At 34.0% G+C, this 116767-nt stretch overlaps 5 protein-coding genes and 2 pseudogenes across 6 annotated transcripts; 4 read left to right on the forward strand and 3 right to left on the reverse strand.

Moving 5' to 3' along the window:
* Positions 1-7661: 7661 nt before the first annotated feature.
* Positions 7662-26569, reverse strand: LOC124837782 (protein unc-13 homolog). Of its 2 annotated transcripts, none has more exons than XM_088110376.1 (27): positions 26342-26569; positions 25919-25983; positions 25668-25843; positions 25502-25566; positions 24777-25104; positions 24058-24124; positions 23815-23968; positions 22804-22971; positions 22552-22662; positions 22211-22420; positions 21712-21813; positions 20810-21031; positions 20521-20595; positions 20321-20401; positions 19697-19879; positions 19377-19532; positions 19103-19195; positions 18275-18346; positions 16919-17036; positions 16110-16294; positions 12903-12984; positions 12311-12415; positions 12123-12229; positions 11771-11848; positions 11599-11694; positions 11357-11452; positions 7662-8098 (listed from the first exon to the last, which is right to left on the reverse strand). In XM_088110376.1, exons 2-27 carry the CDS (start codon positions 25924-25926, stop codon positions 7925-7927), a joined length of 3312 nt encoding a protein of 1103 aa, XP_087966502.1. In that variant the 5' UTR covers positions 25927-25983; positions 26342-26569; the 3' UTR covers positions 7662-7924. The 2 variants fall into 2 exon arrangements, with proteins under 2 accessions (XP_087966502.1, XP_087966503.1); XM_088110377.1 differs by having other exon boundaries at positions 25919-25996.
* Positions 26570-32205: 5636 nt separating this feature from the next.
* On the forward strand, positions 32206-33223 carry LOC148202545 (uncharacterized; annotated as a pseudogene).
* A 57-nt stretch (positions 33224-33280) lies between these two features.
* LOC148202546 (DNA-directed RNA polymerase I subunit 2-like) lies at positions 33281-55760 on the reverse strand. The gene is made up of 27 exons (XM_088110380.1): positions 55424-55760; positions 54966-55048; positions 54738-54857; positions 53019-53095; positions 52400-52463; positions 52179-52249; positions 51429-51506; positions 51266-51311; positions 50952-51132; positions 50819-50871; positions 45243-45316; positions 44974-45091; positions 44497-44584; positions 44160-44275; positions 42031-42158; positions 41854-41933; positions 39235-39476; positions 38995-39159; positions 38705-38869; positions 38557-38631; positions 38195-38298; positions 38040-38115; positions 37252-37380; positions 37033-37173; positions 36025-36237; positions 34511-34765; positions 33281-34089 (listed from the first exon to the last, which is right to left on the reverse strand). The coding sequence occupies exons 1-27, from the start codon at positions 55587-55589 to the stop codon at positions 33670-33672; spliced, it is 3528 nt and encodes a 1175-aa protein (XP_087966506.1). The 5' UTR covers positions 55590-55760; the 3' UTR covers positions 33281-33669.
* A 5580-nt stretch (positions 55761-61340) lies between these two features.
* On the forward strand, positions 61341-61909 carry LOC148202547 (large ribosomal subunit protein uL2x pseudogene; annotated as a pseudogene).
* A 9940-nt stretch (positions 61910-71849) lies between these two features.
* On the reverse strand, positions 71850-79919 carry RBR1 (retinoblastoma-related 1). Its single transcript, XM_088110383.1, has 18 exons — positions 79620-79919; positions 78217-78321; positions 77988-78130; positions 77810-77906; positions 77642-77688; positions 76738-76927; positions 76479-76545; positions 75788-75967; positions 75512-75705; positions 74558-75437; positions 74255-74399; positions 74091-74163; positions 73532-73708; positions 73331-73450; positions 73103-73247; positions 72879-73000; positions 72500-72615; positions 71850-72202 (listed from the first exon to the last, which is right to left on the reverse strand). The coding sequence occupies exons 1-18, from the start codon at positions 79710-79712 to the stop codon at positions 72052-72054; spliced, it is 3045 nt and encodes a 1014-aa protein (XP_087966509.1). The 5' UTR covers positions 79713-79919; the 3' UTR covers positions 71850-72051.
* An 8609-nt stretch (positions 79920-88528) lies between these two features.
* On the forward strand, positions 88529-90585 carry LOC124829389 (putative disease resistance RPP13-like protein 1). Its single transcript, XM_088110384.1, has one exon. The coding sequence runs from the start codon at positions 88652-88654 to the stop codon at positions 89903-89905; it is 1254 nt and encodes a 417-aa protein (XP_087966510.1). The 5' UTR covers positions 88529-88651; the 3' UTR covers positions 89906-90585.
* Positions 90586-108741: 18156 nt separating this feature from the next.
* On the forward strand, positions 108742-113864 carry LOC124829387 (putative disease resistance RPP13-like protein 1). The gene has a single exon (XM_047302885.2). The coding sequence runs from the start codon at positions 108884-108886 to the stop codon at positions 113741-113743; it is 4860 nt and encodes a 1619-aa protein (XP_047158841.2). The 5' UTR covers positions 108742-108883; the 3' UTR covers positions 113744-113864.
* The last annotated feature ends 2903 nt before the right edge of the window (positions 113865-116767 follow it).

Below are 116767 nucleotides of genomic sequence, written 5' to 3' on the forward strand. Positions count from 1 at the left end.
CCCTTTCAACATGTGCCTTAAATCATATGAAGATTTCCAATGTGTCACTCTTCACTTTAATCAAATACACCCAGATCATCCTACTATATTCATCAATGAATGTGATGAAGTACCTATTTCCAGCAACTGTAGGCACCTCAATTGGACCACAAATGTTTGAATGTACTACTCCTAGACAGTCCTTTGCTCTCATGCTTAAGTGGGTTTTAAAAGATTTCCTCGTATGTTTCCAACCATACAGGTTTCGCAAACCTCCTCTGGCAAGATGATTTTGGGTAAGCCAGAAACAATTTCCTTCATACTGAGTTGCTGCAAACTCTTGAAATTCAGATGACCATGGCTCAAGTGCCATAGCCAGCTCTCATCACTATTCTTCACTAAAGTCATGCACTCAGAACTTTCTACCGCTTCCAGGCTAATCTGAAATGTTCTGTTCTTGGAAATCTTGCTTCTCAAGATTAAATTCTTGTCACCATCAAATAGCTCGACCTTGTTATCTTCCATCACCACTTTAAACCCTCTTTGGATCAACTGTCCAACGGTTAACAGATTGCACTTCATGTCAGGAACAAGAAGCACGCCAGTGATCATAGCATGCGAGCTATTCTTCCTTCGAATCACAACATTTCCCATGCCCTCCACCTTCAGAGTACTGTCATCTACAAACTTTACTTTACTCTTCTTCATGGCATCAAAATTAATTAGCCATTCTTGATGGCACGTCATATGGTTTGAGCACCCAGAGTCTAGGAACCATAAGTCAGCATGAGAACTAGAGCTTTCAACCGAAGTAGTCACCATCAAGGTTAGCAGTTCTGAATTTGAATCCTCCTGAGCAACATGCGCTTCTTTTCCTTGATGTTTCTTTTGTTTCCCTTTCTCCGCATAACACTCATATGCGAAATGTCCATACTTGTGACTGTTGAAGCATTCGATACTTATTTTATACTTCTTTGGATAATTCTTCTCTGCTCTTCCATCTTTCTCCACTGATACAAACTTATCATCCTTAGTCTTATAATCCTTCCAACTCCCTTTTGTATGTTTCCCTTTCCACTTCTTTGACTTTTTCTTCTCATCATTTCTTGAATGGTGCACTTTCAAGACCTGTTCATCGTTGTTGACTGGATTCCTATCAATCATCCTCATTTTATGGGCTTCTAGTGAACTTTGAAGCTCTTCAATCTTCATCTTTGAAAGATCTTTAGACTTTTCTATTGCAACAACTATATAGTCAAACTTCCGTGGTAACGATCTCATAATTCTCTCCATGATCATCAGATCATTGATGGATTCCCCGCACCCTTTCATTTGATTCGTTATGGTCAGTATTTGTTGAAATACTCACCAAACTGATCGATGTCCTCCATTTGCAGTAACTCATACTGCCTTCTAAGGGTTTAAAGCTTCACTTTCTTAATCCTCTCCCCTCCTGCATGACAACGAACAAGTATACTACAGCCTTCTCTGGCAGTACTTACATTCTAAATCTTCTTGAAATGTGCATCGTCAACACATTGATGAATGATGAATAGTGCCTTGTTTTCCATTTTTCTGATCACAGCTTTCTAATCTTCTGTAGCACCAAGACCAAGCTCTCGGTCATCTCCTTCAATAACGTCACTCACATCTTGAAACTTGAACAACACTTTCATTTGAGTGCCCCATCTATTCTAGTTCTTCTCTGAGTATTAGAAGATTATATGTTGAGATATCGCTCTCTGCCATTCTTCAAACACTTAATCTTCAAGAACTCAAGTCTTAACAATCAACTTTTCTTCTTCTTGCTTCAACCATGGACTAGCCGCACCGTATTTGTGATTCTAAAGCACCACAGGTCTCTTCGCAAACCTTAGCTCTGGATACCAATTCTAAAGCACCACAGGTCTCTTCGCAAACCACAGGTCTTCCTCAACTATCCAACCTTCATCCAGTCTTCCACGTTTCCCAACTTCGGAAGTACATAGCTAATCCCTCGCACATACTAGAGTTGGAAGACGTTCGTCTTAATCAAGACCGGACGCTGGAAATGCAACCTGTCCGTGTGGAAGATGGCCGCACCAAGTACTATCGTGGAAAGGACGTTCGTTTAGTGAAAGTGGTGTGGAATGAAAGGACTGGCGACTCTACATGGGAAGTGGAAGAGGCTGTGAAAGATTTATATCCTCACTTATTTCCTGGTAAGTTTTAATTTTCAAGGACGAAAATTTTTGTAGTTAGGGGGAATGTAAGACCTTGGAAAATGAACACCATTAATCACCTATCACATCCCCTTTAATTATTCCCAAAACCCCTCTGCAGTGCATTAAAAACGCACTTCCATTCTCTCTGTTTTCTCGCCAAGTGTCACGAAGGAATGTTCTGAAGTCAGTTAATGGAGTGCAGGTGTCAGCAGAAGAATGCACGACCGTCTGGGCGTGGGGCAAACAAAATTAATCTTCTTAAAAATCTGCCACACTCTTCTGCATGCACCTTCACCTTCCAAAACTCTGACCTCCATTTTTCTCCTCCTTCTCTCTAGAAAACCCTTCACTTCTCTCTACTGCAACTCACTCTACTTTGCTCCGACCACTGTTCAGGCACCGTAGAAGGATTGTCGTCGTCCTGAGCTTTCATTTGAACCGAACGTTTTAGAGTTCTGAAACCGGTAAGTTCATCTTCCTTCCACTGTTCGTTCTGGTGAACATGCACACCGCACTCTGGGTGCATGAGTTCTTAAGTTAGATACTGAACCTCTTTTTCATCTGTCGTTGATGTTGGTTCGAACGGTAGTGAGCGTTGAGGGTAGCAGGGATTTTAGTTCACAAGTCAAGTTGCAAACTGTAGGACGTCCGTTCACGTTAGAGGTAAGGGAAGCTTATTAATTTAATTCGTATGTTGATTGTATGCTTGCTGAAAATGAATGTATATATTGCTGAATGAGTGAATGGGTGTATACAGTATGAGAATAATGTATGATGGTTGATACGTATGAATTGTATGAATATGAAAATGATTTATAAATCTGAAGTATAAATTATGGATGTGGATACTGTAAAGTTGGAGGATTTATAATTTTAGATGAAGTATAAAGTATGAACTGGTATGTGGAAACCTTAAGTTGAAAATATTTATGAAATTGAATATGAACTTTTACTATGATTGTATATGTTTGCCATCGAATGGTCTCCTACCGTTCGGTTTTTCAGTAATCTGATTAAAGTGGAACTCCTTCATTTGGAAGGAACTCTGATCGAGAACGAGCGTTCTCATGTGGAAATAATAATCTTGGAGCGTTCGGCTCATAACAGTTGTACTTAATATTTGAAATAAAGTAATATCTATGTACCTTGTACTTTAAAGATTTGTAACGTTCTGTATAGTGATCGGTCTTACACCAAGCGTACGTTCTGTATAGTGCTCGGTCTTACACCAAGCGTACGTTCTGTATAGCGCTCGGTCTTACACCAAGCGTACGTTCTGTATAGCGCTCAGTCTTACACTCAACGTACGTCATAAGTAGTGTTCGGTCTTATACCGAACGTTCGAATTGGTCTTTAAATATTATACGTGTGTAAATAGCGTACGTTCAATTTTAGTAAAATTCTCTTCCCGCGTTCGGTCATAGACTGGCAGTCGGTCTCGATATTATAATTAAATCCGTTATGGTTCTGAAATCGTCTTGTGGTGGTTTTATCCAATTGATCCGGCCTAGAGTCATGTACTTAAATTATTCTTTGAGTATTGATATATTGATATAAGTTTCCGAGAGTTAGTTCATTCAACTGATTCCAATGATAAGTAACGTTCGTCAAAAGTGATGCTTATTGGTAGTCAAATTCATTCGATTCTGGAACAAAGGTTATCGTCCTTTTTTCTCCCGTTCGTCCTCATTATGAAGAGGACTGAACGTTCGTTATTTTATGAACTTGGATTGGAAGATGAAAATGAAAATAAAGTGAAATATTTTAATTAATGAACAGTATATGAGATGAATAAGTGATGGTGGATTTTGAACGAGCGTTCCAAGGAGGAACGACTCTATGATTTGAATATGGAAAGTTGTATAGTATGACCGTGGTAAAGCTACTAATGGCAGTTCATCCTGATATTCCGTGAGTGCTCGTCCTCACGTAGAGGAGAGTAGGTCATGTGTGGGAACGGTAGGAGGTCCTAGTCCTTATGAGTACTTTGGACTGATAGGGCTAACCTCGGGTGGCAGCTGTTGAGTGTTTCCCAGTTATCACATCACCCGGGTGCACGAACGCCTGTAGATACATGGATTCATACAGTCCGGACGGTCTGTCTAATGAGAGTTTTTGGATGATTATATGTGTTGAGATATTCTTGCATTGCTGGTATGTTGATTTGTATGTTTGATGTATGAATTAAATTATATAAGCTTACCCTGTGTTCTTTCCTTGTGTTGTTTTGTATCTGTACGTCCGTCCTGTCAATGCAATGATCATCCGTGTGGATGTGAGCAGAAGGAGACACTCTTTTGGAAGAAGTGGTGGAAGAAGAGAATCTTGTGGACGTCGAAGTGAAAGCCGAGACTTAGATCGTCCAGTAGAGTTAGGCGTCCTTAAAATTTTATGACGTTCGGTTATTGGTTTTGTAAAACCGTTCGTCCTGAACCTTTGTTGCTTCTGTTTTAACTTATTAACTCTGTATTTGTGACGTTCGGCTTTTGATAGCTGACTCTTGATTTAAGGCTGCACTGTTTAATTATGTAATGTGATTAATTCTAATTTATGGTCATTACTATATTTTGGGATGTTACACTTATTATTTATTAAATTAATTTATTAAATTACTTTATTATTAATAATAATTAAAACTTAATTTTAAAATATTAATTATTTATATTACAATATTATTATATATCTATAACTATTCTAATGAGATTCACTTTTATAATTATTTTGGTATATAGATTTTACTACAAGTTTTACCCTCATCTATATAAATAATTTTATTGCTTTACGATTTTGAAACTGTTTTTTTTTTAAATTCAATGATTACATCTAAAAAACCTACCTGCATAAAAACTATTCATTTTATACTTATTTTTTATATTTTTTACTTTTTTTCATTATATATACACACACGTATATATATATATATATATATATATATATGCACAATTAATAAAGTTATAAAAATTATTCATTTTATTCTTATTTTCTATTTTTTCTTATTATCATGAATTAAAAGTGATCACGAATACCCTTAATATGTGAAAACCTCAAAAATGGTATTTTAGAATTGGTAGTGAGTTAAAAATAATAAGACTCTATTATTTTAATATTAAAATGTTTTAATATAAATGGAATTGTTAGGAACCAGTTTCCTTATTTTAAAACATATCATTTCTCTTGAAATTACTTTTTTAGAGTCTTTTGTCTTCTCTCTAAAGGTTCGTGCACTTTATTCATTTGTTTAAGGATCAGACAATTTTTTGTGAGATTCTTACGGCGAGATCTTCAAGTCTATCCGATCAGTTTCTCAAATAGAATAAGTAAATTTTTTACCCTTTTCTCTAGTTTCACGTTCTTTAATGCATGTGAGGTTTCTCTATATCACATGTATGGTTTGAGCTTTCTCTTAGGTTCTATACTGATTAATGGTTCTAATGGTGTATTTTGATCATGTTTTCATGGTCCGTAAGTATTGTTTGGTTTCTTTGAGTTGAGGGAGCATAGTAGGGTTCTCTAGAGCCAGTTGGAGTTTCTAACCGGTAAGAGAAGCTAGTGTTATTTTATAAGTAAATTATTAAGTATGAATTGATATTGGTAGTATAGGAAATTGATGCATGTTGTTGATTGTGTTGAAAATGAAGATTATTGGTTGAATGATGTTGTGTATTATGTTGAGTATGTTTGGAATTGATTAGTTATCATGAACTATGTTGTTGTGATGTTGTATTGATGATTTGAATTAGTTGAAATGGTCGAGGAGTGGTGAGTATTAAAGTAATTGGTTTGGTATTTGAAATGGAGTTTTTAATGGGCAAAATTGTAAGATAATGGTTGGGATGAGTAATATGATATTTCAGGTTTGTTTTCATGTTAATAATCGGTTACAGATTGATGTTAGTTGATAGGTGAAGTTTATAAGGTTTTATGCTTAATTTTAAGGGTTTGAACAATTGAGAGTTTGTATTATTGATCAAAATGGAGAGGCTGGGTTTGTATGGTTGTTTTATGGTCATTTTAAATTTGTATAGGTTGTCACTTAAGAGAAATTTGATGTAAACATGGGTTAGTGGCTAATAAGTTGGAGTTTGGTATGGTTTATGGTCAATTTAGGGGTTTTGAATGGTGAGGTTTTGATTTAGAAAGTCTATACAAAAGGGGAGTGTTTAGGGTCTGTTGTGGAGTCATTTATGACTTGCTAGGACCCTTAGTTGGTAGAAGTTTGAGTTAGAAGGTGTGGTTTGGAGTTTAGGCACATTTGGGTGGTAAAAAATGTGTTTCACATGAATTTTAGCGCGTATGGAACCCCTTTGATCAATTGAACAAGTCTCAAATGCATTAAAAGCATTTTTCGAAGTGTGTTGTCAACTGGTATAGGGTGTTAAGTGCCCTTTTATAGGCGTTGAGCCTCTAGCGTTAAGTGCCCTTTTATGGGCGTTGAGCGCCAGTTCTCATAGACCAGGGCGCTACGCGCAAGCCTCTAGGCGCTTGGGCACTAGTTTTCAGTAACCATGGCACTAAGCACTAGCTCTTAGGTGCTAGTCTTTGAGTCTTGGTTTTTAATTGTTTTAGTTTGTTTGGTCATCTGATTAGGTGAATCATTTCTTATTATTGATGGATGTTTAATGATTCATGTAAATTATATGAGATGTTTTATGAGGTTTTATCTGTGGATGAAAAGTTGTGGAAAAGAGTTCCAAAGAGGAATTTCTTATTGGTGGTTTTAGTTGTTGTCAGTATGAATGGCCAGAGTTAAGTTGGGGTTTATCCTGATATTCTAATGATCATCCATGCTCAATTAAATAGTGATGAGTCATGTCGTGAGAATAGTAGGAGGTTCTACCCTGGGTACCTATCTCCAGTTGACAAAGGACGTTTAAAGGACTAACCTTGTGATAATCCAACTGTTCCACCACACAGGTGTAAGAACCTCTATAACTCGACATTCCATACAATATCTGAATGAGTCAGGTCTAGGTGTATCACATGTTTCTCGAATGTTTATACACTAAGTTTAGTTTTATGATCTATGTTGAAGTCTTAACTATCTTGTGATATTTTATGTTTACACTAGCTTACCCTTTTTTTTTGTGTTGTTTGTCTTTATGTATTTTTCTTTTTTGCAATGATCATCTTAACCAGAACTTAGAAAGGAGATATATCTCTAATCGTTTCAGTGTGAGGTTAAGTGTAAAGCAACAACATAAATGTTCTCCAAATATTAAATTTTCTTCATCAATGATATGTAGTTTCTTAAAAATTATTATCTATGTATTATTTTATATTAATAGTTTTATACTACTAAACTAGGAAGTTCCATAATACATATATTTCGCTATTATTCAAATAACATCATGCAAAAACTGTTATATTTTAAATTACTTTTTAATGTGGTTTCAACCCATAAACCCTTTGGAGATAGATTTCCTCAATTTGTCCATTCATGTAAAATAGAATGAAAATCTCAACGTAAAACAGCTATCCTTGTAAAAAGAATCGCAGTTGCATTAATTAAATTCTTACAGTATTCACAAGGAGGAAATTTTACAAATGAACATCAGCATTTTAAGCAAAGTTAAACCGAAAAAGGAAAGAAAATTCACTCATGCCTCCTAATCATACACAAAATGAGTAATTTTAATAATTTCAGTTCCAACCAAAAATGACACATTGGAAGCAATGAATATTCACAGAAAGCTAGCACCAAAATGAAAATTTTGCAGCTTCCCTTTTGTTGTTTACATTCCTCATACAGAAGAACTGGGTATTTTGTATTGTTTCTTCAGAAATTGAGAGGCTTCTGAGTCACTCCTGTGGCATAATATTCTTAATAGAGTTTTGGAATCAGTTCCCAGTTTGCTTTTTCCACCTTGCATTTCCATGCCACTAGCAGATTTCAAGTCATCAATCAACTCTCGCGTCTGCAGAATAACACAGATTATTGTATACTTTCTGATGGATGAAAGTTGCAAGAAAAACATTGTTATCAGTAATTAACTATATCTGTTTCAAATCTTGGTAAAGGAGGGTTGTATTATTATTAGCCCTTCAGCAGCCAATGTATAATTTGTTGATACAAGAACTTGCCTATTTTGATACGGTTCTTATTATTGTTGTAATAATCATAGGGTATGTGTTAGGAAACCACAGGACAAGTAATAAAATAAGAGGAAAAGAGAATATAGAAAGGATCACAGATCCTGTTTCATTGAAATCAAGGCAAAAACAGAAGGAATAACCCTACAGCCCAGAGCTAGGCTCATTAAGAGATCAAAACGGTACTCTCTACTCTAAGTTTGTTCAGAAACCGACCCCTCCCTCCACACACTCCCTTGACACTATAAAGGTAATAACGAAAAACGAAATCTTCTAGGATCCTCCAATTCTCTCTCTAACTAATTATGTCCACCTCAGCCCCTTGATTTCTTTCTCCTGCTATAAATTTGTCCCCATTTCCTTTGCTCTTTTGTTTCTTTGTCCAATATATTGTTTGTCCACACACATGCGCCAATGATTGTTTTTCTTTTTCACCAAGATTACCGGACTAGAAAAAGCACTTTGACTATGCCGAACATGCCCCACTACCAGTAATGAATGAACCTGAATCTCTATCTCATTTTTCTGGTGAAACGGATACCGGTAAGGCCTCACGTTAACTGGTGCACTTTCGGGGAGTAGGTTGATGCAATGCTCCTTTTGGTGTTTTGGAGGTAGACCTTCTAGGTTCTTGAACACATCTCCATATTGACCCAACGTTTGTTTTAATTTTTCCAACAAAGTTTGATTTGTTTCTTCTTCTTTCTTAGCCTCCCCTTCGATTTCAAACTTGCAAAGACTAGAACTCAAGGATTCGCTTTGCTCTGTCCCTCTAAGCACTTTAATCCCTTGGGCCAAATTAAGCTTCATGATTTGCTTCTTCCAATCTACCCACATCTCTCCCAACGACATGCCATGCCAAGGATAAGATCAATATCATCAAGTTCGAATAAAAACACATCCACTACGAACTCCCCTGTCTCAAGAACAATCTTCAACCCCCGACAAACCCCGGTTGTTTCTGTTTGATGCCCATCTCCCATCAATATACGCATCCTCCGCGTATTTTTCCACTCCCATTCCATTGCTTTCACTAACCTTCTCGAAATGAAGTTGTGAGACGCTCCGGAATATATCAAAATGAGAAGTGGTACTCCTTTGATCATTCCTTTTAGTTTCATCGTTCTGGGCACATCTCGAGTCTCTTTCTCTAGCACGAAGAGACTGATGGCACTACAAACTCCATCGACGATTTGGCCCATACAGCCCACCACACTTGAAACACTGCCCTTTCTTTTTCCTATCAACCAAATCCTGATAAGATAAGTGACGCACGCCTCTCTCACGTGCTCCCCCTGACCCCTTATCATTTGCACCACCCTTCCAGTTTGGGCCTGACCTATTACTCCAGCCATTAGCTCCATACCCTTTTTGATCCACACGTCCTATTATGTTGGATCCGGTTTTGTGACCCAAATTTTCACCTCCTATTGCCTGCGCCTCATTCTGCCTATGCCACCCTTTGTTTCGTCCAGACACCTCCAGGTCAACAGCACGAGCAACATTCATCAAACGTCCCCTGGTTAGAGGGTTTGCAATATGTAAGCTTCGCACCTTTGCTCGGACCTCCTCCCTAAGCCCATGGGTAAAATATGAGAAATATTGCTCATCATGGAGTTTAGGAATTTGGGCGATCAAGCATTCAAATCGTCAATATATTCATCCATGCTCCCTATTTGATTCAGCGTTGTCAATTGATCATATACACTCCCTTCCCCCATTCCTCCGTAACGTTCAAGCAACTCCTTCAAATTATCCCATGACAACTCATAATCATCTAACAACGAGTTGAAAAAGTGGATTGTCCCTCCTTCCATGCACAAATGAGCCAGATTTACTTTCACCATCTCGCTGGTCTCCTGAACCTTGAAGTAAATCTCCGCTCTCGAAATCCATCCCGCAGGGTCATCGCCATTTAATGTTGGTAACTCAATCCTTTTTACTGATTGTCGAAACTCCGCCAGAGCATCCCCTTCTAGGACTGTCAGACTCGCTCCAACCTTGGTGTTTTCCTTAGTCTCTTTTTTTGTTTCCCATCAAACCTTCACCCTCTTCATTAATCCTCTTTTCAAAACTCCTCGTCATCAACTCCATCATTTTTGTTTGATTTTCTGCAGCTTCTTTTCTCATCTCTTCTAGTGCTGAATGATTCTGAGACGCTTGCAGACGCAACTCTTCCATGATCGCTTTCATTCGAATAACTTCTTCAACATACCCTACCCTATCCTCCATTGTTCCCGAAACCACTGGTTCCCCTTGTTTTCTGCTATCTGCTCGAGTGTTAACTATTCACCCTCTAATGAAGTTATCCGGCAGGTCAGACCAAAAATGTTAGGAAACCACAGGACAAGTAATAAAATAAGAGGAAAAGAGCATATAGAAAGGATCACAGATCCTGTTTCATTGAAATCAAGGCAAAAACAGAAGGAATAACCCTACTGCCCAAAGCTAGGCTCCTTAAGAGACCAAAACGGTACTCTCCACTCTAATTTTGTTCAAAAACCAACCCCTCCCCCCACACACTCCCCTGACACTATAAAGGTAATAACGAAAAAGGAAATCTTCTAGGATCCTCCAATTCTCTCTCTCTAACTAATTCGGTCCACCTCAGCCCCTTTATTTTTTTCTCCTGCTATAAACTTGTCTCCATTTCCTTTGCTCTTTTGTTTCTTTGTCCAATATATTGTTTGGCCCAACATATATTTGGGCTGTATCAGTATGTCTATCAATGAACAACTAGTTTGAGAAAATTTTCAATAGGTTTAAATATGTTTGTTCTCTAACGATATTTGGATTTTTCTTCAAGTCTTAATAAATTTTTCATAACTTCAGACCCCTGAAAAAATAGTAGTATTTCACCCGTGGAAAAATCTGAGTTTGATAAGTGGTCCCTGTAAAAGTTTTTATCATATTTTTCATCCGATGATAATGTGTCTAGTGAACAAAATCGGTGTAACGGCAAAGATGAAATACAACATTTTTTCTGGGACCAAAAAGGCAAGATAACTTTTGTAAGAAGTCGAAAGAAAAATCAAAACATGTTTTAAAGACCAAAAACATATTTAAACCTTTTAAACACTAACCTCATAGCCATGCAACTTGATCACATGCCGAACACGTGCAACCTGATTTTCGACCACACCCCGAGGGAGCCCATCCCCTCCTGATATAAAGAATTCCTACAAGAAGCACATCACCATTCATTGATTTTGAAACATTGGCCTACTCAAAACTCATTTTTATGGAAAAGAAAGTTCAAAAGATCCAAAGAGAGCCTATTGCAAATTGTGGATGGCATTGAATTGACTAGAGTCAGATAATCTACCTTTAAGATCTCCAAATCTTCCTCTAATAATTTTGCATCACTGGGAAAGAAAACTCTTGATGGACCCCCATCTAAGATAACACGGAGTAAGCCATCCTGGTATGCAGGAAAAATGTTAAAATCACAATAATAGTAGAGAAACGATTATGGAAAGAAAGGCTAAGATACCAACCAATGATGCCTGAAGAAGACTAGTCACTATGCGGTCCCTCAGAGGCTCCACAACAATATCACAAAGTTGGCTAAGTTCCTACAATAAGTCAAAAGTGAAAAACAGATCAATTAAATTGGCAAAAGTTTAAGACTTTATCTGCATAAAATCTGGTGAGTAATGCTTGCTAAAACAGACATTTAAAAATCTTTTCGACTGAATATTCCAAGTGGTATTTTAATTTCAACATTTAAACATTCTGAAATTAACGATTTTACTCAGTACATATTATTCACACGATGTATTTGCAATTAAATGTGATCTAAAAGGTACAATGTAAAACATGACACTTTTCTAATGAGACAAACGTTACCATATCAAGTGGCTCTATAAGTGCGTCCAACCTATAGCCAGAGACACTGGGTTTGTACAAATTGTCCATAAATTGAACTCTCAGATCACAAAAGACAATTTTAGTTCCTGCAAGTGGATAATTAACCCAACAAGGTGATTAGAGAAGTCTGATTTACAAGTTAAAAAGAGACAGATTCATGTTCTCACCTGTGTACTCACAAATGCGGTCCATAGCAGCATTTATGATTTTTCTACTTCCCTCAAAAGTGTCCTTCTGGGAAAAACTTTTGGACTTCCCATCTAAGGATTTCTCTATTGATGAAAGGATTATAGGGAAAGAGTCAGAAATTATCAGTTTCAGAACTCTCATCAATTATCATTATTATCAATTTGAGAAAAAAAAAAAAAAAAAGACAAACAGTATATAGATGGAATACTGACAATTTCTCATGTACATAGATGGAATATTAGAGATCAAACCCGGTAGTAGTAACAAACTTGTTTTGCATAATCATTTCATCAACATATTGTAGAAATCACATCTTTCATTGATAAGTTGAATCATATCTAGCATTGCAATTTATTTGAACAGAAATTTCATTGAGGACAGAAAAAAAAAGTTCAAAAAGTACTTTATGACAAATCCCCCTCCCAGTCCCAACAGAGCCTCATGGCTAATCCCATGACAATTATTTTATTTAATCCAATAAATTTTTTGTTCATTAGATAAGACATCATAATTTTAATAGTAACCATACATAACAAAATACAGATACAAAGACATCCGTTCAGCACATACTTATGAGTTTTTCAATGGACCTTTTACTTGTCCATCGCTCCCAGATGTTGTCTTCCAATTTATTCAGATGATTAATGGCATACTGTATATGCAAACAAAACTTAAATTAATACAACAACATATTGAAAGAAGATTCAGCATAAGCAGCACAAGTATAAAGAGAGGCATTAAAACAGAAGATTATTAAGAAGAGTTCTGGAAGTCTCAATATCAGAACTTACTAGGTAAAGCAATGGTCTAGACCACTAACTAATAACTCAGAAGAGGAAGGGGGGCGGGAGAGAGAGAGAGAGAGAGAGAGAGTGCACTTGAAAGCCCACCGATGCATTATACAATTGTATATATTGTGCAAGACAATATTGTTTGAAGAAAGTAATAGAGTAATGAAAATGAGAAGGGAAGAAAAATTGTATAAACTGAAAGTGACTTATTGCATTACTTGTTTGAAGTACATATGTTGGTTTTGCTGACTAGAGTCAATGGATCTAACTAACCGACAAGTCAGTATAACTGACTTCAGTTATTTACAACAAAACGCTGACTAGGCATCCATAATACTAAGTGCTTACAACATCTAGCATAGGATATACCCTACCATTTACTTAAGCAGCAGCTGGGTCCTGTAACTAGCTCTCAGAGTTGTAATTTCTACATCTAGTCCATGGCATCCAATTTGATAAATGATTTTCTAAATTCTTCTTGAGATCTTGCTTGAGAAAGAAGATTTAAGGGCTACAACTCGCTATTCTTATTTTACCATGTCTTCAAAGGGGCTTATTTGTTCTTTTGGTTCACCATTGCTGCACTCTGAACAGAATTATTATCAATCATATTCAGATGTTTTTCTTTAAAAAAAAAACATGATTATACTTACTTTTGTATTCCTAAAGTGTTTTGCTTATTTTCTTCCTCCATTTATTAGAGTAGACTATACTATTGATATTTATTGTACTGTAAATCAGTTTGCTGTTACATAACTTTCAGCTGGACTAAGTGACTACTTTATTAGTGTCAGTACAGTTTGTTAGTTCAGTTAGTTTGTTTTCTTAATCAGCTATAAATAGCTGAATCCTCTTTCTTTGTAATTGGATTTTAGAAATACAACTTACCATTTCATCTAATAAAGCTTTATCTCTATTATACTTCATCTTTTACCATTTCTTATGCTGAATTTTAGCCCATATAAAATTCTTTATGAAACCTGGGTTTAGGGTTTGGGTGTTCTTTTAACGAATTGAATGGCGATGTGTGATCCATGTAGCTGATCTAACCCAGGAGGATAAGGGTTTGTTGTTGTGCTATGCAATCCTTTATGATGCAGGTACTACTAATATCAAGAAGACATAAGTTTAAAGAGCCAGACACCTCATTAACTTCATACTTTCATTAATTTGATGTTATTGGGAACTGCTACAAAATCTGAGAAATATCTGATAACATCTTTAAGTACCTGAGACTATTTTAGAGTATCGTAGACAATCTGTTTAGATTTCTTTTTATTTTGTATTTAGTGATTTGTTATTGAATTAGGATCTTTGTAATTATAGGTCAATGGTATATTGTAAATAGGAAAATTATTTCCTACACTTATTGCATCAAGTCTACATAAAGAGACTCTATTTGTTGTGAAAGTTTTGGCACCTCTGCATTAGTTTTTTCTCTTTCAACTGGAACAATTGTAATAAAATGGTCTAATAGATCACAATTTATTCGGGTTTTCAGCTCAGTAACTTGTTTCCTTTCAGTAAGAATTTGCTAACATGGAATAGAATGATACATATGCAGCAGAATCCTAAACAACTAAATAAATCAATATCAAAAAGTAAAAGGAAAGAAAAAATAACAAACAAGAAACATGTAACACATCATGCTAGTCTCTTTGTGGATACCAAAAATAAAAGGAAAGAGAAAAGAAAAAATCAGAAAAAGAAATATGTGACACAGCATGCCAATGTCTATACATCCAAGAAAGACCCTTCCCTGAAGACAACATGGACAGAATATCACGAGGAAGCGAAAAAAACTACTTAATTTCTTATAATTTTATGTTTCTGGCACTAGAGTAATTCTAGTAACTTTATAATTAGGATTTTAGTTTTGTCGATTTATGCCATTTTGCTTGTGAATGTTCATACTCTTAACTAAGCTTCATTTATTTTATTAATGGTCAGTTATTTGACTTGGACATAAAGTTTTGACAAGGTCTATATAACTGATGTATCCAGCTATTAGACAGCCAAAAATATTTGTCAAAAAAAAAAAAAAAAAAAAACTAGCAGCCAAAATATGTCAAGTTTTTCTCAGGTGTGCGTTCACTAAAAGCCCCTAAAGTTTAGGTCTTCTTCTGTCTTATATTCTACTTTAATTTCTCCCAAAAAAGCTCCCTATTCAATTAGCTAAGTAGTTAGCAACGATTCTCCAACTTTACAAGGTCCAACTTTTCCCGCGTTTCAAGTCTTGCATCTCAATCCTTTCATTCACTATACCCACATTAACTATTATTTCTAGCGCGGTTGTACCAGTTTCAAAGTTCTAATTATATTCATGTGTAGCCCAAAGTAAAAATGAAAGGAAAAACTTCAGTTCAACCTATATGGATTACAGATTCAAATCATACTCCAAAAACGGGTACCTAAACATATACTATTAGTTTGCCTTATAACAAATAAAAAACTATAAGGCATTGACAGTAAACCCTCCAAAATGCTAATGACAGACTACCTTTCATATTTATAATACAGTGAAGAGAGTACCAACAGTATATACTAAATTTCTTGTACAGTTAAACAACTGTTTTATGATGATTGAATCTCTGAGAATTTTAAAAAATCAAAAATTCAATTCTGCATCATCTCTTTAACACCTAACATTTTAGTATAATATTTCAGCAGCATCCACCAATAAATTTCTACTAAACAGAACTAGGAGGTTTCCAATACAACCTTACATTTTTCTATCCAACCACATCCGAACTTCAAAATTTTCAAACAATGTTGTTGAAGGAAAAAATGGCTGCTAAAAATTACAAGAAATCTGTAATCCAAAATGGAATACAGAAATTCTAAAAATAATATGACAAATTTAACCAGAATGAAAAGCAGATCATTAAAAAAGTTTCTTAAGCGACAAAGGAAAATGTAATATCCTCACAACCACAGAAACAAGAGTGAAAATAATACAGGTATAATCAGGTTTGCTTGAACTCACGTATAATGTATTTAATTGAACGCAAAGTGTTGGAGTTGTTAGGACACTAATTTGGCTGGGCTTTAACTCGTCAGGCTCAGGCACACGAGTATCAAACAGTTCCTTCTTTACAAAAGCCTTTATTCCAGCTTCCTTTTTGTACCGTGTGAGAATAGGCACTGGTGGTATTAGGTCCTCCTTGCTGGCTGTGTAATTAAAGGGACACCTTAAGATTAATAACTCACAAGAATGTAGTGTCTACAGAGTACACATAATCTTAACAGAGGATGAAAACTGATACATAAAAAAATCTTTTGGAAAACATTAGAAAAATATGCATTATGCACTAATGACACCATCTACTCAAGAACATATTATAGTCAAGAAATTGGTAATGGTGAGGATGTAGGCAATACACTAACATTGGTAAAATATTGTAACCACCAAATTTTACAATGCATCAATCAAAAATTTGATCACATCAGCCTTATAATTATCAAGCTAACAAAACACCACATAATCAGGTAACATTATTAGAACTTTAAATCTTGATGAGACAGCAGAATAATTAAAATGTGGTTAAATTTATCTGTAAATAAGACTAAAATGAGAACGTCTAATGGGGTTTAGGGATATTCTTGTACCATCAGTTAACTTTGGAGACAAGGATGCAAAGCAAATTCTTAAAGACACCATAATATAACAGGGTTAATCCAGCTCCTTATGATGAAAATCATTTTCAGTATTTCATGAAGAACAGATCCCTAAACCATCATTAAATTGTCTTACGCGAACACTCCACAAATAAAAAATATGCAGTTTCTACTCACCCAAGTCATTAACAACATTATTTGCATACACTTGAAGAGCGTTGTCAATGCCCCGAAACAAGCTATTCAATTCTGTAAACCTCATTGGAACTTTGAGACCAAAAAATTGATCAACTGTCTGCACCCAATAAGATATAAAATCAATTATAATTATAGTTATAGTTATATTATAATGACAATAAAACTAATAGTGGCTCCGTGACCAAAAAATAGAGAAATATTATTGGATCTGACTCCTCTAAAGTGAGTAATTATTCACTTTAAAGGTGTTAAAAATATGATTATGCTAATCAGGAAATATTGAATAGCCTTAATTTTGGGGATTACATTTTTTCCCTTTTATTATATCAATATTATTCATCAAAAACAGAATCATGTCTGTGCTTATAACACAACTCCTGTAAATCTTTGTATATGCTACTGACAGATCAAGGTTCCATTTTCCTCTCTTTTTCTCTTTTCCTTGCAGGTGAACAATACCACACCTCCCATTGGCCATTGATTGGCAGCTTTCCCAGTCACCTTAGTTAACGCCCATTGCAGTCACTGATACCCTCAGCAAAACCCACCCGGTCAACACTCTGCTTTAAGCCACCACATGGACCCCCATGTACAGTCTTTCTAAAGTATGTGAAGTTTAAGTGAACACAGTCAAATGACAGGTGAATCACCACCCACTCATCAAAAACCCCTTCCTGGTCTTTGATGGTCCTTCCCTATGCCCTGTCTGGCTATTTCTACCACGGCCTCCTCATGATGTACCTTGGAACCCGGCACCAGTGCAACTTTTACAAATGTTCAACTGATTCCATGAGATAAATTGATTGGATCAAATAACTACAATACATGGGCAGCTGCTGTCACCCATTGTTCCATGGATACGATCTTGCCAACAGCTTAATAAACCAGACAGTGGATGTTTTTGCTGAATATTAGTAAAGTGGAAGTCATGCAAGTGAGCAACTGAAAATATGTAAATACATTTCTGCAGTCTTGGATGTCATTTGAGCAGGAAGGAAGCATCCATTTGATAACTAAGTTTCCAATCGCAGAATCAAGGTTCCAAATGATGAAAAGAACCTATAAAAATATCCCTTTGCCAAGTAGGAAGAACTCTTGATTAGTTGAACTATTTCCATTGTTGATTAGTCTATATTTTCTATCTTTTTCTGAGATAAGGGGAATTATGGTTTTTTTCTTTTCTTATAATGCATAATACCAAAAGGAAAACGATGCAGATATGGTCAAACATAACTTACAAACATACACTAGAGTAAAGTTTACATTGGAAGATAATGAAAAATTATGGTGTTACACAACCTTATAATAATCCAATAAAGGCAACTGCATTCTTACCTCCTCAATAATCCTGTAAACTTCCACGATAGAACCAGCATGCCGCTGTTGAGGAGATATTGGGTCCCAGTGCTATGAAAGTTTACTAATAAGTTAATACAGCCTTTGTTCAATGAGGAAATTTAGTAGAACTATAGAAGCAGCATAAAAAATGAAGAAAACTAGTAGTTACACCATTGCAAAAGTAAAGTATTATTTTAATAATAGATTCATATCGTGACTCTGTTTCTAAACCTTTTTAACAAATAAATATATAAATTATTCTTAATTATATATAAATACACTCATACATACATACATACATACATATATATATATATAGAGAGAGAGAGAGGGGGGGGGGGGGGAATAAAGCAGAAGGATTATGGGATTTAAAACCAATCTTACTCATCATTAACTTATCTCATTTTTTCTCACTTCAATCCACAGTGCTGTGCTGCCTATACCTTTTGATTATGCTATTTGACTCTACTTAATTATTCTTTAAACAAATTAATAGTGATTTGGTGTACAGACTACTGGTTTTGATTATTAATGACAGACATATATCTTTAGTAATTCTTTTTTACTATTTTTGGGAAAATGTATGCACTATAAATTATCTGCACTGAATCCTTTATTAGCCATCTCATTATCTGCTTCTTCATTTTACCAAATTTGGGGTCAGCCACTCCAGGATTAAGTACTCTAACGCTAATTTAAATATACAATAGATATTACAAAAATAATCTTCTAAAAAGAACAATAAAACTTGAGAAAGGTCTCTGTAATAAACATAATCAAAACAACTGGAATTTGACAGTATAGCAATATTGATAAAGGATTTACCTCTTGTTGAAAAACCCGCTCTACCCAACCTAAAATTCTTCCAAGCTGTGAATTGACCCAACGTAACACCAATGTTCCAGATTTTGTCTCAATCTATAACAAGTAAAAAGAGCAAGGACCAAAGTATAGAATAAATAATGATAGGACAATAGAAGGATAGATGACAAAAGACCATGGGTCTGTTTGGAGAAAATGTCTCCATAAGCACTTTTAGGAGAGAGAAAAAGAAGGGAAAATGAAATTAAGTTCTCTAAAAGAAATTTGACCACCTAACCTGATAGAGATTCAATTTCTTCAACAAGATCTCAGCATTTTCTTCTTGGCATACAGATGCAATAAGTGCCATTATGAACTGCTCTAGACTTTCAGCTGCAGGGAATACAGAAATGACATCCTCGGTTAAATGCTCTGCACCATCCAGAAAGGGTTTCTGAAAAAAAAAAAAAAAAACAGATTTTCAGTGATTTTGAAGATATATTCCATAATGTAATCATAATATATATATATATATATATATATATACACACACACACGCGCGCACACACACACACATACATATACTTATATATAAACAAACCATATATATATACTCACCAGTCTGAGCCCATAAAGTTTGTGAACTAGTGATCCAGATACAACAGTTGCTTGAGGATGCCTTTGAGATAAAACAGGCAAGAAAGTTACAGATTCTCGTTTTAGGAGCTTCTTGAGTTCTTCTGCAAGCAATGCCAAGGGATGCTCGTTTGACATATCAGTTCTTTCAACAACTTGCACTGTCTGCAGAAAGTAAACAGATTCCTTAAATCTAAAAGATAGGCATAACAATGGACTACAAAAACAATGACATGCTCTATCCAACAGTTTGCAATTTAAAAAGATGAAAACAAATAAGCAGATGTTCTCACAAGCATTCAATTACATAGCAGAATCAAGAAGACATAAAACAGTTTTAGGAACACATCTGATTCCAAATTCTACAATATATATTTAAAGCTTAGCACAAAATCAATCAAAATATAAGTATATATAATTAAGTCATGCTTAAAAGATATTCACTTTAGCATGTATATAATCAATAACAATGAACAGGAAGCTTTGTGAGTTGTCTATCATTTACCAGTCAAGTGGAAGATACTAATAATTACCCAATTAGGATTTCAATGAAGATAAAAATTGAAAGAACAATGTATCCAAACATCTTTGCAATTTAACACTCACCCTTGAAAATGCATTCTTAATTGATGATGATATATATATCTCTATCTGATCACGATCACTAATTGGCAGGGATTGTGAAGTCTGCAGGAAAATAGTAAAGTAACTTTTATAACTGAAATTTATAGCCTACCATAGTATTTATATTTTATACAAAATTATCCATCCAGATGTGAAAGATATCATTGAAAAGGACTACACACAGTTTCTGGTTCTTCCAGTAGAAGCCTCCTGGTAATCATTGCAACTGCTACAATCTTTTCCATAGTTGCTGAACCCTAAAAGTATGTGAGAGGTTTTGTAAACCAAAAACTAAAGGTGCAACACAAGATATCATAATTACTTGGTAACAAATCAAAAACAAAGCTTTTGAATAGAAAATAAAAGGGGAAAAGAGTTCAAGAATATTTGTTTTAAGAGGGCAAAAACATAGAAAAACATAGTCAAGCATCTGATCCAGTACTACCTAACAACTTAATAAGTTGAACAAACCTCGTTGAAGTGCATATGGTAATCTCCAAGCTGCTTGTCCGTCCATCTCTGAATTGGTGTTAAGAAAGACTGTAAGAAAGATAGATCCCGTTCACCCTCAACCTTGGAACGCAAGCTTTTCAAGTGCAACCTCTCTTGTTGGCCTCTTTGCTCCATTAGTGGTATTTTATTTAATTGCTCAAGTGCATGCAATAAAACGCCATGCTCCCTTGTGATAACATACTGCATCCCCATAATGAAAAAGCAACATTAAATAATGATTGAAGGAAGAGTTGTGTCCCATTATTCGAAAAATATTAATTAATCAAATAGTACAGTATCAAAAAGAAAAAAAAAAACAGCCAAACAACAATGGAAAATACACTGAATGCCTAATAATCAACATATCCCAATGAGTGGAATTTTAACAACGCAACCTTAATCTTGATTCCTATCAAACAAAAAGACTTCTTTGTCTTGATAAGGATACATGGATTCATCCATATATCTCTAATTTTTCTCATTATTCAACAAAACCTTTTGGCACCATCCATAGGGATTAGTCAAGAAGAATAAGAATTCATTTTCAATTTCCCTGATGGTGTTCATCTCCAGGGTTAGATTATGGTCTAAAGCCATATAAGTCAAACTGCTTACATTTCAGAAGAGAAAACAAAGAGAAAATACGTGAAATGAAACATTTGTATATAGAGTGAAATATGAAAGAAAAAAAACACAGAAAAACAAGGCCACGAAGTGGTAATAAAATTAGTCCTACATGAGAAAGACAAGTGTTTTGTTCAAGGTCTCTTGCAACTACAAATAAATTGAGGCAGTCAACAGCAGTCCAGTATAGTAGTTCAACTTTAAAATCAATTGTGATTCTTAAAAATAACATGAAAAGAAAATGTGATGGCAACTACCTGACGAAATAAAACCCATGCATAGCAAGTGTGATGGATTGTCTCCGTCATTCCTAAAACTCTCCATGTTGACTTCAAAAGTTCAAGAATTTCCTCCACTTCCTAGAAATTAGAAAGACCACAGATGACAATTCCGAATCCACAAAAGTGATACAATCTAATTTCTACTTTACCTGGTAGCTTCTCAAATAAGAGTTTCATCACAATTAATTCTTCTTAATAAAATAGAATTATGTCTTAACAGCAGATTTCAAGTAAATACATGTTGATAAAAAACCCTCTGTTTCTTTTCCAATCAAATTTGGAAAAGTTATACATATCACTTGCACAGCCCATGTACTCAGGAACCACAGACCTTATCACAATTCACTTGTTAATAACTTAATATTCAGAATATAAATAAATAAAGCAAACATAGCATAGCAATAACAATTTAAAGATGTAATGGCTGAACGTCTGATATAATATAATATAGCCTTGGAAAGTAAAAGACACCAACCTCTGTCAGTTTTCCTTCATCAAGCATGTCAAACACGCTTAAAAGTAACTTCTCGTATAGTCTGACATTTAAGTGATAACCATCTGACCAATGGCATATTTCACCAGTTAAGTCACCCCGAGCTGGCCGCTCAGCAAGTGGAATTGCAATCTCCCTTAGGGATCGCAAGCATTCTGTCCTTTGAAGTTCACCACTTGAAGATGGGAGAAACTTAAAAATATAAAATAAAAATCATGTTAGTCACAGCCAGTCAGGCCACACAAAAAGGTATGCCAATTCTTATGACCTAATGCCAATAGAGGATAGGTAAAATATGAACATCAAAATGGAGAACCACACACCTCTGCTTCTTCAATCTTGGCCAACAGAATCCTCAACTCGTTTGTCTTGCGTCCAGATTCACCAAATCCAACAGCAGGGTGATTAACAAGCCCCTCCTCCAAAACTTTTAACTATACCAGCACAAATTTGGAAATGTTCAACAACGACTAAAAAACTATTAGAATGGCATCCTCATCTTTTCATTGACACATTAACAAGCTAGTAGTGTATATGAAGGAGATCAGAGAAACTTCTATAATGGATCTTACTACCTGCCGCTTTTGCCAGCGTATAAACGCCTTCTTATCAGAAAATTCTGAACGTGAAATACAGCAAAGCAACTCCAAAGGAACCAATAGAGTATCCATCCTTTTCCCCACCTTACCCACAAGAGCATTTAGCAAGCCTTGTCTGGTTCTAATATCCATTGACTCGGATATCTGCATGCAACAATTATCTATAAATGAGTGCAGGATGTAGAAAACGTAAGCAAATACAAATTTATGATTTTCTTGATTTTCATGGTTTGCAAGTATTAGTTGTCTCATTCCACGAATTAGATGGACGATAGCCCTATTAGTAGCACTAGAGGTAGAGGCAGACCAAATAAAACTATATGCAAAACTATTACGAAGGATTTAAAGGTCAACAATTTGTCCAAAGACTTGATTCAAAGAAGAATATTATGTAGCTAACCACCCCTAGTAGGAAAAGGCTTGGTTACTATATAGTTTTGAATATAAATTCAGAGGCAAAGAGCCCATGCTTATGAGTATGAGCCCAACATAAGAACAATTAAACAGAATCCAGAATGCATATTGAACTGAACACAGATTCAATGCCCACCAAATCAGACGACCCCAAGTCCCTTTAGGGATTGAATCCCAGTGTCTTCACTTTACCTCTACTTTAGCTACTAAACCTCAAGACCTTCTGTGGCCAACAAACAAAACAAAAGGCACAATGCCAAAAGAGTAAGATCTTATCACCCTATGATAATTAACTTTCTATAATAGCAGACAAGCTTCCAAAGTCGATATCGGTAAAATGTAATTCATCCTCTAAACTACCTCCCTCAGCAAAAGAGGAAGCCACAATGCTATAAAGGGTTTAAAAAATTATCATTTTCATTAGAAGAAACCAGAGGCCAATGCATATTATAAGAGTACACTTAAAGTATGTTGCCAAAATAAACATTAATAAGAAGCATAATGGTAGAAAAAAATCAATGGGAGGACCAAAGGATCAAAGCATAAGTAAATAGAACATATGTCCATGTATACCTCCATTTGAACTCGCATGGTTTCCAGCAAGCCAACTAATCCAGGAGCACTCTGAGACTGGGATACAACACTTCCACTTTTGCTACGCCCAAGCTTCCTGATCAAGCTGGATTTTTTATCTTTCTTTTTTTCCTTTGATGGGACAATCAGACCCCTGATAAACAAGAAATACATCAAAGAGTTCACATATAAATCTTTCACGAGAAGATATCCCCTCAAATTAAACATGTCTTAGCAACATACCCTGTGGCTCCAGCACAGGCCAAGAGGATCTCATACGCAGTTTCACGAAGATCATCATCTGATATGCCTAGAATCGGTAAAACCAGAAATTAGGAAATTCCTGAGAGCTTTCATTTGAACCTTTCAATTCAAATTTGAGGCTTAAAACATCAAGATGTAATATCTTAATGTTTTCAACAAAAGAAGAAATTATTAGGATACGATGAAGGATGAGAAGTACAAAGAATGGGGATAAAAAGTCCTGCTAGAGCTACAAAACAAAATATACAAAACCATCATCCCAAAAGAGACCTCCATCATCTATGGATATCTGGTATAGAAACACCCCTTAACCCTAAAACAACAATGGGTTGACACCAGATAGAAGCCAAGAAAAATATTCTGCGACAATACAATGAGAAGGGAGAACTTTCCAGTCAACACATATCTATGACCATGCAGAGGCACAAGGGCAAACAGAAAAATGTCAGATTCCTTCTTTAAACAGGTTTCCACCATTGCGATGACTTCAATGACTCAGCAATCAACAAATGGTGACTTCATGTCTGAGATTTTACCTTACAACAATTGTTAGCACTGTTGGTTCATTCAATTTTCTTAATCATATGACTCCTTCATATTCTAAATTGAAATACTATTCTTCTGACAATATTTACACAGCTTAGAAGTTGTGAAGATGAAACAACATAGCCAACAGACAAGTTTTCTAGAGAAACCACCTGTGGAGAAGGAAGGCAATTTCACTGCAAGATCTGAAGCATCATTAAGAGTCCTTTTAGCTCTAACGCCTTCAACAACTGAAACATCATCATCATCATCAAAATCTTCAATGTCATCCACAGTTAGCTCCTTTTCTTGAGTAGTGTCAAAAGACTCAGATCTCGATACACTAGATAGAATTGGGGATGGTGGAAAAACAGAAGGAATGGAAACAGCTACAGGAGGCACTGCAGAAACAGGAACAGTTGGTGGCGGCCTTCTGGGAGGTGAACCTGAAGACTCAGGATCAGTGACCAAATAAAATTCACCGACTGAACCTGTATCACTCTGTTAAAGCCAGGAACATTTACAATCCAAACATCATCCACAAACGATTAAACAAAAGCTTTGAATGAAATGTGATAAAATCAAAACTTATAAAGCATATCATGACAGTAAAGAAAATAGCTCAACAGTTTCGAAGCTGCATCGTATTCCTCCGCAAGTATTAATAAAAGAGCAGAGTTGCAGACTAGTCATAGCATGTTTAAAATGGCAAAATGCAGCAGTTACACATAAATATAGTAAGAAACTAAGAATGACTTCAGTATAAAATTGTCATTAAGAAGTGCACAAACCAAACCAGTACTTCATTTATAATATTAGTACTTAAACTTGTATAAATGGGCCTAAATAAACAATTTAAAAATAAATTCAAACATCAAAAAGGTCATATCTAACATACCATTTGTGGTAGCCCAGTATGATCATGATAATCTCTAATTGCTTCTGAAAGTTCAAGCATTGTACCTGCATTGAAGGAAGTTAATATTAAGACAAGGAAAACTAAAACAAACAAAAAAAGAAGGATGGTAACTGATAAGCAAGGCAACAGAGCGAATTCAACTAACTCTTTTTTGCACAGTTGAGGACATAATCAACACTGACTTGATCTAGATCCACATCATCCAGTGTAACTGCACCAGGTGGCATTACAACTTTCTTGATTAAGCTCCCTGAAAGTATAAAATCAAGAAGAACTCTTCTGTCCCTCCTGTATCTCTGGAGAAGCTCTATGGCATTCTCTCTGCAGCCCATCAAATCACCAAAAGTAAGGGTCCCATCACATGATAAAGTAATGAAGGAACAAAAAGTCACTTACTCTTCCATTGCTAATAAAACTACAATTATATTGAATTCCGGCCAACTTCAACAATTGTGCTATTTCTGCAACATAGAGCTGAAAACTATAATAACAATGAATGCCACAGGATAATATGTAGCATACCAAATCAAAACACTAGAAAACTAAAATCGCACACTCCCACCATAAATCAAGGCCATTCCAAAAAAAAAAGTTGCAGAACAAAATTGACATTAAGCAAAACAAGGGATCAGATTCGACCCAGTTCAGATTGTTCAAGTATTTCATTAAAAATAAAGTGAAAAGCTAGAACTTTCAACAAAAAATCAAGAACCCAAGTTTATTTTTTGTGTGGGGCGGTGAACCACGTGACAAGAACTACGTTTTGATGTTGAAACAGTAGATGCCCTTTCTTTCCAAGTGAAGCAAAGAAAGCGCTACCTGAATGGATCTTCAAAATGTGGAGAATGGAGAAGAGAGAAAAGAGAAAAGTCAAATGGGTATGTGAATTGGATGCAGAAATTGAAGTTGTCTGGTCACTTGAGCTGAGCTGTGAGGACTCTTGTGAGTAAAAGCAGAGCGAAGTAACCTCAGCCAGCTCTCACAAGAAATCGGAGCAATTCCGACTTTCAATTTCAATTCCAAATTTCGTATGGATCTAATCCAAGTTCTATTTTTCGTTTTCAGAAAAGCAAAAGTTTATGTCAATATATGCTTGTTTTTATTTTTATTATTATTATATTATATTATTATATTTTTTTTAACCTCTTACAATAGTATTATTTTGTTTTATTCACATTGGTTATTTTAATTCCTCGTAAAAATGATGGTGCAGTTTGTACTTGGAAACTTAGTTGCAGCTTGTAGAAAGGAAAATAATAAAGGAATATGGTCAGACTGTAATAAAAGAAAAGAATAATATTATACAGGATATATTTGTTTTTGGGTTGAATTCTTTCGGGGTGTCTAAAAATATACAATATTTTCTTTTTCTTATAAAAGTGTAAAAAGTAAAAATTAATTTTGAAAAATATGATGTATTTTTGCATTATTATTTAGATGAAAAGACATTAATTAACGAAGTCAATCCTTTTTTTTCTCTCGGATATACTAATTGTTTATTTTATTTTACTTTTTCATTTCACTTTTCCAATATATACTGTGATTTCTTTTCCTGTAATCTCATTTTTCTTTATCGTTATCTTCTTCTTCCTTGCATTATTTGTTCTTCGTTTCATTTTTTTTCTTCTTCTTCATCTTCTTTCATTTTGTCATGTTGTTAACACTTGATAGTGATTCTATCGATTATGAGAAAATTGAGAGTATTTTAATTGAATGATGATAGAAATTGTAAATATTTTATTATGACGATGATAAATTTTTTTGAAGAATTTGTATGAACATAGCATGAATTAAATTAAATTCATATATATATATATATATATAGGAAGAAAGAAAGAATATGTTATTAAAAAATAAATCCATACTAAACACCTTTTTTTGTAACTTTTAACATGTAAAAAAATTGATAAAAAGTTCCTAGACTTTCTTATCAAATATTAGATTGTCCATAGTGTTAATATATAGTAGTAGGATTCCATAAATAGTTTAGTCTCATACTAGTCATCGATCATTTTGTGAAAACGTCTAATGGTTATAAACAAAAATTACTTAGTATGTCTTCTTTATTAGGGCAAATCTATTTCATATATGTCAGTTATAACAATATTTACTTTATAAACAGCTTTAGTGGGAAAATAATTGAAAGTTGTAACACTTGAGTTATATTGGATGAAAGTTTGAGTTTGTTGAGATAAACAAGTTATATGATGAAAATTTGACTTTGTTGAGATAAAGAAAATAATCTTAAAGTTAGTAAATTATTACTTGAATGTATGTTGAAGATTCTTAAACTTTAGCTAACAATGGTATCAACTAAAAATAACATTAATGTATAGTACATAAGTGAATGTAAACTTTATTTTACAAGTTAATTTTGTAAGGTTGAGTTATGTTTGAAATTTTCTTCTTAACGTACTATCAAAGTCATATATTAGAGTTTATCATAATAAAGTTTGTTGTTTGTTAGATATATTATTTTATTTATTATGTAGTCAATTATTGATTCAACTATTAATGTTTAGTCTCATATTAAATATGTATATGTCTTGAAGTGGAGTGTGTTGAAAGTTTCACATAAATTATAAATAAAATCATTTCATAATATATAAGTGTCTCTAAACCTTATTTTCTTGTATGACTGAATTACAAATTATAGTTACTTTTGTTCTTTAATAACGACTTTTTTTTCCTTTCCCCCTCTCTCTCATCACCTATTAATCATAATCATGTAATTTTTTTTTTATTTTCAATATATCATTTATCATTTATTTATTTTTCTCATTATTGAATTTTTTATTGCTTTACCACTTTACAAATAAAAGACAACATTTTTAGAATGTTTTCATTTGTTTATTTACATATATATTTTAAGATGATAAATAATAAATGTGGATTTTGAAGTATCAAGCTAAAATGTAAAAATATAGAATAATGCCTACAACGAGAATTACATAAGATAAAGATTCATTCAGAAAAATCTTGATTAGGATGTCTCCAATGAACATAAATTAAAGTATTGAAATGGTGTTGTACGCAGTTGCCATTGCAGTGTGAATTCGTCAAACATAAGAAATTTTGAAAGCGAAATGAGTGAAAATTAAAGATTTTTCTTTGCCGTTACTTAAAAATATCATTTTTTGGACTATTGGATCGACCCTAAAGACTACTATTATAGTGCTTGTGAAGATGTCAAACTTCATTTCACGCATGATAACGTTATCTTTATCATTGTTTTTCATTTAATGATAAATAACAAAATTAGATATTTGAAAATTAAAAACTGAAAAAATTATAGTGAATAAAATAATAAAAACAAAAATGTTGAATTGTAGGATTTGTGCTACAGTCTTAATATGAATTTAATTTAAGCAACATTAGTATAACTATCAATTTTGTACTACATTATTCAATAAATTAACCAGAAATGGAATTTAAGTTTTTATTTACCTTCTATATATTATACATTCCCATATTACATCATTTAATAATTTTTTGATTAATAAACTTCACAACTAGAAAATATAATATTAAATTGTTTGGTTATTTTATTATTATTATGGTTTCGAAAATTTTCGGTGAATAAACCAAATGTCATTCAGTCTATGCTGAACCGAATGTATTATAGTTTGTTTGAGGTATCAGTGAATGTTACAGATTTGATGTTTACCAAAATTGATATAGTGTTTTACATTAATGGTATTTTAGAGTTTAGAACTGTAAATTGATAATTTTTGGATAGAGTAAAATATAGGTTAATCTTTGATGTGTGGTATTAATGGTGTTTAGAGTTGTTAGTGGAATTTGTAGATTTAAACAATCTTTTGAGTGCATGATCTATGAGAGTAAGTGTTGGAATAGCTTTAAAAATTATAAGATATGTTTTTTAGAGTGTCTTTGGATTACATGTTTCTGTTATACATACAGTTTTGGACCGTTGGGAATTCTAGGATGGGTGCTGGATTACATAGCAACTGCTAGACATCACAGTGATAGTGGTGACATTTGGGAGCCAATGTTACAGGTGCATGGCACTAGGCACCAGTTGTAGGGTGTTATGCGCCTCTTTATTAATTTACTCTGGGCTGTTTCAGTAAAATTACCAATTTCTATTTCAGTAATGGTTGGATTAAACTAAAATTTTGAGAATTAATCCATGACAAATGGTTCTTCAGTTTGACTATTGGGACTGTCTATTTGAAGTCTATGGTTAGACAAATAAGTTGGACACGATTGTCTTATTTTAAATTTGTGATGGTAATTTTGTTTTGAAATTTGGTGCAATTGTGTGCTAAGTTAAAGGTATTGGATGTTGTTTAAATTGTATATTCATTGCAATGTTTAAATTCTTGAGGAACGTAAAGGAAGAGGGTTTAATTCTAGAAATGAACTAGTTTTGATGGTAGGTTAGCGTACGAGGGGTTTTTGTACCAAACTAGGCATATTTGCCTTTAATATTACCGAAATGGGCAAATTCAATCAAAATTACGAAAATGGGGAAGTCGTGGGGGACCCAAACGACTTCAATTGAAGAAGTCGTGCCCCCTGCACAACTTCACCCTGTTCATTTGACCAGGGTTGAAGTCGTGCATCCCAAAAACGACTTTAGGGTATGGTAATCGATTACCACATGTTGTAATCGATTACAATACCGTTTTTAATAAAAAAATATAAAAAAAAATTGAAATCGTAGGGGGGTTCACGCCTAAGAATATCAACTTAAGACCGAACGCTCACAATCACAATTCACCAAGGCCGAACGCTCAAGATCCAAACCTAAGAATACTATCTTAAGGCCGAACGCTCACAATCACAATTAAACAATCACTAAGTCACAAAGACTGAAGGCTCAAGATTGAAACCGAACACTCAAGATTGACCGAACGCTCGGGATCATTATCCGAGAATACCAAATTAGGACGAACGCTTATAATCACTATTACACCAAAACCGAACGCTCAAGATTGAAGCCTGTACCAGCAAGGGGCGGACGCCGTACGGAAGGACGCCCATTTTAGTGTCTACGTCATAAGACCAGTGAATGATCGTCCGCCCATCCCAACACTTGAAACCTGGGAAATTACCCCGCCACTGACTAACGTGGAGGATTGAGTGCAACAGGGCGGACGCCCTTGTCACACGAGATAACTAACACGTCCCAAGGCCAGCCGCCCAAAGAATAAATCCCGTGACAACGGCCGGCCATGCTACTAATCATCTTAACGTAAGGTGAATCAACTTGGTTTAAGGTAAGTAGAGTTTAGAAGCTATTGGGCTGTTATGGGTCGTGATTAACTTTTCACTAATCCCAAGCCCATAGCGAAAACTATAAATACAAGTCCACGGTGAGTGGTAGATAGGTTACATTGAATGCACATTTATTGTTGTTCCTGAGAAAAGCCATTGCTCTGAAACTGACTTTGGCATCGGAGAATCTTTTGCAGGTCTCCACCCCTCGGGACCGAGAAGGAAACTAAGACTTGAAGAGAAAAGACTAGCTACAGGAGCAAGACCGTAAGAGAACTTGGAGATTTAAGACAGCACAGCCCTACACATCCGAAACAAAGCCTAAGAACACCAACTTAAGACCGAACGCCTACAATTACTAATACAGAACCAAGACCGAACGCTAAAGATCACTCTCTGAGAATACCAATTTAAAGACGAACGCCTACGATCACTGTTTCACGAAGACCGAAAGCTCAAGATTGAAACCTACCAATTTAAGACCGAACGCTCAGGTTCACCAGCCGAGACTACCAAATTAGGACGAACGCTCACAATCATTAATCTACCAAGACCGAACGCTCGAGATTGCTTCATGAGAATACTAAATTAAGGACGAACGCCTAAATCACCAATTCACTTGAATACTGCTTGGACGAACGTCTAATATATTACTAACTTTTATTCAAGGAAGAATCATACCGCTCGTTACATGAGAATACAAAACCGAATGCTCACTTGGCCTACCACTAACTTTTATTAAAGTCGTTTTTGGGGTGCACGACTTCAACCCTGGTCAAATGAACAGGGTGAAGTCGTGCAGGGGAGGCACGACTTCTTCAATTGAAGTCGTTTTGGCCCCAGGACTTCACTTTGGGTCAAAATTTGCCCATTTTAGTAATAAAGAGGGCATATTTGCCTAGTTTTGTGCAAAAACCGTGTACGAGGTTTATGTTTATATTGATCATTGAATCTCTTAAACTAAGACTACACATGGATTTGTTGTCGTCAAATGAAACAACAATTATTGTAATTATGTGATAATGGATGAATTAATGAAAAAGCTTGGATATATATATATATACATTGTTAATTATACATTTTTTAGTTAATTCATCCTTTGAAATTTGTGATTATGGTTTTTACTTGTGATGATTATTTCTCTATGTTATAAAAGCAAATGATATTACAGATCTTCACCTGATATTATTTCTTTTATGTGTCTTGTATCTTCGTTTGTTTTTTGCCTCTTTTTTTATCCAAATTTTCTCCTCAATCTCTCATCTTTTTCAAAATTAAATTTCACCACATTGAAATTGAAGAGTTAAGGAACATTGTTAGACTGATCAAGTTTATTTTTTATCCTTTTTTAAGCAAATTATTTTCTTCTTGCATGTGATTAATTTAAATATATATTTTTGTGAATAGATGAGAGGTGATAAATTTATATTTGCAACATTATGATAAAGAATAAAAGAATTGATTCTTTTTTCAAAAGAAAAACTTGTGATGAAGATAAAAGAAATGTATCTACGTTAACTAAGCTTCAGAAATTTCATAAGAATCCCAGAATCGAAGAAAATGAAAGAAAAAAAACTCTCCAAGCTCCTATAGTTACATATAATGAATTTAAAAGTTCTTTAGAATGTGATTCGGAAAAATGCCCTCAAATTTGACAATATCCACTAAATCTTATTAATGAAGTACGAAAGACGTATCTAAAATAGAGTTCATATCAAATACATTTAAAAAATTATCCGTGATCGGATAAAAATATCATCCAAAAAGATTTCAATACACTTGTTTGATGTTTTTTCTTCGTAGTTAAAGTATTCGCCACTAAAAGATGTTGTATTATATTGCTTAACTTATTATCTTTTTAGTAAAAAACCAAGCAGCCACCCTAGTTCAGATGTTTTCATTGTTACTTGTAATTAAATTTGTATTTGCTACTTGTAATTAAATTTGAATTTGACAATGGGTTGATTGTCTTTATTATTGTTTTAACTTTGATGACTGTTTCTTTTTTTTCTTAGGTTTTAAAAGTTGAAAAAAAGTTAATAGTGGAAAAAACTATTCTTTCCTTAAACACGTAAGAAAGGATCCTTCACAATAATGTAGTAAGAGTTTGTCAAAACTTATAAAATCAAAATTACCATATTAGGAATGTTTTGAAAGCCCAAAGCTAAAGTATAATTGTGTCTCAAGACTTCAATTGACACAGTTTGTTTGTTTTTTTTCACTTCAAGGTGCTTTTAGACGTCAAGATGACACTATTGAATCAAGGAACCAAGTCAATTTTTTTTTGAGATGATAAAACTCATAGCATCATGCAATGATGAAGTTGCAAAAATTGTTTTGGAAAATGCTCCATATAATTCCAAATATTCACATAAAATTCTAAAGGAGTTATTGAATATTTTGTGCAGTAAAGTGAAAAACCATATTCGGGAGGAAGTTAGCGATTCCAAGGTTTAGGTAAAGTGAGTTTTTTAATTAATTGACGGTATACGAAAGGTCTACATACTAAGTATATCATTAAACTAAAAAATTGTATAAATTTACTCGGAATATGCAAAATAGTAATATAAAATTATATCTACCATCAAGCAATAATCAAAAACACAACTTAAGGCTACGATAGAATTTACAATAACTAAAAAATCCACAAAGTCTTCTCACCGTCTTAATCAGTCGAACAATTTCCACATAACAATTGACAATGAATAACACTTCAAATCTTACCAAAATTTTTAACTCTCCATGATGTGAGCAAAATTTCTGCTGAAAGGGTCACCAAAATTTGTAACTCTTCATGATATGAGCAAGCATCTGAGCTCCATTGAAGATTCATGCTGCAATCACAAGCTCGTCACATCCAATAAGTTTAACAGCAGCTGAGACTATACTACAGTCTAAACATATTAGGCTCCAACTTCAGCTCCATCAGTGAGCTTGAGAGTCATTTTTATGTTCATTGCAGCTAATTCTGCAGCCAAATATCTGAATACATAGGGCATGGCAACAGTCTCCATGCCTTTACTCGTTTGGCAAGCATGACAAGTAACCTTCTTCGCGGCTCTTCCGGGAGGTAGCCCACCGATCTGGCGCACCGGCCTCTTTTGAGGCTGGATGAATGTTGTTGTAAGCATGCTTCCACACAGAGAACATACGTCAGCAATGTGATAATCAGAACATGTGTGCAACCTATCATGCAGAAGATATGCAGCTCCGTGCGCAAGCAGAGAGTCACGTTCCATTTCACCGAATCGGATTCCTCCACCACGCTTCCGTCCTTTTATCGGCTGCCGGGTGACCTGATCAATTGTGCCAGTAGATCGAACCTGTAATAAGGAAAAAGCACATGGTATCAAACAACGTTTGTTATTATTTTTTAGTTTATAGGGCAGTAGGAACTTAACCCTTTATTGAAACTCGGAAGGAGTGGGGAAACGTGAACAAAAATACCGAGCAATCAATCTACTTGTCAACAAGATTCAATATTAAAACTGTTATTTATTCAAAATGTCTCTGAAATAGTTGTCGGCAGAAAGCAACTAAAAAGAACAAAGTTATGTTCTACTGTTACAGTCCCGCCAGCATAGAAATCTTTTGAGCTTAAATTTGATATACATTATGCAGTTTATAAAAACCACACTCTTAAGATAGAAAACATGACATTTTCGACGTGCTATCACAGAAAATATGGAGAAGTATCCTTTTGTTGATGATTTTATAGGAAGTGAGAGCAGTGAATTTGTTCACCTGAAATTTGTCTGAAACCATGTGACGCAGCCGCTGATAATAAACAGGCCCAATAAATATTTCACATGTTAGTTCTGTTCCATAAACACCGCTGTATAAAACCTCCAGACCGTGATAATTAAATCCCTTTTCTTTTAGCATAAGACCAAGATCATCCACAAGTGAACCTGATTTTGAATCAGATCCCTCACCGTCTTTCTTCACTGAACTTCGAAATGGAGTTGCCTCTACAAATTCTCCACGTAAGGAACCTCCCTGCAAGAAGAAATTATCATTAAACATGCATGCCTTCAGAAGTGAGACTGATACAGCACAAATAAGATACAGAACCTAAGAAATTGATATAATTATATCATCATAAAAATACAAATATTAATTAGAATAAACATATCAAGTTTTCTAAGTCATTATTAATCATTGTAGATACAATAAATACTGTAATTTATCTAAACATAGTACAATCCCACTTGTATTGATACAAAATTTTAATAAATAATTTAAACTTGAAAGATGATTCGTGAATACTACAAATACAAGCTATCATTTTTGTATTACAAGTATGGAGCTTCAAGTTACTAACATAATTGGTAAAAAGTGCAGACAAACCTAAACAATGATCCTCGGAAAAATAATTAAGGGAACCAGATATCCTGTCTTCCACCTAACGTAGTGATGCATTTTGGACAGTGAACCAGTCAACAAGGAAATTGCTCTAGCCAGATAGCAGGGTGGCTACTATTTTTTAAATTTTATAATACAAACTAATAAGTACCTATATTCCTATATAATAATTGCTCAAGGTTCTTTCACCTAAACCAAGAAAAACATTTAATTCTTCTATTTTCAATGCAATGTTATACCCCTTACAGTTTTTACTCCAAACAATTTCCAGTGCATAATAAAAAAAGAAATAAGGGTATGATTAGAAAAACAAAAGTTGATTTATCTACAAATAGTAAATTTGTCATAAAAAGCAACAAATTATCCTCCACAAAAGACTATTACATACGAACAAATGCACTACATGTATAAATACTTCAAAAGCAAAACGCCCTAAATTAAAGAAATTTATAATAAATAATACAAGAACACGGTAAGAAAGTTGAAAAAGAAAGATGATATTGAAATTAATAAAAAAGAAGCACAAGAAATTAGACAGTAATTAGGAAAATGTGAACAGGGAAGTCTAAAGGAAGAAGAAAGAACAAAAGCAGATGAAAAAGGAGTCTTATAAACTGTGAAGTAACCGAGGTCAGAACAGAAGTAACTACAGTATTCCAGGGGTAAAAATTTGTTAACGAATGCCACTATTTTTACGGACTATCAATGGCCACTAGTGAAAGCTACTCCACTAATAGAATCCCATAGCAGTCCAGGGCACTCCACTACGCTAGTGCACTATTGACTACTACGACATCAACTACAAACGGAAAATTTTCATAATTTATATGATAATCTTCACTCATAAGGATTTTGCATTATGATATTTTTCACACATTACTCCATTGTAGTACCTTAGCGGCAACTGATTCCAAAAGCATAGCAATTGTCATCCTGGAAGGAAATGCATGGGGATTGATGATGAGATCAGGGCGCATGCCAGTATTTCCAGAAAATGGCATATCAACATCTGGCCACAACTGAGAGCAAACACCTTTCTGTCCATGTCTACTGCTAAATTTATCCCCAATAACAGGGTTCCGAGGATGTCGAAAGCGTATGTTAACCTGCTCCAAATAGTTACAAGCACAAACTATATAAATCAGCAGATGAAAGTGAATAATCCAACAAAGAACTACAAGATTTGTAAAAAATACATTAATTGTTAGTATAAACAAGTTAGTCTGTATAGTTTACATAGTTATCACATGTAAGTCAATTTGTACAGCTGTAGGTTTTATTAAGGAGTTAGCAGCTGTCAGTCTTTGTGTCAGTAAGCAATGCATATAAATACATTTCTGTACTCATGCTTTTCAGTATGATGTGATAATAACATTTTTCAGTTCATCTCAAATTCTCAATTTAGTTTCGTTTCTAGATTAACTGACTGATAAAATCAAGCTACAGTAAATACAAAGTAGCTTGAGTTTATGTTTCCATTGCCAGTACCATATCTCTGGTAACAACATTCAGATTACAAATGCAGAAGAAAATATCAATTTTTATCAAAGATGAATAGAAATTATAACTTCAACAGCAAATCAAATATTCTGTCGTCACATAAACAAATCAAATTTAGGAATACAATTGTTGTCATATGAATTATAAAAGGATAAAATTTTATTGAAGAGGAAATAAAAACAGACAAGAAAACACATAAGCATCCTTCACTTATATAACAATAGGGTGGCAGCAAATAAAAAAAGGGTAATAGTCTAGCGAATAGCTGTGTTACTTGCACGTCCAAAATGGAAAAGAACTAAACAAAAACATGAAAGGAGCACAATATATTGTTCTTTTTAAACAGAAATATTAGTTCACCAAATAAAGAGAGAAAATTATAAAGGGCTTTCTTGATTCACCTTCTGAATGTGCTTCGTGTTTTTGACATCCACAGCAACATAATCGACATAAACAGCTTCAGAACCCTTTCTTTTATAGGTGCGTGTGGAACTTGTAACTTCATTATAAATGCTACAATAGGGTTCATCTGGTTGTATCATCTGAAAGTCATACAATAAGTTTTTACATGACAAAATTGAAGTCAAGAGAAAAGAGATAGATGGGCAAAGGCACAATACCTGACCAACATGTGGAAGTCCATCTGAATCAATAGAGGGATAAGATGATTTCTCTACATTACTTTTTCTGAACGTTCTCGAAGATTGGTCTGACTTTTTGCTTTGTTCAGTTAAGTCAATAGTTTCCGTCTTCCAAAAAGAGTCACAGAAAGAAAATTTGGTATCAGAATTTTCAGCAACACAAATTAACAAAGGATGTGAATATAAGCAGACAATGAGAAAACCAGAAAAGGGTAAAATGGATGTCAAAGATAAAAATATTGTTGAATAATAATCTTATTTCACTTTGCTGTCCAGGTTCATCGTACAAGAGATTAAGGTTCAACGTGTAATGTATATCAAATAGGGAAACTAGGATCTGTATATTTATCACTACGTTAATATATGCTCAGTTCTACATAGATTGCATTGTTTTTTTTTTCGCATTCTCTCTCTAACAAATAAATACCTCATGCTAATAATAAATGTCATCGAAAAACAACAAAAAGATATTCGACTAAGAGACTGACAGTAATTACAACAAAACAGTGCTTAATAGAAAATCCCAACTTCCTATAGTACAAAGGCTAGGTTTCATTTTAGTACTTGGCTGCATCGAGTGTGAAAGAACATGTTGGAAGGGGAATAGTGTTACGAACAGAAAACTTAGAGCAACAATGAAATTTGAAAGAAAACTGCTAAAACTTTAACATGAAACAAAGTCACAGACCCTCAATATGAAGTAACAAAGAAAATTAATTATGATGCATTGTGTCAAGAAAGCATAAATGGATGCGGCAGTATCTAACCTGATATATTTGTCCATGAAACATTCCACGTTCCACTGAAGACTTATTTAGAATCATGGCATCCTCCATATCATATCTGTAATTAGTTAACAGAAAATAATTGTTAATAGTGCTGGATGATAAAAGCTACAGTTGTGTTGCATTAAAGCTCGTACCCTGTATAAGCCAGAACTGCCACTATAGCATTTGTGCCTGTCGGAAATTCATCAATGTTGTACTTACTATATGTACTTGTGCGTACAATGGGAGTCTGAGGAGTCTGGAAATACCCAAAATGTATAAGTTATAACAATCTAAGGAGAATCAAGTACAAATAATAACAGTATACCCCATGAAGTGGATATAATTTGGTGACAGATTGTTATGATTAGACAAAAATAATTATATCACACATATACAAGTGATACAATTATATATCATATACTACAGCCCAATTAGTTTGGTTCCCTTGTCACATACAACAATTTATTTCCAACATAGTGTATCTGCAATTTTCAACATGCTGATTTGAACAAACCTGAAGATGATACAATTTCTGATCTGCACGATGTTGAATTGTTTGTGAAGAGAATGCCATTGTTTGCTTTGCCATCTACATCATAACCCAGAGTAAAAAATTTTGTATCTTCGGTAGATTTGGATACCAAGACAAAAGATTATAGAACCTGGCATTGATACATATTTCGTGGACTCTGATTATGATCTGACCACGGGGTGAGATTTGCAACTACACTAAGCATTTCTGTTGGGTGGATTTCTTCATGAGTTGCAGGAAATGAACTTTTTCTTCCACCATCTCCTCCATCAAGACATCTAATTTCCATAAAAACCTGTAAAAAAACAGACAAAAACAGTTAAAAATTGGCAAATCCTAAGTTGAAAGCACTCATCAGTGATGATTTTTTTACAATAGCTCCAAATAATCATATAATACACGAGAAAAACTTGCAATTACCTGCTCAAATGGCCCAATGAATTCAATGTTTTCACTTCCATTGGGAGGAATTGATATATTTTTTACTGGTCGAACAAATCTTGCAGGGGATGTGAAAAGGTATAGACCAGGATAGGCTCCACCCATGCTCAAAGGAACATATCCCACTTCCATGTCAACAGGAATCTGTGCCAAATAGTTTTAAGTCAATAACAATTAATATTTAACTAAGGAAGCACGGCATTTTGACCAAAAACGAACCACTGAAGCAGATGAAACTTTTAATGCTCGTATGTAAGCCACAACTTTCTCCACTTCACTGGATGCTATACAACCAACGACACAACCATCTAAGAGAACAGTAAGAGCTTCAGGTGGACCAGGAAGAGGTGTGTTTGGCACTGATGGTGTCATCCCAACCTCCTTTAAAATATCTTCGATGGACTTTTTTATTTTAAAATAATCTTTAATTTTTCCTTGAGAATCAAAGAATGATGTTATCCCTGAAATACAGAAGCGGAAAAAAGAATTAACTACAATGATTGGATTCTGGATTAATGAACAATTAATCTAATGCAAAAATGTCATTAATCAAGCTTCTGAATAATTTTTAATATTTTATCATACACAAATTAATAGTAGTGTTCTTGTTTGATAGTTAGACACAGTAAACATTTATGCCGTGTTATATTAGATGGAGGAGTTTAACTACACCACTCTTCCGGCCAACTAAGTATTTCAGGTTAAACCAAAAGTTCCAACCAAGTAACTCAAACTGCTGACTCCTTGGCCATAATTTTAATTTGGACTCACCCTCGCGGGTATCATGAGCAACACAATATTATATTTGAGAAATGTAATTACTAATTGTCATCCATGCTGTCGCTGCTTCTCCGTCTATTCTTTTTTTAGTGCAACCCACTGCAGTATCCCACAAGATGTCCATGTTATTTTCGAATGCAATTAAAAAATTTTCAACCCATGTTAAAGAAATCAGCATCCTCAAAAACAAATTCATATACCCTCATAGTTCATACTAAGTGCATTGATTTTTAAAAGAATTTATTATAAGTAAATAAGAGTTTTTAATGAGTTTTGTTTGAAAGCAGAATGTTAAAAACCTGATTGATACACAGCGTCATTTGAAAACTTTCAATAAAAACTGATTTTGCAAGTGAAATAACAGAATGGGTGCCAATGTCCATTCCATACATATATATTTAATGTAGAAGTCTCTTAATTGCAATCCATAATAGGCTTAAATATATTTTTAATATCATGAGTTTTGCTTGGAAACAAAATGTTAAAAAACTGATTGATACACAGCATCATTTAATATCATTTAACGAAATGAGCTTTTAATATCATGAGTTTTGTTTGGAAAATAATTTTAAAAAACTAAATGATACACAGCGTCATTTGAAAACTTGCAATAAAAACTCATTTTCGAAGTACAATAACAAAATGGGTGCCAATGTCCATTCCATACATATATATTTAATGTAGAAGTCTTTGAATTCTAATTCATTATAGGCTTAAATATATTTTAACTAGCCTGTTTTATAGCTGCATAGCTGGCTTGTTTTTTGTTCACGGCTTTTCGTTGGGTCCCCCCATGAGTTTTTTGTATCTATTCTTTCGTTTTTAATGATATTTTCATGTAATGACAAATGATAGATATCCTTGAAGTGTCAGTCTAACTGAAATGTCAAGGATCACCAATGTCAAGGATCACAGTGATATCTAATGGGTTTTATAATATATATATATATATATATATATATATATATATGTGTGTGTGTGTGTGTGTGTGTGTGTGTGTGTGTGTGTGTGTGTTTTATCCTTAATATTATGGGTTTAATGAAGAGTCAAGTGACTATTCCAAGTGGTGGAGTGGAATTGTGATATAATGTCAGCAAGTAAAGTTCTTTAGGATTATAAAATATGTTATTTATCTATCTAAAAAGTTAGGGGTCAAAATTAGTAATTCCAAATTTCTAAATGATGAAAAACAAAAAAAAAATATTTTACATGTATTACTACAAAAGTTTGTGCATTTTATAACAAATAAAACAATAATTTTCAATTTTAGAAGACTAAAAAGAACGAATAAAATTTACAACAACCAAAATCAAAACACAGTAAATTTACCTAGATTAAAAACGTATTAAGCCTTCATTATATTAATAATAACCAACCTGGAAACTTTGGTATATAGTTTTCCAATATTTTTCTAAAAAAATTAGATACCTAGGTGTACAGAAAAAATAACAATTAACATATTTAGCCAATATATATTTGATGTTAACATTATTATATAGGTTCAATAAAGATGGTAATTGACATGACACTACCATGCATAGGGACACAAGCCCTATGATCAAAATCACAAAGTTGTTATTCACACCTCTATTGAGATCATCTGCGACAGAATTCACATGAAAAATGGAGAGTGTATGAGATTAAAATAGAATGAAATCATGCATCTATGTTAAAAATCAGCTCTGCGAAAGCATGAGGGTATGTATACATGGAATATCAGCACATGATCGGAAAGTTACAATTACAAGCTGTTTTATATTCTTCCCTAAAATAAATTGAAAGCTAACATGCATGTCTCTAAGAATCTAGTTTAGTTTAGGAAACCTGTTTCACTTTGTTTGAAGAGGCAATTACAGATTGAAAAACGGCAATTCACAATCTCATTAAATTACTTATGAAAAACAATCTCACCCGTGTAAGAGGTAGATCAAGGCAGTCACATATGTGGAAGTCACTAAGAAGTACACTTCCTAATTAGTTGCAAAATGTCTACTATTTAGGAGAAAAGAAAACAGAGGAAGATAAGTGAACCAGAAAAAAGTAGGAAAATTAACTTACTACAAGTGCGAGTCAAATGATTCAACAATCCACAAGGCTCTCCATCAGGCGTGTGCACAGGGCAAAGAAAGCCCCAAGATCTATTTATATAATTATATAAAAATTTACATAAAAACATATATATGCACGTATATCATAATAAAATCACAATATATTTACTATGTAAAAAGTACTAACTCAGGTAATAGCTTCCGGACAGTTGTTGTACGGAGTCCAGCAAATGAGGCCCCTCTATGAACGGAACGAAAATGTGATATAAAACGTAAAAAGTTTAGCCTTTCAGCCTGAACTGTATATCCTGCCCTCTGATTAAGAAGAAAATAAGCTATGAATAACTTGTTGGGGAACAAGCAAACAAAACAAGATATTTAAAGCAATTAAGAAATTAGTCTTGCTATTCATTAATATAGTTTACTCAGTCTTAATTATTTTGGCTATATTGCAAGAAATTCCTATTAACTATAGCCATTTTCACAAAGCTTCTGGTTCAACTAAAAAAGAATGATTTTATTATTTTCATTCATAGTAATTACATTCTTCTTACTCCTATTTGTAACAATCTAATCTTCTAGAAAGGGAAACAAGGAAACAAAATAATCTAGAAGATCATACACATGTTTTTCTCTAATTAGGAAGATTTAGTCATAGGAGACGAAGCAGAGCTTTTAGTGAATCAAAGGAGACGAGCGAAGAATATTAGCTTCATGACTCAGCTAAATCAGAAAACCCTAATTTGGTGAGTCCTAAAAATGACTTCATTTTACAATAAAAAAATCTTCACAAACTTGCCAAATCGGAAGCAAGCTCGTGATTTCAGTCGTTTGTATATTAAAGCAACCACCCTAAGCTTGTTTAGTAGATTTAGTCCTATTGTGTGAATTTTTGGATTGAAACAGAGTAAGACAAACCATACAATGTTTTATTGTCATATTTCTTCTAACAAGTGTTTATCTTTTGACCTATGTTAATGATATTGTTATTATAGATATCACTAGAATTGCTCAACTAAAGAGCATTTATTCAGCCACTTTCAAACCAAATATCTAGCCTATCTAAAGTACTTTCATAGTATTGAAGTAGTGCAATCATAAGGCACATCATTTCACAATGAAAATACGTTCTTGATATTTTGAAGGAGATAGGTCTGACAAATTATAAGCCCATTGATAGTCCTATGAACTCAAATTAAAAGTTAATGAGACCAAGGTGAATTTTCTCATACTCGGAGATATATAAAGTTGGTTGAAAAACTCACTTATCTTAATATAACAAGACCTAGTCTTTGTTATCAAGTGGGAGTTGTAAGTCAATTTACACAGCCCCCACATTTATCACTAGAATGTTGTGATTAAAATTCTCAAATTTGTAAATGGGAACCTAGGACGGGGATTATTGTAAACAAGGGAGTACTCAAGTCATAAGGTATTGTGGTGCATATTAGACTGGTTGTCCCATTGACATGAGATCTACCACAAAATATTGTGTATTCCATGGAGGGAACATTGTATCTTGGAAAAGTAAAAAAAGTGTTCTCGATCTAGTGCAAAACCTAAATAACAATCTGTAGCCCCAGCTACATGCAAACTTTTAAACAACTCCTTCAAGAGTTGAAATTTTATGAAAATGAGGAGATAAAGTTGTATTGTGACAACAAAGCAACTCTTCATATTGTCTCCAATCGATTGTTTCTTGAGAAAACAAAACATATAGATTGACTTTGTTAGAGAGAAGCTATTGTCCAAGGATTTTATTACCGAGTTTTTCAGCTCTAATGAACAAATTGCAAACATTCAAACTAAATCCCTAAGAGGACCTAGGATTCAATTTATATGTTTCTAGCTTGGTGCATATGATCTACAATCTCTATGTTGAGGGGAAGTGTTGAAATGTAATGTTACTTTTATTATTCTTGTTGAAATGTCAATAATTCATAGGACACCATTAACAACATGATGATAGTGCACGTGTCATACAGAAGGTGCATGGGAAGAACATCAAAAGAAGAAAGGAAAAAGCACCCAAAAAGAAAGCACCAATTCTATTTTAGCCTTATCAGATGGGCTGGTTCAGATCATGCTGAAGTTATACTTTAATCTGGACTAATCAATTTCAATTGCTTTGGATTTTCCTTTGCGTGTCTAGCCTGAACTAATTCGGTTTAGTTTGTATAAGGAGATCAAGTTTATTATTAAATAATAGGAAATTGAAAAACTGAAAGAAAACAAAAATAAGTATGTAACAATTGACAGGTTGCAAATGCAAAATTATAAACAGTCGCATAATTTAACTAATTGGAAAGTCAATACCTGTTGCAGATCTAGACCCGTTTGTGTAATTAATCTTCCAGTTTTCAACATGTTTTCAACTGCTGAACTGACTTGCTTTGACGAATTTTTATCCATAATTTTCTTAATTTGAACAACTGCAATACCAAAGAAGCAAACAATAAAATGACAAAAGTTACATATAATTAATTCAACTTAAGCCATACTAATTTGAAAACTATACATAAAGTCTCAAGATCATTCCAGACACAGTAAACTACTACACCAATTAAGCACACTAACCAAAAGCTGAAGCAAACAGAACAATATAGAAATCCAAGAAACAGCAAGCCCAAATAACCAACAAATGTATACATACTGTCGCTGATATTAAAATTCTTGCTCTTTTTATCGATCTCATCCATAAGAAGCCTTCTTCCTTTTTGCAGCCAATCTTCCAATTTTTCCTGAGATAAAAAGTACGAAAATACAAGAATCAACATTAAGAGATGGAAAGAACCGTGAACCAGAGCATAGGATAAAGTAATAGAACTAAAAGCCGAAATGATAATGAACTAGCAAGATATATTGGAACAAGAGTGTCAACAACAGAATACAATGCCCCTTCTACATCAGTTGTAGGATCAAGGTTAAGAGAATCAGTGAAGGTTTATGTAATTGGGGTTTTATATGGAACTTGACCGATTCAAAAAGGCACAAATGAACAGGTGTTTCAGAAATTGAACCCTATTCCATTCTGAGTTTGAAATCAAAGTCAATATCCAAAAGCCAAATGGGACCAAATATAAACTTTAAGTGTATGCCATTAAGCCATTAAAATGAAAAACATTTATACCTTGATATAAAGTGTAATCAGGTGGCCAGGGAGTAAAACCTCCTGATTTTGCAAGGAATCAGGATTGTCTAGAACCGATGTCTGGTCTACAAGCGAGAAAAGTTTCTGCAACATGAAGCTAAAGCGGGAAAAAAAGGAGCCCAACAAAACACAAAAATGTGAGAAAACAATACATAAATCATTTACCAAAAGTATTTCTTGTCCATAAGAAAGAACATAATCTGAGTAATTAAAAATCATCACATAAATTAGAAGAGCAAGTGGCTAACATGAGAAGATTGAATTTGTCAAAATTCTCATCCAGATGAACTAATATGCAGTCCTTCAAAACAGCTTCAGCCACCTAGAAAACAAAGAACTTCATAAAATCACTGGAAAATGTCTTAATTTTTATTTTTTTATACACAAAATATTTCTTTCAAGAAGAATAGGATGTGGGGCTCAAACATAAAGTGAAAATTTGGTGTCTGGATTATCTCTCTCTACCTTTATACAATGTGTTAGAATCCTTAAAGGGGCAAGTTTCCTTCCTCTAAGTCTGTATGACTCTTAGTGTTGCCTACAACTAATTTGAACACCTACCTATAAACTTTAAAAACTTCATAAGATGGAATGATTTTTTGAATAACCCCTTGTTGTTGGCCTAGGAATTCAAACAATTTTAATTTCAACATCCAAAATCCTCAAACTCCAGTTTACAACTTCAATACACTACCAATGAACTGACACTTGCAAGGAGGAACTAATATTAGTCGTAAGAGGCTCTGATATGGAAACCCATTGATTAGTTAGATAGTTAGTTACTTAGGTTGGAGGAAGAAATAAAGCATGTAACCTATAAATAAGAGAGTTGAAGAAGAGGTCACTTTGTCATTTATGAAATTGTTAAGACTGAATAATTGTTAGCTTATACTGTTACAGTTGTCAACTATTACTAACAATAGCTTTTGTTATAAGCAGTAGCCTATATATAATCTTGTGACCATATTTTAAAGTGTGTGAAAATATAAAAACAGTTCAACTTGTTTCTCTGATTATTTTTCGTCATCTAGTGCTACTTTTTCGATGCTTCATCTTTTCCGAATGTAAGGTTGCTTCATCTTATTGTTCTTGCAAATCTCTCTTCACAGGTATCATGAGTTATTATTTGGTACTTATGTCACACAAATCTTCTTTGAAGCACCTTCACCTTTGCGAAGTCTTCATTTGTTTATACGGCTTTTGCTTTGCTTTGCATTCTTTCCCAACCTCCATTGCTTAAAAGCATGATAAATCAATTTATCTTCAATAGCTACAATATGTTAAATAAGTGATAAAAATGCATATGCTTCAGCGATTCCTTGTGAATCTCGTGGTTCTGCTTTGCTATCTCACTAAAATTGATTGCAAGTTTGACTAAGTTAATCAAGAGTATGAGGCGTTCAATGTTTAGGATAAAACGTTACTTGTTGGCCTTTAATCAACCCTCCCTGAGTCAGTTCTATCTCTCATCTTTAGGTTAGCCAACTCCTATGAGGTTCGGTAGACAATTCATGAATATTTTTCATATTCAAACCCAAATGTTGAACACATCAATTGCATACCATGATGCACACAATTTGACTTGGTTCTAAATGAATGGGAGATTATCTTCTCAAGATTAAGAGTTATGTTGATGAACCCACCAGTGTTGGAGTTATCCTCCAACAAAAAAAAATGAGGATGAAATTCTTAAAGGACTTCCCTCTAATTATTCACCAGCTGTTTTGGTTAGATAAAGCATAAAGAGTACATCATCCATCACAAATTCAAGCCCTATTTTACAATCATTAAACACTTTTTTGATTGATAAGTTGAGGAGGTGCAAGGTTAGCCAACCTTGTCATGCATCCTTGGGTCCATCCACTCCTATGAGGATTGGTAGAACATTCATGAATATTTTTGTCCATAAAACAAATCTCGTGCACCTCATTTACATAATAAGATGCACACACTTCGACTTCATTCCAAATCAATGGGAGATTATATTCTCAAGATTAAGAGTGATGTTAATGAACCCACCAATTTTGGAGTTCCTATTCGTCAAAAAGTGTTTGTAATACAATTCTTGAAGGACATCTATCTAACTATGTGCTTGTAAATTTGGCTATTGAAAGTAAAAAGCATACCCCACCAATTGCTAAAATTGAAGCTCTTTTTTACGGTCATCAAACACATATTGATCAATATGTTAGAGATGCAAGGTTTGGTATCTCCTTCATTTAATTATAGTAGTGTTTTATACGGTCATGATGTTGGTAATCAAGGTTGCCCTCGTTGTGGCAGTTTTGGCAAAGGTCATAGTGGTGCTGGTGGTGGCAAATTTGCAAATTTTCAATCTAAAATTTGCTCACATAGCAAATGTCTATCATTTTAGATCTAATGTTTCTTATCAACAGCATGATTCTATGTATTTCATTGATCCTGCTACACAACAATATATTCCTTATTTTGCTGGATCCAGTAATACCTATAATACTTGGGTAAATCATGATAGTAAGTCCAGAACAAAGTTTGGCCAAGTGTAATCGTAACAATTTAATTCTCAAGGACTTGGACATACTTCTTGGATACAAGATTATGGTACAAGCTTTCAGGTAACTGATGAACCTAAAAATATCAAACAACTTATTCATGTTGATGATTTTGATCAAAATTTCATATGGAACGGTGAACATTTAAGTATTTGTGGTGTTGGTTGCTCTACCTTTGAGTCACCTCATGATTCACATGATTTTCAGCTAAACAATTCATTCCATGTTCCTTCTATTGCTAAAAGCTTGTTATGTGTTAGTCAATTTGCTAAAGATAATTTTGTTTAATAATACCTCAAATACATGGATCAATCCTAATAGTAAGTCTAGAAACAAAGTTTGGCCAAGTGTCATGTGTTGGAAGCACCACTCTGACTACAAATAAGGTCATATTAAAGTATATAAGTAGGTGCAAACCTTATTTTACAAGTTGGTTTTGTAAGGTTAAATAAGATTTAAAGTTCACTTTTCAAAGTAATGTTAACGAAATTAATTCTCAAGGAATTGGAAATACTTCGTGGATACAAGATTATGGTGAAATCTTTCAAGTAACTAATGAACCTAAAAATATCAAACAACTTAATCGTTTTGATGGTTTTGATGAAACTTTCATATGGAACTATGAACATTTAAGTATTTCTAGTGTTGGTTGCTCTACCTTTGTGTCATTTCATGATTCACACATCATTTTTCAGCTAAACAATTTCTTACATGTTCCTTCTATTGTTAAAACCTTGTTAAGTGTTTGTCAATTTGATAAAGATAATTTGTTTTCTTTGAGTTTGATTCTAATAAGTATCTTGTCAAATCTCAAGGAACGAATAAAGTTCTTCAAGGAATTGATGGTGTTGATGAACTCTATTCTTATATACCTGGATGCAATAGTTATCCTCCAAACTCCTCAATTGTTCAACCGCATAGCTCTTTGTTTAATGGTGGTGTTAGAGCTGTTAAAATTAAGCAAAAGTTGTCAATTTGCCTCATGTACAAATCTCACTTAGCAATGTTTGTATATTGCAAATTATCAGACTCACGGTAAAATTTCCCCATCCAATAAAATTTGACTCTTGCTCATCTTGTTGTATTGGCAAGTCACCTAGATTGCATTCTCATGTCTCTAAATCTGTCTACTCTCCTTTAGAATAAATTTTTACTTATCTTTGGGGACCTTATCACCTAACCCCTTATTCATGATATAAAATTTATGTGCCCTTCATGCATGTCTATTCAAGGTTCACTTGAATTTTCCCAAGAAAGTCTAAAGTTGACACATTGTCTATTTTTCAAACCTCCAAATCCATGGTTGAGTTACAACTTAATTTAAAAGTTAAAAATATTCAATCTAATTAGGGTGGAGAATATCAATCAGCCATGGTATTAACTATAGGCTAATTTGTCCTCATACTCACTATCAAAATGGGGTTTTGAAAGAAAGAAAACCCTATTGATTAGGGCCTCACTTTATTGAATCATGCTTCCCTTCCTTTACAATTTTGGGATTATGCCTTTACCACTATAGAATATCATATAAATAAGTTGATCACGTCTTCTCTCATGTTTGTAATTCCCTATTCCATTTCTTTTAATAAAGATCTAGATTTTCAATTTCTTAAAGCCTCTTTGGTTGCTTGCTTTCCTTTATTAAGACCTTAACATTCTTATTAAGCTAGAAAATGACATTTCATTTAGGTCCAAGCAAACTTATCACCAAGAGAGAAGTCGTGTACTTTGTGCATCAATGCTTCCAAGTTCTACACAAGTTAAACTTTGAGCATTCGATGGATATATTCATATGCTTTCTATTGATTATAAGGGCTAGGAAACATTGTCATGAAATATTTTGGCACTGTTGATATCACAAAGAAGGATATCAAAGGTGTCATACTCAACATATTGAATTGCCCGGTTGATAAGATACCATTATTTATACCACACAGAACTCTTAAAATCCATTTTTTCTTGTGGTTTCAATCAACATATTTTAGGAAGTTTTAGATTTTATTCCTATTGGTTTTAACTATGTATATTGGGTGTATCTTGGTTGTATTACTAGCATATCAATCTTGCAATCTTAGGGATTTGTTTCCTGGAATAGGTTGTGCTTATTCTCACAAGGTTGTGATTGAATGCATACTACAGTATCTTAAAGGTACCTTGTTCCTTGAACTACATCTTCCACCGACATCTCATGTCCAACCTATGTCATTTAAAGTCTTTTGTCATGCTGATTGGTCATCTAATGTTGATGAGAAACCATATGTTTTAGATGCATCCATCTTCTCGGTCCCAATTTAAAATCTTGATGGTCCCACAAGCAGTGAGTTAGTGCTCATTCGAGCACTAAGGCTAAGTATAGAAGTCCGGCACAAACTTCTACTAAATTAACATGGATTTCTACTTAGCTCACTGGACTCCAATTTTCATTAAATTGTTGTGTCTATTGCTCACAATCCGATGTTTCATAACCACACTAAACACATGGTGATTGATGTTTTCCTTGTGCAGGAAAAGATTAAGGCAGCAGAGCTCTTCATTTATCACATACCCGCTCTCAATAAAAGGGCAGGTGTGTTTACCAATCCTCTATCTTCAGCTTGTTTTGCTTTTCTTAGAGACAAACTCAATGTGTAAAGTTTTTGTTGTGAAAAATCTTCTCCTTGGGTTCGAGGGGGGTGTTAGAGTGAATAATTGTTCAAGTGAACAAATATTAACCTTCACTGTTACGGCTGCAAGATTTTACAGCTATCAGCTATTACTAACAATAGCTTTTCTTGTGAGCCGTTACCACTAAATAATCTTGAAACCTTTTTTTAATGTGTGTGAATTAATAGTTTAGTTTGCTTCTCTCCTTTTTCTTCAACAAAAATAATTTGGGACATTTTGGGCATTGGAAGATTCAACCCCTAGAAATTTCATATATAGGACACTGTATTTCAGGGAGGAATCCTTATTTCTTTTTAAATGGATATCATGTTTATGTCAGGCTTGTTCATGTCAAATTAGACTAAAGTGCAGCACATACTAATCTCTCCAAGAATGAAAGTGTAATAATTCAAAGTAGAGAAGTCGATTAAATTTAAGCATTTTTCATGAGGGAAGTGTAATTCAACATTAATAAATAATGAAAACATAAAGACTCTTCATGTCAAATTAGACTAAGTGTAGCACACGTTAATCTGCACAAGGAAGGGAATTTAGTATTTCAAAATAAAGGGCAGTTAAATTTAAACATTCTTCACGAGGGAAGTATAACCTACCATTATTAATATATAATAATGAAATCAAAGACTTACAATAGGATAACTGGCTTGCTTAAGTTCAGGCATAATAGGTTGGAAGTGCTCTCCTGATTTAAAATGAATAATTAGTACAAAAAATATACAAATTGTTTGGAAAAAAGACTTTGAACAGTGTCAAGTTAACTACCAATATACTCTAGACATTGATCTTGGGTGAATAGAGACAAATCTCGAAGTTCGTCTAAGATTATTTTTGCCCTTTCACCAACAAGCTGGGTCCCAACAGCACCCTTTTCCTTTGCATACTTTTCATTATAACAACTTGTCAATTTTACATAAATTTCGCGATCAGATGTCCTAATGAGGGCCTGTTACAGATGACCATTAGCACCATAAATATATCCTCCAAATACAAAAACCAAATAATGGAGAAATAAGATGAATACAGGAAGCTAGAGTAAGACAGAATTTTATTGTAAATTAATAGTCAGCAATCATTACCTTCAAAACAATGCCAACAGGAAGTAAGTACTCCCTTCCTCTTAACCTGAAAAATGATTACCAGGATGAATATGTTTACTTACATCTCAAATCATGGGAATTCTTCTAGGAATAGAAATTATAGTTTGGACTAGGTGTTCTAATCAACAAAAAGGCTGTTTACCAGAAACCAAGTCTTGCACTCCCATTCCGAAGGTAATACAATCGTATTGATAATGAAGACTGATCAGCTCTTACACACCTAGCCATTAAAACATAAAACCTCAAAAGAAATCATACTAAAACATTAAACAATGGGTTAAACACTAAAGAAATCAACATATTTCACTTTTGGCAAAAGTAAAATGGCATAATTGCTGAAAAAAATGATAAAAAAGATAGAGTCCATGAATGGAGAAAATTTAAATAGTAATGAATGCATTGGACATCTAATTACATGCATACCAAATAAAACGCATTAGATATTAATATAATATAATTGTAGTAGGCAATTTTTTCTGAAGAGAACACTATTAGAATATGTCAATCATAAGAAATTATAAATATGTCAATCATCTTGTGCTAAATTGAATTTGTCCACTTTTTATAAAAAAAAAAAGTAACCTATTGGATGCAAAAATAGAGAACAAGGAAAAGAGAGCAAATAAAATATGATAGAATTAATTAAAGATTATCATCTTTTAACTTTGAAGTTTAAAACAAATTTAGTTAACGCATTGCTACATTTTTCCAGTGACGCTAACACTGCTTTGGGTTGGGATACATATTAATTGTTTACAAAACCCATAGAAAACTATTTACTACAAAAGTTGAACAAAATTACTCTTAATAAAGCCCATACAACACTCTTCTCATGATGCACAAGCAAGAAACAAAATATTAGAGTGACATGCAAGTTTTTTCAATTACAAACCTTATTACAACTGCTTTATCAGTGTATCCTTCTCGCCTTTCACTAAATGAATTCCGCACCATACTCATTGGCTACAACATTTAAGGAACCAGAAAAGGAATTAAAAGCTATGACAAGGGATTGAGAAATCCACAATTACCCTTATGCAGAAAATAGGTAAGTATACAACGATACAGGCTTACTCAATGCAAGCAAAGAACATAACACGAAAAACTGCTTACATAATTCCGTTTTGGCATAATTAACAGTCTGATAACCCTCTCAAGGCCATTCAAGATGAAGTAGCTGAAAAAAAAAAGTGTTTGATAAACCAATTATCAGCAAACAATGTTGAAACAAATTAAGGAATGGAAAGGAATAAGAAAATCAAATACTGGTTATAAACAGAACAATTTTTTTAAATCAAGCTTCACAATAGAAAAGCTGTGATGATTCAGTATTGATTCACTAACTGTAGTCTAAAGTAATATCTGATTCATTGCTATTCATTAACAGCAACTTTTAAGTTAAAGTTTATGTTGTGAAGAAGAAATATGTGCTTGAACAACTATTCAAATTTAATTAGCTTTTGCTCTCATAAGTCAGAAGCTTACAAAGCCTAAGGTAAAAACAGGATAGAGACCAGGCCAGACCATCAAGGTAATATTATAATAAAATGAATTTGAGTCATAGAAGCTCTTCTATTATACTACTACATGAAGAACCAACTCTCCTAAATGCAGGCACATAATCTATATTTCAAAAGGAAACATTGCAGGTAAAAGAGTTTATACAACTAAGAAGTTCATCTTTATTATAATATTATGTATTAAGTTTCACAGACAGGGTTTAACCACTTACCCACCCATTTCCGATGCTTCTTCCTTGTAGGACACAAGTTTTTTAGGATCAGCACCTCTTAAGTTGCATAACTTTGACTGCAGCAGTACAGGCAAAAGAAAAACACTCGGCACAATTGCGGAATTAGATAATAAAAAACTAATTTTCTAGCACAACTAGTAAGGTTTGGAGCACAGTTGCACTTAAAACAACTAACCCATGCACAAGAAAATATGCAAAACAAAATTTATGTAGAAATAGAGCAGGTTTATAAACCAGAAACAACTTGTTAGCTTATAAAGGCATATGAATTATAATGTAAAATTCAATTCAAAAGAACTCAAGTTTTTCATAGGGTATGTTAGAATAAGTATTAAAATTTGGGTAGAAGGTAGTTGTATTGGGAACTACTTCATGTTGTACCTATGAGTTGTACATGGTTCTATAAGTAGGGTTATGGTGTAGACTTTTAATCTTTCATCTTCTCATTATATCATATTTCTCTCCTTATAAATAAAAGATCATAAGAGGGGCCTTTCAAGCCCTCCAAAAATATATTTTTCTCTCTTTTTTAATCTTAAGTGGGTAAAATGCTAATATTACAAAATGTTTAGACAAAGGACTAAAAATAGCTTAAAATGTTGGAGGATAGAAAAACGGATGACAAGTTTAAAGTTTTTGCGGCATTGGAAAATTCATGCTACACTTTCAACTTTAGGACAAAAATAATAGTTTCCAAGGATACAGCACTTTTGTATCTTTATTTGGCACAGAGAATATGGCTTCTATCATTAAGCTTTTCTTGGTAGACATGTACAAGAATCAGAAAAGGTCATAGCATCAATATTCGGTTTCTTTTCATTTTGTCATGTTTAAAAGTGGATACTGTACAATAGATGTTGATTTCTTTCTTTTATTTGCTGGGATTTCATTTCAGTTAATCACAAACAAATGTAGCTAATAAATCTACGTTAAAGGGTAGCCTTTAATAAAAGTGCACAGTACTGAAAAACTAAAACGTGCACGACCACAAATATTAGCTTGACCTTGCTGCTTGGCATTGTCAATGCACAGAAATTAATAAGCTTTCTCTAAAACTAAACATTAAGCCAAAAACTTGCCTCCACAAACAACCTAGCTAGCACACATGGAATAAAATATATACTTAAATTCTTCTAAGTCTTATAACAATAAATTTATGAAACTTTCACAGTGAAATTAATAAGCTTGCACTAAAATTAAATATTAAGACAAACACTTGCATACAAACAAGCGAGCACGCATAGAATAAAGTTCTAAACTTAAATTACTTTTTGTAACAACTTTATAAAAATATCACAGGTAAATAGGTCTTTAGTGCCTTTCTTTTTGCAAGAATAAAAAATATTTACACACATGCCACAATAAACAGTTTCACAAATTAAAATGGCAAATTCAAACTGCACATTTGAAAAGTAAATTGCGAATTATTCCATGTAAATATTTCCCACTTTCATCCACCCAGAACTATTTCTGCTCTCCAACCATCAAAGATGCAGAAATAAAAAATAAAAAATACTAAAAAAAACACATTCCACAGTCCTCTTTATATACAGACAAAACAACAAATCCTACTAAAACAGATACTTCCACACATCTATATTTATTTAGAATAACAATTTCCTTGAAGAAAGAACACAACAAAAATCAAATATATAATGTAAAACTTCTCATTTCGTACTTTATGGAGAGTAAACAAACCTGCAACATTATGGGAAACTGCCCAAAATTTATAGTTTCTCTAATAACAGGCCCATCATTATATTGAAAGCAAACATCTACAGTTAGCTTTCCTGTATATGAAATTTTTGCCTGTCTACACTGCTCACAAATAAAACAGAAAAACTAAATCAATCACTAAATTAAAAATAACAACAATAATAAAATTCTGCATAATATGAAGTACGAAATTTTAAGATAGAAACTTGCTTCAAACGGAAGTAAAGCTTCCCGCATGGTCCTCGAAATTCGCTCCTTCTGCGGTGGATACAGCACTGGATTTTCCAACGAAAGTAAGAACCAAGTTAAGAGAACAAACACCAATCCCATCATCATCTCTATATGGATCCAAGTAAGCAAATCCCTGAACCCGATTAAACCACTCTATAATCATTTTGAAGAAAAGTGGAAAATTCCGTTTTTCAAAAAAGAAATTGAGCTAATACTCTCATAAGGTAAAATTAAGTAATGCAATCAATCTCAATCGAAGCTCTCACATATAACTCCTTCAGAAACTGAAGTTCGTAACTTTATATTAGTTTAATAGACAAGCTTAATTCATTTGAAGCTTAAGAGAGTTTAACAACTTTGCAATAATTACCATTTCAACTTCATATAGTAACATTTACTCAAACAGTAAAAACTAAATACGCAAAGAAAAAGGATATTTCTAAGCTTTGTGGACGTTAAATCGTCGAAAACTTCGACGGCTTTGATGTGGCGGACAACGGTTTCCAATCCAGCGTCTACCATATGATCAAAGGAATCTATATGATGCTTAAACAGCTCTCTCAACGGTCCGAAATCCGGTACCGAACCTGGTTTAGCCACCATCTTCGCTGCTTTCGGCACCTCTCGCCGGACACGCCCAGTAAGGTTGCGGAGAGGAGGTTGTGATGGCGGTGGAGTGGCGGTGAAGGGAGTCTGTGCGCGGTGGTTGAGGGGGGAGGAGAAGAAGGTGCGGCGGAAGCTTGAGAAAAAGAGGTTTGAATATGTAACCTTTGGGAATTTAGGATACACAAAATACCTAATATCACTTTCGCGCCGTTGTACTTGAACAGTGTTTGGGTGAGCTAAATTAATTAAAATAAAAATATCAAAATTATCTAAATTTCATAATATTACAAGTAAAATTTATATGTTATTAAAAAGAATAAACTAAAAAATTAAAATAAGTTAATGTGACTAAATATATCATAAAAGGAAAATACTATTTATTATTACCTTGTTAGCTTCCATGTTCCATGGTAATAAGAGGATTGTTATTATCACCAACATATTACCATAATTATAAATTATTTTATTATACACCAATATATTTTGAACTTTGTTATTATCACCAACATATTACCATAATTATAAATTATTTTATTATACACCAATATATTTTGAACTTTTGTCCAAAATATTAATGCTAGTATACTGTTTGTATAAAATAATTACGAATGAAATTAATATGTAACTGTTATTAATTGTGTATATGTAACATCCCAAAATACAGTAATTACCATAATTCAGAATTAATTACCATTAAGTAAAATAAACACTCTTTACATTAATAAAGCACAAATCAAAAGCCGAACGACTTAAGTGCACATATACAAGAGATTAGGACGAACGGTTTTACAAAATAAATAACCGAACGTCCAATTCAAAAGCGAACGACTAAACAAAAAGGAAAGACGGACGTCCTACTGCTCCGCTTTCACTTCAACTTCGACTAAGTTTTCTTCTTGGATCACATCCTTTAAGGTAGCCTCGCCTTCTGTTCACATCCACACGGATGATCATTGCAAGACAGGACGAACGTACATATACAATGGACAACACAAGGAAAACGAAAGGGTAAGCTTATATAATTTAATTCATACAATCAACATAGACATTTAACATTTCAATTCACACACAGCATGTAATTTAACATAGAAATACACATGTATATAGATACACTAGACAGACCGTCCGGACTGTATGAACCGTGTAGCTACAGGCGTCCTTGCACCCGAGTGATGTAGTATTTGGGATACACTCAACAGCTGCCACTCGAGGTTAGCTCTATCCAAAGTACCCCTAAGGAATAGAACCTCCTGCCATTCCCACACATGACTACCCTCCTCTACGTGAAGATGAGTATCACGGAATATCAGGATGGACCAAGCCAGCATTAGCAATGACCACAGTCATACTTTACCAATCCAACATTCAACATATATGAGACGTTCCTCCCTGGAATGCTCATCCAAAATCCATAATCATATAATCGTTCCATATAGTGTTCACACTGTAATTTCTTATAATTTATCATCAATTTTATCTTTAGATTTAAGAGCATAAAAGGACGAACGTTCAGTCCTCTGAAGAACTAGGACGAACGTTCAGATAAATGTACTGTACGAACGGGGAAATATATAACGAACGTGACTATCTGTTTGGTCAGTTAAATGAACTAACTCGATTGAAGGTATACTGGTACTTAGAAAAATTTTATGATAAATACCTTGGACCAGATCTAATGTAAGAAGGAGGGTCAAGAATACTTAGAATTATCTTTGTAAAATTTTACATATGGAAAACTGATGTCAGTAATTGAACGAACGTAAGGAAAAATGAATATTTTAATACTTGAACGAACGCTATTTTATCCAAGTGGTTATTCAATAATACGAGCGCTTAGTATGAGACCGAGCGTCGCTTATGACGAACGCTAGGTAGATGACCGAGCACCAATTATGACGAACGCTTGATATAAGACCGAGCGCTATTTCGAACGAACGCTTGGTATAAGACCGAGCGCTATTTAGGACGAACGTTTGGCGTAAGACCGAGCGCTACTTAAGACGAACGCTTGGTGTAAGACCGAGCGTTACTTATTTTAAAGTTTAAAGTATTTATATACAACAGAGCTGAACTGAACGTTCAGGCATGGTAATTCAATTGGGGACGCTCGTTCTCGAGCGGAGTTCTTTCCAAATGAAAGAATTCCATTCTAAGTCATTTTCAGGGAAACCGAACGGTATAAGACCGTACGATAACGAGCGTAATTTATCATAGGAAGTCATTTAAGTTTCAGATTTTTCAACTATAACAAATTCCAGATTTTCAACATTTCAACTTATAATTTATACTTCATATAAATTTCAATTTATAACTTTATAACATTCATTCCAAAGAATTCATATTCAATATCATCATACAGGTTCATTTCATATACAAATAATCTTCATATTCATACTCATACATTTCAATCATCATTCATCATGCATTCATACTGTGTACATACTTTCATCCATTCATCAACAGGCATTCGTTTTCATCAATCATAAAACAAAATACGAATTAAATATATATAAGCTTCCCTTACCTGGATAGCAGTGTACGTCTAACAGTATAACTTGGACTTGCCCAACTATGGTTTTCTACCCTCCACGATCGTTCTTACGCTCTTCAACTAAGTCTAACCAAAGAAAACTCAGAGAACTCAGTGTATACCCTTGCATGCAACTGAATCTTAGTTTGCATGTAATACAGAACAAACGTCCAGATCAACGTCCAGAGTCGAGTGACTTACCGGTTACAGAACTTGGATCTGTTCGGTTCAGATTGAAGCTCACGGCGCCAGGAACGTCCTCACGGTTCTGAACGTTGAACGGAGAAAGAACGGGTGAGTAACAGTAGAGAGAAGTAGAAGGATTTCTAGAGAGAAGTTGGAGAAGATGAAGGGTTGGGTTCTGAGGAAGAAGATGAGTGCGTGCAGGTGAGAGAGAGAGTTTTCAAAACTCAGTTTTGTTAATTCCACGTCAAAACGGACGAGCGTCTCCCCGGCTGACACCTGCACTCCCACTTCTGATTTCAGAAACTTCTAACGTGACAGGTGGCGTTCGTGCATGCAGAGAGTGGGAAGAAGATTTTTCAGAAATTGGTTTTCTTCCCAAGTCAAGCGGACGTCCTCTTATACACGGACACCTGCCTTCCACTAGCATTTTCAGAATTCTCCCCTTTTTGACACTTGGCAGTGGTGTATCAGATTAGTGAGTGGGTTTTTAAGGGCTAAGCATTAACGTGATGTGCACTAATGGTGATGTGACAGATATTTTTAGTGTTAATTATTTAGGGTCTTACAGTATAGCTTAGCGAAAATACAACTGTTTTTTTGTCTGCATTTCGATTATATTAAAGTAATATAATTTGAAAAATAAATAAGAATATAAAATTGTTTAAATATAGTTTTAAAAACATTATTGGAAAAATGAAAAGATTTAGTAATATAAATAAATTAAATCAAATACTAACATTCAAGTAATTATTTTGTTTTAGTAAAATAGATTTGCTTTTCAATTGAGAAAGTATACAGTTATTTGATTATTTCAGATTGTATATGTATGTTGTAGAATAATAAAATTATTTTAATTTAGTAAAAATAAAATTATTTAATTAAAAATATAAAAATAATAATAGAAAGGTACTTTTTATCAAATAATATAGATTATATTATTTTCTTTATTCCTTTATAATTTCTCAAGATAATTACGAATATATTTTATTTAAAAAAATAGAAGACTAAAATATATATATTCTTTCAAGAAAAAGTGAACCATTCAGTATACTACCTTATCATTGAAGAAAAAAATAAAGCATATATGATAAGAAATTCAGAGTTAATATTATCTATAGAAAATCATTTTTAAAATAGTAACTACTTTTATAAGTAACTTAACATGCACTAAGTATATTTTTATAACCAGAAATTTTAAGATTTAATTACATTATTTAAAATTAAATAACTTTAAATTGAAGTTAAATTTCTTAATTTTATTAAATTTTTTATATTATAAAATTTGTGAGATTTATCTTTATGTTTATCCTTAATTTTGATTTTATGTTGAGATTTATCTTTATCTTTATGTTTAGGATCTCAACTTGTGTTCTTATGTTTTCTTGAGTTGCTATTAGTTGTATGTGGATTTTTACTATGAACTCTTTGCATGTCGGTTATTTCACTCATGTCCTTAAATCATTGAATTGATCTTTTTGTATGTGTTATGGGGGAAGAAGTTCCAAAAAGGTGATTGGGAGCTTTAAGGAGCTTTTGGTTAAGGATAACAGAGCTTTGATACAAGTTAGAAAGCTAAAACTTTAGTTATTGCAACATGATTTTCTTGTGGAGTTTTAGTTGTATGTTGATGTTGTGATTTGGTAGCTTTAATGGGCATGTTAATTTTTTTTCTTAGTGAATGTTAGATGAAAAAAAAAATTCTAATATCATGTTTGGATATGTATATATGGGTTTTGAAAATTTGGGGGGTTTTGTTAAATGCATCTTATTTAATACAAATTTGATTGGATTTTGAGGTTACAACGTGGAATTTGAGATGTTTTGACATGGTAGAGGTTGAGAATGAGTTTTTGGTATACCTAACATCTGTTAAGTTGAAGAAATTGTGTTATATGTATAAATCTGGCTCTTGTCAATTGGTTACTAATTATAGATCCGAGATTTTTTTTTCAAGTCATTATAAAAAAAATTAAGACTTTTTGTTTCTTTAACTGTTAGATCTACTTGAAATTTTAATATTTGGTCATAGACACATGAATCTTCATTTTGAGCGATGAGATCTTTTAAGTATATGGTCGAATAATTCTTTTTACCAATTTGATGTACGTAATGAAAATTTTGTGATTGAATGTGATAATTAAAGTTATATAAGAATATGATGAATAAGTCATGGTTGTTTGGTACGGGGAACTTGATGTGAAATCATGTTTTATGGATAAGTGATGAGGTTATAAGTATAAAAGTTAATCAATGGAATGAAATGGTTAAAGTTGAATTACATCCTTCTTTTTAGTCTTAGCTTACAAGGAAGAAGTGGAGCCATCACTAGTAAAGTGTTATGCATTGGTTAAGGACATGCGTTGGCCCAAAACAATCATTTACTTTACGTAGATTGCTCCCTCCACCCCCACACATCTCTTCCTTCACCTCCCCAATTTTCTAAAATGTCAATTATATCCTTCTAAAATGACAATTATATCCTCAAAAGTTAAAATTTTTTGTTTTTATTATTTTAATATTTTAATTTATTTAAAACTTCTGATTTACTTCTATGCACCTCTTCCTCTCTTCCATCTCCGTTTACCTTTCTCTCTTCCGTAAAGCTTCTTCTCCATTTCTCCATTTCCGTTTATCATTTTCTCTTCCGTAAAGCTTCTTCTCCATTTCTCCATTTCTCCATTTCCGTTTATCATATATAACATTTAAAATTATAAATTTAAATATAAATTACTGTAAATAAAATAAACAAATAAAATAAAAACGAAACGAAAAAACAACGCTATGGATGACATCCTTCAACGGATGTCAACATCCGTTTAAGGCAAAACGGATGTCAACATCCGTTTAAGGCGAAACGGATGTCAACATCCGTTTAAGGCGAAACGGATGTCAACATCCGTTTAAGGCAAAACGGATGTCGACATCCGTTTCGTACGTTGAAGGATGTCATATGTGGCTTATTGCAGGTGGCAGGAGAACCAGAATTCTCTTCCCATCTCAAAGGTAGGTTTATCGAACACTGCAGAGCTGCAATGGGACGTGTGATCCGTGCGCAGCGTAAGGGTGCGGGCTCAGTCTTCAAGTCCCACACTCACCACCGCAAGGGACCGGCTCGCTTCCGGAGCCTGGACTTCGGGGAGCGGAATGGCTACCTCAAGGGTGTCGTTACCGACGTCATCCACGACCCTGGCCGCGGTGCCCCACTTGCCAAGGTGACTTTCCGCCACCCATTCAGATACAAGAAGCAAAACGAGCTCTTCGTTGCCGCCGAAGGCCTTTATACGGGTCAGTTCATATACTGTGGCAAGAAGGCCACTCTCGTAGTTGGTAATGTTTTGCCCCTTCGCTCTATCCCTGAAGGAGCTGTTATATGCAACGTTGAGCACCATGTCGGTGACCGTGGTGTCTTTGATAGGGCTTCCGGCGATTATGCCATCGTTATCAGTCACAACCCTGATAATGACACCTCTAGGTTCGTATCCGCGTTTTTTTTGTTATGTTAGAATTTTCAATTTTGAATTGCGCATTATAATTTACAATTTACTGGTTTAGGATTTTGGTAGAACTGTTTAGGATTTTGCAAGTTTTCGGAACATTATAATTCCGTCTTTCGCAATTCGATTTTTGTTGTAATTGTAATTATGGGGCATTTGGTCGCTGGTTGATTGTACCTTACTGGATTAATGTTTTATTGAAGTGCTTAGCCTGAGCTTTAATTCATGGACGAGGAAGGTTGGGAATTTGGGGGAATTTGGGTGAATTTGGGTGAATTGGAGCTGTAGCCAAGCTCAAGAGGGATGGCTCCCTGCAATGAATTTATGTTAAGGTAAAGACTTTGAAGCATAGGGAACCCCCCGAGCTCTCTGGGGAGGGAACCAGAGAGATTTGCTGATGGGAGCTGAAGAGAAAGCAAGTGAAGAGAAGGGTCCTTGTGGAGTGTAAGGTTGGTAGATTGTGGAGATGACAAGTCAGTGCATGAAAGAGGAGTGCCACTGGAGAACACCCACTTGAGGATATAATAATAATAAAAATAAAAAATTTTAACTTTTGAGGATATAATTGTCATTTTAGAAGGATATAATTGGCATTTTAGAAAATTGGGAGGTGGAGGAAGAGATGTGTGGGGGTGGAGGGAGCAACTCCCTTACTTTACTAGACTACAAATTGACATAGAGTGTGATAATTTAGGGGGTGATGCTCCCTCCACCACCACACCTTTCTCCCTCCACCTCCCCTTTACTATTTTGCCCTTAAAGTAAAATTTTATTTTTAGAGTTATTTTTTAATTTTACCCATTCACAACCTATTCCACTAATAACCTATTCTAGTTCCCCGTACATGAGTAAAATATTTTTCTTTTATTTGAACATTATATTTCTTCATCTCTTTCTTTTGTCGCGATGAGATACTACAAGTTGTAAAGGTTGGTGGTGATGGAAAGAATTATCAAACAGTCTCCCTCTCGTGATGCAGTGTCGCTCTCGTGGTGAAGTGTGGAGTGGTACAGTGCGTGTGTTGCTTCTTAAGGTGCGTATTCGAATAAACCTTCAAATAAAACCCTAAAATAGAAAACGTAACCTTTAAACGGAGGTGACATCCTTGAACGTCAAAATCCTTCAACGGATGTCAACATCCGTTTAAGGAAAAAACGGATGTCAACATCCGTTTAAGGAAAAAACGGATGTCAACATCCGTTTAAGGAAAAAACGGATGTCGACATCCGTTATTTCCTTAAACGGATGTTGACATCCGTTTTTTCTTTAAACGGATGTTGACATCCGTTTTTTCCATAAACGGATGTTGACATCCGTTCTTTCCTAAACGGATGTTGACATCCGTTCTTTCCTAAACGGATGTTGACATCCGTTCTTTCCTAAACGGATGTTGACATCCGTTCTTTCCATAAACGGATGTTGACATCAGTTCTTTCCTTAAACGGACTCCGATTTTAATTTTAGGATTTGTTTTATTAGTTTATTCTTTATTTTGAAAATATTTTAATAATTTAATTTAAATGTTTTGATTTATTATTTTTTAATATATTTTTAATGTATTTTAATAATGTAAGGAAAATGAAGAAGAAAGAAACGGATGAAGAGGAGTGAAACGGAGAAGATAAATGGAGTTGTAAAGTAAAACAGAAGGCAAATTGTTAAACGGAATTGAGAGATGGAAAGATTGGGTGCAGGGAGTAAAGTAGGAGAACTAGGTTTGAAATAAATTAAAATAATAAAAATAAAAAATTTTAATCTGAGGATATAATTGGAATTAAAAAAAATTGGGGAGGTGGAGGGAGAAAAGTGTGGTGGTGAAGGGAGCAATACCCTAATTTAGGTGGTGAGAGTTGAAAAGGTTTTTAAACGAGATTGGGAATGAGACTTTAATCTTTTTGTACTATATGGTGTGGACGATCGGTACTATACGGTATAGACAGTCGACCGAAAGCGGTCAACACGCTCAACGGGAAAGAACCGATCGACGGGCAGTTAATAGCATTAATGGATAATAAAGGTGAGTAATTCTTACATCACACAAAAGGCATTTATGACTAATTAACAACGAATATCAGGCATATTATGCTGGATATAAGAAAATTAGCAAATTATTAGGCACAAAATATATTGGATTAAATGTCATTGAATGACGTTCGATGGGCTGGACAATTACAAAGTCTATAAATTCAGAACTAATAACTAGGTAAAGTTTGATTTTTCTGAGATAATTTAAGACCTTAGAGGACACCTGACTGACTTGAGCAACAAAGTGTTTTCTTGCAGGTCACACCTTGCTGAAACGATCAGAGGAGGAGATTTGAACCCTTAGTCGTACACTGTAAGAGAAGAAGCACGTGGACCAGAGACCTCATACCATACTGAACATAAACACTTTTCATTCCATAATTTAATTTATCATGTCCAAGAATTTTTATTAATGTTTGGTTAGGCCAAATGAAATATGGGTCTTTGTCACAACCTATTTTTATGTCAAATTCATACTTTCTTACACATGAGTTAATATCTAAATCTTAATAAAGAATATAAGATTTTTAAGTGATGTCTATGGTTATTTTACTTAAAGATAATTACATGTTTTTGTGTATTATGTGACAATGATTGTTTTATTTAGTAAATTCGTAGATCGAATTTTTTATTCACATCAACTTACCATTTTGTTTAATTTTGTGTATTGTTTATTTATTTATATATTTTTGTAATGATTACTATATTAATGTGAGTAGAAGAACTTGGAAGTGAATAAATGATAGACCCAAAGAGTATTATAGTAAAATCTGATATCTTTTGTGTGATATATGAACACAGTGTATTATATAGAAAGTATTTTATGTTGATGGTTCAAGTGATATGATTACTTGAGCTCTTTTGAAAATCTTTTATACTATAAAATGTATCTACACCACATACATATGAAGACCATGTATCATGTAGAGAGGATTTTATGTTTCAGGTTCAAGTGATGTGATTATTTGAATTCTTTTGAAAATATTTTATACTATGAAGTGTATCTACACCATAGACATCTGTCTGTTTATGTTGTTACTCATTTTAGAAATGCTTAATACCCTATTTTGTTCTCAATTTCGATCGACAATGTCAAATTAGTTCATTCTTTAAAACATGTGTCAATTACGTCCTTACTTAATAAAATTCATATAAATGAAATTTCTTCCGTTAAATCCGTACAAACGACGTTAATTTGACGCACGTTTTAAAGGATGAACTAATTTGACATTGTCCGAACGAAACTGAGGACAAAATAGGGTATTAAACCTTAGCAATGACGGTGTAAGACGTAAAACTCTACTGATATATTAACTCTACTTTTTAGGGTCATTACATTGTTTACATAATTACTGATTTTTTATTAATATTGAAATGACTATTTTTTATTTAAATTGTGAGAATTATTTTGGTTTTCCTTATAAATTATTATTATTTCTCTTTAGATATTCGTCAAGTGTTTTTATTAAGTTAATTTTTATTTTAATGGTGATATATATATATATATATATATATATATATATATATATATATATATTTGTAAATTCTTTCATATTTTTAAAATTTTATCTTTGATTCTCATGTATTATTTTTTATTTTAATGTTTCATTCTGTTAGATAGAGTTAGGTATCGATTTGAAACGTAGACATAATATATAGTTTTACACCATTATTTCACATGTATATAAACATATATCATATTTACTTCTTTATACTAGTGAGAACATATATATTACGCGCGCATGTGTCTATTTTTACTTTATAGTAATAAATATTTTTTCTAATTTATATTAAAATATTTTTTATGAAATTGATCAAAAAAATATTCTTAAAAAATATATAAAATCTTAAGGTATAATATTAATAAGTTAGCTAAATTTGATAAAGGTGAAATTGATAGTAAATTATATTCCAAAAAAAATAGATCTTAAGTGTATTAATTCTGAAATTTTTCTATAGGTTTAAACCCTCCCTTGGTCCTCAATTTTGTATGAAAATATCAGTTTGGTCATCATTTTTTCATCTGTCTCAATTGGGTCATATTTTTTGTAAAAATGAACACATTTTACCCTAATCGATAAATTGTAACAAACGGCGTTAGTTAGTGCTGACGTGTTACATAATTAATACGCTGATGTCAAAATATTTTATTACGTGGAATTTTTATTTAATTTGAAAGATTATGACATGGCGACCTTTGGTCGTTCTCTTCTTCTTCGTTTTGATCTTTTATCCGGGGCAAGGAAAGTGCTCGCGATGGCGCAACCAAATGGCATTTACGGTGGCTCGTGGCGGCGTGAGAAATAATTTACTAGGGCTTAGATTTTGTATCTCCTTTCTTGAGCGTCAGAGATTTTTCCCCTTTCTGGAAGACCAGAGACTGCATCTTGTGAGTGAAAAACCTGTTTGCATCGGTGGAAAGCAATGGCTGGTATCTACGCCTTATCAGAAGCAAGCTCCTCCTCCAAAATGAATCAGGTGAGCATCTGAGAAAGCCCCATCTCCCAATTAAGGGACAGCCCCAAAATGAGGATTTCAACGTAGGATTATTGTTAAGGTAGCCATGGATACGCTATCTTTTTAATTGATCTGGGAAAGGAAATTGATCTGGGATAAGGTTTCTTTTAGGAATTAACTTTATTAATTAAATTTGAAATCCTAATTGAATAATTAGGATGAAAACCCCCCCTCTGCCTTCTCTAATGGAGTTCTGCACACTTCCAATTAGGGTTCTTTCTCTCACTGCCTTGCGGATTTTGATTGGTTGCGAGTTTCCAATTCTCGTTTTTGGTGTGCTAAACTGTGAGCATTGTTTTTGAGTTGGGGGATTTTCGTGTTTCGGTTGGGTTGGGTGTGCGGATGCATTATGCTACGTGTTTTGCAGATGGATTGTGTGGAATTTCGAAATGATTGAGAGTTTCAGTTGTTCTATTGTAAATGGTGGAGTTTTTTTTTTTTTCTGTTTGGGTGATTTTTCTTATGTGTATGCTTTCTTTATTAACTGCTGTAGGGGTTTCAGGATGTGTATCTGCAACTGAATCAAGAAGAATGTCATTTTTTTGGTCTGTGATTGTGTTGTAGATGGTGGGTGGCTCTGATGGAGCAACAATGGGGGAGGAAGCAGAGGGGGAGGGAGGAGAAGATCTGGTTCTAGTCAAAACATCACCACGTGGCCTTTCAAATCACCATTGTTTATTTAATTAAAACATTCCACGTAAACGTCAAAACATTCTCTCTGCACCACGTCAGCACCTCTTAACGCCGTTTGTGACAACTTAACGGTTAGGGTAAAATGTGTTCATTTTTACAAAAAATATGACCCAATTGAGACAGATGAGAAAACGAGGACCGAACTGAGATTTCCATACAAAATTGAGGACCAAGGGAGGGTTTAAACCTTTTTCTATATTAAGCATAAAAATTATGTAAGTATTTTCCATGTATTACGTTACTTCTTAATAATGTATAAAAGAAAGTTGTAAAAAACATAATAATTAAACAAACGAAAGATAAACTTTATGCAACACAATAAAAGGTATAACATAGTAGCTTCCATTAGCTACATCTCTTATTGCCTATATCAACTCTGATGTTTCTCCCTTGTATTACTATTTGTTCAAGTATAATATACTATTATCATCCTTGCATTACTATTTGTTCACGTATAATATACAATTATCATAAGTGGATAAAACCAATAAACTTAAAAGATAAAAGATAAGGATAAGTTAGAGTTATTTAAGATTATACTCACAGTTCTACATTATGGTCATAATAAATACCATATACATTATATTCACACATCAAATTCGTAATACAAAGCAAAAAATATTACAATCATAAAGGCCTTCATGGCGTTTCATTCTCATCATACATTAGAGACGACCTTTGGAAGACTCAATGTATTGATTGGAATATGAGATCATGCACCTATTACACTCATCCTCACCTTTCAAGGATCCTCGCCATATTGTGGCCACATCCTCACCATCCCACGGTCATGTCTCATACCAAGGAGTATAAAAAGATAAATCACTCATGTGTAAATTTGACCTTCAAGGCCAAATCTATCGGAATACCTCCTTCAACTCTTACTCTATGTATCTTCCTCTACATGATTGCAATACTTAGTAGAGTGAGGATATTTTCACTTCGAACTATCACATCAACATACTCTACACAACATCAAAATAATACCATTTCCACCTTAGAAATCATTATCCCCTATTCCATGTCATTCATATCAAACAAAAGTAAAAATATAACTACTTTGAAGCACATACACCATTCATACATCACATTCTTATACAATCATAGATTATAACACCATATCATACATATGTATCTTACTTCCATCCAAACTTATCACAAATAATTTAATTCAATTGAAATATTAGCAATACATAATTTATTTTTGCATTTCCATAATATTCATTTACGATATTTCCATTAAATATATCAAAATTGTGAGATACATTACTCTAACCATAAACCTTTAATCAAATGTCCAAACGGTTAAAGTGTAGATACATATGTTTAGAACCATCTATTAAAATTTTAGTATGATCCAACGATTAACAAATTAGAAATCAAAACTTTACCAAGAGAATCGATAACCCAAAATAGGGTGGCACCCAACTCCCTACCTTTGGTGCCCATCGCCAAATCCTTTGGTACTCCCTGGACTTTAAAATACATGTTTCGTTCAACAATACTTAAGTTCCACCCACCACAATTAAGTCAACAAAATATTGTCTAATTGGTGCCCAATGGTACTATAGGACGTTGTCGCAATGAGATTTCTCTATGAGTTTTAATTGAACATTTTGACTCTTTCCTGTTTATTCACCACTTAATATAAATTATAGGAATACAATAATATATCTTTCTCTTAGCTCAATAGGCAATAATTTAATCAATTTAAGATCTCACATAGAAATTCCTAAGTTACATAAAAAACAATGCAATCATTAACAAAATGAAAAAAATTTAACATATGTTATCTTGGACTTTTAACGTTTATTGAAGACGTGTGTGAGACGTTAAATTAATTTTTGTAGTCCCTCAACAAACGTTAATGTGTTGCATTTATAATAAATATTAATTAACATATGTTGTTGGACACCAGACATTAATTTATGACATTTTTTTTATAAAAAATATCGCCAATATTTGCCTCACTAAAACCATAAAAAGTCTATATACAAACCAACAATACACCATAGCAATTTCCAGAATTTTCTAAGTAGCATGAATATCTTAATTACAACTTCAAAGTACTAAAAATATTAGTGAAAAATATTAACAAAATAAAACCTATACCTTAAATAATGGACTTTTGAAAATTCCAGAACCCCAAATTAGCATGCATTGTTCGTAGTCCTATTTCCGACAATTTTCATTTTTGAAATGTCTTCATCTAAGGTTCATAGAAAAAGTTATGACCATTTGATGTTTTTCACCTTCAAATATTCTTCACAACTCTAAATTTTTGACCAATATCTCATACTCAAACACTTTACATTCAAATACAACCTAATAAAAGTTCCCAACAAAAAAATTGAGGTGAAAAATAATTTTATGACTATTTTTAGTGAATTTTACAAAAATCAAAGTTAAACAAAAAAATTCAAAAACTAAATTTTTAGGACAAATATCAATGGCTAAACCCGAACATTAACGTAAAATGTAGCCGAAGAGAATGAAAACTACCGAAATGTGCACCATGATGCCAAGATGGGCTCAAACGAGTTGAAGAACTTCTCCTAGGAGTTTGGCATCGTCGTTGCTAAACTTTTGTGGTAGGTTTCAGGCAAACGAAAAAGAAAGATGTAAGGATACTGACGTTACTTTTGAAATTTTAAAACATAATTTGATATGAGACCCCATCGCAGATGTTAAATTCAAAATCGACATTAAACTTAAGATAGTTCAACATTATTTAACGTTTGTTGGTCTTATGATTGACATAAATTTTAACAAAATATTTACAAAAATATTATCACCCTTCTTTAAAGTCAAATTTTAAGTTATATGACATGAAATTGGTGACGTCATAAATTATTTTTGCACAATGAATACAAACATTTCATGTACATAATTCCAATTAATAATCTATAATATCAATTTATCAATCTAATATAATTGTAATTCAACCCTAATTATTTGTAACTCAAGATTATATCAATAATTTCAAGAAATCATATTAACAAAGTGTCAACTTACGTTAACACACCTACTAAGCATAAAATCAATCAATCAATTTATCAAAACAAATCATCATTTCTCAAAGCATTTGAAATTACTGTTTATACTTAATTTAGCTCCCCTTTTCATTTAATTTATAATGGAAAATTTTCGAAATATTAATCTAAGAGTTAAAATCAATTTTGAAATAACTTTTTAAAAAACGCTTGCACATGTAATTTAAAAGTTTTTATAAGGCTTTTACTTTTTGCACCGCACAATTTCGTCACACACCCTCCTAAAATTTTTAAAATGATTATTTTGCCTTGTGTAAAAGTAACTTCTAGATTATGTAGAACTCTTTGAAATAAGTTTTCCAGGACAAGGATTGCATAAAAAAAATATTTTAAAACACGTGAAATATATTATGAAATGTAATTTTTAGAATAGATTTTTCAAAACACATATAATGTCTTTTATAATTAATTTTCCAAAACACCTTTCCATGAAATGTTTTAAAAAGAATTTTTCAAAATGATTTTTCTTTTTCTCCATTTTCTTCTTATTTTTCTTTGCAAAGTGGTAGTGGTATGAAGCAGTATTGAAAGGTATTTAATTCTTTTTATTATATTATGATGGTGCAATTAGATACTGTGAAGGTGCAGGAAGTAATAAAATTTTTTAATACAGACCAGGTTACATCTTTAAAACAATTTAAGAATTTAAGAAGTTATTTGTGAAAAAAAAGTTTATGGAACCTATGGTCCAAACTAGTTTTTTTTTTCTGGTTTAATTACTTTCCTCCTTGATTTGAACTTCTTGTTCCTTATAATTTTCTTTATTTACTGTAAAAGACTTTCCACATATAAAAAATATACAATTTAATTACATCTTCACTTGTAAAATTTAGGATAATTCCAGTCTTAACTTTCCATATTAAAAAAACGATATTTTACTCTCTTAAAATTTAAAAATATATAATTTTAAACGGTAAACACAAAACTCAGGATTAAAACAATATTTTAAACTATTTTAATCTCTCAAATTAGTTTTAAATACATATTTTACTAAATGTCAAGAATAAACATAATTTTTTAATTAGAAAACTTAACAGGAATTTCAAAATTTCCGAAACCAAAAGCATTATTATGTTAAAATATATTATGAAAATTTCTTACAAATTAGACGGGAAAATGACTTTTCAAGTGTAAAGAGCATACTTCTAAAAATCATTCCACACTACCATAAGGAAATTTCATGTGTCAAAAATACATCGTGGAATGCAAAAAAGACACTATTTTTGCTTACAGCTAAAAAATGTATATAGACCTTCTAAATTCTAAAGTAAAACCATTAATACATCTTACAAAATCTCGATCCAAAATAGGTGAATCAAAATGAAGATTTTACACTCTGAAAAGAGATTTGATAGGGTTCAAGAAGAAAGTCTTCTATTTTAAGGATAAGTTACGATTTCTGGGCTAGAGAACTTTCGATATCTTGGATTTTAGGGTTTTCATGAGACTCCACAGCAGCATCATCAGTATGAATTACTGCCACCATGCTATCATCATTGCATGCTGGCCCTGGAATTTTATGGTCAACCGCCATGGCTGTCAATTGCTTTCAGAAACCCTAGCTATTAACCTGTCAGTATTCTTTTTTTTTGGTTTAACCTCACCTGTTCAAAAGTCTAGTTAACATTATAGCCTAGTCAAAGACCTGTCTCATTGAAAAATGATTGTAGATGTGCATAAACTATCCCTAAATAAGTTAATGTTGACAAAACACAGCCGAAAAACAATGAGTATTCGAACTAGGAAGATCAAAACCAAGTTGAACTAGGAAAGGAAGCTATTATTGATTAGATAATCAGAGACCTACATTCTGCATTTAATTCCTAACATACACAAAGTACAAGAGGGCTGTGGCGGCATTCTACAATCTCACCGCTCATTCATTACCCCTTCTCATAAAAGCTGCTAATATTATATGGACTCGAGAGAGGAGACAAGCAGAATATACACAACATGGAGCTTTAAGAGTCAGGTTGCTCTGATTTCACTGGTGCACCTGATGATGATGCACAACTTCCATTCTGCAGATAGAGGCTGTTTGCAACCATAGAATCACTAACCAAGCCCACATCAACATCATCAAAATTCAGGGGTCCTCTCACCTTCCTGTTGCTAATACATAGAATCAAACACATAATTTAACATTCAAGGGTCAAATTTTTTAAAAATTGCTTCTATTTATCTGACATCTTCAAAGTTCAAAATATAAATAACAATAACTACCCTTTTGCCAATAATACTTTCGCTTTCAGAAAACATTTTGAGAGTAAAACAGGAAATGTCATAAATATTTTATTAGGATCAGTTGTATTTCTTTATTTCTACATAAAAACCTTAATAGACAGATGAAAAATAACAAAAAGAGTAAATAATAAGTTTCAAAAGTTCAAGGCATGGAGAAAGGCATACCCATTCAAACGGTTATTGATGGCGGTCAGGTCTTTTGAAGGGCTCTGATAAGCATGAGTGCTCTCCCCAACACAAGCATAATAGCTTTTTGAGCTGTGTGATATTAGAGCATCCATCTGTGCAGATAACAAATGAATATATAAGTGTTACAAGACTTTGCTCTCTAATTAATGGTTTCGTAGAAACGAATTTATTATGTATACTAGAGATCGTATCAAATAGGAAATTAAAAAAATAGTCATCTGTGAAAATAGTACAGATTTAACACTACAGTGCCCACTTTCACAGCATAATGTTAGATGGTTTTTATGCACCAGTAATAATGAGAACTGGGAAAACATACAGTCCAAAAAGGAAACCCAAACAAATAAATTAGTACCTTGGACGATCGTAACGGAGAGACATATACATTGTGTGTAGCGGATACTTTTTTTGGAGACATATCGGGAAGGGTAGGGAAAGATGATACTTTAGGAGATCCTGGACATTGAGCTAAATGGCCTGTAAAGAGAAGAACACACAAGTCAATAAATAGATCACAAGATTGGTATAATAAAGGAAGCCGGTAAGCCATTGAAAGTAAATTCACAAATAAGCAAGTACCATCACTTTTATTATCAAATTCAGGCATTCGGTCACTTTTTGTAGTTGCTCCAGAAGGGTCAAGTTCAACCAATAGAGGCTTTACTGAGGGAATAAATATTTCATTGTAAAAGGTGATGATGTCAACATGCTCCTGTCCTGTTCTCTGTTTTCATCAAGCTCATTCATGAGGTCATAGTTATCATAAAAGTTTACATAAGCATTAAATTTTAACCATTGGCTACATACCCCATTTCGGCGTACTAATGACCAATCAACAAATACACTGCGGAAAACTTGTGGTTTGCAATGTGGTTGTTTTCTGTAGTTGTATACTATCTCTCTAAAAGTTAGGTTTAATTGTGAAATCTGCAAAAAAGAATAGAATGAGAAAAAGGGAATAATAGAGAAACACATTACACTTCAAAGTTTCTATATGTAAAGAGAAACCTTCGCAACTCCATAGAAACAACACAAGATTATTTGGTCAATATGATGGTTGAAGAAGAGAGATGTCCTTTGATGTAGGATCCGCTTGAAAAGGCAGTATACATTCTCCCTTATTTGTTGAGATAATTGCAGTCTTTCAACCATGCCACTAATTCTGACTGCTCCCAACTTAATGATCTAGCAAACAAAGGAAATGAACATTGGCTGAACTGCTTAAAAATAATTTAGTAGAGAAACAAAAAAAATTAAATCTTAAATAAATAGGTGAATCAGAACAACTTCTCCATCAGCATGAAATAATTCAAATCAAAGTGGTGTAACAGTTAATTTCCAAAAGGCAAAGTAAATTATTAATATCGAACACAAACATCTAGATCAAGTTGTCCCTAGAGGCACAATGGTCAAAACTTGAAGCTTTGAAGAAACAGATAGAAGGGTTGTCACATTGAGTAAAGAGCTCATCTCAATGCATATACAGAGTTGCACACTAAGCTAAAAGGTAAAGATAGTTATCAAATGAAACCTAGTTAACATGGCAAATCAGTGTTATGATGACTACCTTGCCGAAAAAGATGTTAATACCAGTTTCTGCACATGTTTCCCCTCCACCTGCTGGATTTGGCTTTGTTGGGCTGCATTGAATAAAAATTCAACATAAAGTACCAAAAGAAAACAGTAAACTGGCTATAACAAAATTACAGGAATACAGACAATCTGTCATACCTGGAAAATGCAGACTGTAAAGGAGGTGGGGGTAGTTTTGACTTAAGATTGCTGAAGGGAAGAAGCCGATCTTTCACAGGAGAAGTGAACGAATTTCTTTCCATCAACACATTTCGCTTTGGTGATCTGATATCCCCATTCTGAACTGAAATTGATTGAGGATGTTACTCAAGTTGAGAAGTATTTATTTTCACTACGGGCTTTTAGAGTTAAAGTTATTCAGTAAGCACAAAGAATTATATGAAAATTCAGAAAATATGACCCAAAGACTTCAGGTTCGAACTAGAAGGAGAGAACCATTACTTGGTGAACTTTCAAGCTTGGGCAAGGTAGGCACTGGTGGCAGCCCTCCACAAGAGAAGTTAATTTGCATTGCAATTTCATCCAATGATGGCATTGGTTCAGCTAACAGTCCCAGGCGGTTAATCTCTGCAGAAAGGGCAGGTCTGGCAACTGCCAAAGAATTATACATTGAAGAACCCTTTTCCCATACCATGCTCTCCAAAAGTCGTTCTTCCAATGAATTCAGATGTCGCCTCAATTCTCTTGGCAGAGATTCTTCATGTCTAATGAAACTTTCAATCACCTTGCTAAGATCAAAGGCCGTAATTCCAGTCCTCTCAAGTACTGCAGGGAACAACATTGTTACAGTCTTATGAGTTGCCAGGACTAATTCTGCAGAGCATGCAAGCATACACCGATGGAACCTCTCATTCGTAAGAAGAGAGGTCAAATTAGTTGCATGAAAAACTTGAGCTTCAGCTCTGCACATTGCCTCCAAGACCCTGTAGTATAACTTCAGTGCTTCCAATCTTCGTTGTTCTGCCCATATATTGTCCATGAGGTTTGCACTTTGCAGGCTTCCAGTTACACATAGTTCTCCAAGTGGACTACTAGGAAAAGTAGCCTGCAATATAATCTGTGCTCTGCGCACTACATCGCTTGTAACATCCCTATCACATGATGTCAGAAATCTTTCCAGCTCTTGCGAGGGCTTTGGTGCAAGTGGAGAAATGACAGTTCGAAGCCACTTTGCTGTAGTCATTGCTGTGCTTACAGGGGTGGCTGCCATCTTTGAGTTTGCGCTACCAGGGATGCCATTGGCATGTGACGATGGAGAGCGATGAGGTGAGAGTGGACTTGTAATGGTCTTAGAAGGTGATGCCAGTGAATCAAATTTCCTCTACAGAATACAATAACAGAAGATTTTAGGCGTTATCTTACACATGATAGAAACAAATTCTCCATTGAACATACCTTTACACCACCTGCTGAAGCAGAACCTCCAGACAAACTTCCGGAAGCTAATAGGCTGTCATCCTCGTTAATGAATAACCTCTCATCCAGTTCACTCTTGTGGCGAATCATGTACTCATAGTCCTTTTCTAATAAGTTTAAACTTGAAGGTAGAGACGATTCTTCCATTAAATCTTTAAAATAGGTCAAACAATCTATAGGAAAAAGGATAATAAATACCAGTTAAACATCAGTTATTAATGAAAATAAAGAATAATGACAAAAAGGAAAATGAACCTTTATCAACATTTTCTAGGTTTTCAGTTTCGCATTCTGATGCCAAGCAGGGCTTCTTCTTCAATATATCTGCTATTACATTATTGGCTTTCTCCATTGTTTTCCTCAACTCATCTTCAGTAGTGTTGTATATGTTGCAAAGTGAAGCAAGGAGGTCCACACCTTTGTTATTTTTCTTAACTGAAATATAATTTGAGGATATTACTGCTAATGTCCTTTAGGCTGTTGCAATTATTGTTTATTTAGATGTTACAATTGTACATAAACAAATCAGATTTTATGTCGTCATAACTATTTAATTTAATAGTACCAATCACTTCAAGAACTGCTGTACATATCTATAACATCTAAAATTTCTGTTATAAAGGTCCTACTGGCAATTTAATGATAACGTACTCAGAGGCACAGCTCAGTTCTTGTGATTTTTGACACGACACAAGAGCCTTACCAGAAAATCATAGTATGACATGATAAGTTAAATTCAAAACATCTCATTTTTCCATCAATTAGAAAAAAAAAATCCACTTTTAAGGCCATCAACAAAAAAACTATAAGTAAATGGTAGTTTGAGAACAGGAAAGATCATGCATGAAGTATTTACAGCATACATCTAAAAGTGATGCCCCCAAAGAAAGATAACAAGCACAATTTAAACCAAATGCAGGAAAGCTAGGAGAACAAAGAGGATTACCAAAGCGTGATGAGTCATGAATGTTGAAATTCCGAAATCGAGTAGGAACATGAATAATTAAGATGGCCTGTAACAGATACAACCACAAAATAAGAAACTATTTGCATCATTTCCCTCACCAAAGCAGCAATTCAGTTATTAAAACTCATAAGAAATTCAAGTGTTCAAAGTTTCAATAATTATCTTCACCGTGTTCAAAAAGATTACAAATTTTTACAGGAACGTTAACAGAAAAGAGGGCCATGAGAATCTAACTCACCAAGATTGAAATTAGACCATTGGTGCAAGTCACCAAGTCTTTGAAGCGGCTGAAAGCATGTACACGAAGAGCTAAGAAAAGCAACCAACCAAATCGATGGTATTCAGATGCATGAACAATAACAGATGAGTTCTTTTCAGCATTTGAGTCAGTTGTCACAAAGAACTCTCCAAATACACGTTTATAGTACCTGCAGCATCAAACATATAAGTTGTCAAGTCATCTCAGTGCACTGCACACACGATTATCAAAGCAATCAACCATGTACATCTAAAATAGGAATCATCAGCACATAACATTCTGAGTGATGACTAAAAGATACCACAAAAGCATCTGATTTCTTGGGTAGTTAAAAAACAACAGTAGTATGAAATATTAGAACATAGCCGAGTTGTAGTTCCAGATAAAAGCATCTTTTCTTTGATAGGTTAGCTACAAATTATTAGTTGCCCTGCCTTCAATATTTCGTTAAGTACTATTACCCCTTCACAATGAATGTACCCCTTTAAGTAGACTGGCTGGCTACCCATATTATTACACATTTGCCTTCAGTTTTTTTCTGTCACAAAAATAGACTTCTTTGATGATCTATAGTCAACATATTATCATATTAACAAAATACAAAAGCAAATAACACAACACCTAAGGCAATGTAAACTTCACTACCAACAATGAATAATTGCTACCTTGTAAAAGGAACACGAGATACACAGATATGGATTACTAAATAACCATCCATGGAAAAACATGATTCGTAGAATTGGCACATGTCAGGTTCAGGTTTGCTTAATTATTATGAAAATAATACAAGAGTATAGAGTTTCACTAATACCATAGATTAATGAATAACAATGAGCACCTTAGATATCAAGCAAAGAAATGTATGCAAAAGGAGGGTACTCACTTGCTAAGAATCTTTAAGTGAATAGCATTGGCATGTGTCTCCTTCGCCTAGTATTGACATACCAACATAAACAATGGTTTAATAGAAAACTATTCCAGGGATTAATTAAAAAAGAAAAGCATACGAGGCCATAAACTTTGCAACCATGAGTTTCTACTTAGTCAATACCTCCAGCCTGTTTTCCCAATCTGTTCCATATATGTTACTTAAAGTTGGACCAGCCTTGACAACAAACTGTGGAAGTTCTTTGAAAAAATCTGCAATGCTGTTGAATAGGAAATGAAGTAAGTACTATAAAAAATACAAAGATAAAACTAGCATGCTAGTGAAAAGGCCAGTAAAATACTTGAGCTTAGCTGCTCTCAATATCTGACACAAGCTAAGCCTGGAATTCACATTCTCTTCCTTTCCAGCCTCCTCATTTTTGTGGATCAATTTCTTGACAGAGTACGAAATAAAAGCAAACCAATACCGCTCAGCTTCTTCAGACTGGAAAAGAATTATACAACCTCATGAATTCAAATAAAATTTCACACGATATTTCAAAGAATGATATTCATGATATACATATATACCGTTCCATTCCCCATTGATGAAATATTTGTGAGAAGAATATGTTTGGTTTCTCCAAGCAAATTGATTGCTTCTTTGCAGCTTTTCTCTTCCAATGCTAATTCATTCTGTCATAGAAACAGCATAAGTTTAGAATTTAATGGGGTAAGAGATCCAAATTTAAATGTTACCTAAATACATAAGAAACCATATATGGACATTTCTTCTATTCTGACACTCATTTATTAACCCAATCTCAATTTGATATGGACTCAAAGTGTTTAAAGTATAACCAACACAAATGTTGGTAAACTATCCAAATTTGTGGAGCATATCAGCCAACTCCAAAAATGCAACAGTATTGATTTAGACTGAAAAATAAAAGTGCAACATCTATAAAAGAAGATAGAAAGACGAAACAAAAGAGGGTTGCAAGCAGTGTAGGCTGGTATTTCACAAAAAAAAGAATAACAAACAATGCTAAAAAGTCAAAGATATTAAATTTCAAAAGAACTAACAAATTACATACTCTAGAGGACGGAGAAGATACAAAAAGAAAAAAAAAAACTGTAAACAACAAAAAGATTCTCATGCAGAACAAAGAAAGTGCAACAGGTGGGTCAGCCTAACAGAGAAAAGCTTGCAGATTAGGCAAAATGTAGTTTCAGCTGGACCATGTAGTCCAACAGGATTTGTCAAGAAAATAGAGATTCTGAAATGTGAAAGGGGATACCTTGATGGTTACAATATTCTCTAACAATTTAGGATTTGCCCAGAAAATGGAGAGACAGATTATATCCAGATGACTATTACATTCTCCACAACTCAGTTGCTGAGTTGTGAATTCAGCTTTTATTCTGACTATTCAAATCTACAAATTACTTATAACTGCCTGCAACTGCAATTCCCACTAGAGGGCTGCAGAGACACTTGTGTCCCTCTATTGACTACTTACACACTCACTCACAAGAATAAATCATGAATAGACATTCAACCTCACAAGCACAGGGAGACACTCAATAAATACTTAGTGAGATATATTCATTTCAATTATCACCTAAATAAAAATAATATCAGACAATTCACTTTCCCTTATCATATACGGGAATGCACAAACACTAACAACTAACTTTTTGCTGATCAATTAAATATTTTCTGCAGTGACTTCTTGTTCTTAAATCCCTAAAACAAAAAATAGAACCTTAACTAAGCAAGGTACTAAACAAAAATGAAATGAAATAAAACAAAATACCAAACTTTTATATCCATTATCTAAAGAACTTAAAGATCTTGACTTTCTGCATGCAGACAGCTCCCTCTGAAACCCCACACAGGACTACAGTATAAACCACAAGAACAAAACTAATTTTCCTGAAAAATTCTTAAAATGAAATTATAAAATACCAAAGTAAGGATAAACCAGAACCTTGAGGAACTCGACGAAGCGAGACACAACTTGGTCTGTGGTGTTTTCTGGCGTGCCATCTTCCATCCTGTTGGATTCAGCTGGAGGACTCATGCGAAAACCCTAATTGGCTCAGATCACACGCAGGGAGACTGGATTTCAACTGTTGGTATCAAAGAATTGCGAACAAACTGAAGATAATAGGAATTGAGAAACCCTAAGGAGAATAGCAATATAGAAATGAAGAGAGAGAAGTGTGTATTTTTTTCCTCTGGGAGACGCAACTTTGTGTTGTTGTGTTGCTTTGTCTGTTTGGTTCTGTTGTTGTGTGTGTTTTTGTTTTTATTTTTGTTTTTCTTTTAAGAATAAAAAATGGATATTAAAATATTTTTCAATTAAAAATGAAAAAAGTTGTCGCGTTTTGGCGCCACTTGTTGTGTCCTACAGGTTTTTCCCGCCAAAATGTCGTCTCAACAGAGTAAAGGTCAGTTTAGTAATTTCGAGAATGTATCATAAATGAGGTATTTATTTAGTAATGAATTTTCATTCTCATCCTCTCTGTCTATATCTTTCATTATTCTATACTTTCAAAGGAACAATAATTTCTCTGTTTTAATGATCTTTCATTTTATTTTTTCCTTTTAAATGTTCCACTGTTTCACTAATTCTGAAAACTAAAAAACCATCCACAATTATCATTGTTATTATAAAAAAAAATTATAACATTTATTTGCAATTAAAATATACAAACAGCAAAAATAGATAGACACAAATGGTCTTCTTTTGACTAATACTAGTAAGTAAAATATCAAATATAAGATGAATTAAAAAAATAAAATAGTTCAATAATATTTCAAAAAATTAATTAATATAGTATAATGCGACCATTGCTTAAATAATAAAATGTTATTATATAATATATAATATATTTTGAAAAATATTAATTTTATAAATACATTCATGTATGATGGTGCACATACACTGTTTTCTTGAATAAACAATTCACAGTTATAGAAAATAAAAACTACACTGGATGAACTGCTCTTATAAACAATTAATATTTGTTGTGACATATATTTTGTAATTTGAATTTAATATTAAAAAGGATGAGTATGACATAGAATTGTTAACTGTCATGTATACTTATAATAACAAAAATTAATAAGAAAAATATATAAAAGAAAAAATAGATAAAATGAATTTATGACTATTGAATATATAATTTAAAGTAAATTTAAGATAATTTGTTTAAGCCTATAAAATAAGACAAGATTAAACATGTTGCTCATTGGCATAGTCTTAAAATAAAGGAAAGATTATTACTTGACCAAATTAAATTGTAATGTGTATAGAATGTGTAGAAACAAAAAAAAAAAGTAATTTGAATACAAAAGAGATAAGATAACTAAACAATTATTTTGTTAATATTTTAAGATTGTAATCCTAAAACATATTGTACACAAAGAAGTCATTAAAGTTCACAACTTTCATGTATTTTTAACAAAAGGCTGGCAAAATTTTGTTTAGTAGCAATATCTTATCTATCTTCTAATTTTAGAGATTTTCACTATAAAGCATGACATCTTTATTAGTATACTTTTGAACCATTGTAGAATATTGATAAAAGGTATTGTTTTTTAGGAAAATATAATTTTTTTTCCTAATATTTGTGTAATATCACAGTGTTTATATTTTTTTATGAATTTGATAAGTTTTTAATTTTTTGTTAAGTTGATTTTGAATGCCCAATTATTTGAATCTTAAATTTAATAAATGCTGAAAAAAAAAAGTAGAATCATTTTTTTTATTTCCTAAATTAATTGGATTTGGTTGTCAATACTAAAATGTAAAGAATTCAATTTTAAAGATTTAAGTATAATTAAATACAAATTATTTCTGTATTTAATTCTCATAAAGTTCAAATAACTATTTCAATACTCACTAGTACAGAGAATAGAAATTGCATCGGTTAGATTCGTTTATACGCACCGGTTTTACAACCGGTGCATATAGAGGCGAGGTAGAAGAGTTCCTTTTAATGTCTCGGTTCTAAACCGGGTCAAAAAGAGATTGATTTTTGTCTCGGTTATCTTTTGAACCGAGTTAGTATCTTAAAAAATTCAACAAAAAAAAATTTCAGAATCCATGTCTCAATCCTTTTCGGTCCTGAATCATTTTCTGGTCTTTCCTCAATCCTTTAACACAGAAGCCATGTTTCAATGCAGAATTCGAACTCAAGCAGCTATAATTCCAAATCAGAAACCAACTCCAAAAATCAGAATAAGATACATCACAGCATCACAGAGCAGATAAAACCATAAATCAGAGTAAGGATACATCTAAGAACAGATAAAACCAGTATAACAAAAATGAAAGAAAATCCTCATTTGACGCTGCCATCGGCCCCCATTTCCCAGCTCCTTCCTTCTCCCCCATTTCCAGTACCATTTCCAGTACAAAGAAATCACCTTTTCAATTGGTAGAACCCAGCCTTCGAAGCGAAGCCGGACGGTCCCACAACGGCTTCATCCACGGTGATTGAGGGCTCGGAAGGGGGCTGAACGGGTGCTAGGCCAGCGGCTCCACCACTGGCACGGGCCGCACCAGGCGGTCCACGAAAAACACTAGATCTGAGATCGCGTCAGCTAGTGGAGTGAGATCGCGTCCGGTTGGGTGGCGATTGGTGGTGGGGTTGGGGTTGCGGGGTGGGAGGCACGACGGAGCGAGGGCCAGGGAGCGACGGAGCGAGGCCCAGGGAGCGGCGGAGTGAGGGCGAGGGAGCGGCGGAGCGAGAGCGAGGGAGTGGCGGAGTGAGAGCGAGGGAGTGGCGGAGTGAGAGCGAGGGAGTGGCGGAGCGAGAGCGAGGGCGTGAGAGATTGACGGAGCGAGAGCGAGGGCGTGAGAGATTGACGGAGCGAGAGCGAGGGCGTGAGAGATTGACGGAGCGAGAGAGCAAGGGAGGAGGGAGAGCGAGGGAGAGGGAGGGAGAGTGAGGGAGAACGAGTGAGAGGGAGGGAGAGTGAGGCAGAACGGGTGAGAGGGAGGGAGAGTGAGGGAGAACGAGTGAGAGGGAGGGAGAGTGAGGGAGCGAGGCAGGGAGAGTGAGGCATTGTTAATGAGATCTGGAAAATGAATAGGTCTCGGTCCTCTGCTCGCCCGAAGCCATAAACGCGTATAGGTCTCGGTTCTACACCTGACCGAGGCCTATAGTTCTTAAAAAAAAAAAAAAAAAAATTCAGAGACTGTCAGGGGGCAGGTGGGCTTTTAGGCTTCGGTCATTACTTTAACCGAGGTAATATGACTTATATGCTTCGGTTAATTTTGAACCGAGGCGTATAAGTTGGCTTAAATTGCAAAAATGTCACCGCATTTTAATAGACTTCGGTTGCACCTAAACCGAAGCATATAACGCGAGTTAAAAAGCAGTTTTTTTACTAGTGACTAATTTTGATTATAAAAATTTCATGTACATTAATGAGAGAAAATTTAGCTGGATGTTTTCCAACTTCACTATTATTATTTTTTTCTACTAAATGCAATGGATAATGTTTTTTCTGCAAATTTTGTGAGAAATTTTATGTAAATTTTACTATAAAAACAGTCTAAGGATAATTTTACTGAAAAAAAATCAGTCTTATAATTTTAAAATCTGCAGGTAAAACTATAAATAAAAGGTCCCAGTCAAACAATTCTCTCCTAATAAAAGTCTAAAATGGTATTATCCAAAGCAATTAACCTACATATATAAAAATCACAAATGGAAACACAAAGAAAACTATATAATAGTAACCTACTTAAGTATACTTTATATATTAAAATAGTGTAAAACTGAGTTTAGTTATTAGGAGGGTAAAGAGATTCTATCAGATATAGAATTTGAGAGAGAAAAAGACAATTCCCAAACAAACTGAATTAAGTGTTTTAAGTTTGAACATATCAATAACATAAAAAATAATGTCATCTCATGACTTTAGTTCTAATAAATTGAGGATACTTTTTCTATGGATAAGGTAATTAGCTTGCTTCCATCAGGACATACCAATTAACTTACATATAAGCAAGATCATTAATGAGGTATATCATGGCTAAAAGTACTTTTGCTTGAAAAAAAATATATTAATGTAAAACAATTATACTTAAGAAAAAATTGTTGAAAAATTAAGTATAATAAGTTTAAGCATCTTGAGTAATCTTAAATTTTCTATGAGTATAAACAAACTAGTAATAAGCATAAAGTTGGCGGTCCATCATGATTTGTAAGATGCAAGATAATGATAAAACATATAAGCGAAGAAAAAAAATATATTATCTGAATAGAATATGATATATATACATGATAACTATATATATATATATATATATGAAAAAAAAAAACATAGGCTAAAAGAGTTGTTTGAATTTATTTATTTAAAAAAAAAACTTTGAATGGATTTACGTAGAATTTGGTTTTTGGATTTTCTTATAGAGCCCTTGAAGTGTGACATTCTTCCTGTAATGACTACAAACCTATATATTTCAAGAATTCTTGAAATTGTGTTGGAGGTAAAACATGTTTCTTAACTGGATTATGCCTAAAATTCTTTAATTCATGACATATGATTCTTAGTTTTGTAGAGAATTTGTGTCGTGGTACTTTCTTCTTTCTTTGAAAGATGCGACCTCTGTCTTCTTATATTATTAAAAAATAACTTTGAAAGATCCTAGGCTTCAAATCATTCCATATTTGAAGCCCTTTCCATGCAAAGAATGGTTTTTCGAATGTGAGGTGATACAAAAATGAACAAGCATAACAATCATCAACTAAGATGATGTGAACATTTGATTTTGTTGTTTTAAGTACAATAACCTAAATGAACTTGAGCGAAATAGATTATGGTATCATTCCAATAAGTAAGTATATACCTAATTCCATAAATTAATATATAAGATGAAGTTTGGACTCTATTTCCATTATATAATTTGATGTAAAGTAAGATCTCAAATATTTTAGTCTCTAGTTCACTCAAGTATTTCCTCTTAACTTCATTTTTAAAGAATAAGTTGATTCATGGATTAGAAGAATTGAAAAGATAATGAACAAGTTAATCGTTTGATTAGAGACAAAAAGTAATAATCACGTTATTTTGTTGATGACAAAATTAATTTAAAGAATATTTAAATAAAAAAATAGAAGAATTTTTAAATAGAAACTCAAATAAAACTATCAAAAGTTATCAAATATTTAAACTTAATTAAACTAAATTTTAAATAATATATATATATATATATATATATATATATATATATATAATTTTAAATATAATTATATAATTTTATTTAAAATATAAACTCAAATAAAAGTTCAACATCCAGAATTTGCATAATAAAATATTAGTAAGCGTAAGTTTGGTTTTTAAATAATCAATTTAATTAAGTTATAAGACAAAAAAAAACAATAACAAATTTGATAACATAAATCTAAATAAAAATATATAAATTTAAAATCTAAATATTTATTTAATTACTAATTTTTTTTACTAAATTAATTATCTAAGGTTGAGTTAAGAGCTTCTCTTGTGGATTGGATTTTACTTTTTCAATCTAAGCTGCCAATTCAATTACGGGAAAGTGTGTGTATACTAGTGTTTTTTCCGAATAACGAGGTTTTTAATTAATATAAATTTGATAACTTTCTAATTAATAGAATTTCTTTTCTAATACTATAAAAAAAAACACTCTGCCATCCTCCAAACATAAATTTACTCATATCATTTTATACATTTTTATTGGCTATCCAAAAGGTTATAAGGAATATCCAATGTACAACTTAGAAACCAAACCATTTTTTTATTTCAAGGTATGTTATCTTTTTTTGAAACATTTTCTCCTTTCAAGAAAGTTACTCGTTCTAAAGTTTATTTATCTTTTATTGACGATAGAATAATTTCTTTTCCTATATTACTAATAATTTATCTTCAAATATTTTTTGTGTACATCTCTAATGAATTTCATGAGGTAATGAATCTCATGATGAATTTAAAACTTCGATATCTAATTGATGGTTTTAAATCTCTTGTTCGAAAATCACTTATAGTATCTAAATCTTCTTTTTGTCTAGTGTGCTCAAACACTTCACAACCCTATCTCACTGAATTTGTGTATTTTTTTGAATAATCTCAAGCAAGAGTACAAAACATTTATCTATCAAATTCCAAATACTTATGAACCTCAATTCTATTATCGAGCAATTTCTTATCTGAAGTGAAGAAATGTCATGACTAAAGAAATTAATGTTCTGGAAGATAATGACACTGAGTCTTCGCTCTCTTCACCGAAAGACAAGCATTGCATAAGGTGTAAATGGGTTCTTAAATTAATACAATGTTCGTGGTTCAATTGTCAAATACAAAGCTTGGTTGGTAGCCAAAGGTTACACATAAAAGGGTAAGATTGATTTCTTAAGACACTTTCTCACTGGTGGTTAACCTTACACAATACTTATGTAAGGATCATATAAGTGATTGCTACTAAAAAAAGTGGAGCCTACAAGAGTTATAAATCAGTAATACATTCTTAAATGACAAGTAAGTTGAGGAAGTATACATGGATATTTCCTAGAGTTACAAAACAATAATATAAAGATTAATTTCCAAGTTGAATAAGTTTGTATATGGATTGAGACAAACTTACAGACAATAGTTATAAAAGTGCTCTTCAACCTTATTGCAACATGGTTTCACATAGCCTAAAAACAATTACTCTTTGTTTACTCATAGTTCTAGTTCCTCGTTGGTCATTTTGTTGGTCTATGTGAACAATTTTGTCCTGATAGACCTTGGTTCTTCTTGTGTTGATAAAGTATGTTACTATGGACTCATAGGCTACCGATCGGTCTCGACCAGCTTCGCATCTGTTTGATCTCGACAACTATTGAGCAGAGTTAATGCACAATGAATGTGATAACGACTACCGTTAAACAATTGAGGTTTGCATTAATGACCATTAAGAGGTAAATTAATTTAGATTCCTTTGAACTCTATAAATAAGGGTTTAGGTTTGAGGTAAAAAGAGGCTCCTACGACAATACACCCTATTTACGTTCTATTAAGGACTTCAATATTTAACTGTAATAAACAGTTCATAAAACCGCTCCTAACTTGAGCGTCGGACTGAGTGGCCACTATTGAAGGTGACCGATCGGTCCAAACTTAAAGCCGACCAGCGAAGCGTACCAGTCGAAGGTTAGTGTCTCGGTCTCACAATCCCTACCGAAACAAAGTATAATTAAAATTGAGTTCTTTGTTCAAATTAAAGATTCTTGGTCCTCTCGTATATTTGTTAGGCCTAAAAATTGTCAAATCTAGCAAGAGTGTCTCCTTGAGTCAAATAAAATATACCTTATCTGCTTGATTATATTATGTTTTTAGATAGCAAACCAATTACACTATCTATGGATCCAATTTTAAAACTTAGCGTCAATGTTGGTTACCTTATTAACGATCCCTTTGTGTATAGAGGATTAATTGTAAGGATTTTGTACTTTGATACTTTCCAAACCGTACATGAATTTTGCAATTCATAAGCTTATTCACTACATGCATAATCAATTAACCACACATTTTGTTGGAAACCATCACTTGTATTATACTTGAAGTCCACACTAGTAAAGGTTTCTTCTTCCCGATCAATAACAAACTTTATCTTTCAGCTTGTACTAATGTGATTGGGGCAATTATTTAGATATTAGAAGATCAATAACCAATTTTTATGTTTTCCATAGTGATTCTCTAATTTATGTCAAGGTTTTTAGCATAATTGCCATTGTAGTAGTTTGACTACAATGATTACCCCAACATTTTGTGGTTTCAATTGGTCCAATTATATATATATATATTTTGTGAGAACAAATTTGTCATGCATATTGCTTTCAATCTCTCTCATCATAAGAGGTATATAGATATTGACTACCGCTTTATTTTGAACCGGTTAAAAAAGAACTATTGTCTCTCATTTATGTTAGAAGTGTGCATCAAATAACTAATATATTCATAAAAACTCTTGCAACTACTACTTTTGATAATTATTTCATTTACAAATCGAAAATCATTAACATTTATTTTACAACTTAAAATATATTAAAATAAAATATAATTAAATATTATATCTAATCAATTATTTAGTTTGTAAATATTATATATATATATATATATATAATATTATGATAAATTATTTTATTTTCTGAGCTTATTAATATGTTTTACTATTATAGATATCTATTATTTTTATTTAAACTGTTTCAGGTATGAGATCAATATGAGCAGTCTAAATTGAGTTGTGATGTCCAAAGTCCAAATAGTATTGAGAAAGTAAATTTCGGTTCATCCAAACCATTTGGAGGGTATCCCTAAAAAATACTCTAATATCAAAATCATTTTAATATTAACAAATAATAATTTATGCGAAGTTAATGCACGTAACCTATTTCTTTACCTCTTGTTTATAAGTTTTACAATAAATTTTTAATTAACGTTGATATAATTATTGTATAATTATACTTTAATTTTAAATTAGTTAATTTGTTCGATAACTATTCCTATCGATGGACCCATCGATTGGTCTCGTTGTCTTGTCATTGATTGACAATGCGGATTGATAAATGACCGTCCAACTTGCTTGTTGTTTGACCATCTCGATAACTCGTGTTTCAAAGCTACGGGGTATTCATTTGAATTCATTGGTTAACCACTTAAACAACTGTAATTGACCAAGCTGACCGAATAATTATAAAGTACATAAACTATGCATATTGATTAATTGAATGAGTTATTTTAACGTGTTCTTTAATATATCTCTTAATCTAAACAATTTGCTTATTTAGTTGATAGTATAACAACGATACCCACTCATTCATAAATGGAATACAGCTGGTAAAGTATGTGATGTACGGAATACTCAGTAGTTATTGGTTGACTAAAATCATCGAAGAAGAAAACACTGGTCAAATATATTATTGTCTATTTCATTCTTACATCAACCCATTTGAATCACTCAATCCCATTCATCCTTGTCTTACCATGACATTAGAACTTGTTGGTGGTGCTCTTCTTTCTGTTTTCCTTGAAGTTGCATTCCAGAAACTAGCTTCTCCCCAAATTCTCGATTTCTTTCGTGCAAGAAAGCTTGATCAGAAGCTGCTGAACAAGTTGGAAACCAAGCTGCATTCCATCCATTCTCTGGCTGACGATGCAGAGGGAAAGCAGTTCACTGATCCACATGTCAGAAACTGGTTGCTTAAGGTCAAAGATGCTGTCCTTGATTCAGAGGATCTCTTGGATGATATACAAATGCTCTCCAAAAGAAAAGTGGATGATGATTCTGAATCTGAAACCTTTACGAGCTGTACTTGCAAGGTATTGAATTTCTTCAAATCTCCTCCTATTAGTTCCCTTAACAAGGAAATTGAGTCTAGGATGGAACAAATCCTTGACAACTTAGAATTTCTCTCTAGCCAAAAGGGTGACCTAGGATTGAAAACAGCTAGCGGTGTTGGATCTGGATTGAGTAATGATCTGCCACAGAAATCACAAACAACATCGTTGGTTGTTGGAACTGATATTTATGGCAGAGATCATGATAAAGAACTGATCTTTGACTGGCTGATATCCGACAACAACTATCATAACCAGCCATCAATTCTTTCTATTGTGGGAATGGGAGGGGTGGGCAGGACCACTCTTGCTCAACATGTATTCAATGACCCAAGAGTAGATGAGGCTAAATTTGATGTCAAAGCTTGGGTTTGTGTTTCAGACGAATTTGATGTTTTCAAAGTATCAAGTGCAATTCTTGAGGCTGTTACTGAATCAACCGATCATAGTAGAGATCTAGAGATGATTCACAGAAGATTGAAAGAAAAATTGACTGAGAAGAAATTTCTTCTTGTTTTGGATGATGTTTGGAATGAAAACCAATCTAAATGGGAAGACGTGCAGCTTGTTTTCGGAGCCAAGGGGAGTAGGATTCTTGTGACTAAACTTAGTAAGGAAGTTGCTTCTACCGTGGGGTCAAAAGACCACTCCCTCAAGCAATTACAGGAAGATGATTGCTGGAAGTTGTTTGCTAAACATGCATTCCGAGATGATGATACTCAACCAAAAGATGATTGCCGGAAGTTGTTTGCTAAACATGCATTCCGAGATTATGATACTCAACCAAATCCAGAGTGCAAGGAAATTGGCATGAAAATTGTTAAAAAATCTAAAGGACTACCTCTTTCCTTGAAAACAATGGGAAGTCTATTATATAAAAAATCATCTATTTCAGAATGAAAATGTGTTTTCCAAAGCGAAATATGGGAATTTTCACAAGACCGTTGTGATATTGTTCCTGCTTTAGCATTGAGTTATATCCACCTTTCTTCACACCTCAAGGTATGCTTTGCTTATTGTGCCCTATTCCCCAAGGATTATGAGTTTAGTAAAGAGGATTTGATTCAGTTGTGGATGAAAGAAAACTTCCTACACTGTTCTCATCACAGTAGGACTCCAGAAGATGTTTGCCAACAATACTTCAATGATTTACTATCAAGGTCCTTCTTTCAACAATCGGATGAAAAGGAAGAAGTATTTGTTATGCATGACCTTGTACATGATTTGGCAAAATATGTTGGGGGAGGCATATACTTTATGTGGGAAGTCGGTAAAACAGAGAAGATAGAAAAAGATACTCGTCATTTTTCGGTTAAACTTAGATACAATCAATATTTTGATGGTTTGGAAAGTTATGTAATACGGAAAGGTTGCGTACGTTTATGCCAACAGGTTGTTTACGTATCAATATGTCGATACATGAATTGTTCTTCAAGTTTAAGCTTTTACGGATGTTATCTCTGTGTTTTGTTTTGGACCTTCAAGAGTTACCTGACTCTGTTGGCAATCTTGGGCATCTTCGTTCGTTAGACCTCTCCAATACCCCAATAAAAAACTAACTGAAAAGATATGTTCACTCACCCACTTGCAAATACTGAAGTTGAACTTTTGTAGAGATTTGGAGGAGTTGCCCTCAAATTTGTATTTACTCACCAACTTGTACCGCCTTGAATTCATAGAGACTAAAGTGAGAAAGGTACCACCGCATTTGGAAAATAATACAACAATAAATGATTTGTGAGCATATTAACATTATCAAGCAGCGATAAACAGGTAATGATAGTATAAGTATTGGCAGAAGAATAATGCATTACACTAACAGAGTAAGTGTTCTGTTCCACTTCTTAACAGATTATATTACACTCATTTCTCTTATGCTTAAGGTTAACCACTGGACAAGTACAAAATCATATGGATCAAAATACGAAGGGCATTATACTTTGAATAAACTATTCTATATCATTTATTCAATCCTACCGCTGCAAACCAAATTATAATAACTGAGTATTTTAGTTATATTTTTTAATGTATGGACAATTTTTTCTATCTGTCATTAGGTCAAATATATTGGTAAAGGGCTTGAGGATGGGATCTTCTTACCATCTAACTTGAATTCGTTTTTCCTTTCTTACTGTTATAAGTTCAATAAAATGTGTAAACTTCACCGGCCAAATTTGTTTTGGCTACCTCAACCGAAAATACTATAAACCCAACTAGCTTCTTTTCACACTGTGTTCATTGGTATGTTTTCATCAAACAGAAGCCTTGTTTTTGTTTTCTCTTTTCTATTGTATTGGTAAACCCAAGAACCTTTCACTCCCCCAATCATCCTCCATTTGATTATTGTATCTCAAGTTTTAAATTTTTCTGAAGGAAAACTGATTTAGAAAGTATTGACCTGCTTACCTTTCTTTCTGTTTGGTTGGATGAAGTCCTTTTGTGTCATTTAAATGGTTTGTTTGTTTGCTACTTCACTGATTGTTTGATAACAACTCAATTTAAGTTAATGATAAGATTATGTATCATTTTCTTATTAGATTTAGAATACATTAGCATAATAATAAATAAATAATAAATTATTAAAAAAATAACACATGTGTTATGTTAAAATATTTGTGTCTAAAATATATTTTTCCTTCAATTTAACTGATCCTTCTTGTAAGACTTTGAAAATTTAACTCTGCAAACCCTCTGTCAAATCTAATTAATGCACTGAAGCTCTTCTCTGATTTCATTAAAAACCCACTTCCATAACTCTGCAACTCACGCCAAGTGTCACCAGGAAAGAATTGAAGTCAGTAATGGGGATGCAGGTGTCAACAGGAGAGACGCACGTTCGTGTGGACGTGGGGAGAACAAAATGGATTTTTTTTGAAAAACTCTCCCACTCTCCTGCACGCATCTTCTCCTTCCAAACTCAGACTCCATTTTTCCCCTCCTTCTCTCTAGAACCCTTCATCTTCTCTCTACTGTAACTCATTCTCTTTTCCTCCAATTCATATTCAGAAACCATAGGAGCATCATCTGAGTTGAGAGCTTCAATCTGAACCGATTGGATCCAAGTTCTGAAACCGGTAAGTCTCTCGACCCAAGACGCTCGTTTCTGAGTTACATGCAAACCCAGATTCAGCTGCATGCAAGGGTATAAACTAAGTTCTTTGCGTTTTCTTTTGGTTAGATTTAGTTGGAGAACTTAAGAAAAACGTTGAGGGTAGAAAGCCATAGTTGGACGAGTCAAAATCACACTCTTAGGACGTTCACTACTGATCCAGGTAAGGGAAACTTATTAATTTAATTGATACTTGTATGTTGTATGAAAGCATGATATGGACTGGATGTATGAGATGTATGCTGATTGATTAGGCATGAACGATCGCTGTTATAATGAATATGGTATATGTTGGTTGAAATGTATGCTGATGATTGATACGTAAGAATAGGAAATGAGTTATCACTTTGAAGTATGAATGATTAATGTGAATCATATAAAGTTTGTAAATTGATATTGATATGAAGTTATAAAGTATGAGCTGATATGTTGAAACTTGAGATTTGAAATAGATGAAAATCTGAAATATGAAATCCTTACTATGATAAAATACGTTCGTCATCGTACGGTCTTATACCGTTCGGTTTTCCTGATTAAATGACTTAAAAAGGAACCCTTTTCATTTGGAAAGAGTCCTGATCTTGAACGAATGTCCTGTAAAATAATATGTTTGAGCGTTCGGCTCAACCTAGTCTTACCGTATACCTTGAATTAAATAATAATATATTACACCCTTATACTTTAAAATTAGTAACGCTCGGTCTTATATCAAGCGTTCGTCCAAAATAGCGCTCGGTCTTGTAATAAGCGTTCGTCATAATTAGTGCTCGATCATATACCTAGCGTTCGTCCTAAGTAGTGTTCGGTCTTATACCGAATGCTCGTCCTTATCTCTGATTTCTAAACGGGCGTAAATAGCGTTCGTCCAAATTGTTAGTAAGTATATATTATCGCGTTCGGTCATTGACTGGCAGTCGATCCCTTATAAACAAATTGTTCTCAGTATAGATAATTACTTGTCTGGTGGTATCTTTATCCATTTGGATTCGGCCTAGAGTCTGTATACTTAAATTATTTCTGAACATTGATTGTATCGTTATAGAGTCAGTTCATTCAACTGATTCGAGTAGTCATGACGTTCGTTAAATAATCATGTGTCGACTTATTCTGATTGGCAACGAGTCTTTCTTGATCTCACTTTTAACGTTCGTCCTCGTCCTTCAGAAGGCTGAACGTTCGTTATTTTGGGTATTTGAAAATAAAGATGAAAATGATAATAAAGTATGAAGTTTAAAAAGGTGAACACTATATTGAGTGATTATACGTTATTGGATTTTGGACGAGCGTTTCATGGAGGAACGACTCATATGTATATTGAATATGGATTTTTGGTAAAGTATGACTGTGGGCATGCTAATGCTGGCTGGTCCATCCTGATGTTCCGTGAGTACTCATCCTCACGTAGAGGGGGTAGGTCATGTGTGGGAACGGCAGGAGGTTCTATTCCTTAGGGGTACTTTGGATAGGACTAACCTCGAGTGGCAGCTGTTGAGTGTATCCCAGTTACTACACCACTCGGGTGCAAGGACGTCTGTAGCTACACAGATTCATACAGTCCGGGCGGTCTGTCTAGTACTATATATTTCTTATGATGTTATATGTTAAGTTACATGTTGTGTGAATTGAAATGTTTTAAATGTATATGTTGATGTATGAATTAAATTACATAAGCTTATCCTTTCGTTTTCCTTGTGTTGTCTATTGTCTATGTACGTTCGTCCTGTCTTTGCAATGATCATCCGTGTGGATGTGAGCAGAAGGCGAAGCCACTTCGGAGGACGTGATTGAAGAAGAAAACCTGATTGAAGTGGAGGTCAAAGCCGAGTCTTAGAGCGCTCGTTCATATTAGAAGTTTAGACGTTAGCTTTTATTTTGACGCTCGGTTAATTGTTTTTGTAAAACCGTTCGTCCCAAACTTCTTGTATTTCTGCATTGCTGTATGGACTTCTGTAATTAAAGCTTTTTGGCTTTTGAACCCTATCTCAGTGTAAAGACTGCATTGTGTTACTGTTAAATGTAATTAAATTCTGATTTATGGTAATTACTGTATTTTGGGATGTTACACTTCTTATATTAGTGTTTCTCTTATGTGTTGAATTGTGTGCAGAAATAAAGTATGAATATGTCTTTTACATGTTTGCTTCCTAACATTTTTGGAAGACAAAAATAAAAGGAGTTATTTTGTAAGTTAAGAGTAGTATACAAAGTTAAAATAAAAAATTTGATAAATTATAATAAAAAAATAAATTAACTTGTGCATAAACTAATTTTAATTTAGAAGTTTTTTTCTTCTTCCCGTTTTTACTGCAAGAACTTGGGAAGAAACTAGGTTAAATATACCATCAATGATTTGTTTGTAATTATTTAAGCTAGAGGAAGTAATTCCGAAGAATGTTTTAGGTTGTGGTTTGAAGGTTTGCAGTGTATAATATATTTCTCATAATGACATATTGAAGGTCAAAATCTTGGACCCTTTTGAGCATTTCACACAATAATAAAAGCTGTGAAAAGAAAGAATCTGGGCTATTACTTCTTGCACTCCATTAGATTTCTTCCAGTACCCTATCACCTCTGGAAATTATTTTTATTCAATTTGGGTTGGGTGGTATAATAGAGTTTGGGCCTAATGACAAGGCTATGAAAGTGGCCTTTTATAAATTCAATTTTTATAATAACAAATTTATTGTCGTAAATTTAAATAAAAAGTTCAGCTTTTTAAAATTAAATTTTAAATAATTATTCAGTTATTAATATTTCTCTTCACTGATAATTTTGAAAGAAACATCTAAATGACAATGACTAAGTATGCCTAAACTTATCCATTCATACAGTGTGTATTTGCATGTCTTACAATAAGCCATCACTCCTAAAATAGATTATTACCATTCTTTCATCATAATATTAACCTTTGGCCACTCAAAATTAATATATAAAAAATAAGATTGAAAGAAAATTATCTTGAAGTTATTTAACTAGTTTGCTGAGTTGGCTAGTATGTTTTTACGGTTTTAGAAGTAAACATGCACTATGTCATCTTAAATATGTAAATTACATCAAAATATATAAAATTCCTACAAAGAAAATACATATAATGTTAGATTATTATTATTATAAATGATATTTGAATATAAAGACAAAAATTCCCATAACAAAATACATTGCAATACTAAAAGAACACATTAAAATTTAAACAAGCTTTTTAGACAAAAATTCCCATAACAAGCTTTTCAATATACCCCTTTTCAATATATCTCTTAGTTTAAACAATTCACTTATTTAGTTAATATAATAATAGTCCCTTGTTCATAAATGGAATATGTCAGAACCTGTTTAAAATACATCCACGTCAGCTGTCTACTCTCATAAATGCACTCACATCATTGCTTAGAGGCATTAAAAACCCACTTCACGTTCCATGCATGCACGCCACTTGTTAAAATGGAAGCTTCTGAAGTCAGTAGTGGGGGTGCAGGTGTCGACAGGGGAGACGCTCGTCCGTTTGAAAGAGGGATTGAACAAAACTGAGTTTCTGAAAAACCCTCCCACTCTCCTGCGCGCACCTTCTCCCCTCCCAAAACTCAGATTTCATTTCCTCCTCCTTCTCTCTAGAACCCTCCTCCTTCTTTCTACTGAAACTCATCATTTATCTTCTCCTTTCTCCGTTCAGACACCATAGAAGTGCTCACGGCACCGTAAGCAGCAGTTGGACCGAACATTTTCAGAATCTGAAGCTGGTAAGTCCTCTTTTCAAAACGTCCGTTAGTGGGTTACATGCAAAACCAAGATTTGGTTGCATGCAAGAATACTTTCTAAATCCTTCTTGATATTTTTGGTTAGACTTAGTTGGAAGAAGTGAGAAATCGTTGGGATAGGAAGCTGTAGACAGACACCCAAAGTTTATACTCTTAGAACGTTCACCATTAATCCAGGTAAGGGAAGCTTATTTAATTTAATTCGTATGTTTTATTTGTGCTGTTTGGACGTTTTTGGTGTTGCATGAAGTATGATTTATGTTATTGGATTTTGATATATGATCATGAGTATGAACTGAAATATGTTGATTTTGAGATGTACTATGATATGATTATTTGGAAGTATGAAATGTATATACTGAAAAATGAGTAAATGGAATTTAATCGGTAAATCTGAACTTCCCTATGATAATGAACGTTCGCCATTGAACGGTCCTTGACCGTTCGGTGCTGTTAGTAAACTTATTTGAAGTGGAATTCTTTCGTTTGGAAAGAATTCTAGTTGAGGACGAACGCCCTCTTGTATTAGTGCTACGTTTGAGCGTTCGGCCAAACGTAGATATCCTGAGTGCTGTGTGAGGACTTGAGAAACTTGAGAATACACGTTCAGACACTTAGTCTTTCTTGAAAACCTAATTTCATCCTCTCGTATTATATAAATTTCTATTTCTATCATTAATTCGAATCAGTGATGGGTCTTGTAAGACCCAAAAATAAATTAATACTATAAGATAATTTATTTTGCAACTAATATTTAGTTAGTAAGAATTTCTTATTTTGTGATGGTAATTGTGTATTTAAGTGTTTAAGATGTAATTCTATTATATTACTTACTTTGTTAAATTAGCATGGTTATTAAATTAAATGGCTTTAGGATTCTGTAAAACTTGTCTTGCTTTTCTTAATTTAATTGCATGCGAGAACTTTGCCTATTTATGGTTGTCATAAAAGTTTGGAGTGTGATGGTTAGTCAGATGATCACGTGAAGTGCCATATATGAATAAAGGGTGAATAAAAATAGCCACATCAACATACAGTCCTTTCGGGGCACATTTAAATTTTTTTTAGTAAAAAGACATACTTGGATGAAACAATTCTTGATGCACCAAAAGTTTGTTCCTGCTTTTGTTTATTTTATTTTATTTATTTTTCTGACAAAGGTTGGAAACTTTTCATTCAATTCCTTTAAATTTTATATTTTTCCACTTATTTGAAAGTAGTCCATTTTGTCTGCCATGCGGATCATGGGTTAGATTACTTTATGTCTTTCAAATATGAAAGTTTGTTATTTCAAGAGTGGAACAAATTTCTTATGCAATAATTGTCTTAATACGTGAACCTGGTTTCATTTTTTTTTGTTGTTCTAAAAGCTTGAACTATGATGTATATGCATTGGTCACATGAAGAATTTATCTTCGTGCATACTAAGGGCCATATTGAGTAGCATGAATCTTTTCTTCTTCAACCATGACCAATCTTTTCCCCCACTTCATCTGATAATTTTTTTATTGTTGTTGCTTTCTCCACTCTTCACGGATATGGTCTATTTCCTTTACCTTGGGGTCACCTTTTGTGTAAGCATAGCACAATATCTTCTTAAGTGCACACATCAAGACAAAACTTTCATCATGAAACGACTCTGTGGGAAACATTGAACGAAAGTTTGACCTTAAGAACCAATATTAGCCTTTTCTAGTGACCAACATGATTCCTATCTAGAAATGGAGGGACCGTCTGTTTGTTAATAAATCATAGGATTTCATTAGGAAAAGGAAAGAAAATAAAAATAGCAAGAACTGAAAGAGTGAACGGGAGAGATATCTGAAATTGGAGTGTTGTCCGAGAAGTTGAGAAACTAAGGGAGAAGGAGACTTAGATCAACAAAGTAAGGGCTGAAAATCTTAAGGAACCAACCAACCTTGCTGGAGAAAGAGGTAGGGGAGCTAAACCATTTCTTTTATTCATTGTAGAAATTGTATGATTACCTTGAATTGCATTCTGTTGCATCTTGATTGATCGGTAGAGATGCATATCGTATCTTGAAAGCTGGTCATGAATTTTTTTGCTGTAAGATATACTCGTTATCAACTCTGATAAATATGATACAATCGTAAATCTAGTTGAACAAGTGTTGATTCACGGTTCTGCACAAAGTGTGTTTCCAGTCATATGATTGTTGTAAGACGATGTCTTTCTTTAATTTATGGTTACGCTTGCTGACTTTGGTTGGGAAGCATGAAACAGTTTGGTAATAGAGAATAACCGAAGGCTGTTGCTTCATATATATTAATATGAGTATATGAGACAATGAAGAATTTGGATGTGAATTATACTTTTATGAGGCGTGCATGTTGGTATTGTCGTAAGTCTTCTCTTTTGTCTAGTTATATATTTCTTTTTCTTTAGAGCCATGCTTCTTGTGTCAGACTTACCATACTTACATGTTTTTAAATTTATTCCTTTATACCATACCACGACTTTCCATTCATTTATTCGTTGTTGTCGGAAGCAAGTTTCTTTACTATTGGAATTCCAATTCCAGCCGTAATGGTCTATAGTAGTATAAAATTTTAGAATAGTTTAATTGCTATATTTTCCTTATAGAACATCTCTCACGGTACTAAATTCTCTTGGTATGTGTACCCTGAACATAGTGGCAGTAGCATATTGATTTCTAAACTATGGTAGAATAATAATTAAATAAGCTTACCACCTAATATCTTAAACCCTATATATATATACATCAACCTATTTATCCTCCTCTCTATACGTTTCCTTTCTTTATTAGCCATATTACTTTGATGGATAAAATCTTATTTTATGTTCAGGCCATGATTCTCGGTTTCCATTGTTTTGTTTTTGTTTTTTTTTCTACATGGATGATATAACAAATTGTGTTGTTTATCCATCACTACCCATAAGAACATCATTGTTTAAAGTTGCACCGAACTTGAATAATAAGATAATATATTGATCATACTTTCTATGCTTGGTAGCTTTGAAAATTAAATACTATTCTTTAATTCTTACTTCTGAAAAACTAAGTACGTGAGGTACTATTGCTACAGAATTTTTTTTTTTGGACCTACCATCTTTGAACATAGGACCATATCTTAGTTGTCCAATTATAATCACTTCTCAAACTTCGTCCTGGAAATCAGATTTGGAACCAAGGCACCCTCTCATATTGTATTGTCTTAATTGGAGCAAAAGTTCAATTTTTTCTTAACTTGTTATAAATCCACCGTGAGTCATGTACACCTGTCCAGGAAGCTCAGAAAATGCTGATTTTCATAATTTCACTGCAGTTAGTACAGTGGTCCAAAAATTTTAATTCCAGTGTCTAAAGAAAGCTTATTGAGTCTATTTTCTAACGCAAAAAGAACCATATTATTTGGAATTATGTGGAGAGAGTAATAAACAAAACAATAAAAAAAGGTTATAGCTGAAAATACAGAAAAAGGTGACGAAAATGTTTAATTTAAACATTTTACTGCAGCTGATCCTTAAATCCAAAAATTACGAGTTAGCATTCATATGAAAGGTTTTTAAGTCTAGAATCCAACAAAACAAGAACCAACTTGTTCGGAGTTCTATAGAGAGAGTTACGGGTGAAGCAATAAGTGAATGCCGGAATTGACAGCAATTTGTCTTGAATGTGATTTCTGTATTTAATGTAAGTTGGCATGTACTTTATTTTCGTGGGATCTAATTAGATAGCTTTTAAGAATTTTATAGTCTTATCTTGTATAACCAAAAATATTTTTATGCTTTAACTCGGTAGTTAAAAGGATAATTTCCTTTTGCCTATATAAGGCGATAGGTGGATATGAGTTCTGTCATTTTACCCTTTTTAGGGAAATACAGATATCTAGCCCGTAAAATTCTAACTCGTGCTGAGTATTGTGCTTGGTGAATGGATGTTACTCACCAATGTTTTTACTCGTAAGTCCTTGAAGAACTGGGAAGATATGTCTAAAGCGGTGTGTGGAGGACGACTCTTATCCGAGGTCCAATAGCTGCGTGTGAAGGACCAGTGTCCAATAGCTGCGTGTGAAGGACAAGAACCGAGTTAGGTCCAATAGCTGCGTGTGAAGGACCAGTGTCCAATAGCTGCGTGTGAAGGACAAGAACTGAGATAGGTCCAATAGCTGCGTGTGAAGGACAAGAACCGAGTTAGGTCCAATAGCTGCGTGTGAAGGACCAGCGTCCATTAGCTGCGTGTGAAGGACAAAATCAATAGGTCTAATAACTTCGGGTCGTGTCCGAAGAAATTTCCTTGTTCTGGTTACCTAGCTTTACATGATATAGTACAAGAGGAAAAACAAACTTGAATTCACTTATGAATTAATTTCCTAGTCAATTACAATTATGGTATTAAGTTCTTTCGGCAGAGGTGTTACGATCTTATTAATACGCTATTAATATTATTAGATGTTTATAGTGGGTACGCTTATCTGTAAATTATTATTTTTATGGTTATGGTTAGCTCACCCTACTTGTGTGACTACGATGATCGTATAACGCGTATCGTTATACGGGAGTAGATGATGTTCCAGGTGAAGCTGAAGAAGTTTAGAACGAGGAGCGTGTTGGGAAAATTACATGGAAATTTTAAAGTGTGAAAATAAATTGTTGTGAAGTATTGTACTTTAAGCAGACTTTTAATTTGTTATGGTTTGTAATTTTAAAACAACTTTTAATATTCGGTTTGTAATCTAATAATTACTCGCTAATACTTTGATGTATTTTTCAGTAATAATGTTAAATGTTGTGCCTTTAAAAGTAAAAAATTATTTTGAAAAAAAAAATAAAATTTTTGTGACATTCCGAGAAGGGGTGTTACAGGTCTCGACCCAAAACGTTTGTTATTAGTGGCGCTCGGTCTGATACCGAACGCTCGTCCTTGTCTTAAATTACCATCCAGGTGTAAATAGCGTCCGTCCAATATTTCAGTAAATACGTATTACCGCGTTCGGTCATTGACTGGCAGACGGTCTCTCAAATTGAATTGATCTCGGTATAAGTCTTTATTTGTCTTGTGGTGTTTATATCCTTTTGGATTCGGCCTAGAGCCTTTATACTTAACTTATTCTGAGTATTGATCGGATCTTCCTAGAGTCAGTTCATTTAACTGATTCCAGTGATAATGACGTTCGTCTTAAAATATGTGTCGGTTTTATTCTTTCTGAAACAAGGATGTCTCGGTCTGGTGCTTTAACGTTCGTCCTCGTTATGAAGAGGGCTGAACGCTCGTCTTTTTGTGTTATTTGAACAGTATAAGAAAATGATATTAAAATGGAAAATTATAAAGAGTGAACAGTATATGAAGTGATTTGACGATTGTGGAATTTGAACGAGCGTTCCGGGGAGGAACGACTCTTGAATGAAAGTTGGATTTGTAAAGTATGAATGTGGACAAAGCTTAGCTGGCGATTCATCTTGATGTTCCGTGAGTGCTCGTCCTCATGTAGAGGGGAGTATGTCATGTGTGGGAACGGCAGGAGGTCCTAGTCCTAGACTGTACTTAGGACGGAACGGACTAACCTCGGGTGGCAGCTGAGGAAGAGCAGTTACTACACCACCTGAGTGCACGAACGTCGTAGCTACACAGAATTCATACGGTCCGGACAGTCAGTCTAATATCAGGATTTGGTTGAGTTAAAGAGTTGAATTGAATTGTATATTGAATGTATTTGAGATGGTTGATGTGTTATGAATTATATATGTTTTACTTGAATTAAATTCAATAAGCTTACCCTGCATGTTTCCTTGTGTTGTCTTGTTTTGTACGTCCGTCCTTGTTCTTGCAATGATCATCCGTGTGGATGTGAGCAGATGGTGAGGTGTTGCTTGAGGAGACGCTGGAAGATGGAATTTTGGAAGAATCAAACCTAGTGGATGTTGAAGTGAAGGCCGAACAGTAGTGCGTTCGATTAAATTTTTTAGTTTAGTCACGTTATTATACTGTATTAGAGCGAGCCTCTTCTTTTGCTTATCTTTGACCGTTCGGTAATTATATTTTGTAAACCGTTCGGTCATCTATGTTTATTGGACGCCTGTAATATTTGTATAGTTATGTAATGCTGTTCGGCCACGGGCGTGCTTTACTTCTTTATTTAGTTGTAAAAACTGAATTGATATATTAATATATGTGATTTTCTATGATATATGATTTATTACTGTATTTTATGGGATGTTACAAAAAAAACGTTGCCAAAAAGGAGAAGACTGGGAAAAAATGGCTCATATTAAATATCTGGTCATACACCCTTTTGAATTCTGTTTGTGATTTATATTTGTTTTGAATTTGTATCCATCAACTACTTTTCTCTTTCGTTGGTACTCCTCCAAACAACTTCTTACAATTCATCTCCCTCATGATTCTTTTTTTAACATCGTAACTATTAACCCTCTCCCACTCTTTATACACTAATAGGTTTAGAATAAATTATGGTATTACAAATATATATATGCAATTTCAATTTTAAGAGCTCAATTAAATTACGTAATATAAAATGCTATAGTTGTAAATTTGTTTACTAACTTTTATTTTTATTTTTAATATTGTTTTTGTGAATAAAATGTCCAATAAATTGCAAAATTTTGATTCAACTCCTCGAAAAATATATTTATTTGTATTTTCCTTTTAATATTATATTGTTTCGTTTTAACTTATAATTTAAATATTTTTAAATTTGTTTTTAATAATGGATATGTTTTTCTTTTTTATATCATAACCTATGTGATTCATCTGTCATCTATATTAAAAAATGGATGTTTCAACTAATTTTAGACATGAATACTAAAAGTTATACAGAACACACAATAAATTCAAATAAAAATATTTAATTTATTAAGTAACATGTTACCATTGAGTGAGTCCGACCGATCGGTCAAACTCATACGGGTCACTTGTTTTTATCAGCCATCGGCATAATATTTGTGGAGAACCTCTGGTAGTTGTTTGCTCAAGACGATTTTTGTATTTCATTAAACGCACAATTAATGATGTAACAGTCATCGTGGAGTGGTTAAGGTTTGCATTGATTCTCATTAAGAGATAAATTAATTTTTGGCACCCACCGTGGAAACGAGGATTGTTGAAGATACCCTATCGAGACCATAGGGATGGCACAAGACCCGACATCGTTTATGCAGGAAATGCGAAGAAGGATGGAGGCGATGCAAGCGAAAATTGAAACTCTTAGAAACGAGTGTGATGCGGCTAGAAGGGTGCAAGCTAATCAACAATCTTTCGCACGCGTTGAGACACCACCCATTGTGGAATTTCCGGAAATAGAGCAGGACTCGGAAGAAGACACAAATCAAGAAGCTGATCACAATCGTCACCAAGGTGAGGGTCATGCCCGTCACCAAGGTGAGGATCATAGCGAAGCCGACTCGCGTAGAACCACTAATCGTCCGATTTCGGCCGTTCGGGCGAGGGCGCTTCATCCATTCACAACGATAGTTTTGGAAGAACAAATCCCCGAAAGAGCATTCCCAGTTCTGGAGAAGTAAGATGGATCAGGTGATCCGGAGGACCACCTGAGGTCCTTCGTCGACGCTATGAACATCTACTCTCCCAGTGAAAATGTGTGGTGTAGGGTTTTTTCCTTATCAATAAAGGGAGAGGCCTTAGCATGGTTCCATTCGCTTAGACCCCGAACCATCAACGACTTCGCAACCCTATTGGAGTGTGAGGAGAACCTATCTGGCTGTTGGCCCTGACCTTGTATTTATAAGTCATCTCATTGACCTTAAACTGACACAGGATCAATAAAATATAAATAAACTTACCTTAATATTCGGTTGGTTGCTCATAAACCGCCTATCAATATCTTTAATCAGATCTTCAATCAGATATCTTTGATTATTTTATCAGCTACTGGACATTTGACCCAATAATAAAATAAGCGTTGGCCCAATTGTGGCCCAACATTAATATAACTGTTTGCCCTGGTTAGCCATAGTGGTGACCAAACGTGCTAAGTGGATGACCGTTCGGTCTCTACTAGGTACAATACATATGCCCTCCACGTCCGAGTTAAGCGTTCGACTTTAGCCATGATTAACTATAGGACTTGTGAGTTTGAGGAAGGCTGGATCAAATATGACCTTCCCCAAATACTGTGATCACTGTCAAAGAACAAATCACACCTCTAACAATTGTTGGATCAAATATGGCCTTCCCCAAGGTTATAAACCCACCATCAAACAAAATTCTGCTCCCTCCAATCCCTCTGCCAACCTGACTGATGTTGTTTCACACACCTCCAATGACTCCTCTGATGACAAAACCCAAGTTTCATTTCACGGAAACAGAATGAAGTTATTCTTGGCTTGTTGAAATAATCTCAACCTTCTACTCCTATCATGGCCAACATCAATCAATGCACTCCACAATCATTAGGTTCTTCTTCTACACCCAATTTTTCTTCTTGGATTATAGATAGTGGAGCTACTGGTCATATATGTTTTTCCAAATTTCTTTTTAATTCTTTATAGCCTATCACTCCTATTTATATACATTTACCAAATTAAAGTTTTGTTACTGCTAAATTCTCAGGGACTGTCACTTTAGACAATTTGGTTTTGCACAATACTCTATTTGTTCCTAATTTATCTGTTCATCTTATTTCTATTTCTAAACTGTTACATTCCAATAATTGTTTCTTTATTTTTCATCAAAATAGTTGTCTCATTGTGCATATAGATACTTACCAGATGATTGGAGTAGCTAAAAAAATACCAATGACTCTTTTATCTCCTTAGTAATAATACCATTAGTATTTTAGAATTTAATCCTTTCATTCTGTTTTTAATAATAGCTCTAGTGATTCTTGTAATTTGTGGCACGTGAAACTTGGTCATCCTTCAAATAAAATTTTTTGGACATTAGCTTCTCAATATTATGATATTTCTTTTCAATCTATTGATGCTTGTGCTTTTGCTAAACAAAAACGTCTTCAATTTTCTGCTAGCAAAACTAAATCTCCACGTTTCTTTCATCTCATTCATGTTGATATTTGGGGCCTATTTCTACTACTTCCATTGATGGATATAAATATTTTTTTACCATTGTTGATGACTATAGTTGTTTCACATGGATTCTTCTTTTGAAACACAAATCTAACATCAAATCTTTACTTCAAAACTTCATTCTTTTAACTGAAAACCAATTTTCTTGTAAACTTAAAATAATAAGATCTGACAATAGAAAAAAATTTCTTCTTAATGATTTTTATACTACTAAAGGAATCTTTCATGAAACTACTTGTGTTGCTACTCCCCAACAAAACGACAGTGTTGAAAGGAAACATCAACACATTCTTAATGTTTGTCAATCTCTTCTTTTCCAATCCAAAGTTCCAAACAAGTTTTGGTCATATGCTACAAAACTTGTTATTCATATTATTAATAGATTGTCAACACCTTTTCTTCAAAATAAATCTCCTTATGAAATTTGACTTCAAGCATTCAACCATCCGGCCCCGGCCATGCGCTCTCGGCCACCTGCCCTCAATCATTCAGCCTAAACTTGGCCTCAGCTTTTCGGCCTCCCAAGGCCCTAATCGTTCGTCCCTAATTGCTCGAACGTCCATGGTCTCACAAGTACTTTGTCAAATTTGACATCAAGCATTCAAGCATTCAGCCTCACAACTATTCGGCTTCAAGGGAATCCCACCCGGCATCACCGAAGGTCGGCGATTGTGGATTTTCAACAAAGGAATTTCAGCCGGTCTAATTAAATGATCAGTAGTGTATTCAGCTCAGCCGACAAAGGCAAGACCCGTTCTTCCAAACACCCATCGTGATAAAAAAACAAAGAAGACATAAAAGAGCCAACAGGAGATCCCATCCGCATCAGGAAGGTCATGAACAAAACCCCTTTGCATAATAAAATCATGCTCGGGCTTGGGCGACTTAATGTACCGGATGGTCCTCCAAGCCCCGTGAAACGAACGGCTCTCCCAAGGCCGACTCTCCTAAGGCCGACATACCGCATGGTCCTCTCAACGTCGTATACCAAACGACTCTTCTCAAGCTGACCATTCAGGTTGACCATCCATCCTAGACCATCCAGGTCGAACGACCCTTCCTAGGTCGACCAACCACCAGGCTGACCATCTAGGTTGACCAACCACCAGGCCGACCAACCATCCAATCCGACCGCCCAGTTCGTCCACTGTCCTCCCAAGACGTCCTCCCATGGTCATCCACCTAGGCCATGCCCACTAATAATGACTCATTAAGCCCTTAATGCAGATTAAGGTGTGATTGGGGAGTCATTAGGCAAACGAAAGGTAAAAGCCCATCACAAACTAGTATAAATAAAGGTCTCAGGTATGACTTTACGACCACAATACACAATATACATGCATTACTTGCTCTCCCAACCACTCGCTTACATTACTAACTTGAGCGTCAGAGTAACTTTGATAGGTTCTCACCCACACGACTTGGACAAGGAGGAGGAAGGACAACCACTTGGGAGCCCGTCCGGCCTACGTGCCAACTGGAGGACTATTAGGTAGCTCGTTCGGTCTTCAATCTGGAGTGCCTTGGGCAATGTTCATCTGGTCTTCAACCTTGTGCAACGTTTGTCCGACCGATCTTCAATACAATCAGGAGTGCTTAGGCCCAACCGGTCTTCAAGATTCGCTCAGTCTTCAAGCCCGCCTAGTCTTCAAGGTCAGTCCAACCTTTAAAGTCCATCCGGTTTTAAAGACATAATAGAGTGTTTTGAGTAAGGGACCTCCAAACCCTACCGAAATACATAGTGAATAAAAATACTTAAGACTGAGGTACATCTTGTCGGCTCTAAAAATAAAAATTATGTTTTTGTGATTTTTTTTTCTAGTTTTTATTTTTATTTTTGAAAGAAATTAAATATTTTAAAATTCACATCTATTTTATTGTATTTAGATAGGCAGGGTAAGATACTAACACCTTTCCTGTAATTATCCAAAAGTCTGATTTTAATATTGCATTTTATCTTTTACAATTTTTTTATAATAAATTATGGCAACAATTTTTTAATAATACACATAATTAAAATAAGGTATTATGTAGGGACTATAAAACAAATTGAGGTATATTGTGTATGGTATAGGAAACAAAGAATAACTTAATGTGTATTATTAATCAATACTTCACATAATGTATATTTAAAAAAGTGTTTATTTATATTTTGTTTTAACTATTATGTTAATTCTTTAAGGTGGAAATAATTTTAGATTTTCCGAATACATTTATTTCAGTTGTTGTGTTTGTCATTGTCTAGTTTACATATTACCAGTAGAATGGAAATGAATGAGTGATTTGAAGTGCAGCTTGGGTTGGGTGAAGGACTCATCAATGAAATGAAATGCGTAGTAATGATTTTTCGAACCAACCCGTTTCAACCTTCAATCTTACTCAACATGTTTTGATTTTTCGTCAATGTGAATGTAATGTGTTTCGTTAATATGAACAATTCACTATAGTACACTTTTAGATGTTCTAATTTTTTTAAAAGTGAACTATAAAATAGTTCATTTCAATTTTTATTATAAATAATTTAGTATTTTTAGTATAATATGTTTTGTCATATTAATTTTACCCACCCTAGTAAGGAGCTTTGAAATTGAGTAGGTGAACATCTCTTTCCTTCATCACTACTCATCAACCAATAACGTTGTGGAGTGTTCCCCACAACTAATAAATATTCATCATACATTTGTGAACACTTATTATGCACCCGTTAAATACAGAATATTTGGTTAAACATGTTAGAAAACATCTTTCGAATTGAATTCATTCTCGTTTTCTCTTTGTACCTCTAATTCTTAATGTTATGAAATATCTAATAATTTGTCTTTGATTAAATGTTGTTTTATATAACATTATAATATAATATTTAATTATTATCTGTTAAACTATGGTTGGATTTGTCAATTGTGAAATAGTTCTTACCGATTGGAGAAATATGAGCATTTCAATATTCCAGTTAAAATATGTGCATTTCTAGTTTAAATTGACCCCCCACTGAAGAAAATAGTTTTCCACCTTTCTAGTTTATCCTTTTTGTTATGTGATAACACAGCTAATTTATACATAGTTACAGGACCCGGTTTAACATGGTTGAAAGAACTTGATTTGCAATTTCATGTTTACCGTCTATATTGTTTTCCTTTGGAGCATGATTTCTATTATCTTCTCTTCTTTTTATGTTTTACTTTTCTTTTTTCAATGAACTTTTTTTTTTTTTTTAATTTTACACAAGCTGTAGTTTTAATTTTTAAGTTATAACAAATTAAAGTTAATTTTTAATAGATATTTTAACTTATCAATTATTTAAAATTAGTAAGTATGAGTCTTTCTATTTTATATATTGTTTAATTTTTTTCTTTTTTATTCAATCGAAAACTTAAATTTACACTTAAATCTCTAACAATTTAAGACATTTTGATAGCACGTAACTTTATTGTTCTTCAACACGAGGGCCTCTGATTTTGACTTACCGGGTTACCAGTCATCCAACAACTTTAACTCAACAAAGTCATCAATATCTCTAAAGATATTCTTGTGTTCAGCCGTGTGATCATTGTGTTTAACCGAGGATATATATTGAAAATTATATGAAATGTTATCTTTGTTTGAGATTACATAATGCAACGAGTATGAGCTACATAATACAAAGATTGAACTTTCAATAAATCTCTCAAATTGTAGTAAAAAACCTGGAATATAAACTTCTGCACATTATCTATTTTTTTGAAAATTAAACGAGTTGAAAATTGAAACACAATTTAATAGAAATGATGGAAACAAAATCACGGCCACTTAATCATTGATGGAAAACAGCTGTAAGTTTGTGTTGATAGGAAGACTTTAAATTTTTTGGTTGACTATTATGGTCTTCGAAAAAAATGACCTTCTGCACTGCATTATTCATTGGATTGTCATTGACTTTCTATTTACTCATTCATTCAGATCACTCATTTCAATTCCACAAATCCACTTTCTACCATGGCTGCCGAAAAAATTGCCGGTGCTCTAGTGTCCACCTTTGTTGAGAGGACTATTGACAATTTGGCTTCTCGTTTTGTAGACATATTTCGTGGAAATAAAAGCCACAAGAAGCAGTTAAGCAACTTGAAGGTGAAGCTCCTAGCCGTTGATGTTGTGGCTGATGATGCAGAACAGAAACAGTTCACAGATCCATGTGTGAGAGATTGGCTTCTCGCAGCCAAAGATGCCGTGTATGATGCAGAGGATCTCCTGGAGGAAATAGACCATGATGCTAAAGAGGTTGGGAATCCCCTCACTTCTTTTATCAGTTTCTTTGAAAATAAATTTGAATCAAGGATGGAAAAACTCATTGAAGACCTAGAAGATCTTGCAACACAAAGTCATCTTCTAGGTTTGGAAAGAGGTCATGATTTTGGGGAGGGATCAAGATCGGGCAGTAAACTAACATCAACATATTTGCCAAACGATAGTGTTATCTATGGCAGAGATGATGACAAAGAATTTGTCTTTAACTGGCTCACATCTGACATTCCCGACAACCTATCTATACTTTCTATAGTGGGAATGGGAGGGGTGGGTAAGACCACTCTTGCCCAACATGTATTCAATGATCCAAGGGTGGATGAGGCTAAATTTGATGTCAGAGCCTGGGTTTGTGTTTCAGTTGAATCTGATGTTTTCAAAGTATCAAGAAAAATTCTTGAGGATGTTACTAGATCACCTGATCATAGTTCAGATACAGATATGGTTCACAGAAGATTGAAAGAAAAATTGACGGGCAAAAAATTTCTTGTTGTTTTGGATGATGTTTGGAACGAAACCCTATCTAATTGGAAAGAGGTGCAAAAACCCCTTCTTCTCGGAGCCCAAGGAAGTAGAATTGTTGTGACTACCCGTAGTAAGGAAGTTGCTTCTACCATGTTTTCAGAAGAACGCTTTCTAAAGCAATTGCAGGAAGATGATAGCTGGGAGTTGTTTGCTAAACATGCATTTCGTGATGATACTCAACCAAATCCAGAATGCAGAGAGATTGGCAAGAAGATTGTTAAAAAATGTAAAGGACTACCTCTTGCCTTGAAAGCAATAGGAAGTCTATTATACAACAAATCATCTGTTTCAGAATGGGACACTGTGTTCCAAAACGAGATATGGGAAATTCCAAAAGATCGTTGTGATATTGTTCCCGCTTTAGCATTGAGCTATGTCCACCTGCCTTCCCATTTGAAGACCTGCTTTGCTTATTGTGCCTTGTTCCGCAAGGATTATGAGTTTAAGAAGGAAGAGTTGACTCAGTTGTGGATGACTGAAAACTTTCAACAGCATAGTAAGACTCCGGATGAAACTTGCCAACAATACTTCAATGATCTATTATCAAGGTCCTTCTTTCAACCCTCAGGTAATGGGAAAGAACTATTTGTCATGCATGACCTTCTAAATGATTTGGCAAGATACATCGCCGGAGACATATTTTTCAGGTGCAAAGATAGTCAAACAAATAATATACAAAAAGTAACTCGGCATTTTTTATTTGAACTTCCTAACTTTGGACGCTTTCATGAATTTGGAACTTTATGCAAAACGGAAAGCTTGCGTACATTTCTACCAACACCAGATAGGAAACTGGATTACTTTCATTGGTTTTGCAGTATGTCGATACATGAATTGTTCTCCGAGTTCATGTTCTTGCGTATTTTATCGCTCTCTCATTGTTCTAACCTTTTAGAGTTACCTGATTCTGTCGGCAATCTTAAACTTCTTCGTTCCTTAGACCTCTCTCATACTGCAATAAGAAAACTACCTGAAAAAATATGTTCACTATCCCACTTGCAAATACTGGAGTTGAACTATTGTACATATTTGGAAGAGTTGCCCATAAATTTGCATTTACTTACTAATTTGTGTAGCCTTGAATTTAGGTTCACTAAAGTGAGAAAAGTGCCACCAGGTTTGGAAAAATTAAAGAATCTTGTAGTAATGATGAATGTCTTTTATGTTGACCATAGCATGGAGTCGGGTATTCAACGGCTAGGAAAGCTTAATAACCTTTCTGAACACCTAGAAATTTGGGGACTGCAGTGCATTAAGAATCCTGAGGATGCATTAGAAGTCGATTTGAAGAATAAAACACACCTTGTGAGGCTGACATTGGCATTGGAGAGGACTGGGAACTCTATTGATTCAAAAAAAGAAGAAGACGTAATTGAGAATCTGCAACCTTCCAAAAACTTAAAGGAGTTGTCAATCTTAAACTATGGTGGGAGTAAATTTCCAAACTGGTTACTAGAAGATTCGTTACCAAACCTGGTGTCCTTAGTGTTGCTCAATTGTAAATCTTGCCAACATTTACCTCCGCTTGGTCTTTTGCCATTTCTGAAGAGCCTGTATATTTCAGGGTTTGATGAGACCGTGAGCATTGATGCTTATTTTCATGGAAACAACTCTTCTTCATTTCAATCCCTTAAAAAGTTGGAGTTCTCCGATATGAAGCAATGGGAAAAATGGGAATGCCAAGCTGTGACAGGTGCTTTTCCAAATCTTCAAATTCTTTCTCTGAAGAAATGTCCGAAACTGAAAGGACAGCTGCCAGAGCTACTTGTTCCTTTGAAAACACTAAAAATTACACGTTGCCAACAACTTGAAGCTTTCCCTCCCAGGACTCTAGAATTAGACCTACGTCACTGTGGAAAGTTGCAATTGGATTGGGCTCCAATGGAATGGCCTAGAATGGACGGGCACCACATGACAGCATTTTTCTCTGAAAGTGATGGGTCCCACACTCTTGATGATTTGGAAATTGTAGAGGTAATCAGTGATGGCTCTATCCCTCTAACGACCTTTCCACTAGACTCCTTCCCAACAGTCAAGAGACTTGTTCTCTCTTGGTTACGTAATCTAGAGATGATTTCACAAGATCAAGCTCATCATGATCATCTACTGGATCTGACAATCACAAGATGTCCTAAATTTGAATCGTTGTCTGGAAACATGCGTGTGTTGTCTCTTACATCGCTATGGATAGAAGACTGTCCAAGATTTAAGTCGATCCCTTACGGAGGTTTGCCATCAAATTTGGAGAATCTGACAATCAAAGGGTGCCCTAAGTTTGAATCATTACCCGACTCTGTTGGCAATCTCAAGCTTCTTCGTTCCTTAGACCTCTCTGATACTGCAATAAGAAAACTACCTGAAAATATATGTTCACTATCCCACTTGCAAATACTGGAGTTGAACTATTGTACATATTTGGAGGAGTTGCCCATAAATTTGCATTTACTCACTAATTTGTGTCGCCTTGAATTTAGGTTCACTAAAGTGAGAAAAGTGCCACCAGGTTTGGAAAAGCTAAAAAATCTTAAAGTAATAATGAGTAACTTTAATGTTGACCTTATCATGGAGTCGGGTATTCAACGGCTAGGAAAGCTCAACAACCTTTACGAAGACTTATCAATTGGGGAACTGCATGACATTGAGAATCCTCAGGATGCATTCGAAGCTGATTTGAAGAATAAAACACACATTGAGAGTCTGACATTGGGATGGGAGAGGACTGGGAACTCTATTGATTCAAAAAAAGCAGAGGACGTACTTGAGAATCTGCAACCTTCCAAAACCTTAAAGGAGTTGTCAATCTTTAACCATGGTGAGAATAAATTTCCAAACTGGTTGCAACAAACTTCAATTTGGAATATGGTGTCGTTAGAGTTGGACAAATGTAAATCTTGCCAAAGTTTACCTCCGCTTGGTCTTTTGCCATTCCTCAAGAAGCTGGTGATTTCAGGGTTTGATCAGATAGTGAATGTTGATGCTGATTTTCATGGGAAGAACTCTTCTTCGTTTAAATCTCTTGAAACATTGTATTTCTCCGATATGAGACAATGGGAAAAATGGGAATGTAAAGTTGTGACAGGTGCTTATCCATGTCTACAACATCTTTCTATAAGCTTTTGTCCCAAACTAAAAGGACAATTGCCAGAGCAACTTGTTCCTTTGGAAACACTACACATTACAAACTGCGAACAACTTGAGGCTTTCGCTCCAAGGGCTCTAGATTTAGAACTACGTAACTGTGGAAAGCTACAATTGGATTCGGCCATGAAAAGGCTCGTAATGGGTGGGCACAACACGGAAGCATCCTTGCTGGAAATGGTTGGATCTAACACTCTTGAGCACTTGGACATTTCTTCATCCCTGGAGTCCATGAGTGATGACTGTGTCTTTGTAAGGACCATTTCACTAGATTTCTTTCCAATACTCAGGACCCTTAATCTTAGAGGGTTTGGTAATCTACAGAAGGTTTTACAGGATCACGCTCATTATCATCTCCAGGATCTGACAATCAAAAAATGTCCTAAATTTGAATCATTATCTGGAATCATGCATATGTTGTCTCTCAAATCACTATGGATAGAAGATTGTCCGAGACTTGTGTCGTTTCCTGATGGAGGTTTGCCATCAAATCTAAATGACATGAGACTGAGTAATTGTTCTAGACTTGTTTGCTCACTGAAAGGAGCTTTCGGAGACCGTTCTTCTTTGGAAAGCTTGTGGATTGAAGGAATGGATGCAGAATGTTTTCCTGGTGAAGGCTTGCTTCCACTCTCTCTTACTTCTTTAACAATATGTGATTGTCCAAATCTAGAAAAGTTAGATTATAAAGGTCTTTATCAACTCTCATCTCTCAGAAGACTGACTCTTGTTAGCTGCCCTAACCTCCAATGCTTACCAGAGGAAGGTCTTCCAAGATCAATTTCATATCTTTGTATAGGCGATTGTCCTTTGCTCGAACAGCGTTGCCAGACAGAAGGAGGGGAAGATTGGGAAAAGATTGCTCACATTCAAAATCTGAATATATTGTAATGTTGTTTGTTTTGAATAGTGATGCATTTGGTCGGCTACAATTTATTTAAGATCATGAAATGGCAAATTGTAATATTATTTTAATATTTTGTCCGTTCAACGCGGTAGCTTAGTTGTGGTTTGTCGGCGTCGTCTTGTCGTTGTGTGATCGTTGTTGCTTTGGTCTCACGTGTTCGTTGTTAACGGTTTCTTTTGTTGGTGGAGGAGTGGACTGATCTTCCTCCTTGTCGCAGGTGTAGGGATCTTTGACGCTCTCTGCAGTTTGATAAAATACAATACTGCACCTATTTGCATCAAGTATAATGCAAATTTTTAAAGAATATAAAAAAATTTAAAAATAAAAAATGTAATATAAGTTTTAGAATATTGTACAAAAGTTTAAGATATAAAGGAAAAAAAAAATAAAAGATAAAAATTTAGAATATTTCACCTAAATTGTAGTTAACATTTTTAAGAATAATTTATAAATCTATAAATGTTTATGTATTTTATTATTTGATGTAAGACAACATTTATTACAACTATGACAATTTTCTTTTTATTATTATTTTCACATTTTATTATTTTTACATTTTTTTATTTTATCAAGGTTTAATCATTCAAGAGGTCCCTATTTTCGAGGAGAATCTCAATTTTGTCCGGTTCTTTTTTGATTTCTCAATTGGGTCCTAATTTTGTGAAAATTGCAACAATTGGATCCCTACCGTTAAATTGGACTCAACGACGTTAATTTATAGTGACATAGCCCGTTGATGTGGAATTTTATTTTATTTATTAAACATTCAACTGAACCACGTTATTACCCTTATTAACACATCATCATCTTCCACCTCCAAAAACCCTAACATTTCCCCTAATCCATCATCGGAGCACCAGCCACCTTAACGCCAACTCCAATCCTGCAAAGTCGAAACCGTGACCACCTGGTCTCCATGAACGCGGAACCCTCGCGCCTCGACATTGACGACCTCACCGGTACCGAAGCGAACCCTCTCTCCGTTGAGGACGCCGCCTCCCCTGTCGTCACCGTCTCTGACGACACCCTCTTCATCGACGTTGACCCTGACCACTCGTTCCAAGCCTAAAGCTCTTCTTGATCAATTTCCAATCGAGGCTGGATGTGGATGTGGAGCTACCCATGCTATCGAAATCGTTGTGGATGTGGATGTGGATGAACTGGACGGTGAGGAATTCTCGAACGGAACAGGTATTCGGAGGGAGGGAGCGAGGAAGACATTGTAGCCGCTCCAGATGAAGGAGGCGAGGTCGGCGGCGAAGGCCTTGCTTGATTTGGGACGGCCGTGAACAGCGGCGAGGGGCATTGTGTACGCTTCTAACACTTGCAAGTTTGCATCTTTATTTTCTTATTGATGTTATGGTTCTTTTTTGTGTATGTGTGTGTATTGGGTTTTTGGGGAAAAATTTATGTTTTGTATCAGAAGAGGGATGATATTGGATGTTTGGTGCCTATAAGCTGCTTGACGTATATGGTAAGTATCCTTTTGGGTTATCTTGAAAATGTATCATTGAACTGATGATTGTTATATAGGGTCATGGATATCGTGTTTGGGAGGATGAGATTAAATTGCTTGATGGAAAAGGCATTGTTCTTACCCAGCGAAGCAGGCAAAGGAGTCTTCATGATTTTTGGAAGGAATGCCAAAATGATGAAACTGATGATGAGCTGGGAAGTGAACTCAGTGAAAGGATGAAAGTTACAGACTATTCTGAGGATCCCTTGGTTGTGCCAGACAAAGAAGATGGTGGTGCAGCATTAACTACAGCAGATTCGAGTCGCAATGGTTTTCCAGATTTCATGATTGATGGTGATGGTGTGTTAGAAGAGATGGGTGATTTGTTATCCATTTCTTTGTTATTAAAAAAATACAAATATCCACGTCAATTAAAAAGTCAGTTCAGCATGCCACGTCAATCATATACTAACACCGTTAGGTTCAATTTAACGGCAAGGACCAAATTGTTGCAATTTTCATAAAAATAGGATCCAATTGAGACGCCGAAAAAGAACAGGACCAAATTGAGATTCTCACCGAAAAAAAAGGACCTCTTGAATGATTAAACCTAACAACTATTTCTTTTGGGAATCCAAGTGTGAGTCTAAGTCTTATGTTGGATAGAAAGTTTTGGATAGAGAGTAGTGTCAATCCTTTATATGGTTGGACTCATATCTCATTGGTATTGTGTCTCCCGAACAAAGATTGAAAAGACATGAAGAAGACTTAGTCAAAAATGTCTTTCAATCAAAACTAAAATTATTGTCTCACAATAAGGAATATGAAGGAAATAAAAGTAGAGGGAAAATTTCTATAAATAAAAAAAATTCTAGAAGTTTCTCTATGACTAGTCAAGGAAAATATTCTCCATATGACATCTGTAGAGAAGTATTGTCGTTATAAAAATAAGCATAAAGCAAACTTTACTGAAGAACATAATAAGGAGAAACTCTTATTCTATGCTAGTCAAGAATCTCCTAATGGAGAAGGAAGTTAATACTTGGATAGTGGATGCAACAATCACATGACAAAAAATTAAAGCATCTTCAAAGACATTGTTAAATCTGTCAAAGTTTGAGTGTGGGTACAACATAGGAAGGAAAGATTTCCTTCCAAAAGGAAATCTAAGCTCCTACCTAAAAGATGGACTTTTTCAAGTTCTTAAAAAAATTAATGATAATGCTTACATTATACATCTACCTAATGATTATGGAGAAAGTTCTAATTTAAAAATTAATGATTTGACTCCATTTGATGTAGGTACTAATTTGGGGATAAATTCGCTTCAAGGAGGGAATAATAGAGGAATGTCCCTTGATTGTTTAGAAGACGACTTGAGGAATAGCCTTTGCATATCAAAGGACCTAAGAGAAGGTCAAGGAGAAAACAATTAGAACAATAAATCTCCTTTAGCCTCATGATGCTCCATGAAGATTGAAATTTAAGAGACATGAAGATCATGGCTTGAAGCATAGTTATAAAATAATTTAGGAAATTAAAAATATTTGCA

This window comes from Vigna umbellata, chromosome 3, assembly GCF_029865625.1.
Source record: "Vigna umbellata cultivar VRB3 chromosome 3, Vumbellata_1.0, whole genome shotgun sequence".
Lineage (NCBI taxonomy): Eukaryota > Viridiplantae > Streptophyta > Magnoliopsida > Fabales > Fabaceae > Vigna > Vigna umbellata.

Coding starts and splice junctions, on each gene's coding strand:
- LOC124837782 (XM_088110376.1), bottom strand. Junction 23,969..24,057: donor GCCTGTGCTGGAGCCACAGG/GTATGTTGCTAA, acceptor CTTGTTTATCAG/GGGTCTGATTGTCCCATCAA. Junction 11,849..12,122: donor TTATAGAGCCACTTGATATG/GTAACGTTTGTC, acceptor GACTTATTGTAG/GAACTTAGCCAACTTTGTGA.
- LOC148202546 (XM_088110380.1), bottom strand. CDS start 55,589: ATGGTGGCTAAACCAGGTTCGGTACCGGATTTCGGACCGTTGAGAGAG. Junction 45,317..50,818: donor AGCAAGCCAGTTATCCTATT/GTAAGTCTTTGA, acceptor TTTGTTTTCTAG/GTGGCTGAAGCTGTTTTGAA. Junction 38,632..38,704: donor GAAATATGTATCAATGCCAG/GTTCTATAATCT, acceptor GTTATGATGTAG/ATGGCAAAGCAAACAATGGC.
- RBR1 (XM_088110383.1), bottom strand. CDS start 79,712: ATGAGTCCTCCAGCTGAATCCAACAGGATGGAAGATGGCACGCCAGAA. Junction 74,164..74,254: donor TTACAGTCTGCATTTTCCAG/GTATGACAGATT, acceptor TATTCAATGCAG/CCCAACAAAGCCAAATCCAG. Junction 73,248..73,330: donor CATTAGTACGCCGAAATGGG/GTATGTAGCCAA, acceptor TGATGAAAACAG/AGAACAGGACAGGAGCATGT.
- LOC124829389 (XM_088110384.1), top strand. CDS start 88,652: ATGACATTAGAACTTGTTGGTGGTGCTCTTCTTTCTGTTTTCCTTGAA.
- LOC124829387 (XM_047302885.2), top strand. CDS start 108,884: ATGGCTGCCGAAAAAATTGCCGGTGCTCTAGTGTCCACCTTTGTTGAG.